Raw genomic sequence first — 144,179 nt, forward strand, 5'->3', positions numbered from 1 at the left:
CAGCCATACTCCTGGAGACACAGCCATACTCCTGGAGACACAGCCATACTCCTGGAGACACAGCCATACTCCTGAAGACACAGCCATACTCCTGGAGACACAGCCATACTCCTGAAGACACAACCAAGCTCCTGAACACACAGCCATACTCCTGGAGACACAGCCATACTCCTGGAGACACAGCCATACTCCTGGAGACACAGCCATACTCCTGAAGACACAGCCATACTCCTGAACACACAGCCATACTCCTGAAGACACTGCCAGACTACTGAAGACACAGCCATACTCCTGAAGACACCGCCATACTCCTGAAGACACCGCCAGACTCCTGAAGACACCGCCATACTCCTGAAGACACCGCCATACTCCTGAAGACACCGCCATACTCCTGAACACACAGCCATACTCCTGAAGACACAGCCATACTCCTGAAGACACAGCCATACTTCTGAAGACACAACCATACTCCTGAACACACAGCCAAGCTCCTAAAGACAAAGCCATACTCCTGAGGACACAACCATACTCCTGAACACACAGTCATACTCCTGAAGACACAGCCATACTCCTGAACACACAGCCATACTCCTGAAGACACAACCATACTCCTGAACACACAGCCATACTCCTGAAGACACAGCCATGCTCCTGAACGCAAAGCTATACTCATTAAGACAATGTCATACTCCTGAAAACACAACCATATTCCCGAAGACACCATACTCCTGAACACACAGCCATGCTACTAAAGACAAACCTATACTCCTGAAGACATAACCATACTTCTCAAGACACAACCATACTCCTGAAGAGACAACCGTACTCCTGAATACAAAGCCATACTCCTGATGACAAGGCCATGCTTCAAAGACAAAACCATACTCCTAAAGACACAACCATACTCCTGAAGAAACAGCCATACTCCTGAGCACACAGCCAGACTCCTGAAGACAAAGCCATACTCCTGAAGACACAGCCATACTCCTGAAGACACAGCCATACTCCTGAAGACACAACCATACTCCTGAAGACACAGCCATACTCCTGAAGACACAACCATACTCCTGAAGACACAGCCAGACTCCTGAAGACACAACCATACTGCTGAAGAAATAACCATACTTTTGAAGACATCATACTTCTGAAGACAAAGCCATATTCCTGAATACACAACCATACTTCTGAACACACAATCAAGCTCCTGAAGACACAGCCATACTCCTGAAGACACAGCCATACTCCTGAAGACACAGCCATACTCCTGAAGACACAGCCATACTCCTGAACACACAGCCATACTTCTGAACACACAGCCATACTCCTGAAGACACAGCCATACTCCTGAAGACACAGCCATACTCCTGAACACACAGCCATACTCCTGAAGACACAGCCATACTCCTGAACACACAGCCATACTCCTGAACACACAGCCATACTCCTGAAGACACAGCCATACTCCTGAAGACACAGCCATACTCCTGAAGACACAGCCATACTCCTGAACACACAGCCATACTCCTGAACACACAGCCATACTCCTGAACACACAGCCATACTCCTGAACACACAGCCATACTCCTGAACACACAGCCATACTCCTGAAGACACAGCCATACTCCTGAAGACACAGCCATACTCCTGAAGACACAGCCATACTCCTGAAGACACAGCCATACTCCTGAAGACACAGCCATACTCCTGAGCACACAGCCATACTCCTGAACACACAGCCATACTCCTGAACACACAGCCATACTCCTGAACACACAGCCATACTCCTGAACACACAGCCATACTCCTGAAGACACAGCCATACTCCTGAACACACAGCCATACTCCTGAACACACAGCCATACTCCTGAACACACAGCCATACTCCTGAACACACAGCCATACTCCTGAAGACACCGCCATACTCCTGAACACACAGCCATACTCCTGAACACACAGCCATACTCCTGAAGACACAGCCATACTCCTGAACACACAGCCATACTCCTGAACACACAGCCATACTCCTGAACACACAGCCATACTCCTGAACACACAGCCATACTCCTGAAGACAAAGCCTTACTGTTCAAATCAAATAACTTCTTCTGAAATTAAAACATTTTTTTTCCTAAAGACCCCGCTATTCCTTTCTGTAACTCACCTCCTACGTTGAGACTCAGCTTGTTATCCCCCTTCCCCTTAGAATTGCTGATTGTACACTTGTAGACTCCGGTATCCGCCACCTTCGCGTTGTTGAGTCTCAGAGAGGCATTTCCTACAGATAACTCATTAAGGAAGAGTGAGGTCCGACTCTTGTAGTTTGAGTTCTGGTCCGACAAAGATATTTTACCATTCTCATATTTGTACACTACTCCGGTGTCTCCCACCTTCTCCCACAGAATATCACTAGATTGTTTAACATCAGGGGTGAAAGTGCAGCTGAGGATCACATTCCCCCCGATCTGTCCAACGGCATTGACAGTGGTCACATCGTTAGTGGTGCTGTTACCTAGAGGAGTGAATGGAGGATGAGGATGACTTCATACCAATTCATATGATGAGTTGTGAAATATCAGGACTATGTCACATCAGTGTGTACTAAACCTTACCAGCAACACTGAGGCCGATAATAAGTGCAATAGCTGCAATAAGGAGGATTATTATCACAATCATGCTGCAAGGAAAGAAAAAAAGAGTCAGTGCAAAACGACAAAGATCTGACACACATCAGCAGATAAAATCCCATCACCACATAGACATTCAACTATTACCTAGTCTCTGGAAGTCTATGGAGGTCTATGTGCAGCTCCATCAAATGCAACTATTAAGTGTAAACTAGAAATAATGAATACCAGAAGTGACCGGAAGTGACTGGAAGTGACCTGAAGTGACTGGAAGTGACCCAAAGTGACCAGAAGTGACCCAAAGTGACCAGAACTGACCCAAAGTCACCTGAAGTGACCAGAAGTGACTGAAAGTGACCAGAAGTGACCCAAAGTGACCAGAACTGACCCAAAGTCACCTGAAGTGACCAGAAGTGACTAGAAGTGACCAGAAGTGACCCAAAGTCGCCTGAGGTGACCAGAAGTGTCCAGAAAGTAAGAGCTACAACAGTTTACTAGCTACACATATCTTTTTATTTTTTCAATAAATACTTTCCTATGCTCACATCTGCCATTACAGCTATTACTCCACTAGTCCTTACACTGCTCATTATCTCCAACCCCCATCATCCAAACAAATAATTATCTCATCTTCTCTCTTACCCCATCAACCAACCTCATCTGCTACCGGGCTCCTAAATCTCAGATCTCTACGACTAAAACACAAAATAAGCCAAGCACTCTACTCCCTATAGCTCTCTTTCCACATCCCACCTTCTCCCTATATCTCCCTCCGTCTCCCACCTTCTCCTTATATCTCCCTCCTTCTCCCATCTTCTCCTTATACAGTATCTCTCTCTTCTTCTCCCACCTTCTCCTTATATCTCTCTCCTTCTCCCAGGCGAGAGAGATATAAGGAGAAGGTGGGAGAAGGAGAGAGATATACAGAGAAAATGGGAGAAGGTGGGAGAAGGAGAGAGAATATAAGGAGAAGGAGAGAGAGATATAGGGAGAAGGTGGGAGAAGGAGAGAGATATACAGAGAAAATGGGAGAAGGTGGGAGAAGGAGAGAGAATATAAGGAGAAGGTGGGAGAAGAAGAGAGATATAGGGAGAAGATGGTTGCCATGAAAATATAATAAGCAGATATGTTTTCATGGTCTTTGGATCAGGGGTGATTCTCCCCCTCCCTGCAGAGCCCTACCAAATTAACAGCCAGGAAAAGATTTCCCTGTCAGGAGATGTAACAGGTACCTTTCAATTATCTAACAACACCTCTCCCCAGCTCTTCAAAAAACCCCTGCGTAGCAAGAGACGCTCCGACTACAATCTGTATACACAGGGGCGGAGTACATGTTTCCTGCAGGAATATAGCTTTGCTGATCAAAAGGCTAGGGCAGCCGTATTGTCTCCGTTGGGGAAGTATTAATATTGCGAGATACATATGTCCCCCAGATATGGCGGGGATATCGTTGATCTCAAAATTCCATAACGCACATCTCACAAATTTCAGCTTAATCGTAGGACATACGGAAGAGCCACAAATTAATATCTGCCCCCCGGAACATACCAGATCCCCCTTGTGTGGTATCCACCATCTGCTAAAATCATAATATAAAAAATGATGCTCCCACCCAGAGATATGAGGACCATGAGGATTCCATAATGTTGGAAGAGGGGAAAACCCCCTCCCTTACCTGATGTCAGCAGAGGTGGGGGCTGTGAGTGGGACAGAGGTTGATAAAAGCCAGTGTCTTAGTACACACTGTGTAAATGCCAGAGGATATACATTCTGTGTATAGCATTGTCCATTTCCAAGGGGCTGCCTCTCCCCCTATATCTGAGCCATAATCTGTGATCAGGTGAAGTAATCTTTCATTTTTTTCCTTTTTATTTTATGTAACTGCATACTGTATTTGTATTGTTCCCTTTTTGTAAATTCTTGTATATTTTTATAAACACTGCCTTCTATTTTGAATTAAATATATAAAATGTAATAGTTTCTTTCCTCATGCTCTATATTTATGAATCCACAATCCGAAGGGCCTTATGCTATCTGTAACGGGTGTCCGAACTTCCTGTACTAAGTTTCGGTGCTGGCAGCGGGATTATTGTTGTGTAGAATCATTGGGGTGCTATCATTAAGGGTACCGAGGTATATATATATGCCATTAGCGGGAATCGGTGATATATACATTTACCCTTGCTGTGAGACCTCCAATATTTGGCATTATTAGCTCAGCAGCCTCATTTACTTATTGTCTGGCAGTTCCAAAATTGACCTGACCCTAAGGGGGCGCTAGAGAGTAGTCGTGTTCATGACAAATTGGTGGCAGCGGTGGGATATAGAGCATTAGTGATCTGGTTTGAGCAATATTTCCCTTTCACTAAAAAACTTGCCAAAGTTTTGAGGATCGAACTCAGTGTTTAAATATACCTGGAACAATATGTACGTGTAGCAGTTACCCCCTCCCCTCTCTTGTTTTTCTATCCTATCTTTATTTGGCAATTATGGCTGCGCTGACCGAAGCCTGGTAGAGCCAGCTGACGAAGGAGACTCTGATTGCCATCTGCACGACCAGAGAGATTGATGTCAATGGCAAAAACAAGCCAGACCTCATTAAAGAACTGTTACAATGGGACACAAAGCAAGTCCGTTCCCCCAGTGATGATGACGGGGAGACAAGCCACAGCCTAGAGGGTGCTGCTGACCAGGGACTCTTCTGCAGCTTCAAGCCACAGCAGCGACCGTAGCAGCATAGACTCCTACCTGCAGACGGCCCTACAGCAACTCGCTGCAGATGACCGGGAGGGACGGCTGAACCTCATTCAGCAATATCAAGATCGAGAGGCTGAGAGAGCCGAGCGTCAGGCCCAAAGAGACCATGAATTGAAGGTTCTACAAGTCTGGTAGCAGACATCTTCCTCACTGAACGGTGAGTCCAATAATGCCAACAGCTTTAAGCCCCGACCGGAGCACTTTCCTGTGATGGAAAAGGATGGGGACTTGGACACCTTTCTGAGGGGATTTGAAAAGACTTGCTTGCAATACCAGTTGCCCCCAGCACAATGGGCACGATACTTAACCCCAGGGCTGCGAGGCAAGGCCCTGGACGCGTTTGCCAGTCTCCCTCAAGCGCAGAGTGGAGACTATGAGGCCATAAAGTAGGCCCTAATACGGAAGTATCAGCTGACTCCAGAGATGTACCGCAAAAAGTTCCAAACCCTCCAGCGTGGACCACACGACAACAACAGAGACGTTGTGGATGGGCTCCGGACCAACTTTAACCAATGGGCCCAATGACTGTCCGCCACCACTGCTGAGCAAATAACAGACCTGATGGTCAAGGACCAATTCCTACACCTTTGTCCTGCGGACGTGCGACAGTTCATGATAGACAGGGAACCAAAGGATGCGAATACAGCAGCACAGATTGCTGACACCTATGAGGCCAACCGTACATCGGAGGTACGGAAGCCGTTCACCGCCAGCTGGAAAGGGGGCAAGATGACAACTACAACCATCCCTGCCCCTACCAGCCGACCTCCCGTAGGTACTGTGTCATCTACCAGTGCCTGGCCCACCTCTGACACTCGCAGGTGTTTTTCCTGCAACCAGCCTGGACACCTCAGCTCTGCTTTTCCAGAGAGGCAGAAGAGGAGCTCCACACCAGTGCCAATGTCCTGTTCGTGGTTGAGACAGGTGGTCGAGCCCGTGAGAACTGGCAGCCCGTTACAGTGGGCGACACCATCACTTAGGGGCTGAAGGACACTGGTGCAGAACGAACTCTCATCCACCCGAAATTCGTGTTGCCTAGTGAACTTATCCCGGGGGAGACCCTGACTGTCACTGGGGTTGGGGGTGTTCGCCAATCTTTCCCAATGGCCCAGGTTTTCCTGTACTGGGGTGCTGGGAGGGGATGGAAAGATGTGGGGGTGTCCCGAGACGTTCCAGCAAATGTGTTATTGGGGACTGATTTGGGGCGGTTGGTGGCACAATACGTCCCTGACAACCTTCCCCAATCTGATGTTGAGGAGAGCCATAAGATTAAATACTTACGGCCAGGCAGTAGGCAACTAGTGATCTCTGGTTAAGAGTTCACCTTAACACTGATAAGTCATGTGATACAAATGTTGTTGATAAGTCATGTGATGCAAGCGCCGTTGATAACTTATGTGATGTAAGCCCTGTTAAGTCATGTGATCCGAATATTGATGATCAGAAGGTGATTATTAATGTTGTGCATGAAAATAAAGCGGATGATTGTGCGGGGAACTTCAGTGAATAGCTGCAGGATATCTGAGTGACCCCCTGGCTGTTCATGACAGTGGTATATATCTCTGTCCTTCTCCCAGCTTCTCCTTACATTCTCTCTTTCTTTCTACCATGTTCTCGTTCTTATTTTCACACTCTTTGATATCCCTCACTGCTGGATGATAGATCTCCCAATCCTTGACCCCCACAGCTGATACCCTGCATTATTTCTCCGTCCTATCACTGCACTCCTACTAAAAACTATTGCCATCTCACCAACAAAAAAGCCCATTCCCTTGACCCTTGTTCTACTGCTCCCTGTCTCTGGAGCGCACTGAAAAGCCCGTTCCCTTGACCCTTGTTCTACTGCTCCCTGTCTCTGGAGCGCACTGAAAAGCCCGTTCCCTTGACCCTTGTTCTACTGCTCCCTGTCTCTGGAGCGCACTGAAAAGCCCGTTCCGTCTGATATAAACTACATATCATTCATGACCTGTCACAATCTATCCTTACTGGGCCTCATCGAAACATGGCTGACACCCTCTGACAAGGACTCCCCTTTTGCACTGTTATGGTGGCCTTCATCCACACTCGTAGCTCTGGCAATAGACAAGATGGAGAAGGAGGGGTCTTCTCTTTTCTCCATGTGGCCATCAAATATCAATCCCTGGGCCCTACTACTGCCTTTATCTTTATTGACCACTTCTCCACCTAGCTTCTTCACTTTCTCTCTGCTGACATAATACCAAAATCATCATGGGTGACTTCAACATCCCCACTGACACCCGCCAGTCAGCAGCCTATATACTCCTGTCACTCTTGCTTCATCCTTGGTCTCATTTAGTGGTCCTCCACAGCCACTCACACAAATGGACTACCCTGATGAATGCCACAAGCCAAAACGCGCGTCAGGACCTAGTGCTGGCAGTGCAGCAGCTCATTATGTGTGATATAATGTTATTGCACTAGAATTATCATCTTGTGGGCTTGATCTTTATGTTCACCTTAATTATCTCATATATATATATATATATATATATATATATATATATATATATATATATATATACACACACACACACACACACACACACTACAGTTCAAAAGTTTAGGATCACTTAGATATTTCCTTTTTTTTGAAAGGAAGCTAACATTAAATTAAACAGAAATCCCCTCTATACATTGTAATGCACTATCTACATAGGTGTATAGAGGCCCATTTCCAACAACTACCACTCCAGTTCTCTAATGGTACATTGTTTTTGCTGTGTTAGAAGGCTAATGGATGTTTAGAAATCCCTTGAAAACCCTTGTGCAAGTATGTTAGCACAGCTGAAAACAGTTTTGCCCATTAGAGAAGCTATAAAACTGACCTTCCTTTGAGCTAGTTGAGAATCTGGAACATGACATTTGTTGGTTCTATTAAACTCTCAAAATGGCAAGAAAAAGAGAACTTTCATGTGAAACGCGACAGTCTATTCTTGTTCTTAGAAATGAGGGATATTTCATGCAAGAAATTGCCTAGAAACTGAAGATTTCCTACAATGGTGTGTACTACTCCCTTCAGAGGAGAGCACAAACAGGCTGTAACCAGAGTAGAGAGAAGTGGAGGCCGTGCTGCACAACTGAGGAGAGCACAAACAGGCTGTAACCAGAGTAGAGAGAAGTGGAGGCCGCGCTGCACAACTGAGGAGAGCACAAACAGGCTGTAACCAGAGTAGAGAGAAGTGGAGGCCGCGCTGCACAACTGAGGAGAGCACAAACAGGCTGTAACCAGAGTAGAGAGAAGTGGAGGCCGCGCTGCACAACTGAGGAGAGCACAAACAGGCTGTAACCAGAGTAGAGAGAAGTGGAGGCCGCGCTGCACAACTGAGGAGAGCACAAACAGGCTGTAACCAGAGTAGAGAGAAGTGGAGGCCGCGCTGCACAACTGAGGAGAGCACAAACAGGCTGTAACCAGAGTAGAGAGAAGTGGAGGCCGCGCTGCACAACTGAGGAGAGCACAAACAGGCTGTAACCAGAGTAGAGAGAAGTGGAGGCCGCGCTGCACAACTGAGGAGAGCACAAACAGGCTGTAACCAGAGTAGAGAGAAGTGGAGGCCGCGCTGCACAACTGAGGAGAGCACAAACAGGCTGTAACCAGAGTAGAGAGAAGTGGAGGCCGCGCTGCACAACTGAGGAGAGCACAAACAGGCTGTAACCAGAGTAGAGAGAAGTGGAGGCCGCGCTGCACAACTGAGGAGAGCACAAACAGGCTGTAACCAGAGTAGAGAGAAGTGGAGGCCGCGCTGCACAACTGAGGAGAGCACAAACAGGCTGTAACCAGAGTAGAGAGAAGTGGAGGCCGCGCTGCACAACTGAGGAGAGCAGAAACAGGCTGTAACCAGAGTAGAGAGAAGTGGAGGCCGCGCTGCACAACTGAGGAGAGCACAAACAGGCTGTAACCAGAGCAGAGAGAAGTGGAGGCCGCGCTGCACAACTGAGGAGAGCACAAACAGGCTGTAACCAGAGTAGAGAGAAGTGGAGGCTGCACTGCACAACTGAGGAGAGCACAAACAGGCTGTAACCAGAGTAGAGAGAAGTGGAGGCCGCGCTGCACAACTGAGGAGAGCACAAACAGGCTGTAACCAGAGTAGAGAGAAGTGGAGGCCGCGCTGCACAACTGAGGAGAGAACAAACAGGCTGTAACCAGAGTAGAGAGAAGTGGAGGCCGCGCTGCACAACTGAGGAGAGAACAAACAGGCTGTAACCAGAGTAGAGAGAAGTGGAGGCCGCGCTGCACAACTGAGGAGAGCACAAACAGGCTGTAACCAGAGTAGAGAGAAGTGGAGGCCGCGCTGCACAACTGAGGAGAGCACAAACAGGCTGTAACCAGAGTAGAGAGTAGTGGAGGCCGCGCTGCACAACTGAGGAGAGAACAAACAGGCTGTAACCAGAGTAGAGAGAAGTGGAGGCCGCGCTGCACAACTGAGCAACAAGACAAGTGCATTACAGTCTCTAGTGTGAGAAATCCACGCCTCACAGGTCCTCAACTGCAGCTTCATTACATAGCACCGCAAAACACCAGTGTCACCGTCTACAGTGAAGAGGCGACTCCGGGATGCCGGCCTTCAGGGCAGAGGGGCAAAGAAAAAGCCATATCTGAGACTGGCTAATAAAGGAAAAGATTAATATGGGCAAAAGATCACAGACATTGGACAGAGGAAGATTGGAAACAAGTGTTATGGACGGACGAATCCAAGTGTGAGGTGTTTGGATCCCACAGAACATTTGTGTAATACATAATATTTTTGCTGGTCTGCAGCACTGCTGTATTCTTATTTATCTTCTGCTGTGTCGGGACATTTTGTCACTTTTCCTTGCTCTATATATGAATTTTTATCTGATTATTTTTTTTATCTCTAATAAAATGTATGGTTTTTATTACTGAAATGTGGCTGTTTTTGTGCCTTGGTTCTCTATATTTGTTATTTTTATGGCCTCCCCATGCATATTTGGGTTTCTGATATATCTATATCTGTGGAGCATTTGATTTAACACCAGTTTGTATGGGCATAATCAGTTTATAAACTAGGATAAAAATTACAGACCTCTCCATTCTTTGTAGGTGGGAAAACGTGTAAAATCGGCAGAGGATCCAATACTTATTTCCGGACAGTACCTTTCACAATAATTTACATCGCGCTTTCCCAAATACCTGAACCTTGACTCTGCCTTGTCCTTCAAACCACACATCAAAGCTCTCGGCACCTCCCGACGCCTCCAACTCAAAAATATTTCCAGAATCCTCCTTTTCTTCACCCCTCAATCTACTACAATACAAGTGCATGCCCTCATTATCCTCTCCTTGACTACTGCAATATCCTCCTCTGTGGCCTCCCGCTAACATTCTTGCACCTCTCCAATACGTCCTTAACTGATCCACATGACTCCTTGCTACATTTCCGCTTCTCCCCTCCGCAAATCCCTTCATTGGCTACAAATTCTCCAGCAGATCCAAAGTTGTCCATAATCTGTCTACTCCATATATCTCCGAACTAATCTCCCAATATCTACCATCACGTAATCTACGGTCCTTACAAGATCTCCTTCTATACTCCACCCTTGTATGTTCCTCACCCAATCACCTTCAAGACTTGTCCCGAGTATCCTCCGACCTCTGGAATTCTGTGCCCCAGCACATCCGATTGTCCACCACATTCAGAACGTTCAAGCAGAATTTGAAAACATATCTCGTTAGAAAAGCTACAATGACCCCGCTACCACCTCACCAACACTGGAGCTGTCACCTCACCATAACCAGAGCTGCCACCTCACCACCACTGGAGCTGCGACTTCACCCACAGCAGAGCTACTGCTTCATCACCACAATAGCTGCCACCTTATCACCTCCGGAGCTGTTGCCACCTCACCACCAGAGCTGTCACCTCACCACCACCGGAGCTGCCACATCACCAACATCGGAGCTGCCACATCACCACCATTGGAGCTTCTGGCCTCCCCCTCACCGGAGATGCCCCATCACCACCCCTGGTGTTGCTTCTACCTCCCCATCACTGCAGATGCCTCCTCATCACCACTGGAGCTGTTGCCACCTCACCACCACTGGAGCTGTCACCTCCTCACTACAGAAGCTGCCACCTCACCACCACCAGAGATGCCACCTCAGCACCACTGGAGTTCCCACCTGCCCACCTCCGGAGCTGCTACCTCCCCACCACCAGAGTTGTCGCCTCCCCACCATCAGAGCTGCTGCCTCATCACCACTAGAGCTGCTGCAACCCCCAACATATTGCCTCCTCCCCATTATTCTGTAGACTGTAAGCCCGCAAGGGCAGGGCCCTCTCCCCCCTGTACCAGTCTGTTATTAGTTTCTTCATTTTAATTTATATTTGTGTTTTGTATGTAACTCCTCATGTAAAGCACCATGGATCTAATGCTGCTCTAAAAATAAATAATTTAACACAGAGGGCTAGTGCCTTAAGTATGGTACAAGTGATGGCAAAAAATGATATTACAAGGAGAAATTCGGAAAACAGGTAACACAATGTTATTTACTCATTCCTTCCAACACTAAATAATAGTCACTATCAAGGTTATCTTAGGCTAGTTTCACACTTGTGTTGAACGGTATCCGTTGCATTGCGTTGTGTGATGGATGCACCGGATGCGTTCCATATAGTGGCACAACGGATGCAACGGATCTTACAAAATAACGCAATCCATTATAGGTTTTTTCCTTGACACATCTGGGCATGCGCAGTTGTGTAAAGACGGTTGCGTTAACGGAATCCGTCAAAATACGGATTCTAACGGAATCCGCCACCATAGAAGTCCATTATAAAAACAACGGACGCCGACGGAATCCTGCTGGTTGCGTTTTTTTGACCTGGAGGGGTATTTGGGGATTAATAAAGTGGGGAAAGAGGGTGTTTTTTTGTCTTTTATTCCAAATATAGGATTTTTTGGGTGTTTGTGTTTATTTACTTTCACTTACAGGTTAATCATGGAAGGTGTCTCGGGGAGATGCCTGCCATGATTAACCTAGGACTTAGTGGCAGCTATGGGCTGCCATTAACTCCTTATTACTCCGATTGCCACCGCACCAGGGCAATTTGGGATGAGCCGGGTAGAGTCCCGGGACTGTCGCATCTAATGGATGCGGCAATTCTGGGTGGCTGCTGGCTGATATTGTTAGGCTGGGGGCTCCCCATAACGTGGGGCTCCCCATCCTGAGAATACCAGCCTTCAGCCGTGTGGCTTTACCCTAGCTGGTATCAAAATTGGGGGGGACCTCACGCCGGTGTGTTTTAATTATTTATTTATTTTACTGCACGATATAGACCCGCCCACCGGCGTCTGTGATTGGTTGCAGTGAGACAGCTGTTACTCAGCGTGGGGGCGGGTCTGACTGCAACCAATCATGGGTGCCGGTGGGCGGGGAAAGCAGTGAATACAAAGTGGATTAATGAGCGGCCGGCATTTTCAAAAGAGGAAAAGCCGCCGGAGCTTTGTGACAGCCGTGCAGCCCCGCGCCAGTGATCGGTGAGTATGAGAGAGGGGGGGAGAGGGGGGAGAGAGACCAGGAGTGATTTTAAATGATTTAGATAGTTCTGCTGGATATGCTGAGCATGCTCAGTAGAACGTGACGGGAACCGTCAGCGGATTCCGCCGCTTAGCGCATTGCGTCGGAATCCGCCGCCATAGACAATCATTACACACCTTGGCGGATACTAACAGAATCCGTCAAGGTGTGATATTTTAACGACACAAAAAACGCTACATGCAGCGTTCCCTCCGCCCGATGCTGCGTCAAATCAACGACGCTGCGTCGTCCAGCGGATGCAATGCAGACACTTGTGTTACAATGCGTCGTCAATACAAGTCTATGGAGAATAGTGCAGTGCGTTAATGGACTGCGCTATTCTTCATAGCGGCGGATTGCGTTGAACGCAAGTGTGAAAGCGGCCTATCACTGTCCTTTCCGTCACTGTCAGTAACTATGTAAAGTTTCCCAAACATCAGACAGGCCCTAACGGGAGTTGCATCACAACCTGCTGAGCTACAAGTCCAAATTAGTAGGTAACTTCCCTCACTTAGCATGCTGGCCACCTTTGCCAATTGTGGCATGACCTCAGTCCTCACTTAGTACCGTAGGCCTGGACAAGAAACAATTTCTCACGAACAGGGCAGGCTCCAAATTTTTGTGGGCCCCGGGCGGAAGAGTCCCAGTGGGCCCCATCCACACGCAGACACACACATACGTACACGTACATATACATATTTAAAGACAAACTCACAAAAATACATATAAACAGACAAATCTATACAGTCATATACACTGACATACATAGATACACATCATACATGCATACAGACACACACAGCTCTGCTGGATACATATAGACAGACACACACAGCTCTACTGCATACATACAGACACACACAGCTCTGCTACATGTATACAGACACACACTGCTCTGCTACATACATACAGACACACACAGCTCTACTGCATACATACAGACACACACAGCTCTGCTGCATTCATACATACAAACACACACAGCGGAGCTGCATGCATACATACATACAGACACACACTGCTCTGTTGCATACATACAGACAGACACAAACAGCTCTGCTGCATACATACAGACACACACTGCTCTGCTGCATACATAGACAGACACACATAGCTCTTTTGCATGTATACAGACAGACACACACAGCTCTGCTGCATACATACATGCAGACACAGTGCTCTGCTGCATACATACAGAAACACACAGCTCTGCTGCATACAGACAGACACACACAGCTCTGCTGCAAACAGACAGACACACATAGCTCTGCTGCATACATACATACAGACACACACTGCTCTGCTGCATACATACAGACACACACTGCTCTGCTGCATACATACAGACACACATAGCTCTGCTGCATGCATAGAGAAAGACACACATAGCTCTGCTGCATACATACAGACACACATAGCTCTGCTGCATACATACAGACACACATAGCTCTGCTACATACATACAGACACACATAGCTCTGCTACATACATACAGACACACATAGCTCTGCTACATACATACAGACACACACAGCTCTGCTGCATACAGACAGACAGACACACACAGCTCTGCTGCATACATGCAGACAGACACACACAGCTCTGCTGCATACAGACAGACACACAAAGCTCTGCTGCATACTTACAGACACACACAGCTCTACTGCATACATACAGACACACACAGCTCTGCTGCATACATACAGAAACACACAGCTCTGCTGCATACAGACAGACACACACAGCTCTGCTGCATACAGACAGACACACATAGCTCTGCTGCATACATACATACACACACTGCTCTGCTGCATACATACAGACACACACAGCTCTGCTGCATACATACAGACAGACACACACTGCTCTGCTGCATACATACAGACACACATAGCTCTGCTGCATACATAAAGACACACATAGCTCTGCTGCATACATACAAACACACATAGCTCTGCTGCATACATACAGACACACATAGCTCTGCTACACACATACAGACACACATAGCTCTGCTACATACATACAGACACACACAGCTCTGCTGCATACAGACAGACAGACACACACAGCTCTGCTGCATACATACAGACAGACACACAGCTCTGCTGCATACAGACAGACACACAAAGCTCTGCTGCATACTTACAGACACACACAGCTCTGCTGCATACATACAGAAACACACAGCTCTGCTGCATACAGACACACACAGCTCTGCTGCATACAGACAGACACACATAGCTCTGCTGCATACATACATACAGACACACACTGCTCTGCTGCATACATACAGACACACACAGCTCTGCTGCATACATACAGACACACATAGCTCTGCTGCATACATAGAGAAAGACACACATAGCTCTGCTGCATACATACAGACACACATAGCTCTGCTGCATACATACAGACACACATAGCTCTGCTACATACATAAAGACACACATAGCTCTGCTACATACATACAGACACACACAGCTCTGCTGCATACAGACAGACACACACAGCTCTGCTGCATACATACAGACAGACACACACTGCTTTGCTGCATACATACAGACACACATAGCTCTGCTGCATACATACAGACAGACACACATAGCTCTGCTGCATCCATACAGACACACATAGCTCTGCTGCATACATACAGACACACATAGCTCTGCTACATACATACAGACACACATAGCTTTGCTACATACATACAGACACACACAGCTCTGCTGCATACAGACAGACAGACACACATAGCTCTGTTGCATACATACAGACACATACTGTTCTGCTGCATGCATACAGACACACACAGCTCTGCTGCATACATACAGACACACGCAGCTCTGCTGCATACATACAGACAGACACACACTGCTCTGCTGTATACATACAGACAGACACACATAGCTCTGCTGCATACATACAGACAGACACACATAGCTCTGCTGCATACATACAGACACACATAGCTCTGCTGCATACATACAGACACACACAGCTCTGCTGCATTCATACATACAAACACACAGTGGAGCTGCATGCATACATACATACAGACACACATACATCTCGGGGGGGGGAGAAGCCCATACAGCTCACCGGGGCCCATAAATCGAGGGGTGGGGAGGGCACATACTGCTCAGGTCATGGTGGAGAAGGGGTCCACACAGCGCCAGAGTTAAGCGCTCCGCTGTGCTGGGGGTCGCTAGCTGGCACTGTGTCTCCTTCATCTGTGGGACTGAGCAGGATGCCGCGCAGTAGCTCCGCCTACAGATGAAGTTCAAACCAGGAGGTCTGCGCACCTTAAAGGGACGGCGCCGCAGATTCCTGCCGAGGACTGCGGTCCGGGGGCAGCAGAACTGACTAAGGCAAGTGGGCCCCGGCCAAGGGGCAGCAGAACTGACGGGGCAGCAGAACTGACGAGGCTGAGTGGGCCCCCCCAGCTCTTCAGGGCCCCGGCATTTGCCCAGGTGTGCCGGGTGCTGACACCGGCCCTGCTCACAAAGACAATCAGAATGACTGCTGGAACACCATTGCAAATCTGAACAGGGTGCTAGCCAAAAAATACACAATCTAGATAAAGTGAAAGCTGCACACATTTTTCATTCTTTATGTATGATAGAGCAGTTATGCTTGTTCATATTACTCTGAATTTGGTGCGCAGCTTTCACATTATATAGATTGCTCACAAAGACAGTCCAAGCTCTGCGCTGCTGAGGTAAAACGAAAGCCGAGCTCTGTTGGGAAAAAGTATCCTCGTTACCATTTGCGGCCATCCACAATGCCCTCATTATCAGTGCCAGTCAGCCACAATGCCCTCATTATCAGTGCCAGTCAGCCACAATGCCCTCATTATCAGTGCCAGTCAGCCACAATGCCCTCATTATCAGTGCCAGTCAGCCACAGTGCCCTCATTATCAGTGCCAGTCAGCCACAATGCCCTCATTATCAGTGCCAGTCAGCCACAGTGCCCTCATTATCAGTGCCAGTCAGCCACAATGCCCTCATTATCAGTGCCAGTCAGCCACAGTGCCCTCATTATCAGTGCCAGTCAGCCACAGTGCCCTCATTACCAGTGCCAGTCAGCTACAGTGCCCTCATTATCAGTGCCAGTCAGCCACAGTGCCCTCATTACCAGCGCCAGTCAGCCACAGTGCCCTCATTACCAGTGCCAGTCAGCTACAGTGCCCTCATTATCAGTGCCAGTCAGCCACAGTGCCCTCATTATCAGTGCCAGTCAGCTACAGTGCCCTCATTATCAGTGCCAGTCAGCCACAATGCCCTCATTATCAGTGCCAGTCAGCCACAATGCCCTCATTATCAGTGCCAGTCAGCCACAATGCCCTCATTATCAGTGCCAGTCAGCCACAATGCCCTCATTATCAGTGCCAGTCAGCCACAGTGCCCTCATTATCAGTGCCAGTCAGCCACAGTGCCCTCATTACCAGTGCCAGTCAGCTACAGTGCCCTCATTATCAGTGCCAGTCAGCCACAGTGCCCTCATTACCAGCGCCAGTCAGCCACAGTGCCCTCATTACCAGTGCCAGTCAGCTACAGTGCCCTCATTATCAGTGCCAGTCAGCCACAGTGCCCTCATTATCAGTGCCAGTCAGCTACAGTGCCCTCATTATCAGTGCCAGTCAGCCACAATGCCCTCATTATCAGTGCCAGTCAGCCACAATGCCCTCATTATCAGTGCCAGTCAGCCACAGTGCCCTCATTATCAGTGCCAGTCAGCCACAGTGCCCTCATTACCAGTGCCAGTCAGCTACAGTGCCCTCATTATCAGTGCCAGTCAGCCACAGTGCCCTCATTACCAGCGCCAGTCAGCCACAGTGCCCTCATTACCAGTGCCAGTCAGCTACAGTGCCCTCATTATCAGTGCCAGTCAGCCACAGTGCCCTCATTATCAGTGCCAGTCAGCTACAGTGCCCTCATTATCAGTGCCAGTCAGCTACAGTGCCCTCATTACCAGCGCCAGTCAGCCACAATGCCCTCATTATCAGTGCCAGTCAGCTACAGTGCCCTCATTATCAGTGCCAGTCAGCCACAGTGCCCTCATTACCAGCGCCAGTCAGCTACAGTGCCCTCATTATCAGTGCCAGTCAGCTACAGTGCCCTCATTATCAGTGCCAGTCAGCTACAGTGCCCTCATTACCAGCGCCAGTCAGCCACAGTGCCCTCATTACCAGCGCCAGTCAGCCACAATGCCCTCATTATCAGTGCCAGTCAGCTACAGTGCCCTCATTATCAGTGCCAGTCAGCCACAATGCCCTCATTATCAGTGCCAGTCAGCCACAGTGCCCTCATTACCAGCGCCAGTCAGCCACAGTGCCCTCATTACCAGTGCCAGTCAGCTACAGTGCCCTCATTATCAGTGCCAGTCAGCCACAGTGCCCTCATTATCAGTGCCAGTCAGCTACAGTGCCCTCATTATCAGTGCCAGTCAGCCACAATGCCCTCATTATCAGTGCCAGTCAGCCACAATGCCCTCATTATCAGTGCCAGTCAGCCACAGTGCCCTCATTATCAGTGCCAGTCAGCCACAGTGCCCTCATTACCAGTGCCAGTCAGCTACAGTGCCCTCATTATCAGTGCCAGTCAGCCACAGTGCCCTCATTACCAGCGCCAGTCAGCCACAGTGCCCTCATTACCAGTGCCAGTCAGCTACAGTGCCCTCATTATCAGTGCCAGTCAGCCACAGTGCCCTCATTATCAGTGCCAGTCAGCTACAGTGCCCTCATTATCAGTGCCAGTCAGCTACAGTGCCCTCATTACCAGCGCCAGTCAGCCACAATGCCCTCATTATCAGTGCCAGTCAGCTACAGTGCCCTCATTATCAGTGCCAGTCAGCCACAGTGCCCTCATTACCAGCGCCAGTCAGCTACAGTGCCCTCATTATCAGTGCCAGTCAGCTACAGTGCCCTCATTATCAGTGCCAGTCAGCTACAGTGCCCTCATTACCAGCGCCAGTCAGCCACAGTGCCCTCATTACCAGCGCCAGTCAGCCACAATGCCCTCATTATCAGTGCCAGTCAGCTACAGTGCCCTCATTATCAGTGCCAGTCAGCCACAATGCCCTCATTATCAGTGCCAGTCAGCTACAGTGCCCTCATTATCAGTGCCAGTCAGCCACAATGCCCTCATTATCAATGCCAGTCAGCCACAATGCCCTCATTATCAGTGCCAGTCAGCTACAGTGCCCTCATTATCAGTGTCAGTCAGCTACAGTGCCCTCATTACCAGCGCCAGTCAGCCACAATGCCCTCATTATCAGTGCCAGTCAGCTACAGTGCCCTCATTATCAGTGCCAGTCAGCCACAATGCCCTCATTATCAGTGCCAGTCAGCCACAATGCCCTCATTATCAGTGCCAGTCAGCCACAATGCCCTCATTATCAGTGCCAGTCAGCCACAATGCCCTCATTATCAGTGCCAGTCAGCTACAGTGCCCTCATTATCAGTGCCAGTCAGCCACAATGCCCTCATTATCAGTGCCAGTCAGCCACAATGCCCTCATTATCAGTGCCAGTCAGCCACAATGCCCTCATTATCAGTGCCAGTCAGCCACAATGCCCTCATTATCAGTGCCAGTCAGCCACAATGCCCTCATTATCAGTGCCAGTCAGCCACAATGCCCTCATTATCAGTGCCAGTCAGCTACAGTGCCCTCATTATCAGTGCCAGTCAGCCACAATGCCCTCATTATCAGTGCCAGTCAGCTACAGTGCCCTCATTATCAGTGCCAGTCAGCCACAATGCCCTCATTATCAGTGCCAGTCAGCCACAATGCCCTCATTATCAGTGCCAGTCAGCCACAATGCCCTCATTATCAGTGCCAGTCAGCCACAATGCCCTCATTATCAGTGCCAGTCAGCTACAGTGCCCTCAATATCAGTGCCAGTCAGCTACAGTGCCCTCATTATCAGTGACAGTCAGCCACAATGCCCTCATTATCAGTGCCAGTCAGCTACAGTGCCCTCATTATCAGTGACAGTCAGCCACAATGCCCTCATTATCAGTGCCAGTCAGCCACAATGCCCTCATTATCAGTGCCAGTCAGCCACAATGCCCTCATTATCAGTGCCAGTCAGCTACAGTGCCCTCATTATCAGTGCCAGTCAGCCACAATGCCCTCATTATCAGTGCCAGTCAGCCACAATGCCCTCATTATCAGTGCCAGTCAGCCACAATGCCCTCATTATCAGTGTCAGTCAGCCACAATGCCCTCATTATCAGTGCCAGTCAGCTACAGTGCCCTCATTATCAGTGCCAGTCAGCCACAATGCCCTCATTATCAGTGCCAGTCAGCTACAGTGCCCTCATTATCAGTGCCGGACACCCACAGTGCCCTCATTACCAGCGCCAGTCAGCCACAATGCCCTCATTACCAGTGCCAGTCAGCTACAGTGCCCTCATTATCAGTGCCAGTCAGCTACAGTGCCCTCATTATCAGTGCCAGTCAGCTACAGTGCCCTCATTACCAGTGCCAGTCAGCCACAGTGCCCTCATTACCAGCGCCAATCAGCCACAATGCCCTCATTATCAGTGCCAGTCAGCTACAGTGCCCTCATTATCAGTGCCAGTCAGCTACAGTGCCCTCATTATCAGTGCCAGTCAGCTACAGTGCCCTCATTACCAGCGCCAGTCAGCCACAGTGCCCTCATTACCAGCGCCAGTCAGCCACAGTGCCCTCATTACCAGTGCCAGTCAGCTACAGTGCCCTCATTACCAGCGCCAGTCAGCTACAGTGCCCTCATTACCAGCGCCAGTCAGCTACAGTGCCCTCATTACCAGCGCCAGTCAGCTACAGTGCCCTCATTATCAGTGCCAGTCAGCTACAGTGCCCTCATTATCAGTGACAGTCAGCTACAGTGCCCTCATTATCAGTGACAGTCAGCTACAGTGCCCTCATTATCAGTGCCAGTCAGCCACAATGCTCTCATTATCAGTGCCAGTCAGCTACAGTGCCCTCATTATCAGTGCCAGTCAGCTACAGTGCCCTCATTATCAGTGCCAGTCAGCCACAATGCCCTCATTATCAGTGCCAGTCAGCCACAATGCCCTCATTATCAGTGCCAGTCAGCTACAGTGCCCTCATTATCAGTGCCGGACACCCACAGTGCCCTCATTACCAGCGCCAGTCAGCCACAATGCCCTCATTACCAGTGCCAGTCAGCTACAGTGCCCTCATTATCAGTGCCAGTCAGCTACAGTGCCCTCATTATCAGTGCCAGTCAGCTACAGTGCCCTCATTATCAGTGCCAGTCAGCCACAGTGCCCTCATTACCAGTGCCAGTCAGCCACAGTGCCCTCATTACCAGCGCCAATCAGCCACAATGCCCTCATTATCAGTGCCAGTCAGCTACAGTGCCCTCATTATCAGTGCCAGTCAGCTACAGTGCCCTCATTATCAGTGCCAGTCAGCTACAGTGCCCTCATTATCAGTGCCAGTCAGCCACAATGCCCTCATTACCAGCGCCAGTCAGCCACAGTGCCCTCATTACCAGCGCCAGTCAGCCACAGTGCCCTCATTACCAGTGCCAGTCAGCTACAGTGCCCTCATTACCAGCGCCAGTCAGCTACAGTGCCCTCATTACCAGCGCCAGTCAGCTACAGTGCCCTCATTATCAGTGCCAGTCAGCCACAATGCCCTCATTATCAGTGACAGTCAGCTACAGTGCCCTCATTATCAGTGCCGACAGCCACAGTGCCCTCATTATCAGTGACAGTCAGCTACAGTGCCCTCATTATCAGTGCCGACAGCCACAGTGCCCTCATTATCAGTGCCGGACAGCCACAGTGCCCTCATTATCAGTGACAGTCAGCCACAATGCCCTCATTATCAGTGACAGTCAGCTACAGTGCCCTCATTATCAGTGCCGACAGCCACAGTGCCCTCATTATCAGTGACAGTCAGCTACAGTGCCCTCATTATCAGTGCCGACAGCCACAGTGCCCTCATTATCAGTGCCGGACAGCCACAATGCCCTCATTACCAGTGTCAACCAGCCACAGTGCCCTCATTACCAGTGCCCGTCAGCCACAGTGCCCTCATTACCACTACCGGCTGGCCACAGTGCCCACATTACCGGTGCTGGACAGCCACAGTGCCCTCATTACCAGTGCCCGTCAGCCACAGTGCCCTCATTACCACTACCGGCTGGCCACAGTGCCCACATTACCAGTGCTGGACAGCCACAGTGCCCTCATTACCAGCGCCAGTCAGCCACAGTGCCCTCATTACCAGTGCCAACCAGCCACAGTGCCCTCATTACCAGTGCCCGTCAGCCACAGTGCCCTCATTACCAGTACCGGCTAGCCACAGTGCCCACATTACCGGTGCTGGACAGCCACAGTGCCCTCATTACCAGTACCAGATGGCCACAGTGCCCACATTACCGGTGCTGGACAGCCACAGTGCCCTCATTACCAGTACCAGCTGGCCACAGTGCCCACATTACCGATGCTGGACAGCCACAGTGCCTTATTAGCAGTGCCAGGAAGCCACAGTGCCCACATTACCGGTGCTGGACAGCCACAGTGCCTTATTAGCAGTGCCAGGAAGCCACAGTGCCCACATTACCGATGCTGGACAGCCACAGTGCCTTATTAGCAGTGCCAGGAAGCCACAGTGCCCACATTACCGGTGCTGGACAGCCACAGTGCCTTATTAGCAGTGCTGGACAGCCACAGTGCCTTATTAGCAGTGCCAGGAAGCCACAGTGCCCACATTACCGGTGCTGGACAGCCACGGTGCCCTCATTACCAGTGCTTGACAGCCACGGTACCCTCATTACCAGTGCTGGACAGCCACGGTCCCCTCATTACCAGTGCTGGACAGCCACGGTGCCCTCATTACCAGTGCTGGACAGCCACGGTGCCCTCATTACCAGTGCTGGACAGCCACAATGCCCTCATTACCAGTGCTGGACAGCCACGGTGCCCTCATTACCAGTGCTGGACAGCCACAGTGCCCTCATTACCAGTGCTGGACAGCCACGGTGCCCTCACTACCAGTGCTGGACAGCCACAATGCCCTCATTACCAGTGCTGGACAGCCACGGTGCCCTCATTACCAGTGCTGGACAGCCACGGTGCCCTCATTACCAGTGCTGGACAGCCACGGTGCCCTCATTACCAGTGCTGGACAGCCACAGTGCCCTCATTACCAGTGCTGGACATCCACAGTGCTCTCATAACCAGTGCTGGACATCCACAGTGCCCTCATTACCAGTGCTGGACAGCCACAGTGCTCTCATAACCAGTGCTGGACAGCCACGGTGCCCTCATTACCAGTGCTGGACAGCCACGGTGCCCTCATTACCAGTGCTGGACAGCCACAGTGCCCTCATTACCAGTGCTGGACATCCACAGTGCTCTCATAACCAGTGCTGGACATCCACAGTGCCCTCATTACCAGTGCTGGACAGCCACGGTGTCCTCATTACCAGTGCTGGACATCCACAGTGCTCTCATAACCAGTGCTGGACAGCCACAGTGCCCTCATTACCAGTGCTGGACAGCCACGGTGCCCTCATTACCAGTGCTGGACATCCACAGTGCCCTCATTACCAGTGCTGGACAGCCACAGTGCCCTCATTACCAGTGCTGGACAGCCACGGTCCCCTCATTACCAGTGTCGGACAGCCACAGTGCCCTCATTACCAGTGCTGGACAGCCACAGTGCCCTCATTACCAGTGCTGGACATCCACAGTGCCCTCATTACCAGTGCTGGACAGCCACGGTGCCCTCATTACCAGTGCTGGACATCCACAGTGCTCTCATAACCAGTGCTGGACAGCCACGGTGCCCTCATTACCAGTGCTGGACAGCCACAGTGCCCTCATTACCAGTGCTGGACATCCACAGTGCCCTCATTACCAGTGCTGGACAGCCACAGTGCCCTCATTACCAGTGCTGGACAGCCACGGTCCCCTCATTACCAGTGTCGGACAGCCACAGTGCCCTCATTACCAGTGCTGGACAGCCACGGTCCCCTCATTACCAGTGTCGGACAGCCACAGTGCCCTCATTACCAGTGCTGGACAGCCACGGTCCCCTCATTACCAGTGCTGGACAGCCACGGTCCCCTCATTACCAGTGCTGGACAGCCACGGTCCCCTCATTACCAGTGCTGGACAGCCACAGTGCCCTCATTACCAGTGCTGGACAGCCACAGTGCCCTCATTACCAGTGCTGGACAGCCACAGTGCCCTCATTACCAGTGCTGGACAGCCACAGTGCCCTCATTACCAGTGCTGGACAGCCACGGTCCCCTCATTACCAGTGTCGGACAGTTACATGAGTAGAGCGTGGCCAGGCGGCGCCTCTGTGAAGTCCGGGGGATAATGCATTCTCTATGACTAGTGAAGACCTGTATTATGAACCCCCCAAACTCCCTTTTCTTGCACCCCACAATCACTGCCTGTGCGTCCGGTGTCAGTCAGTGCTGATGGTGCCGCGTGCAGGAATACAGGAAGGTCCAGAAAATAGCAAAACCTACACCCTCCAGGGACAAAAGCCGGAGCTGCCGCCCCACAGGCCTCGTCACACAACGGTGACCAGGGGAACATAACAAACAAGAGGAGAAAGAATCCACAAATAGCCTGCAGCAGAAAGGAGGCCACGCAATGGGCAGTGGTGCATCCTGGGTAGCCAGTGCCCGGGCAAGTACACCATGTAGTGGTGCATCCTGGGTAACCAGTGCCCGAGCAAATACACCATGCAGTGGTGCATTCTGGGTAGCCAGTGCCCGGGCAAGAACACCATGTAGTGGTGCATCCTGGGTAACCAGTGCCCGAGCAAGTACACCATGCAGTGATGCATCCTGGGTAGCCAGTGCCCGGGCAAGAACACCATGTAGTGGTGCATCCTGGGTAGCCAGTGCCCGAGCAAGTACACCATGTAGTGGTGCATCCTGGGTAGCCAGTGCCGGGGCAAGTACACCATGTAGTGGTGCATCCTGGGTAGCCAGTGCCGGGGCAAGTACATTATGTAGTGGTGCATCCTGGGTAGCCAGTGCCCGGGAAAGTACACCATGTAGTGGTGCATCCTGGGTAGCCAGTGCCTGGGCAAGTACACCATGTAGTGGTGCATCCTGGGTAACCAGTGCCCGAGCAAATACACCATGCAGTGGTGCATTCTGGGTAGCCAGTGTCCGGGCAAGAACACCATGTAGTGGTGCATCCTGGGTAACCAGTGCCCGAGCAAGTACACCATGCAGTGATGCATCCTGGGTAGCCAGTGCCCGGGCAAGAACACCATGTAGTGGTGCATCCTGGGTAGCCAGTGCCCGAGCAAGTACACCATGTAGTGGTGCATCCTGGGTAGCCAGTGCCGGGGCAAGTACACCATGTAGTGGTGTGTGAGGCAAATCCCGGGATATGAAGATGAATTATGACTTCCAGTCATAATCGCTCATCACTCCCTGGCAGTGCCCCCCTCCCTTCTTGTTCTCAATGTCCAGCATCTGTGAAGGTGTTACACCTCCATGGCCATCTCCTGTGATATGGAGATGAGATGATGTGGGAACAATGGACACAGGATGACTCCCTGCCGTGACCCTGTGGTAGGAGCTGCTATCTCATTAGCAAGCTTGGAAGTATCCAGACAGAACGACTCCAGTAAAAAATGGTTCATATCTCGCAAGTCATATTTCCGATAAATATGGCAACCATAAAAATGGTGTCTCCGCATGCGGACGATGCTGGCACACCCTTTTTATGGGAGCGGGAGCTTGGGAAATACCCCAGGCGTGATATCAGCCAATGTGGAACTAGTAGACGAGTCATGAGTCCTCTCATTCTGTAGCTAAATTCATAGCTGTCACAATGAGAGCATTGGCGTCCGCCTACGACGCTCCCAGGCAAAGTTATGGCCATATTCCATGTTGTGGATTGTCCATAACTCCAGCCAGGGGTGGAGCAGTGCTCCCTCTGAGGTCACGAAGGTAGGAGGGGACCTGGATTTGCCCAGGTTGATAACCCTACTTCGGCCATTTTCCAGGGTTCTTTCGCTGGGGGTCACGTGCAGGAAACATCTGTGGGAGTTCCTAGAAACCTGGTCTACAGCGCCCCCCTGTGGCCAGACGCACAAGGTAACTGATTGAATTGCATACCTGTTTGTAAACCATGCTTTATCTGTAACTGTACTCTGACATATGTATATTCTGTAGATTCCCTATTGTATATATTGTAGTTTCTAGTGTGCTTTAGGCTGATTAAATTATATAATTAATCTTGGGCTGTTCTGTTATCTCGATCTTGAATCCCACGTCTGTGTGTTCGGCTAATAGTTACCGTGAAGCGGTTGGTGGCAGCGAGTTGTGCCAAGGATTATTGTGGGGAGGCCAGTGAGATTCGGGGAGGTTTTATATATTCCGCCCGCGGAGGTCGGGGGAATATATACCCTACTCTCACCGGGGACCCTTCAATAATCGGCATAAGTAGTATAGCGGCCTCCTTGCTTATTGTCGGGCAATTCCATAATTGGCCTGACTATAAGAGGGGCGCTAGAGAGCGCGTCACGTGCTCTGTCTGTCGGTCGGGAGGTATAAAGGAGGGGTGACCCCCACTTGTTACCCCCCGAGTGTAACGTACTGGTAGCCAGCGCGGGGGATTTCTGAGTGACCCCCCCGGTGGTTCGTGACATATTGGTGGCATAGCGATGGGATCGAGATAATAGTGTGTGTGAGTGTGAGACCCATACTCCCAGACACTAAAGACTGCCTGCAGCAGCTGTGGCTGCTGGGGTCTTCAGACTAGCTCAACACTAGAGTGTCAGAGTGCAGATACTGTAAGGTGTGTGGAGGCATCAGGTGTCAGTTCTGTGTCAGTGACCAAAAGTCTGCAAGAATGGCTGATGGCACCAGGAGCAGAGCTAGGCAACTGGCCAATGCTAAAGCAGGAGCCGAAGAGAGGGAGGACGGTGCTGTGGACAGTAATGAGGAGGTTGTCCACGAGCCCTCCAAGAGCCCGACGCCAGAGAACAGCTCTGCAGAGGACATTGCACAACCTGGCACTGCTGGACAAGATGAGGAGGAGCTCGCCCAAGGGTCCTCAACGAGCCAGATGCCAGTCCTCCGCTCTGAAATGGACAGTGAATCACCTGGCTCTGCAGCGTGCCGCAGATCACCACTTGCCAATCCCTCCGGCCTGAGAGGTGCAGAGGCCCTCCTTCAAGCTGCCTTGGCCAGGCTTATGGCTGGAGACCGGGATACCTACGAGATACTCATGGCCGAGCGTGGGCGACAGGCAGCGCGTGACGCTGAGGCTGCGGAGCGGCAAGCAGCGCGTGACGCTGAGGCTGCGGAACGGCAAGCAGCGCGTGAGGCTGCGGAGCGGCAGGCAGCGCGTGAAGAGCGAGAGCGACAGGCAGACCGTGACTACCAGCTGCAGCTAGCTCAGCTCCGGCCCTCATCAGCCACATGTGACCTTCAAAACACCAAACTTCCAAAGGTCCGTGTTGAGGACTTCCCAGTGCTGGAGAAGGATGGAGACTTGGACTCTTTCTTGACTGCTTTTGAACGGACTTGCTTGCAGCACCATCTGGACAAGGACCAGTGGGCCAAATACCTGACCCCCCGTTTAAGGGGTAAGGCCCTGGAAATCCTTGGGGACTTGCCTGCTGAGGCAGATCAGGGCTACGACACCATCAAGCGGGCCCTGATCCAACAGTACAACCTCACTCCAGAGTCCTACCGCAAGAAGTTCCGGAGCCTACAGAAGGGACCAAAGGACTCCTGGGCTGACCACAGGCGGGCACTTGCCCGAGCTGCCGACCACTGGACCCAAGGCCTGCAGCTTTCCACCGGACCGGAGATCCTGGACTTGTTCATCACGGAGCAACTCTTGTGGAACTGCCCTGAGGATCTCCGCCAGTTCATCCGAGACCAGAAGCCAAAGGGGTCCACGGCTACAGCTGCCCTGGCCGATGACTACACCAACAATCGGGCTCCTGAGGCCAGGAGAGCAGCCACCAGCAGCACCTGGAGAGGGGGTAAGATGAACTCTGCGACTGCCCCACCTGCCCCTAGACTGCAGGGGGTGTCCCCCTCAACTCCCCTCTCCAGGCCCGTGGCAGAACCAAGACGGTGCCACCAGTGCAACTTACCTGGACACTTCAAGGCCATGTGCCCTCAGCGTCCCAAGGCCCCGGCTCCGTCCCCGTCCCAAGGGCCGCCCAAGGTGTATTGTGTGGGTGGGGGTGGTGGTAGGTCCCTGGACAGCTTCCAACCTGTCACCGTCGGCCGGTCTGTGACCATAGGACTGCGAGACAGCGCCTCGGAGGTGACTCTGGTGCGGCCTGACATGGTGTCCCCCCAAGACTTGATCCCGGGAAAAACCCTCGCTGTCTCTGGGATTGGAGGCATTGACCCGGCGCTGCCTGTTGCTGACATTTATGTGGACTGGGGCGCAGGGCGAGGGGTGAGGGAGGTGGGGGTAACTGATCGGATCCCTGCAAACGTGCTACTTGGGACAGATTTGGGGCAGATAACCTCCCAGTTTGGGCCCCCCCCAAGGGCTGAACCTTCAGCCCGTACTGACAGGACTCCTAACAATGTTAATGTGTTATCTATGAATGATGTAAGGGAGGAGGGAGTGAACTCTGATATTTCTGCTTGCACAGACACCATAGACACACACACAGCTGCAGCTGTGACAGGGGAGGGGGTCAGAGAAAGGTGTGACAATGCCTCTACAAGTAATCAGCCTGTGAGCTGGGATCTGCTGCCCTCTGCAGGGATAAGCAGAGAGCAGGGTGCTGCAGGGGGAGGACCAGTGTGTGGGGTGGGGGCTACCACAGCAAATGTGGGGTCCCCAGAGATTTCACAGCGGGGTTCTGTTGCTGCAGGAGGGGAACAGGCAGGTGAGATTGGGGCCGGTCCAGGAGCGGAAGTGCTCCCAGGTAAGATCTCGGTGCATGGTTCCCCCACAACCGGGGTGTCAGGAAGCCAGGTAGGTCTGCCTGAACCGGCGACTTGGTCAGGAACGGAGGAGGAGCAGGCACGACCCACGGTCGCAGCGGCTGTGGCCGCTGTCACCCGCAGTGGGAGTGCTGGAAGCCAAGGGGCCTCCCGGAGGTCCGATAGCTCTTCCCCTTCTGACCAAGTGGCAGCCGAGTCAGGTGGAGGCCAGGACACAGGTCCCGGGGTACTGACCGAAGATGTGACAGTCTCGTCGATTCTGGCCACATCTAGTCAGGGGTTTCAGGCAGCGTTAGAAGCTGACGACAGCCTGAAAGCTCTAAAGGAGCAGGCGGCACAGCCTCCCTCGGACTCGGACCCGGAGCGAGTGGTCTGGGACCAAGGACGGCTGTACCGGGCCACGGTCCAGCAGGGTTCACCGGAGGCGTGGCCCAGGGACCGACAGTTGGTGGTACCCTATCCGTTCCGGACGGAGTTGTTGCGGATCGCACATGAGATTCCGATGGCCGGACACCTAGGGATCGCTAAGACCAAGGCCAGGTTAAACCAGCATTTCTACTGGCCAAAAATGGGGGCCGATGTGGCTGCCTACTGCCGTTCGTGTGAAACCTGTCAGAGAGTGGGGAAGGCGGGGCCACGCCCCAAAGCCCCACTGGTATCTCTGCCCATCATCGATGAGCCTTTCAGGAGGGTGGCTGTGGATCTGGTCGGCCCGCTGGCCATCCCCAGCAGCTCCGGGAAACGCTTCATACTGACGGTAGTGGACTATGCCACCCGGTACCCAGAAGCAGTGGCCTTGTCGTCCATTCGGGCTGACAAGGTGGCCACCGCATTGCTGGAGATTTTCTCCCGAGTGGGTTTTCCCCAGGAAATGCTCACTGACCGGGGGACCCAATTCATGTCCCAGCTGATGGAGGCCCTCTGTAAGCAAGTCCAGGTGCGACATCTGGTGGCCAGCCCGTACCATCCACAGACTAATGGCCTGTGCGAGCGGTTCAATGGCACCTTAAAGCAGATGCTTAAGATGTTGGTCGACTCCCATGGGCGTGACTGGGAGCGGTATCTCCCACACCTGTTATTTGCTTACCGGGAGGTTCCACAGGCCTCAACAGGATTCTCACCGTTTGAGCTCCTGTACGGGCGACGTGTGCGGGGCCCCCTGGCTCTGGTGAAAGAGGCTTGGGAAGGGGATTTGGCCACCCCTGGAGTGTCGGTTATCGAGTATGTCATGCGCTTCCGGGACAAAATGCAGGCCTTGACGCAACTGGTACACGACAATATGGCTCAAGCCCAGGCCGATCAGAAGCGTTGGTACGACCAGAACGCTTGTGAGAGGACCTACCAAGTGGGTCAAAAGGTGTGGGTACTGGTCCCCGTACCACAGGACAAGCTTCAGGCAGCCTGGGAAGGCCCATACCTCGTGTACCAGCAGCTCAACCCTGTGACGTACCTGGTCACCCTGGACCCTGCCCGTGGAAGGCGGAAGCCCTTCCATGTGAACATGATGAAGGCACATCATGAGCGGGAGGCATGTGCGCTCCCCGTGTGCAACCTGCCCGAGGAGGGAGAAGCGGAAACCCTCTTGGATATGCTAGCCCAGGTTAGGGCAGGCGGATCCATTGAGGATGTGGAGGTTGGCCACCAGCTCTTGGAGGACCAACGGTCCCAGCTGTGGGCCACCCTACACCCCTTCCGGGGGTTGTTTACCAACCAGCCCGGAAGGACTGACTTGGCTGTCCATCACGTGGACACTGGGGATCATCCCCCGATCCGGCGTTCAGCATATCGGGTTTCCCTGGAGGTGCAGCAACACATGCGCCAGGAGATTGACGAGATGCTGAAGCTGGGGGTGATCCAGGCATCCAACAGCGCTTGGGCCTCGCCTGTAGTCCTCGTCCCTAAGAAGGACCGAACCACTCGGTTCTGCGTGGACTACAGGGGGCTCAATGCTGTCACGGTCGCCGATGCGTACCCAATGCCACGCATCGATGACCTGCTCGATCAGTTGGCCGGGGCTCAGTACCTGACCATCATGGATCTGAGCCGGGGATATTGGCAGATCCCCCTGACTCGCAAGGCCAGGGAACGCTCTGCCTTTATTACCCCATTTGGACTGTACGAGTCCACGGTGATGCCATTCGGGATGAGGAATGCCCCTGCCACTTTCCAGCGGATGGTCAACACCCTGCTCAAGGGACTTGAAGGGTACGCGGCCGCGTACCTGGATGACATTGCCGTCTTCAGTCCCACCTGGGAGGACCACCTAGAGCATCTAGCACAGGTGCTCAGGCGGATCCACCGGGCAGGTTTGACCATCAAGCCGGGAAAGTGTCAGCTGGCCATGAGCGAGGTCCAGTACCTCGGTCACCGGGTAGGCGGGAGAACACTGAAGCCCGAGCCTGAGAAAGTGGAGGCCATCGCATCCTGGCCCACCCCCAGGACCAAGAAGCAGGTGATGTCCTTCTTGGGGACCGCTGGGTACTATAGGAGGTTTGTTCCACGCTATAGTAGCCTGGCAAAGCCCTTGACGGACCTCACCAAGAAGAAGCTGCCCTCTGCAGTCGATTGGACAGTGGACTGCGAGACAGCCTTCCGGGCCCTAAAGGACGCCCTGTCCAGCCCGCCCGTGCTACAGGCAGCCGACTTCACGCGGCCGTTTGTAGTACAGACCGACGCCAGTGACTTCGGCCTCGGTGCGGTACTCAGCCAGGTGGACTCTGCGAGCCAAGAGCACCCAGTCTTGTACCTGAGCAGGAAGCTGTTACCAAGGGAAGTGGCCTATTCCACGATGGAGAAGGAGTGCCTGGCCATAGTGTGGGCCCTGCAGCGTCTGCAACCCTATCTATACGGGCGCCACTTCATCGTGGAGACGGACCACAATCCCCTCAGCTGGTTGCACACCGTCTCTGGGACGAATGGGCGATTGTTGCGATGGAGCCTTGCGCTCCAGCAATACAACTTCACCATTCGCCACAAAAGGGGCCGTGACCACGGTAACGCAGACGGGCTGTCCCGACAAGGAGAGGTCGCGGACGGGCGCACGGGGGAACACCGGAGTGTGCTGCCCCCTAGCGCCCTCAAAAGGGGGGAGGTGTGAGGCAAATCCCGGGATATGAAGATGAATTATGACTTCCAGTCATAATCGCTCATCACTCCCTGGCAGTGCCCCCCTCCCTTCTTGTTCTCAATGTCCAGCATCTGTGAAGGTGTTACACCTCCATGGCCATCTCCTGTGATATGGAGATGAGATGATGCGGGAACAATGGACACAGGATGACTCCCTGCCGTGACCCTGTGGTAGGAGCTGCTATCTCATTAGCAAGCTTGGAAGTATCCAGACAGAACGACTCCAGTAAAAAATGGTTCATATCTCGCAAGCCATATTTCCGATAAATATGGCAACCATAAAAATGGTGTCTCCGCATGCGGACGATGCTGGCACACCCTTTTTATGGGAGCGGGAGCTTGGGAAATACCCCAGGCGTGATATCAGCCAATGTGGAACTAGTAGACGAGTCATGAGTCCTCTCATTCTGTAGCTAAATTCATAACTGTCACAATGAGAGCATTGGCGTCCGCCTACGACGCTCCCAGGCAAAGTTATGGCCCATATTCCATGTTGTGGATTGTCCATAACTCCAGCCAGGGGTGGAGCAGTGCTCCCTCTGAGGTCACGAAGGTAGGAGGGGACCTGGATTTGCCCAGGTTGATAACCCTACTTCGGCCATTTTCCAGGGTTCTTTCGCTGGGGGTCACGTGCAGGAAACATCTGTGGGAGTTCCTAGAAACCTGGTCTACAGCGCCCCCCTGTGGCCAGACGCACAAGGTAACTGATTGAATTGCATACCTGTTTGTAAACCATGCTTTATCTGTAACTGTACTCTGACATATGTATATTCTGTAGATTCCCTATTGTATATATTGTAGTTTCTAGTGTGCTTTAGGCTGATTAAATTATATAATTAATCTTGGGCTGTTCTGTTATCTCGATCTTGAATCCCACGTCTGTGTGTTCGGCTAATAGTTACCGTGAAGCGGTTGGTGGCAGCGAGTTGTGCCAAGGATTATTGTGGGGAGGCCAGTGAGATTCGGGGAGGTTTTATATATTCCGCCCGCGGAGGTCGGGGGAATATATACCCTACTCTCACCGGGGACCCTTCAATAATCGGCATAAGTAGTATAGCGGCCTCCTTGCTTATTGTCGGGCAATTCCATAATTGGCCTGACTATAAGAGGGGCGCTAGAGAGCGCGTCACGTGCTCTGTCTGTCGGTCGGGAGGTATAAAGGAGGGGTGACCCCCACTTGTTACCCCCCGAGTGTAACGTACTGGTAGCCAGCGCGGGGGATTTCTGAGTGACCCCCCCGGTGGTTCGTGACATGGTGAATCCTGGGTAGCCAGTGCCGGGGCAAGTACATTATGTAGTGGTGCATCCTGGGTAGCCAGTGCCCGGGAAAGTACACCATGTAGTGGTGCATCCTGGGTAGCCAGTGCCTGGGCAAGTACACCATGTAGTGGTGCATCCTGGGTAACCAGTGCCCGGGCAAGTACACCATGTAGTGGTGCATCCTGGGTAGCCAGTGCCCGGGCAAGTACACCATGCAGTGGTGCATCCTGGGTATCCAGTGCAGGGGCAATTACACCATGCAGTGGTGCATCCTGGGTAACCAGTGCAGGGGCAATTACACCATGCAGTGATGCATCCTGGGTAGCCAGTGCCCGGCCCAATTACACTATGCATTGATGCATTCTGGGTAACCAGTGCCCGGAACACTTACACCATGCAGTGGTGAATCCTGGGTAGCCAGTGTGACGCCCCTGGAATATCAGGTTTTCACAGGGTACTGCACGCTTTTTCCCTTTAGTGCAGTATTCAAATCCCTCATGGTTCTGGGTCCCCATCTTACAGGGCTGCCTCCAACAGCAAATCAAATCCTAGAAACACCCTGCACCAAACCCACCAGGCACACCAGGGGGGGCGGCTTAAGCGGAATAGGGTCGCCCACCTAGGGGTCAGGAAGGGAGGGTCAGGAGAGTGTCAGTGAAGTGAAGTGGAGTGAAGAGAGTGGAGTGGAGGACGCAGGGAGCGGTGGCTCGCCAGAGTAGCTGTCTAGGTTGCAGACGGTGGTCTGGACCTAGAGGAGTCAGACACCCGATTGCAGGGGATTGAGGCAAGGTATCTGGACCTGTTGAGTGAACGGTCGGCAGCCTGGTCCTATCACCGGTCCGGGACCGAAGGCACGGCGGGGTACACGGACCCTAGGTCGGGGAATAGCTTCAGGCAACCCGGCAATTAACCTGCGGAGAGCGGAGCCTTTATGGAATGTTCCCACTAGCTCCAGAATTGGGGCACTAGCGCAACGAGGGGGATAGGGCCTTCCACATAAGCAGCCCACTAAAATCCCAAGCGTGAGCCCTGAGAACAGGCTCCCACACTTAGCCAGTGGGGAGCGGGGCCCGGCAAGTTCCAGACTACCGGGCCACTACAGTGAATCTAAACTTTGTGCCAGAAGGAAGGTCACGGATCACCAGGCAGCACTGCAGGGGACGGGACCCGGACGAGCTCCCCTTGAGAGGCAGCGGCACCCAGAGACTTGGTTTACCCGGTTGTCAGCGTCTGCTTACTGGCAGAGTGAATACATGAGTGATTTCCCCGTCACGGCACCCAGTAGCATCTTCTAGAGCTCCGGGGCATACCCCTACCCGTGGAGGGCAATGACACCTTGCTGCCCCATTCCATCCCCCGGGTACTCCCAACAATGGCACGGGTGGCGTCACGAACTATCATCTCCCTGGAAATATTCCCTTTTACTTTAGAGCGTGGCCCCAAGCCCCCGGGTCCGGATACCCTCGAGCCACGAATGGACATTGCCCACAGATCCGAGCGGTTCGATCCGCTGCTGAGGCAGCTCACCAGTGTCCGGGGCAATTACACTATGCAGTGGTGCATCCTGGGTAGTCAGTGCCTGGGGCAATTACACTATGCAGTGGTGCATCCTGGATAGTCAGAGCCTGGGGCAATTACACTATGCAGTGGTGCATCCTGGGTAGTCAGAGCCTGGGGCAATTACACTATGCAGTGGTGCATCCTGGGTAGTCAGAGCCTGGGGCAATTACACTATGCAGTGGTGCATTGTGGGTAAGTGTAGCGCCCCAGAAACCATCAGGGTGCTACAAGGTTCTGCATCCCCACAAGATGCAGAGCCTAGCCTCTTAGGGACCCAGAACCCCTGTGCCGGTAACACCAAATCCCAGGTAACCCCAGTTTTCCCCAACAATCCCCCATACAATGGTACCCAGCTAGGGTGGGACCATGGATGGCCGCCTAGAGGTGGAGCCACTCCAGTCCACCAGTTAACCAGGTGGAAGGGGCGGACTGTGGACAGGGAGAAGAGAAGAAGTCAGTAGTAGGTCTTAGAGAGAGTTGACAGAGGAGACGTCCTGACTCGGGTTAACGGTGACCTGGTACCCAGGAGAGGTGCTGGTGGAGTACGGTGGAGTACTCCCGAAACTATGCACCAACGGGGTACAGGACCCTAGGACAAGAAAGAGCTTCAAGCCGACCTGTTAAAACCTGCACAGCAAAGGGGACCATCAAGGACCTCCCTGACCCTAAGAATCTAGTGCCCGGGGCAATTACACCATGCTGTGATGCATTCTGGGTAACTAGTGCCTGGGGCAATTACACCACACTGTGATGCATTCTGGGTAACTAGTGCCTGGGGCAATTACACCATGCAGTGATGCATCCTGGGTAACCAGTGACCGGGGCAATTACACTATGCAGTGGTGCATTATTGGTAACTAGTGTCCGGGGCAATTACACCATGCAGTGGTGCATCCTGGGTAACCAGTGCCCGGGGCAATTACACCATGCAGTAATGCATCCTTGGTAACTAGTGCCAGGGCAATTACACCATGCAGTGGTGCATTGTGGGTAAGCAGTGACTGGGGCAATTACACCATGCAGTGATGCATTGTGGGTATGCAGTGCCCAGGCAATTACACCATGCAGTAGTGCATTGTGGGTAAGCAGTGACCGGGGCAATTACACCATGCAGTGATGCATTGTGGGTAAGCAGTGCCCAGGCAATTACACCATGCAGTGGTGCATCCTGGGTAACCAGTGCCCGGGGCAATTACACTATGCAGTAATGCATCTTTGGTAACTAGTGCCAGGGCAATTACACCATGTAGTGGTGCATTGTGGGTAAGCAGTGACCGGGGCAATTACACCATGCAGTGATGCATTGTGGGTAAGCAGTGACCGGGGCAATTACACCATGCAGTGGTGCATTCTGGGTATCCAGTGACCGGGCAATTACACCATGCAGTGGTGCATCCTGGGTCACCAGTAGCGGAGACAATTACGCTACGAGGGGCAGAATGAGACATCTGAAGGCTGGATGTGGCCGCTCAGTCTTCTGTGAAGAAGGGGCAATCATTGGCATCATTCGTTCTGTACCTTTTTTGTTGCCTCCTCATTTTCTCGCTTTCCTATCAGTTTTACCGTTCTCTCATCCAGGTTATGATTCTAGTCGCCCTCCTCGCCCAGGGACGACTCCAGTACAGAGATGGGATCGATCTTATGGTGGATTTTGGATTTGCATTTTCTTTTTCTCTGGACCCTAAAATCTTATTGGCTTTTCCAGCCTCTGGCTGACATTGAGCGGTGCAGCCTCACCCACTGCCATAACTAGACTATAATGGTGGGCTCAGGCATCTGCGCTCAATGGGAAAGAGCAAAGGGATCTGGTGGGGGGTGAACCCACCAAAGCCACGAACCGACCGATTCCAGCATTCATAATGTCTCCATATATATGTGCCGCCCCTGCAGTGGTCGAACCACTCGGATTCGGGAGTTGCTACTACTGTGGCTCGAGGGTCTCTGAACCCGGGGGCTTATGGCTACTTCAAATGAAAAGGGGGCTATTTACAAGGGATAATAGTTTCTGACGCCACCCGTGGTGTGCGGTAAGGGGAGTACCGCCGCTGCCGATGGGAGTACCCGGGGGAGATGGAGTGGAGCAGCCAGATGACGTTCCCTCCACGGGTAGGGGAGGCCCCAGGACTCTGGATAACGGGGGATCGTTGGTGCAGGGGAGCGCAGGGCTAGTGGCAAGCGGGGGGGACCATGTACTCACTCAGAAGGTGTCGGCGATGGAAAGCAGACTTGACAACCAGGTAAACCAAGTCTCTGGGTGCCGCTGCCCTCTTGGGGGATCCTGTCCGGGTATCCGTCCCCTATAGTACTGCCGGGTGGTCCGGAGCCTGCCTCTGTGCACAAATTTGAAGTGTTCTGGTGGCCCGTTGGCATAAAGATGTCCGGGTCCCACTCCCCACTGTTTGTAGTGGAGCTGTGCTCTCAAGGGCTCACGCTTGGGATTTCTGTGGGCTGCTTGGGTTGGAAAGCCCTATCCCCCTGTAAGGGGTAGTCGGACCCCTGGTAGTGAAGGAGCGGTTTTCCCCCCCCTGAAGACGCCACAGTAGTATGGTGGCAAATTGTAAATGTTAATGGTAAAATGTTACCTGTTGTTGTAGTGATTAAACAGTTTCCCCACTAGGTGCCAGTGTAGAGCAGTGGTTCCCCTGGTAACAGTGGCAGGGAAGGAAGGGAGGTCTCTGAAGGCAGAGCAGTGTGCAGAGGGCAGAGAGAGGTGACTGGAGAAAGGAGTCTGAGGTGACGGGGCAGAGTGTGTGAGTAAAAAGTGGCAGGCAGCCAGAGTGAGTGCGCAGACAAAGAAGTGGAGGTACACGGGAACGCCCGTAGAAAGCAAGAGAAGTAGTTCCCCGGCAAAGAAGTGGAGAGGTGAGAACTTATCCGGAGCCGGTAGTCTGTGCTAGATCTGCCCTATAGATCCGGGTTCAGTGTGCAGCTACTAGGGGGTTAACGCATGTCCCCTGCAGGCGAGGGAAAGTTACCGGGGAAAGAGGAAACCGTCAGCAAGAAGTGTAACCTGTAAACCGATGTGACTTGATGCTGAAAGGTGTAAAGAGGAGTGGGAACTCATCCGGAACCGGTAGTGTGTGCTAGATCTGCCCTGCAGTAATTCAGGGTTCAGAGTACAGCTACTAGGGGGTTAACAAGTGTCCCCTGCAGGTGAAGGAGAGTGACCGTCAGCAAAAAGGGGAAACCGTCAGGAAGGAACGTAATCTGTAACGTTAAAGTGAAGTACTGAAGTAACTTGCTGCTGAGAAGTGTAACAGAAAATGGAAGCCTCGTTCAATAAAATGTTTCTTAGTTTACCAGCTGCCTGTCAGTGGCTCTTTTCTGTAACTGATGAAGGGGCTGGCGAGCCGAGGGAAAACGGCGTAACGGAGAACTCAGGTACCGGCACGAACGCGTCCCTGCCACCCACACTCTGCCCCACAAACAACACCCCTGTTTTAATAGTGACGGCCGGGCCGGGGGTCAGCCTGTCACCCAAAGGGGCCACGACTACACCCCCTGAGGCGCCCCCTGCCCCCGTTACAAACTGGCGTAGTCGGCAGGATCAAGCCTGCATGCAAGAAACCCTGACCAGAGACTGTGAGGAAGATCAAGTGGTGCCTGACATGCTGAAGGGGCCACAAGATGGCGGCAAGATGGCGGCCGTCCTCATGGACTCAGTGGAGGCGCGAAAAGTTGGCGCCAAACGAAAAGCGCTGGGCTGGCCTGGGAGGAAGAAGCCCGGAGTGCGCCGCCCAAAGAGGGGAGGTACTTTCCCCAAGAAGCTGCAGAGGTCTAGAGACGTGGGCGGCGCCGCAAGAAAGAAAAGGCGTCGCCAACGCTATGCAGACCTGGTGGGTGAAGCCGGGGGCGGAGTGTGTGCTAAAGCGGGAAAAGAAGAACCGCCTCCACCTTCCCCGGCGCCATTGCAATCCCAGCAGCAGAAGCAACAGTTCCAGTTACCTGTGCTACACAAAATGGAGGCCAGGACAGACAAGCAAGCCGTAGCGGGCGCGCTGGTGCCCGTAGGACGCGGAAGAGAACGTCCAATGGAGAGCTCGGTGGGAGAGTTACCCATCATCACGTTGCCGGCAAGCATGATACCGGCCGTGACTGGAGTCTCGGAGAAACCAGCGAAGGTCATGTTTTTTACCTCATGGGATGCCGTTACCGGAAGTCCGGGCCACCTACAAGTCCCGGCTGACTCTGGGGAGCGGGCCACCAGGAGCATCCATACAGATTCCGGAGGCACCCGCGTCTGTTAAGGTAGGCCCTCTGCCCCCCTCAGGAGTTAAGGCCCCGTACTGGCAAGATATCCCAGAACCAGAGGTAATCGTCCGGAAGAGAGTGATTTGTTTGCCGTTGAAAACCGGTACTGTTGAAAGCCGGTGAATGTTTCCAGTTACAGTAACGTTAAAAGTACTGAACCCGGGAGGAGCTTAATGCAGAACTGTGCGTGGACTCCTTCCGTGACTGTTAAGAAGGAATCTTGTTGTCTTGTTGTTTTCTGCCCACCCAAAGACCGGGAGCGCTTGGAAATAGCCTCCGGGCAGAAGGTCAGCTAAGACCGGGAGCACCTGAGGAGGGCCTCCGGGCAGATGTGCGACTAAGACCGGGAGCTTCCCTGGAGGGACTCCGGGCACCAAACTTGTGTGCCAGTCTGTGTGTTTTCCTACATGTGTTGTTTTGCAGGTACGAACCTCGCCAGGAGGCTGAGGTTAAAGAGGGGAGGAATGTAAGGGGTAGTCGGACCCCTGGTAGTGAAGGAGCTGTTTTTCCCCCCCTGAAGACGCCACAGTAGTATGGTGGCAAATTGTAAATGTTAATGGTAAAATGTTACCTGTTGTTGTAGTGATTAAACAGCTTCCCCACTAGGTGCCAGTGTAGAGCAGTGGTTCCCCTGGTAACAGTGGCAGGGACGGAAGGGAGGTCTCTGAAGGCAGAGCAGTGTGCAGAGAGATGTGACTGGAGAGAGAAGTCTGAGGTGCCGGGGCAGAGTGTGTGAGTAAAAAGTGGCAGGCAGCCAGAGTGAGTGCGCAGACAAAGAAGTGGAGGTACACGGGAACGCCCGTAGAAAGCAAGAGAAGTAGTTCCCCGGCAAAGAAGTGGAGAGGTGAGAACTTATCCGGAGCCGGTAGTCTGTGCTAGATCTGCCCTATAGATCCGGGTTCAGTGTGCAGCTACTAGGGGGTTAACGCATGTCCCCTGCAGGCGAGGGAAAGTTACCGGGGAAAGAGGAAACCGTCAGCAAGAAGTGTAACCTGTAAACCGATGTGACTTGATGCTGAAAGGTGTAAAGAGGAGTGGGAACTCATCCGGAACCGGTAGTGTGTGCTAGATCTGCCCTGCAGTAATTCAGGGTTCAGAGTACAGCTACTAGGGGGTTAACAAGTGTCCCCTGCAGGTGAAGGAGAGTGACCGTCAGCAAAAAGGGGAAACCGTCAGGAAGGAACGTAATCTGTAACGCTAAAGTGAAGTACTGAAGTAACTTGCTGCTGAGAAGTGTAACAGAAAATGGAAGCCTCGTTCAATAAAATGTTTCTTAGTTTACCAGCAGCCTTTCAGTGGCTCTTTTCTGTAACTGATGAAGGGGCTGGCGAGCCGAGGGAAAACGGCGTCACGGAGAACTCAGGTACCGGCACGAACGCGTCCCTGCCACCCACACTCTGCCCCACAAACAACACCCCTGTTTTAATAGTGACGGCCGGGCCGGGGGTCAGCCTGTCGCCCAAAGGGGCCACGACTACACCCCCTGAGGCGCCCCCTGCCCCCGTTACACCCCCTCATCCCCCCGCGCTAGTGCCCCTGATCTCTGAGCTTCTTGGGGACAGTTCATAAAGTCACTCTCCTCCGCAGGTTAATTGCCGGGTTGCCTGAAGCTACTCCCCGACCTAGGGTCCAGTACCCTGCTGTACTTTCAGACCCGGACCGATTATTAGACTCAGATGCCTCCTGTCCTCCAAGACCGGGTCCAGGCACCCAGCCTCAATACCCTGCGACCGGGTCTCCGACTCCTCCGGTCCAGACCACCGTCTGTGACCCAACCTGTAACTCCCTGGGAGCTCCAATTCCCAGCTCCTCACTACTTGAGAGCTACTACTTCTCTGACTAAGCTGTGCGCTCCACTTCCCCTCACTGACTTCCTCCCTCCCACCAGTCTGCCTGACCCCTAGGTGGGTCATTCCGGCTCAACAGCCCACTGGTGTGTCTGACAGGGTGTGGTGTGAGGTGTGGTTGGGATTTGGATGCTGATGGAGGCAGTACTATACGTTGGGAACCCAGAACCATGGGGGGATGAGTCCTGCACTAAGGGATAAAAAGCGTGCAGTACCCTGTGATGCCCTGACTAGTCCAGGGGCCTCACATTTACAATGAAGAATCCTAATTCTGAGGGACCCAACACATTTAAGAGACCCCTACCACTATGTAACCAATGAGGTGGGAGGTCCAGCAACACCCCAGATTGGCACTAGGGTCCTCAGGGAATGTATTATGGGCACTACCTAGGGTGGTGGAGTAGATTGGGGTTGGGCGAGCATCTCGGCAGGCCTGACTGGGGGAGGGGGTGTCCCAGGTACCAGAGATAGAAAACAGGAGCTGACATAATAAGTTTCTATGTGAGAATGTGCTGGAGCTCGGCCCTCGCAGTTCACGCCCTGTGTAAACTCTACAGCCGCAGACGGGTGGGGGTGTCCTGAACTCTGTACAAAGAGATTCTGACCAGGAAAGAGAGGATGCGAGAAAAGGCGGAATACAGACTACTGCCCTGTTCTGCAGGAGACGGGTCTCTACATACATTACATGGAGAAAAGCCCGGGCCGCCATCATTGATTCCAGATTCTTCATCTGATACCATTGCCAATAGTGTACGACATCCAGGCCGCTGCCCCCCACTATATAACATCCAGGCCGCTGCCCCCCACTATATAACATCCAGGCCGCTGCCCCCCACTATATAACATCCAGGCCCCTGCCCCCCACTATATAACATCCAGGCCGCTGCCCCCCACTATATAACATCCAGGCCGCTGCCCCCCACTATATAACATCCAGGCTCCTGACCCCCACTATATAACATCTAGGCCTCTGCCCCCCACTATATAACATCCAGGCCCCTGCCCCCCACTATATAACATCCAGGCCCCTGCCCCCCACTATATAACATCTAGGCCCCCTGCCCCCCACTATATAACATCTAGGCCTCTGCCCCCCACTATATAACATCCAGGCTCCTGACCCCCACTATATAACATCCAGGCTCCTGACCCCCACTATATAACATCCAGGCTCCTGCCCCCCACTATATAACATCCAGGCCCCTGCCCCCCACTATATAACATCCAGGCCCCTGCCCCCCACTATATAACATCCAGGCTGCTGCCCCCCACTATATAACATCTAGGCCTCTGCCCCCCACTATATAACATCCAGGCCCCTGCCCCCCACTATATAACATCCAGGCTCCTGCCCCCCACTATATAACATCCAGGCCCCTGCCCCCCACTATATAACATCCAGGCCCCTGCCCCCCACTATATAACATCCAGGCCCCTGCCCCCCACTATATAACATCCAGGCCGCTGCCCCCCACTATATAACATCCAGGCCGCTGCCCCCCACTATATAACATCCAGGCCCCTGCCCCCCACTATATAACATCCAGGCCGCTGCCCCCCACTATATAACATCCAGGCCGCTGCCCCCCACTATATAACATCCAGGCTCCTGACCCCCACTATATAACATCTAGGCCTCTGCCCCCCACTATATAACATCCAGGCCCCTGCCCCCCACTATATAACATCCAGGCCCCTGCCCCCCACTATATAACATCTAGGCCCCCTGCCCCCCACTATATAACATCTAGGCCTCTGCCCCCCACTATATAACATCCAGGCTCCTGACCCCCACTATATAACATCCAGGCTCCTGACCCCCACTATATAACATCCAGGCTCCTGCCCCCCACTATATAACATCCAGGCCCCTGCCCCCCACTATATAACATCCAGGCCCCTGCCCCCCACTATATAACATCCAGGCTGCTGCCCCCCACTATATAACATCTAGGCCTCTGCCCCCCACTATATAACATCCAGGCCCCTGCCCCCCACTATATAACATCCAGGCTCCTGCCCCCCACTATATAACATCCAGGCCCCTGCCCCCCACTATATAACATCCAGGCCCCTGCCCCCCACTATATAACATCCAGGCCCCTGCCCCCCACTATATAACATCCAGGCCCCTGCCCCCCACTATATAACATCCAGGCCGCTGCCCCCCACTATATAACATCTAGGCCTCTGCCCCCGACTATATAACATCCAGGCCCCTGCCCCCGACTATATAACATCCAGGCCCCTGCCCCCCACTATATAACATCCAGGCCCCTGCCCCCCACTATATAACATCCAGGCCCCTGCCCCCCACTATATAACATCCAGGCCCCTGCCCCCCACTATATAACATCCAGGCCGCTGCCCCCCACTATATAACATCTAGGCCTCTGCCCCCGACTATATAACATCCAGGCCTCTGCCCCCCACTATATAACATCCAGGCCTCTGCCCCCCACTATATAACATCCAGGCCTCTGCCCCCCACTATATAACATCCAGGCCTCTGCCCCCCACTATATAACATCCAGGCCGCTGCCCCCCACTATATAACATCTAGGCCTCTGCCCCCGACTATATAACATCCAGGCTCCTGCCCCCCACTATATAACATCCAGGCTCCTGCCCCCCACTATATAACATCCAGGCCCCTGCCCCCACTATATAACATCCAGGCCCCTGCCCCCCACTATATAACATCCAGGCCCCTGCCCCCCACTATATAACATCCAGGCCCCTGCCCCCCACTATATAACATCCAGGCCGCTGCCCCCCACTATATAACATCTAGGCCTCTGCCCCCGACTATATAACATCCAGGCCTCTGCCCCCCACTATATAACATCCAGGCCTCTGCCCCCCACTATATAACATCCAGGCCTCTGCCCCCCACTATATAACATCCAGGCCTCTGCCCCCCACTATATAACATCCAGGCCGCTGCCCCCCACTATATAACATCTAGGCCTCTGCCCCCGACTATATAACATCCAGGCTCCTGCCCCCCACTATATAACGTCCAGGCCCCTGCCCCCCACTATATAACATCCAGGCCCCTGCCCCCCACTATATAACATCCAGGCCGCTGCCCCCCACTATATAACATCTAGGCCTCTGCCCCCGACTATATAACATCCAGGCCTCTGCCCCCCACTATATAACATCCAGGCCTCTGCCCCCCACTATATAACATCCAGGCCTCTGCCCCCCACTATATAACATCCAGGCCTCTGCCCCCCACTATATAACATCCAGGCCGCTGCCCCCCACTATATAACATCTAGGCCTCTGCCCCCGACTATATAACATCCAGGCTCCTGCCCCCCACTATATAACGTCCAGGCTCCTGCCCCCCACTATATAACATCCAGGCCGCTGCCCCCCACTATATAACATCCAGGCTCCTGCCCCCCACTATATAACATCCAGGCCTCTGCCCCCCACTATATAACATCTAGGCCTCTGCCCCCGACTATATAACATCCAGGCCCCTGCCCCCGAATATATAACATCCAGGCCCCTGCCCCCCACTATATAACATCCAGGCCGCTGCCCCCCACTATATAACATCCAGGCCTCTGCCCCCCACTATATAACATCCAGGCCCCTGCCCCCCACTATATAACATCCAGGCCCCTGCCCCCCACTATATAACATCCAGGCCCCTGCCCCCCACTATATAACATCCAGGCCGCTGCCCCCCACTATATAACATCTAGGCCTCTGCCCCCGACTATATAACATCCAGGCCCCTGCCCCCCACTATATAACATCCAGGCCTCTGCCCCCCCACTATATAACATCCAGGCCCCTGCCCCCCACTATATAACATCCAGGCCCCTGCCCCCCACTATATAACATCTAGGCCCCCTGCCCCCGACTATATAACATCCAGGCCCCTGCCCCCCACTATATAACATCCAGGCCGCTGCCCCCCACTATATAACATCCAGGCCCCTGCCCCCCACTATATAACATCCAGGCCCCTGCCCCCCACTATATAACATCCAGGCCCCTGCCCCCCACTATATAACATCCAGGCCGCTGCCCCCCACTATATAACATCCAGGCCCCTGCCCCCCACTATATAACATCCAGGCCCCTGCCCCCCACTATATAACATCCAGGCCCCTGCCCCCCACTATATAACATCTAGGCCTCTGCCCCCCACTATATAACATCCAGGCTCCTGACCCCCACTATATAACATCCAGGCTCCTGCCCCCCACTATATAACATCCAGGCCCCTGCCCCCCACTATATAACATCCAGGCCCCTGCCCCCACTATATAACATCCAGGCCGCTGCCCCCCACTATATAACATCTAGGCCTCTGCCCCCCACTATATAACATCCAGGCTCCTGCCCCCCACTATATAACGTCCAGGCTCCTGCCCCCCACTATATAACATCCAGGCCCCTGCCCCCACTATATAACATCTAGGCCCCTGCCCCCCACTATATAACATCCAGGCTCCTACCCCCCACTATATAACATCCAGGCCCCTGCCCCCCACTATATAACATCCAGGCCCCTGCACCCCACTATATAACATCCAGGCCCCTGCCCCCCACTATATAACATCCAGGCTCCTACCCCCCACTGTATAACATCCAGGCCCCTGCCCCCCACTATATAACATCCAGGCTCCTACCCCCCACTGTATAACATCCAGGCCTCTGCCCCCCACTATATAACATCCAGGCCCCTGCCCCCCACTGTATAATATCTAGGCCCCTGCCCCCCACTGTATAACATCCAGGCCTCTGCCCCCCACTATATAACATCCAGGCCCCTGCCCCCCACTGTATAACATCCAGGCCGCTGCCCCCCACTATATAACATCCAGGCCGCTGCCCCCCACTATATAACATCCAGGCCGCTGCCCCCCACTATATAACATCTAGGCCTCTGCCCCCCACTATATAACATCCAGGCCCCTGCCCCCCACTATATAACATTCAGGCCCCTGCCCCCCACTATATAACATCCAGGCCCCTGCCCCCCACTATATAACATCCAGGCCCCTGCTCCCCACTATATAACATCCAGGCCCCTGCTCCCCACTATATAACATCCAGGCCCCTGCCCCCCACTATATAACATCCAGGCCTCTGCCCCCCACTATATAACATCCAGGCCGCTGCCCCCCACTATATAACATCCAGGCCGCTGCCCCCCACTATATAACATCTAGGCCTCTGCCCCCCACTATATAACATCCAGGCCCCTGCCCCCCACTATATAACATTCAGGCCCCTGCCCCCCACTATATAACATCCAGGCCCCTGCCCCCCACTATATAACATCCAGGCCCCTGCCCCCCACTATATAACATCCAGGCCGCTGCCCCCCACTGTATAACATCCAGGCCTCTGCCCCCCACTATATAACATCCAGGCCGCTGCCCCCCACTGTATAACATCCAGGCCTCTGCCCCCCACTATATAACATCCAGGCCCCTGCCCCCCACTATATAACATCCAGGCCCCTGCCCCCACTGTATAACATCCAGGCCGCTGCCCCCCACTATATAACATCCAGGCCCCTGCCCCCCACTGTATAACATCCAGGCCGCTGCCCCCCACTATATAACATCCAGGCCCCTGCCCCCCACTATATAACATCCAGGCCGCTGCCCCCCACTGTATAACATCCAGGCCCCTGCCCCCCACTATATAACATCCAGGCCCCTGCCCCCCACTATATAACATCCCGGCCTCTGCCCCCCACTATATAACATCCAGGCCGCTGCCCCCCACTGTATAACATCCAGGCCGCTGCCCCCCACTATATAACATCCAGGCCCCTGCCCCCCACTGTATAACATCCAGGCCCCTGCCCCCCACTATATAACATCCAGGCCGCTGCCCCCCACTGTATAACATCCAGGCCTCTGCCCCCCACTATATAACATCCAGGCCGCTGCCCCCCACTGTATAACATCCAGGCCTCTGCCCCCCACTATATAACATCCAGGCCCCTGCCCCCCACTATATAACATCCAGGCCCCTGCCCCCCACTGTATAACATCCAGGCCGCTGCCCCCCACTATATAACATCCAGGCCTCTGCCCCCCACTATATAACATCCAGGCCCCTGCCCCCCACTATATAACATCCAGGCCTCTGCCCCCCACTATATAACATCCAGGCCTCTGCCCCCCACTATATAACATCCAGGCCCCTGCCCCCCACTATATAACATCCAGGCCCCTGCCCCCCACTATATAACATCCAGGCCCCTGCCCCCCACTATATAACATCCAGGCCCCTGCCCCCCACTATATAACATCCAGGCCCCTGCCCCCCACTATATAACATCCAGGCCCCTGCCCCCCACTATATAACATCCAGGCCTCTGCCCCCCACTATATAACATCCAGGCCTCTGCCCCCCACTATATAACATCCAGGCCTCTGCCCCCCACTATATAACATCCAGGCCTCTGCCCCCCACTATATAACATCCCGGCCTCTGCCCCCCACTGTATAATATCTAGGCCTGTATAACCTCTGCCCCCTACCAGGTGTACAAATGTAATATCAAACCCCAACCTGGTGTATAACCTCATCACTGAACCTGGTGTATAACCTCCACCCCTCGCCTGGTGTATAACCTCATCACTGAACCTGGTGTATAATGGTGTATAACCTCTGCCCCCGCCTGGTGTATAACCTCTGCCCCCGCCTGGTGTATAACCTCTGCCCCCGCCTGGTGTATAACCTCTGCCCCCGCCTGGTGTATAACCTCCGCTCGCCACCTGGTGTATAACCTCTGCCCCCGCCTGGTGTATAACCTCTGCCCCCGCCTGGTGTATAACCTCCGCTCGCCACCTGGTGTATAACCTCTGCCCCCGCCTGGTGTATAACCTCCGCTCGCCACCTGGTGTATAACCTCTGCCCCCGCCTGGTGTATAACCTCTGCCCCCGCCTGGTGTATAACCTCTGCCCCCGCCTGGTGTATAACCTCCGCTCGCCACCTGGTGTATAACCTCTGCCCCCGCCTGGTGTATAACCTCTGCCCCCGCCTGGTGTATAACCTCCACTCCTCGCCTGGTGTATAACCTCCGCTCGCCACCTGGTGTATAACCTCTGCCCTCGCCTGGTGTATAACCTCTGCCCCCGCCTGGTGTATAACCTCTGCCCCCGCCTGGTGTATAACCTCTGCCCCCGCCTGGTGTATAACCTCTGCCCCCGCCTGGTGTATAACCTCTGCCCCCGCCTGGTGTATAACCTCTGCCCCCGCCTGGTGTATAACCTCTGCCCCCGCCTGGTGTATAACCTCTGCCCCCGCCTGGTGTATAACCTCTGCCCCCGCCTGGTGTATAACCTCTGCCCCCGCCTGGTGTATAACCTCTGCCCCCGCCTGGTGTATAACCTCTGCCCCCGCCTGGTGTATAACCTCTGCCCCCGCCTGGTGTATAACCTCTGCCCTCGCCTGGTGTATAACCTCTGCCCCCGCCTGGTGTATAACCTCTGCCCCCGCCTGGTGTATAACCTCTGCCCCCGCCTGGTGTATAACCTCTGCCCCCGCCTGGTGTATAACCTCTGCCCCCGCCTGGTGTATAACCTCTGCCCCCGCCTGGTGTATAACCTCCGCTCGCCACCTGGTGTATAACCTCTGCCCCCGCCTGGTGTATAACCTCTGCCCCCGCCTGGTGTATAACCTCTGCCCCCGCCTGGTGTATAACCTCTGCCCCCGCCTGGTGTATAACCTCTGCCCCCGCCTGGTGTATAACCTCTGCCCCCGCCTGGTGTATAACCTCTGCCCCCGCCTGGTGTATAACCTCTGCCCCCGCCTGGTGTATAACCTCTGCCCCCGCCTGGTGTATAACCTCCACCCCTCGCCTGGTGTATAACCTCTGCCCCCGCCTGGTGTATAACCTCCCCAGAGATGGATGTGTGTGGGGCACATATTTTTCTCTATATTAATGTATATGGACAGTGATGTAACTAGAGTCTGATTGGCCCTGGTGTAGAGTTTGAGCCTGAGCCTCCCCCTGCATGTTGGTCATATCAATGGGCCATTGTAGCATTCCGAATCCTATAAAGTCATATGAATTGCCCCTGTCCTCCTTCATTGTGCAGTAATGACCCCCATCCTGTAATAATGTCCCCCATTTTGAGCCACTCTCTAGTAAATATGTCCCCCATCCTGGCCCCATACTGGTATATGTTCCCATCATGGGTCCATCCTGGTGTATGACCCCATCATGGCCCATCCTGGTATATGTACCCATCATGGCCCCATGTTGGTATATGTTCCTATCATGGCCCCATCCTGGTATATGTCCCCTTCATGGCCCCATCCTGTTGTATGACCCCATAATGGCCCATCCTGGTATATGACCGCATCATGGCTATATCCTGATATATAACAAACCAGAGAGAGGTGGAGTGGGCACTGCTTTTACTATAATAGTAGAGACTGTGCAAGCTACAAGGAATTATAAAAAAAACAACAACAAAGGACAAAGTGCTATATAGTGCACCAGTCTCTATATAAAGCTCAATAGTGTATATAACTGGATAATGGCTACATACAATCTGCATACATGTACAACAACGCAGGATCACCTGAGGTCTGAAGAAGGGCAAAGCTTTATTAAGTCAAAAAGATTATGTGCCGATATACAATATAAAATCATGGAAAAAGGTTCAGAGACTGATAGAACCATAATGTGACCCGCACCTCCAAAATCAGATTATAGCGTCCTGACAAGCGTGGCGATACACTCAATAACAATGAGAAAGATCCACATATAATATACATATAATCTACATATAATCTACATATAGATATACATATAATCTACATATAATCTACATATAATCTACATATAATCTACATATAGATATACATATAATCTACATATAAGATACATATAGATATACATATAATCTACATATAATCTACATATAATCTACATATAAGATACATATAGATAAACATATAATCTACATATAAGATACATATAGATATACATATAATCTACATGGTTTAGTTACCGAGTGACCAGGTCAGATTACTTAGAACAGCCATCCTAGAAATAGAGAAGGGCTATAGAGGAGGCGAGGACCGCAGGACATGCGGCCCCACGTGTTACGCCACTATTTGTGGCTTCCTCAGGAGTACGTAGCACAACCTGCGTACACTCCAGGGTGACCCCACTGCCTCCTCCCCTGCGCTTTGTGCTGGTTATCCCCGGTCCAGGATGCAGGCATGGACGCCTCCCACCATGAACCTTTTTTTGCACATTCGCAAACACAATCCGTAACCGCATGCCCTTCATTGTCCCAATGCAGCGTCTATAGGGCTCAGAGTGCAAGTGGAAATACTCATTCCCCCACCCACAGGCCCAAAATCTAAACAGCCACATTTCCAGACCTGTTTGCCCTGCATTAAGCCTTGTAGACACTGATAATGTCCACAATCTGCCGGCAGCAGCCGACCCCCGGTACTGATCCTCAGCCCTCAGTATTGGTCCCGGTGTGGCATCCCCACCTCACTCACCCTCGCGCCTCACACTCAGGTTACCTCTCACTCTCACTGCAGATCCTTTGCCAGTTTCAGAGCCAGTAATGAAGAGTGTTTTCAAAATTGATACAAAATATATAATCAGACCCTCCCGTACGTCTTTGCTGCCCGTACGTCTGTTGCTGCCCGTATGTCTGTTGCTGCCCGTATGTCTGTTGCTGCCCGTACGTCTGTTGCTGCCCGTATGGGCAGTATGGCCAGTCCTCCTGACTGCAGGTTCTTTCCAGTCTACCTATTAATACAGCTGTTAGCCGCCTCCATAGTCTCATACTGTGCGGTACAGGACGGGGGCGGGATAAAGGACACTAAGGTCATGAAAAATTACTTTTCTGCAAATTTAATTTTCTGGGAAAATCTGCCCAAAACGGTCAGCTGACCCCGTCTCTCAGAATACGGGGCACAAAAATAACGACCATTTTATATTACACAAATGTAATAAGCCAGAGATGAGCCTATGGGAACTCAGTGTCGCCATGATCATGGGGCAGCGGTGACACCCAGCAAAGATATACAACATCACAAGGCAACATCCAGAGCTAATAAAAGTATCAGGTCTCCAATATATCACCACTGAGCAAAACAACTCATCCTGCAACACCCGCGTCCCCACACAGCTACCACCAAAACTAACAAGGCTATGACCCTGAGAATGTGACCAAACAAGCAAAACAGGTCACAATGCACGGGTCCTGGAGGGAAAGAAGCAATAATATAACCAAAGGTAAAAAAAAGTAAAAAAAAATATGCAGCCTTGCCTCAGACATGGCCTCCGCTGTCCCAGGGAGAAATCCCAGCCCAGGGTAAGGTTTGTTTGGTTTTTTACATTGTTCATTGTATTGTTTTCTCACATTTCTTATATTATTGATTTAACCCATTCAGCAGTCGCCTTTTTTGATCATTTCTGGCAAAACATGTTCTCTTCTATTTCTCCTCGGTGCATTCCAGGAGACATAATGCGGTTAGTCTTTATTTTTTTGTGAAGCCTTGTTTATGTGAGGAAAGTATATAGAAAAAAAAGGAGAAGGAATATATATGTATATATACACAGAACTGTGAAAAAGTCTAAGCCTAGGACCCCACTTTGCGTTTTTACCTGCATTTCAGGTGCTTTTTAGGTCCGTTTTGAGATGCACCTTTTTCATGCCAAAAAGCATGCGTTTTGATTTACCAGCAAAGTTTATGGAAATTGTGAAATTTCTGACCCCACTTTGCGTTTCTAAACGCTGCGTTTAATTTGCATATTTTGTGGCAAAAACCATGCATTCAGAGAAGCAGCATGTCAGTTGTTTTTACCATTTTCAGTGCGTTTTGCTAACATTGAAGTCAATGAGAAATGGCAAAAACCAAGAATCCTACAAATTTCTGTGTTTTACCTGCTTTTCCAGTGCAGAAAACATGCGTTTTGGACTTCAAAATAATGATTTCATATGTCCCTTTACACACACACATAGTCCGACAATTGAATTAAAGGAAATTAATACTTTATTGCTATTTTTACATAAAATATCATATTACCGCAATAATTTAATGAACAAAATTTAATTTAATGATTTTTCCTATTAATATAGATTTGATTCTTTTCTTCCCATTTTTTCAATGAATTTGACTATTTAAACTTTATTAAGCAGTGTCTTTATGTTCAAAACGCAACTATGAGAACGCAGGTGAAAACGCAGATAAAAAGCGCTGAAAGCGCATCAAATACGCGGCAAATACGCATGCGTTTTCAGCGCTAAATTTGTGCAACTTTGGTCAAATCAATTAAGCCCAAAACGTGCGTTCTGAACTGCAAGTAGGTGAACGCAAAGTGGGACCCTAGCCTAAGATAGGTAAGGAAAAAATGTGGCACAGTAAGGCTAAGTACACACACTGCGTTCTTTTGACGCTGCGTTTTTGTGCGTTTTTTAGTGCTAAAAACGCACAGAAACGCAGCGTCTTTAAAAACGCATGAAAAAACGCATGCGTTTTTACCGCGTTTTGGTGCGTTTTGCTGCATTTTTTCTCACTGCGTTTTTCTGCGTTTTTTTATCAGTGAACATTGCCATTAAAGATTGTTGAAAAAAAAAAAGGTCTGATGTCATTTCCTTCTTCCATATATTCTTCATTCTCCACTAGTGTATGCAGGAGAGCAGACAGCAGCTGCAGAACTACAAGGATCAGCATACTCCATCCAGGACTGTATGCAGGAGGGAGAGTCAGGGGGAGCAGACCTACAAGGCTCAGCATCCTCCATCCAATAGTGGATGCAGGAGAGCAGACAGCAGCTGCAGAACTACAAGGCTCAGCAACCTGCATCCAATAGTGTATGCAGGAGAGCAGACAGCAGCTGCAGAACTACAAGGCTCAGCATCCTCCATCCAATAGTGTATGCAGGAGAGCAGACAGCAGCTGCAGACCTACAAGGCTCAGCATACTCCATCCAATAGTGGATGCAGGAGAGCAGACAGCAGCTGCAGAACTACAAGGCTCAGCAAGCTGCATCCAATAGTGTATGCAGGAGAGCAGACAGCAGCTGCAGAACTACAAGGCTCAGCATCCTCCATCCAATAGTGTATGCAGGAGAGCAGACAGCAGCTGCAGAACTACAAGGCTCAGCATCCTCCATCCAATAGTGTATGCAGGAGAGCAGACAGCAGCTGTCGAACTACAAGGCTCAGCATCCTCCTTCCAGGACTGTATGCAGGATTTCTTTGCCCCCCCAAACAAAAAAAATGACGTGGGCTTCGCCATATTTTATTTGCTAGCCAGGTACAGCAGGCAGGTACGGGCTGCCCCCAACCCCCAGCTGCCTATTTGTACCCGGCTGGGAACCAAAAATATAGGGAAGCCCTTTTTTTTTTAAATATTTCATGAATTTCATGAAATAATTAAAAAAAAAAATGACGTGAGCTTCGGCTAATTTTTGTGTCCAGCCGGGTACAACTAGGCAGCTGGGGATTGGAATCCACAGTGCAGGGTGCCCATGCTTTCTGGGCACCTCCGCTGCGAATTGCAGTCCACAGCCACCCCAGAAAATGACGCTTTCATAGAAGCGCCATCTTCTGGCGCTTTATCCAACTCTTCCAGCTGCCCTGGTGACGGGTGGCTCGCTGGGTAATAATGGGGTTAGGGCTAGCTGTATATTGTCAGCTGGCCCTAAGCCCGAAATTCATGGTGTCACGCCAATATTAGACATTGCCACCATGAATTTCTAGTAAAGATAAAAAAAAACACAACACACAGAAAAATATTTTTATTAGAAATAAAACACAACACAATTAGTGACTCCATCTTTATTGAAATAAAGAGCCCCCCTCCGCAGTAATCCTGGGTCAAGGGTCCCGCGCCGTCCAATCCGGATCCAATATCATCTGATCGGTTTACTGGAAGGTAAAGCGATAACATGATGTGTCAGGTTCAAGGCCTGAATCACATCACACATCAGCTGATTGTATAAAAGCCGATTATACAATCAGCAGATGCATCAGTGCAAAAAAACCCAAAATACTCACTTATGTGCTGATTACCGGCAGCTCCTGGAGCGATGGGGCGGGAGTCTGATCCCGTCCGATCGCTGCAGGAGCTGCCGGTAATCAGGGATGAAGTGTCCTGACGACATCCACTGACAGGTTAAGCCGGCCGGGCGCCGGCGTCATTGTGAGACTTACGATCATCTGATGCGTCAGGTGACTGCATCAGGTGATCCATCGCCAGGTCCTGCATCCTGCAAGCATACGTACCCGGGGAGAGTGCACACAGCCGGAGCGGCGGTACCGTGAGAGTAGCTGGGAGCGGGCATGGCACCGGGAGGCTGCAGACAGGTGAGTATGACATTTTTTTTTTCTACTGTTCACTTTTGATTTCACAGCTGCCTCCACCTCTCGCCCAGACATGGCGCCGCACGGCAGCAGACATGCACATGACTGGAGGTGGAAGCGGCGGTGACGGTACCGGGAGGATTCACGCTTCTGTGTTTACTGACAGAAGGAATCCTCTTCCTGTACATGTCACTTTACTACCCACCTCCTGCGTTTATAGCTGCGTTTTTGGTCTTAGAAACGCAACAAAACGCACCAAAACGCAGCTATAATAACAATTTGCGTTTCTCATTGTGTCTTTCAACATCCCATTGCACTCAATGGATGAAAAATGCGGTGAAAAACGCGGGAATAATTGACATGCTGCATTTTTGTGGTCACCACAAAAACGCAGCTGAAAAAAACCGCTGTGTGCAGACAGCAAAAATGAAAACTCAGACTTTGCTGGGGCAGCAAAGTCATGCAGTTTTCTGGGCAAAAACGCACCCGAAAAACGCCGCGAAAAACGCACTGTGTGAACTTACCCTAAGGCTGTGTGCACAGGCTGCGTTGTTGCCGCATTTTTTGGTGCATGCCTCCTGTTCTCCCAGCAGAGTGTGTGGAAATTCAGACATGCCGCTCGCACGTTGCTTCTTTATTCCTTGCAGTTTTGGGTGCAGAAATAGAAGTCGCATGTCAATTCCTTGTACGTTTTTGTTCTGCGTTTTTTAGCCCTGACAGCCATTGAATGCACTAAAAAAAACGCAACAAAAAATGCACCAAAAAAACGCACCAAAAATGTATGCAATTTTTTGGTTTGTTTTTCAGCCACAATGCGCAGTTTAGGGGTGCAGAGATTTTCTGCAGCAGCGTGCGCACAAACCCCAGCAATGCTGATAGTGCATTTTTATCAATTAGCAAAGATGCAAGAGTGAATGAAGAAAAGAGAAATGTAAATCCTATCAGCATCTGGTGACCGCCCGTCGCCTCCATTACCAGACACCCGATAATGACAGCTGTATGACATTTAAACCTGGGTGAGGAGTAGTTAAAGTCTACTACAAAGGTGAGGATATGGAAGACAGCTTCACAGGTCACACAGCAGATAAGACTGAGTGCCAGGTAGTTATAGTGCATCACCGAGGTCCTCCCCAGGGAAAGATGACGACGCACCAGGAAGGGGTCACCGTTGAGGACTGCAGCCATTGATCGGGCAAGGACTCAGTGCAGCAGATGGAGGACACATCATGTTACTTCTGTACGAGTGTGGAAAATGTCACAATAGGATCAGCTCAGAACTGGCAGCGATCAGACGTGCGGCCAGAAGTCGTCTTCATGGAAGAATTGTAGCCAAAAACAAGGCTTCTACTCCAAAACAAGACAAATGATGCAACTCTGCACAAAAAGATAAGAATCGGTGCAGAACAATGTCAGCAGCTTTCTGGACGAGTGAGTAAAATGTGAAATATTTGTAAGAGAAGCAGATTGTTCCTGGCGGTAAGAGAGCGGCACAGTATGGGGGTCTGCGGGAGCAGGGGAGCAGGGGGGGGTGCTGCAAGTCAGTGATTGATGGCCCTCACACTCGCTGTCTGGGTTCTCGAAGTGAAGTGTAAAAAGAAATCATTTAAAAACATGGCGTAGGGTCGCCTGTATACCCAGAGCAGATAAAGAAGACAGCTGGAGGCTGCAGATCCCCAGCCATGTGCGTTATCTTGGCTGTGTATCAATATATCAGGGACCCCTTGTGTTTTGTTTTTTTAAATATCTAAATAAATCATTTAAAAAATCGACATGTGGTCCTCCCCATTTTTGGTACCCACCCAAGATAAAGCGGACAACACGGGGCTGGTATCCTCAGACTGGGGAGGCCCATGGTTATTGGGCCCTCCCTAGCTTAGAAATAACATCCTGCAGCCGCCCCACAATTGGCCGAACCTGAACAGTAACACAAACTTCCCTGAGAAGTCCATGTTCAGGGTCCATGCACGGACCCTGAATTTTAAAGTTCAAGTTCGTCCATAACTAGCAGTTACCAAATACTGAGGATGGAGGTAATAGGCGGACACTGAATACTGAGGATGGAGAATACAGGCGATCACCAAATATTGAGGATGAAAGGGACAAGCGATTATCAAATACTAAGGAATGAGGAGGTGATGGGCAGTCACCGAATACAGAGGATGGAGGCAGCGGGTGGACACGTCACTGAATACTGAGGACGGAGGCTGCCCTACGGTCACTGAATACCGAGGATGGAGGCTGCAGGCGGTCATCAAATAATGAGGACGGAAGCGACAGGCGGTCACCAAATACTGAGGACGAAGGTGACGGTGTCACCAATTAAAGAGGATGGAGGTGACAGGCGGTCACCGAATACTGAGGAGACAGGCTGCGGGCGGTTATCAAATAATGATGGAGACAATGGGCTGATACCGAATACCAAGGACAAAGGCTATGGGCGATCATCAAATACTGAGGACGGAAGTGACAGGTGGATACTGAATAATAAGGATGGAGGGGACGGGCGGTCACTGGATACTAAAGGGGGCTTTACACGCAGCGATATCGCTAGAGATATTGCTGGTGAAAGCACCCGCCCCCGTCGGTTGTGCGTCACGGGCAAATCGCTGCCCGTGGCGCACAACATCGTTAGGACCCGTCACACGCACTTACTTGCCCTGCGACGTCGCTGTGGCCGGTGAACCGCCTCCTTTCTAAGGGGGAGATGTGTTCGGGTCACAGCGGCGTCACTAAGCGGACGCCCAATAGAAGCGGAAGGGCGGAGATGAGCGGGCGGAACATCCCACCCACCTTCTCCCTTCCTCATTGCGGGCGGCCGCAGGTACGATGTAGTTCCTCGTTCCTGCGGTGTCACACGTAGCGATGTGTGCTGCCGCAGGAACGACAAACAACCTGCAACAATATTCGGGAAAGGAACAACGTGTCAACGATCAACGATAAGGTGAGTATTTTTAATCGGTAACACTCGCTCGGAGCTGTTACACACAACGACGTCGCTAACGAGGCCGGATGTGCATCACGAATTCCGTGACCCCGACGACATATCGTTAGATACGTCGTTGCGTGTAACAGGGCCTTAAGAATGAAGGAGAAAGGCGGATACTAAAGATGAAGGTGATGGGTGGTCACCAAGTACGGATACTTGTCACCTTCACATGGTGGACGGCTTCAACATTTTTGAAATCAAAATGATGGTAATTAAGTATCATATTCTATTTACATGCTCTGCTGCTTATTCACTTATTTGAGGGCATTTGCTTATTGTTGCTGGTTAATGGCCGGTGTGAACACGCTCCTACACATCGCAGGCATACAGACTTGTTCCAGGTTATTTAGGGGAGTTCTCTTTTATTTATTACACATCTAAGACTTGTGCGCAGCTCTATATAGTACAGAAAGCATGGCTCACCCCAACACAGTTTACACCCCAACACAGTCTACACCCCAACACAATCTACACCCCAACACAGTCTACATCCCAACACAATCTACACCCCAACACAGTCTACACCCCAACACAGTCTACACCCCAACACAATCTACACCCCAACACAGTCTACACCCCAACACAGTCTACACCCCAACACAGTCTACACCCTAACACAATCTACACCCCAACACAATCTACACCCCAACACAGTATACACCCCAACACAATCTACACCCCAACACAGTCTACATCCCAACACAATCAACACCCCAACACAGTCTACACCCCAACACAGTCTACACCCCAACACAGTCTACACCCCAACACAGTCTACATCCCAACACAGTCTACACCCCAACACAATCTACACCCCAACACTGTCTACATCCCAACACAGTCTACACCCCAACACAGTCTACATCCCAACACAGTCTACACCCCAACACAATCTACACCCCAACACAGTCTACACCCCAACACAATCTACACCCCAACACAATCTACACCCCAACACAGTATACACCCCAACACAATCTACACCCCAACACAGTCTACATCCCAACACAATCAACACCCCAACACAGTCTACACCCCAACACAGTCTACACCCCAACACAGTCTACACCCCAACACAGTCTACACCCCAACACAGTCTACACCCCAACACAATCTACACCCCAACACTGTCTACACCCCAACACAGTCTACACCCCAACACAGTCTACACCCCAACACAGTCTACACCCCAACACAATCTACACCCCAACACAGTCTACACCCCAACACAGTCTACACCCCAACACAATCTACACCCCAACACAATCTACACCCCAACACAGTCTACAGCCCAACACAGTCTACACCCCAACACAGTCTACACCCCAACACAGTCTACACCTCAACACAGTCTACATCCCAACACAGTCTACACCCCAACACAATCTACACCCCAACACAATCTACACCCCAACACAGTCTACACCCCAACACAGTCTACACCCCAACACAATCTACACCCCAACACAGTCTACACCCCAACACAGTCTACATCCCAACACAGTCTACACCCCAACACAGTCTACACCCCAACACAGTCTACATCCCAACACAATCTACACCCCAACACAGTCTACACCCCAACACAATCTACATCCCAACACAGTCTACACCCCAACACAGTCTACACCCCAACACAGTCTACACCCCAACACAGTCTACTCCCCAACACAGTCTACACCCAACACAATCTACATCCCAACACAGTCTACACCCCAACACAATCTACTCCCAAACACAGTCTACACCCTAACACAGTCTACACCCCAACACAGTCTACACCCCAACACAGTCTACTCCCCAACACAGTCTACACCCCAACACAGTCTACACCCCAACAGAATCTACACCCCAACACAGTCTACACCCCAACACAGTCTACACCCCAACGCAGTCTACACCCCAACACAATCTACACCCCAACACAATTTACACCCCAACACAGTTTACATCCCAACACAGTCTACACCCCAACACAATCTACACCCCACAGTCTACACCCCAACACAGTCTACACCCCAATACAGTCTACATCCCAACACAGTCTACACCCCAACATAGTCTACATCCCAACACAGTCTACACCCCAACACAGTCTACACCCCAACACAATCTACACCCCAACACAGTCTACACCTCAACACAGTCTACATCCCAACACAGTCTACACCCCAACATAATCTACACCCCAACACAGTCTACACCCCAACACAGTCTACACCCCAACACAGTCTACATCCCAACACAATCTACACCCCAACACAGTCTACTCCCCAACACAGTCTACACCCCAACACAATCTACATCCCAACACAGTCTACACCCCAACACAGTCTACACCCCAACACAGTCTACACCCTAACACAATCTACACCCCAACACAGTCTACACCCCAACACAGTCTACACCCCAATACAGTCTACATCCCAACACAGTCTACACCCCAATACAGTCTACATCCCAACACTGTCTACACCTCAACACAGTCTACACCCCAACACAGTCTACATACCAACACAGTCTACACCCCAACACAGTCTACACCCCAATACAGTCTACATCCCAACACAGTCTACACTCCAACACAGTCTACACCCCAATACAGTCTACATCCCAACACAGTCTACACCCCAACACAGTCTACACCCCAACACAGTCTATAGCCCAACACAGTCTACACCCCAACAGAATCTACACCCCACAGTCTACACCCCAACACAGTCTACACCCCAACACAGTCTACATCCCAACACAGTCTACACCCCAACACAGTCTACATCCCAACACAGTCTACATCCCAACACAGTCTACACCCCAACACAGTCTACACCTCAACACAGTCTACACCCCAACAGAGTCTACATCCCAACACAGTCTACACCCCAACACAGTCTACACCCCAACACAGTCTACATCCCAACACAGTCTACACCCCAACACAATCTACACCCCAATACAGTCTACACCCCAATAAGTCTACACCCCAACACAGTCTACACCCCAACACAGTCTACACCCCAACACAGTCTACATCCCAACACAGTCTACATCCCAACACAGTCTACACCCCAACACAGTCTACACCCCAATACAGTCTACACCCCAACACAGTCTACACCCCAACACAGTCTACACCCCAATACAGTCTACATCCCAACACAGTCTACACCCCAACACAGTCTACACCCCAACACAGTCTACACCCCAACACAGTCTACACCCCAACACAGTCTACATCCCAACACAGTCTACACCCCAACACAGTCTACACCCCAACACAGTCTACATCCCAACACAGTCTACACCCCAACACAGTCTACACCCCAACACAGTCTACACCCCAATAAGTCTACACCCCAACACAGTCTACACCCCAACACAGTCTACATCCCAACACAGTCTACACCCCAACACAGTCTACACCCCAATACAGTCTACATCCCAACACAGTCTACACCCCAACACAGTCTACACCCCAATACAGTCTACATCCCAACACAGTCTACACCCCAACACAGTCTACACCCCAATACAGTCTACACCCCAACACAGTCTACACCCCAACACAGTCTACACCCCAACACAGTCTATATCGTAACACAGTCTACACCCCAACAGAATCTACACCCCAACACAGTCTACACCCCAACACAGTCTACATCCCAACACAATCTACACCCCAACACAGTCTACACCCCAACACAGTCTACATCCCAACACAGTCTACACCCCAACACAATCTACACCCCACAGTCTACACCCCAACACAGTCTACACCCCAACACAGTCTACATCCCAACACAGTCTACACCCCAACACAGTCTACATCCCAACACAGTCTACACCCCAACACAATCTACACCCCAACACAGTCTACACCCCATCACAGTCTACACCCCAATAAGTCTACACCCCAACACAGTCTACACCCCAACACAGTCTACACCCCAACACAGTCTACATCCCAACACAGTCTACACCCCAACACAGTCTACACCCCAATACAGTCTACATCCCAACACAGTCTACACCCCAACACAGTCTACACCCTAACACAGTCTACATCCCAACACAGTCTACACCCCAACACAGTCTACACCCCAACACAGTCTACATCCCAACACAGTCTACACCCCAACACAGTCTACACCCCAATAAGTCTACACCCCAACACAGTCTACACCCCAATACAGTCTACATCCCAACACAGTCTACACCCCAACACAGTCTACACCCCAACACAGTCTACACCCCAACACAGTCTACATCCCAACACAGTCTACACCCCAACAGAATCTACACCCCACAGTCTACACCCCAACACAGTCTACACCCCAACACAGTCTACATCCCAACACAGTCTACACCCCAACACAGTCTACATCCCAACACAGTCTACACCCCAACATAATCTACACCCCAACACAATCTACACCCCAACACAATCTACACCCCAACACAGTCTACACCCCAACATAAGGGTGCTTTACACACTGCGACATCGCTAACGATATATCGTCGGGGTCACAGTGTTTGTGACGCACATTCGGCGTCGGTAGCGACAACGCAGCGTGTGACAGCTAGGAGCGACGATCAACGAGCACAAAAACGGCAAAAATTGTTGATCGTTGACACGTCGCTCCTTTTCATAATATCAATGGTGGTGCATGCCACTGGTTGTTCGTTGTTCCTGCGGCACCACACATCGCTATATGTGACACCGCAGGAACGACGAACATCTCCTTACCTGCCTCCACTGGCAATGAGGAAGGAAGGAGGTGGGCGGGATGTTACGTCCCGCTCATCTCCGCTTCTATTGAACGGCTGTCGTTTGACGTCGCTGTGACGCCGCACGAACCACCCCCTTAGAAAGGAGGCGGGTCGCCGCCCACAGTGATGTCGCAGGGCAGGTAAGTATGTGTGACGGGTGTTAGCGTGGTTGTACACCACAAGCAGCGATTTGCCCGTGACACACAACCGACGGGGGTGGGTACGCTTGCTAGCGATATCGGTACCAATATCGCAGCGTGTAAAGTGCCCTATAGTCTACTCCCCAACACAGTCTACACCCCAACACAGTCTACATCCCAACACAGTCTACACCCCAACAAAGTCTACACCCCAACAAAGTCTACACCCCAACACAGTCTACTCCCCAACATAGTCTACACCCCAACACAGTCTACTCCCCAACATAGTCTACTCCCCAACATAGTCTACTCCCCAACAGTCTACACCCCAACACAGTCTACATCCCAACACAGTCTGCACCCCAACACAGTCTACATCCAAACACAGTCTACACCCCAACACAGTCTACACCCCAACACAATCTACAACCCACAGTCTACACCCCAATACAGTCTACATCTGTTACGGGGGGCTGTCTGATAATAAAACCTAAAGGAATATCAGACAGTCAGGGTCCACCGTGCAAAGACTCTGCTGCAGACTATGGCAGAGTGCAATACCTCTGTTAAACTCACAGAGGAATATAATTAGTAAATAAGGCAATTCCTCCCTTACTTGGAGGGTGTGTGGAATGGTCTTTGTTAATGATCACAGAGACAAAAGCAGTGAGTGTGAAATGGCACCTACCTAGGTCCGTTCCTCTAGTGGTGCCAGGAGACGGACAGCAGCGTAAGCCGCACAAAGCTCCTACCTGCGATCGCTCCACTAGTGTGCGAGGACACGAACCACTAGATATGGCACCTGCCTAGGTCCGCTCTTCTAGTGGTGCAAAAGAGACAGACAGCAGCGTAAGCCGCACAAAGCTCCTACCTGCTTTCGCTCCACTAGTGTGCGAGGACACGAATCACTGGATATGGCACCTGCCTAGGTCCGCTCTTCTAGTGGTGCAAAAGAGACAGACAGCAGCGTAAGCCGCACAAAGCTCCTACCTATGTTCGCTCCCCTAGTGTGCGAGGATACGAACAACTGCCAGACGCAGTATAAGAAATGTTACCCTAGCGGCAACGTCCACCTACGAGTAGAATCACAAGGCCCAGCCAGACCATGTGCCTCAGGCACCTGCCTATGTCTGCTCCACTAAGAGGTAAGGATACGGACTGCAGCCGAAGCTGTAAGGTATAAGAACGCTACCCTGCCGGTAGCGCTCACCTAACATAGAGAGATGCCTAGAGGAACGTGCACAGGGCGTCTACCCTCATGCATGAACCAAGAGGACTGAGCACCGGGCGGCATGTGTCAGGGTCTTATATAGACTCTGTGCTTCATCCAAGATGGAGGACACCAGAGCCAATCCGCTGCCAGAATGACAGCAATGACATCACGCTGGCCTATCACCGAGCAAAGCGTCACAAGCACATGACCAGCAACCAATCGGCATGGAAGGTGTCAGAGACATGTGACCACGTGTCACAAGCACATGACCAGAGGCCAATCAGCTTTGAAGGTGTCAGAGACATGTGACCTCGTGTCAGCGATGATGTCACTCGCACATGTGCAATGGCTCCAAGATAGGACTTAGTCTCCAGCGCTTGCACATGTGCGGTAGCAAGAAATCCGGACATAGTCTCCAGTGCTCGCACATGTGCAGTAGCAAGAAATCCGGACATAGTCTCCAGAGCCACAGCAACCGTAACAACATCCCAACACAGTCTACACCCCAAAACAGTCTACATCCCAACACAGTCTACATCCCAACACAGTCTACACCCCAACACAGTCTACATCCCAACAGTCTACATCCCAACACAGTCTACACCCCAACATAGTCTACACCCCAACACAGTCTACATCCCAACACAGACTACACCCCAACACAGTCTACATCCCAACAGTCTACATCCCAATACAGTCTACACCCCAACACAGTCTACACCCCAACACAGTCTACACCCCAACACAGTCTACATCCCAACACAGTCTACTCCCCAACACAGTCTACACCCCAACACAGAGTACACCCCAACACAGTCTAAATCCCAACAAAGTCTACACCCCAACAAAGTCTACACCCCAACACAGACTACACCCCAACACAGTCTAAATCCCAACAAAGTCTACACCCCAACAAAGTCTACACTCCAACACAGTCTACATCCCAACACAGTCTACTCCCCAACACAGTCTACACCCCAACATAGTCTACACCCCAACACAGTCTACACCCCAACACAGTCTACACCCCAACAAAGTCTACTCCCCAACACAGTCTACTCCCCAACACAGTCTACATCCCAACACAGTCTACACCCCAACACAGTCTACACCCCAACACAGACTACACATAGTCGCAGAGTGAAAGGAGGAGCACCACAGACGACCCAGGCAAAGCCTGTCTGGATTACAATCTATTACTCCCTGTTATCAGCCATTACTGGGGGGAGGAGACTGTAGGACAGGTGACTACAATCTATTACTCCCTGTTATCAGCCATTACTGGGGGAGGAGACTGTAGAACAGGTGAGTACAATCTATTACTCCCTGTTATCAGCCATTACTGGGGGGAAGAGACTGTAGGACAGGTGAGTACAATCTATTACTCTCTGTTATCAGCCATTACTGGGGGAGGAGACTGTAGGACAGGTGAGCACAATCTATTACTCCCTGTTATCAGCCATTACTGGGGGAGGAGGCTGTTGAACAGGTGAGCACAATCTATTACTCCCTGTTATCAGCCATTACTGGGGGAGGAGACAGTAGGAGAGGTGAGTATAATCTATTACTCCCTGTTATCAGCTATTTCTGGGGGAGGAGACTGTAGGACAGGTGACTACAATCTTTTATTCCCTGTTATCAGCCATTACTGGGGGAGGAGGCTGTAGGAGAGGTGACTACAATCTTTTACTCCCTGTTATCAGCCATTACTGGGGGAGGCAACTGTAGGACAGGAGCATACAGTCTATTACTCCCTGTTATCAGCCATTACTGGGGCAGTCTATGGATGTAGTGACCTGTGCTCCGCGGCTGCAGACACTGTGGCTGTGGTTGGAGTTTTCGGCACTGTCGCTGTGGGTTTGTGTCCGGCATTGCACTGACTCCACATATTGATAACCTTTGTATCTTACAATTGTGGAATATTTGCCCAACCCTAAACTCCCCCACAGACCCCTCGCGGCTGCGATGCTGGTACTTACATCCTGAATATCACCTGCCCGATGGTGGTGGCCATGACGGATCCGGAGTCTCCAGCAGAGATATACGGAGGATGCGGAGGTGTCTTTACAGCCCTGGCGTCTTCAGGATGCCCCTCCTGTATATATATATATATATATATTGTACAGTGTAGAGGGAGCTCACATCCCCGGAGGTCACACAGGTGAGACGTCTTCTGGAGTGTTCTCACCGCTCTGTGTGTCCAGGTATGAGGAAGAGCCAAACCCACCTGTGCCCGGAGGAATGTACCTGCCCTTCAGTCACTGTCACTTCTTATATGTCACTACCTGCACTTATACTGCAATCACATCTTATAAAAGACCCAGCTTAAGTTGTGCAATGTCCCGGCTCATTCTCAGAAATACGGCACTTTTTATACAGGTAAAATATATCTTTGTGACGTGTTAGCCAGTAGAGATTTCTTTCTTTTAAACTGACTTTTTATATTATTACATCTTATATTTTCACTGGTAACAGAAAAGTAATGTGGGCACTAGCCCTTTAAAAACGTTATGTGACCACTGGCATTTTAAGTACTGTGGGTACTGTCCCTTTAAGGAAAGTAATTGGAGCGCTATCCTGAGTCCCCCCGGAGGGGACATTGCAAAGTTTCCGTTACGCTCCTTTGTCGGGCCTCTGCCTTGTTCATTATTCACGTGTGAATAAATTGATTTCCTGTTGATTTATTTTACAAAATTCATTCATATTGTAAAATTCTGTTTTGATGTTTTTTCCCAATTATAATAGGATTTCAATGGACAGAACAGGAAATTTTATTGGATAGGAAAAGGTTAATATATCGGGCACAGAGGTCACATGTTCATCGGTCACATGTTCTAGGACAGGGGTCCCCAAACTTTTTACACAGGGGCCAGTTCACTGTCCCTCAGACCGTTGTAGGGCCGGACTATAAGAAAAACGATGACAATCCCTCTGCACACTGCACGTATCTCATATTAAAATAAAACAAAAAGGGAACAAATACAACATTCAACATAAAGAAATAGTAAATATAACACTTACATACACTGTACCCCCAAATACAGCACAGTGCACCTCTGAAATGTGCTTCTCTCTCCCCCATATAGGTCCAGCTCTCTCCCCCATATAGGTCCCATGCCACCCCCATATAGGTTCCATGCCACCCCCATATAGGTCCAGCTCTTTCCCCCATATAGGTCCAGCTCTTTCCCCCATATAGGTCCCATGCTCTTCCCCCATATAGGTCCCATGCTCTTCCCCCATATAGGTCCCATGCTCTTCCCCCATATAGGTCCCATGCTCTTCCCCCATATAGGTCCCATGCTCTTTCCCCCATATAGGTCCCATGCTCTTCCCCCATATAGGTCCCATGCTCTTCCCCCATATAGGTCCCATGCAGTCTCATCCATATAGGTCCCATGCAGTCTCCCCCATATAGGTCCCATGCAGTCTCCCTCATATAGGGCCAGCTCTTTCCCCCATATAGGTCCCATGCAGTCTCCCCCATATAGGTCCTATGCAGTCTCCCCCATATAGGTCCCATGCAGTCTCCCCCATATAGGTCCCATGCAATCTCCCTCATATAGGTCCCATGCAGTCTCCCCCATATATATGTCCCATGCAGTCTCCCCCATATAGGTCCCATGCAGTCTCCCTCATATAGGGCCAGCTTTTTCCCCCATATAGGTCCCATGCAGTCTCCCTCATATAGGTCCCATACAGTCTCCCCCATATAGGTCCCATGCAGTCTCTCCCATATAGGTCCCAAGCTCTTCCCCCATATAGGTCCCATGCAGTCTCCCTCATATAGGTCCCATACAGTCTCCCCCATATAGGTCCCATGCAGTCTCCCCCATATAGGTCCCATGCTCTTCCCCCATATAGGTCCCATGCAGTCTCCCTCATATAGGTCCCATGCAGCCTCCCCCATATAGGTCCCATGCTCTTCCCCCATATAGGTCCCATGCAGTCTCCCTCATATAGGGCCAGGTCTCTCCCCCATATAGGTCCCATGCAGTCTCCCTCATATAGGGCCAGGTCTCTCCCCCATATATGTCCAGCTCTCCCCGATATAGGTCCCATCTATCCCCCATATAGATCCAGCTCTCTGATCCTCCTCCATGTCCAGTAAAAAAAAGTGAAAATATGCTTTACCTAGCACGGCAGCCGCTCCCGCGCTGTGGTCCCGGCTCCTCTGTCTTCGGCTGTAAGGCCTAGATGAGCACGTCGTGCGTCATGACGTAATTATTCTAGGTCCGTCTAGGTCCGGACGACGAGTGCCGAGGGTCTACACAGGAACGAGACTTCCCGTGTAGCGCTCGGCGGGTTATTTCAATTGTAAGCGCCTGTGCGCTTACAGTTGAAATAACACAAGGAAATTGTGAGGCGGACCGGGTAAATGGCCTCCGGGGGCCGGATGCGGCCCGCGTGCAGTAGTTTGGGGACCCCTGTTCTAGAAGAACTATTCACACAAAGCAACACATGTAGCAAGTGTGGAACAGCAGAAGCTGGATGATCGTGAGCTGTATTACGGCTTCTTCTGGGGTAACACTGTCGCGCCCAGGGACATGGGGTACTCGGTTCCGGGTAGTGTAAGTCTTGAGAATGTCACGGTGGTGGCCGTTACCCGATTCCGTGCCCTGGGCCCTTTTTGTAATGATGATATTTACAGGGGATTGGTGAATAAAGTTTATTCGTGACGCCACTTGCGGTGTTGCGGCCAAGTGTAGGGAGCCGCCGCTGCAGAATGTCTCTACTGGGGCTGGTGGTATTGGCAGCTAGTATGGTAGTCCCTCCGCAAGTAGGGTATTGCCCCAGAGGGTGTATGGTGCAGTAGGCGTCGGAAGGAATCCACACAGGTATTCAGTGCAACTGGTTTACTCACTCTCTGTAGATATTGACTGGTTGCCGGAGGCCGGCTTGTTTTGTCTCCAGGTCCCCTTCGTCCCAGTGCTAGTTTGGTTCTCTGGTACCTTCTTCCCCTGCACCTGTCTCTGGTAAGTGGGTCCCTGTGGTATGGAACACTGGGGGTCCCCGTTCTGTGGTTTGTCCACTTCTGTCCGCCTGACGGTAGCGGGAATCCTGTGGGGTTGGAGTCTCAGGCCCTGTCCCCAGTTTTCTCTTTCCTACTGAGTCTTTGAATTCTTTAGGGTCAGAAAGGTCCTTGATGGTCCCCTCGCTGTGCAGGTGTTAACAGGTCGGCTTGAAGCTCTTTCCTGTCCTAGGGTCCTGTACTCCGTCAGTGCGTAGTTCCGGGAGTACTCCACCGTACTCCACCGGCAACCCCTTCTCCTGGGTACCAGGTCACCGTTAACCCGAGTCAGGACATCACTTCACTTCCACCTTCACTCCTCGTCTGTCAACTCTCATCTGACTACTCTCCTCAGTCCACCCTTCCCACCTGTCAACTAGTGGACTGGAGTGGCTCCACCTCTAGGCGGCCATCCATTGGTCCCACCCTAGCTAAGTACCATTGTATGGGGGATTGTTGGGGAAAAACTGGAATTACCTGGGTTTTTATTGGTATCGGCACTGGGGTTCTGGGTCCATAAGGGGGTAGGCCCTGCATCCTGGGGGGGATGCAGAACTTTGTAGCACCCTGATGGTTTCAGGGGCACTACAACACCATTAAGAGATATAAGTTATGTCCCCGCTAATTGCTGTAACCCCCCACCTTGTGCCGTCATATTGTAGTGAAACCGCCAAGCTAAGAGATTGTCCCTCTTCTAATGTAACCATCAAGCTCCTCGCCTCTGCACTGAAGTGTAACTGTACCGCCCCGGGGCTCGACCGGCTGCCGAGCCGCTCGGATCCGTGCTCATCGGTGGGTGGCTCGAGCTCCTCCCGGACCTGGGGGTCACGTCGCTCTGAAAGGGGGGTTGGCGCTACGTGTAGGGATTTCGGTTGGGAAGGTTCACGGCCGGGGCCGTGGCGTTTACGGATGTAAGTTCGTGACGCCACCCACGGGTTGTGGTGAATGTGGACACCACTGCTGCCGTTAACTAGGCTCCCGGGCACGATGTTATGCAGCCTGGTGTTGACCCCTCCGTGGGCAGGGGGTGATGGTCCCGGGGCCCGGTGGTTGTGAGGTGCGGGCAAGATGGTGTGGTGCAGTGCATGGCCCGAAGGCACTGTTGTACTCACTATGACAGATACACCGGAGTGTCTGGTAAACCAAAAAGGATGGTGGTCGGTACCCGCAGCCGGCTGCGCTTTGCCCCTTTCTCAGGTTGGTGGTTCCCGCCTTTCTCATGCACATCTCTAGAGTGGAACATGACTGCCTATGCTTCAGCGACGGTAGTCCGCTCCCCGGCTTGATGTATATCGGGGAACCCATTTGCCCGCAGGCGCTAGCCCGTGGGACCTCTCTGCCTGTGCGGTGGCTTTCTATCCCCCTCGGTGGGCTGTTGCCGTCTTTCAGGTCTTGGGACGGGAAAGGACCTAAGGTCCAGACCTCAATCAGTGAATTCGACGTGGTCCAGTGGCTTCTGGACCTCGTTCTGGGTCTGAGTACCCCTCCTGGTGCTCCGGTTTCCAGTTGGCTCCCCGGTTCGGTACCGGCGGGCCACTACCATGTCCCGGTCCCTTATGGTTTTACCAGCCGTCTTCCCGGCTCCTGCAGGCAGCAACCACCATCTGCCTCCTTGCCACGGTACCAGGGCTACGACCCCGGCATAGGTCAGTGTTGTTGCTGCAGACCTGACGCCTCAGGCCTGCTGCACTTGAACTAGAACTCCACTGTACTGACTGAACAGCACTCACTGACTCAAAACTTAAACTGACTTTGTGTTTCCTGTCTCAGGCTCTCTGGACTCCTAGGTGGGCGTGGCCAACCGCCTGGCTCCGCCGCCTGGTGTGACCATTGAACACAGAGAGGTGACAAGGGTTTTGTAGGTTGGCTGCTGTCACCTTATTAGGGGCTGGTGTTTGTGCAGGGGGTCTACCTGTGACTACCTGGCTAGTCCAGGGCGTCACATTCCCCCTTGGTTTAATGCAGACCGTCTGCGGGCTGTCCGACCACCACCGGTTTATTTTTGTTTGCTGAAAAGATAAAACGAGAAAACAGAAATACAAGTATACTAAACTTTTTTACAATTCAAGCATATATGGAAATCATCCCTTGCGGGAGACACATTTTTAAATATTGCATAATAAAACAGTTTTATTCAACGGGAATGGGACCAGGTCCTTCAGTCACCCACCCAAACAAACCTAGCCTTGATGCTGCCTCTAGGAAACAGGCAGCACCCCTTTTCCCCAGTCCAGGAACGGGTCAAGGCCTGGGTATTGCCCTTGCGGGCCAGGTAAAAAGTTCCTTACCCGGCAGTCTGTCAGTGGCCCCACGTCCAGGGGACCCACTGACCCGGAGGGTTGTCACCGGTTGCATTGGTGAGGGGACCTCGGCCTCCTCTGCCACAGGTCCTTCCTCCAGTCTGCCTCTCCGGAGGCTGTGGGATCTGAAGGGTGGTAGGGAATTATTTACAAACCCAAAAGTTTTTGGGGTGGCCTGCAAGTTCACGGCCTTGTTGGAATGGGGTAAAACAGTAAAGTCCCAACGGGGACAGGCAGCATAGTCCCAATGGGGACAACAACTGGGTTAGCCGGGATCCGCTATCTTTTACTCCTGCTGCTTCTGGTCAGAGGATGGCAAAAAAGGGGCGGACGTGCAGCTGAGCGCCCATATATGCCCTCCGTACACCCAGGGTGTGCACGGAGATCTGGGACATCTGGGATTCACGGGTCTCACCATGAGCAAGTCCTGTCTCCTGACAGATCGGCGGGTCTGGAAGGGTCTGCATGGTCTGATTCTGCTGGGGTGCTTTACCTGAGGCGGGCTTCTCGTTCACCCACACTGCAGCCGCCATCTCTTGTATCTCCTGCTTCCAGCCCAGAGCTTGCTGCATCGACCCAACCAGTACCTGGATACAGAACTGCGCCAACTCTCTTTCCAGCCACGTCGCCGTCCCTGGTGGCAACTGGCCCCATGCTGCCTCAGCTCCAGCGTCCTGGGTGGGCGCTGCAGCCTCCTCGTCGGTCGCCCACTCTGGCTCCAAACTGACTATCGGGAGGCCTTCAGGACCGGGCGCCGCGCCCGCGGCCCATGCGGGAACTGCAGCTTCTCCTTTTCCGCCGGCGGTTTTCCCTACATACGGATCCCCGCAGGCTGGTGAGGCGGACCCCGCTGCCGGTGCTGGTAGCAGTGGACCGGGCGGGGGAGCAGCGGCGATAGACGCGGACAACGGGGGAGGCAGTATGGGGGGTTGGGGCAGACCGGGTCCCTCAGTCGCAGCGGCCGGTCCCTCGGGGAGATAGGGGCGCAGGTCGCCCACCCACTCCTCCAAGGCTGCCTCCACTGCGTACGCCCGCGCGACCGCAGCCAGCTCCTCCACCTTGGCTGTCCCTCGCTTCATCAGGAGACGCACCTGGGCCTGGTTGCGGTGACATATTGTCACTGTCCGGGCTTCCATCCACGCCGCTGTTCCTGGCGCGGGTTCCGGGATCTCGGGCTTGCCAGACAGGGCGGACATGGTGCACTCTCGGCGTCCAGGAACACAGCGGGTAGCAGAGTCCTGGAGTCCCTGCCCTTTATCCGCTTGGTCACATGGCACTGGATCTTCACCTGCCCCCCCTTGGTCTTTTCGGGGCACTCCGCTCTCTTTCTGTTTAGCTTCACTTTTCAGCCGCACAAACTTCTGCACCGCTCTGTTCCCAGGGGGCGGGGCTTCAACTCTTGCGCTCTTTTCGCGGGGAAGACGGGCCTGGCGGGAAACTTCGCGCCAAGGGATAGTGACAAGATGGAGGATTCTGAAATTTTTCAACGGGTCACTGCTGACTTCTGCTTCAAGGTGCACTTCCACCGGTAAGTGGATGGGTTCAATCCTGTTCGTGACGCCAGAAGAGTCGATGTGTTCCGCCCCGGCGCTCGGCCGGCTGCCGAGCCGAACGGATCTGTGCTTGTCGGTGGGTGGCTCCAGCTCCTCCCGGACCCGGGGGTCACATCACTCTGAAAGGGGGTTTGGCGCTACGTGTAGGGATTTCGGTGGGGAAGGTTCACGGCCGGGGCCGTGGCGTTTAGGGATGTAAGTTCGTGACGCCACCCACGGGTTGTGGTGAATGTGTACACCACCGCTGCCGTTGACTAGGCTCCCGGGGACGATGTTATGCAGCCTGGTGTTGACCCCTCCGTGGGCAGGGGGTGATGGTCCCGGGGCCCGGGGGTTGTGAGGTGCGGGCAAGATGGTGTGGTGCGGTGCGCGGCCCAAAGGCACTGTTGTACTCACTATGACAGATACACCGGAGTCTCTGGTAAACCAAAAAGGATGTTGGTCGGTACCCGCAGCCGGCTGCGCTTTGCCCCTTTCTCAGGTTGGTGGTTCCCGCCTTTCTCCTACACCTATTTAGTGGAACTTGACTGCCTATGCATCAGCGACGGTAGTCCGCTCCCCGGCTTGATGTATGTCGGGGAACCCGTTTGCCCGCAGGCGCTGGCCCGTGGGATCTTTCTACCTGTGCGGTGGCTTTCTATCCCCCTCGGTGGGCTGTTGCCGTCTTTCGGGTCTTGGGACGGGAAAGGACCTAAGGTCCAGACCTCAATCAGTGAATTCGACGTGGTCCAGTGGCTTCTGGACCTCGTTCTGGGTCTGAGTACCCCTCCTGGTGCTCCGGTTTCCAGTTGGCTCCCCGGTTCGGTACCGGCGGGCCACTACCATGTCCCGGTCCCTTATGGTTTTACCAGCCGTCTTCCCGGCTCCTGCAGGCAGCAACCACCATCTGCCTCCTTGCCACGGTACCAGGGCTACGACCCCGGCATAGGTCAGTGTTGTTGCTGCAGACCTGACGCCTCAGGCCTGCTGCACTTGAACTAGAACTCCACTGTACTGACTGAACAGCACTCACTGACTCAAAACTTAAACTGACTTTGTGTTTCCTGTCTCAGGCTCTCTGGACTCCTAGGTGGGCGTGGCCAACCGCCTGGCTCCGCCGCCTGGTGTGACCATTGAACACAGAGAGGTGACAAGGGTTTTGTAGGTTGGCTGCTGTCACCTTATTAGGGGCTGGTGTTTGTGCAGGGGGTCTACCTGTGACTACCTGGCTAGTCCAGGGCGTCACATTCCCCCTTGGTTTAATGCAGACCGTCTGCGGGCTGTCCGACCACCACCGGTTTATTTTTGTTTGCTGAAAAGATAAAACGGGAAAACAGAAATACAAGTATACTAAACTTTTTTACAATTCAAGCATATATGGAAATCATCCCTTGCGGGAGACACATTTTTAAATATTGCATAATAAAACAGTTTTATTCAACGGGAATGGGACCAGGTCCTTCAGTCACCCACCCAAACAAACCTAGCCTTGATGCTGCCTCTAGGAAACAGGCAGCACCCCTTTTCCCCAGTCCAGGAACGGGTCAAGGCCTGGGTATTGCCCTTGCGGGCCAGGTAAAAAGTTCCTTACCCGGCAGTCTGTCAGTGGCCCCACGTCCAGGGGACCTACTGACCCGGAGGGTTGTCACCGGTTGCATTGGTGAGGGGACCTCGGCCTCCTCTGCCACAGGTCCTTCCTCCAGTCTGCCTCTCCGGAGGCTGTGGGATCTGAAGGGTGGTAGGGAATTATTTACAAACCCAAAAGTTTTTGGGGTGGCCTGCAAGTTCACGGCCTTGTTGGAATGGGGTAAAACAGTAAAGTCCCAACGGGGACAGGCAGCATAGTCCCAATGGGGACAACAACTGGGTTAGCCGGGATCCGCTATCTTTTACTCCTGCTGCTTCTGGTCAGAGGATGGCAAAAAAGGGGCGGACGTGCAGCTGAGCGCCCATATATGCCCTCCGTACACCCAGGGTGTGCACGGAGATCTGGGACATCTGGGATTCACGGGTCTCACCATGAGCAAGTCCTGTCTCCTGACAGATCGGCGTGTCTGGAAGGGTCTGCATGGTCTGATTCTGCTGGGGTGCTTTACCTGAGGCGGGCTTCTCGTTCACCCACACTGCAGCCGCCATCTCTTGTATCTCCTGCTTCCAGCCCAGAGCTTGCTGCATCGACCCAACCAGTACCTGGATACAGAACTGCGCCAACTCTCTTTCCAGCCACGTCGCCGTCCCTGGTGGCAACTGGCCCCATGCTGCCTCAGCTCCAGCGTCCTGGGTGGGCGCTGCAGCCTCCTCGTCGGTCGCCCACTCTGGCTCCAAACTGACTATCGGGAGGCCTTCAGGACCGGGCGCCGCGCCCGCGGCCCATGCGGGAACTGCAGCTTCTCCTTTTCCGCCGGCGGTTTTCCCTACATACGGATCCCCGCAGGCTGGTGAGGCGGACCCCGCTGCCGGTGCTGGTAGCAGTGGACCGGGCGGGGGAGCAGCGGCGATAGACGCGGACAACGGGGGAGGCAGTATGGGGGGTTGGGGCAGACCGGGTCCCTCAGTCGCAGCGGCCGGTCCCTCGGGGAGATAGGGGCGCAGGTCGCCCACCCACTCCTCCAAGGCTGCCTCCACTGCGTACGCCCGCGCGACCGCAGCCAGCTCCTCCACCTTGGCTGTCCCTCGCTCCATCAGGAGACGCACCTGGGCCTGGTTGCGGTGACATATTGTCACTGTCCGGGCTTCCATCCACGCCGCTGTTCCTGGCGCGGGTTCCGGGATCTCGGGCTTGCCAGACAGGGCGGACATGGTGCACTCTCGGCGTCCAGGAACACAGCGGGTAGCAGAGTCCTGGAGTCCCTGCCCTTTATCCGCTTGGTCACATGGCACTGGATCTTCACCTGCCCCCCTTGGTCTTTTCGGGGCACTCCGCTCTCTTTCTGTTTAGCTTCACTTTTCAGCCGCACAAACTTCTGCACCGCTCTGTTCCCAGGGGGCGGGGCTTCAACTCTTGCACTCTTTTCGCGGGGAAGAGGGGCCTGGCGGGAAACTTCGCGCCAAGGGATAGTGACAAGATGGAGGATTCTGAAATTTTTCAACGGGTCACTGCTGACTTCTGCTTCAAGGTGCACTTCCACCGCTAAGTGGATGGGTTCAATCCTGTTCGTGACGCCAGAAGAGTCGATGTGTTCCGCCCCGGCGCTCGGCCGGCTGCCGAGCCGAACGGATCTGTGCTTGTCGGTGGGTGGCTCCAGCTCCTCCCGGACCCGGGGGTCACATCACTCTGAAAGGGGGTTTGGCGCTACGTGTAGGGATTTCGGTGGGGAAGGTTCACGGCTGGGGCCGTGGCGTTTAGGGATGTAAGTTCGTGACGCCACCCACGGGTTGTGGTGAATGTGTACACCACCGCTGCCGTTGACTAGGCTCCCGGGGACGATGTTATGCAGCCTGGTGTTGACCCCTCCGTGGGCAGGGGGTGATGGTCCCGGGGCCCGGGGGTTGTGAGGTGCGGGCAAGATGGTGTGGTGCGGTGCGCGGCCCAAAGGCACTGTTGTACTCACTATGACAGATACACCGGAGTCTCTGGTAAACCAAAAAGGATGTTGGTCGGTACCCGCAGCCGGCTGCGCTTTGCCCCTTTCTCAGGTTGGTGGTTCCCGCCTTTCTCCTACACCTATTTAGTGGAACTTGACTGCCTATGCATCAGCGACGGTAGTCCGCTCCCCGGCTTGATGTATGTCGGGGAACCCGTTTGCCCGCAGGCGCTGGCCCGTGGGATCTCTCTACCTGTGCGGTGGCTTTCTATCCCCCTCGGTGGGCTGTTGCCGTCTTTCGGGTCTTGGGACGGGAAAGGACCTAAGGTCCAGACCTCAATCAGTGAATTCGACGTGGTCCAGTGGCTTCTGGACCTCATTCTGGGTCTGAGTACCCCTCCTGGTGCTCTGGTTTCCAGTTGGCTTCCCGGTTCGGTACCAGCGGGTCACTACCCTATCCTGGTCCCTTACGGTTCTACCAGCCGTCATCCCGGCTCCTGCAGGCGGCAACCACCGTCTGCCTCCTTGCCATGGTACCAGGGCTATGACCCCGGCACCGGTCAGTGTTGTTTCTGCAGACCTGATGCCTCAGGCCTGCTGCACTTGAACTAGAATTCCACTCCACTGTACTGACTGAACAGCACTCACTGACTCAAAACTTAAACTGACTTTGTGTTTCCTGTCTCAGGCTCTCTGGACTCCTAGGTGGGCGTGGCCAACCGCCTGGCTCCGCCCCCTGGTGTGACCATTGAACACAGAGAGGTGACAAGGCTTTTGTAGGTTGGCTGCTGTCACCATATTAGGGGCTGGTGGTTGTGCAGGGGGTCTACCTGTGACTACCTGGCTAGTCCAGGGCATCATATAACCACCCTGCCCCGCGTCATCAGGGCTGTGCAACCAGCAAAGTGCTTGTACTGGTCTTATATACAGCAGTATGCAACAGGAGAAAGCAGGTGATGAAACTATGCAGAAAACCAACCGGCGTCCCAAAGTAGAAGTGTTTATTTCCATCAATTCAGAAAATAAAAAATGAATGAACAAAAAAAAAGTAAAATCCATCATTATTTGTTGGCCGCCCGGCGCCTCCATCAGTTCTTGTCACTTGCACACTTGTTGAAGCAATTCTGTTCACTTAGCTTGATAGCTAATCAGTGTGCCTCCTCCCTGCCCCTCCTCTCTCCTTGCTCATCAGTGTCCTTCCTCCCTGCCCCTCCTCTCTCCTTGCTCATCAGTGTCCTTCCTCCCTGCCCCTCCTCTCTCCTTGCTCATCAGTGTCCCCCCTCCCTGCACCTCCTCTCTCCTTGCTCATCAGTATCCCTCCTCCCTGCCCCTCCTCTCTCCTTGCTCATCAGTGTCCCTCCTCCCTGCCCCTCCTCTCTGCTCCTCCTCTTTCCTTGCTCATCAGTGTCCTTCCTCCCTGCCCCTCCTCTCTCCTTGCTCATCAGTGTCCTTCCTCCCTGCCCCTCCTCTCTCCTTGCTCATCAGTGTCCCTCCTCCCTGCACCTCCTCTCTCCTTGCTCATCAGTATCCCTCCTCCCTGCCCCTCCTCTCTCCTTGCTCATCAGTGTCCCTCCTCCCTGCCCCTCCTCTCTGCTCCTCCTCTTTCCTTGCTCATCAGTGTCCCTCCTCTCTGCTCCTCCTCTTTCCTTGCTCATCAGTGTCCCCCCTCCCTGCACCTCCTCTCTCCTTGCTCATCAGTATCCCTCCTCCCTGCTCCTCCTCTCTCCTTGCTCATCAGTGTCCCTCCTCCCTGCCCCTCCTCTCTCCTTGCTCATCAGTGTGCCTCCTCCCTGCCCCTCCTCTCTCCTTGCTCATCAGTGTGCCTCCTCCCTGCCCCTCCTCTCTCCTTGCTCATCAGTGTCCTTCCTCCCTGCCCCTCCTCTCTCCTTGCTCATCAGTGTCCCCCCTCCCTGCCCCTCCTCTCTCCTTGCTCATCAGTATCCCTCCTCCCTGCTCCTCCTCTCTCCTTGCTCATCAGTGTCCCTCCTCCCTGCCCCTCCTCTCTCCTTGCTCATCAGTGTCCCTCCTCTCTGCTCCTCCTCTTTCCTTGCTCATCAGTGTCCCTCCTCCCTGCCCCTCCTCTCTCCTTGCTCATCAGTGTCCCTCCTCTCTGCTCCTCCTCTTTCCTTGCTCATCAGTGTCCCTCCTCCCTCCCCCTCCTCTCTCCTTGCTCATCAGTGTCCCTCCTCCCTGCTCCTCCTCTCTCCTTGCTCATCAGTGTCCCTCCTCCCTGCCCCTCCTCTCTCCTTGCTCATCAGTGTGCCTCCTCCCTGCTCCTCCTCTCTCCTTGCTCATCAGTGTGCCTCCTCCCTGCCCCTCCTCTCTCCTTGCTCATCAGTGTCCCTCCTCCCTGCCCCTCCTCTCTCCTTGCTCATCAGTGTCCCTCCTCCCTGCCCCTCCTCTCTCCTTGCTCATCAGTGTCCCTCCTCCCTGCTCCTCCTCTCTCCTTGCTCATCAGTGTCCCTCCTCTCTGCTCCTCCTCTTTCCTTGCTCATCAGTGTCCCTCCTCTCGGCTCCTCCTCTTTCCTTGCTCATCAGTGTGCCTCCTCCCTGCTCCTCCTCTCTCCTTGCTCATCAGTGTCCCTCCTCCCTGCCCCTCCTCTCTCCTTGCTCATCAGTGTGCCTCCTCCCTGCTCCTCCTCTCTCCTTGCTCATCAGTGTGCCTCCTCCCTGCCCCTCTTCTCTCCTTGCTCATCAGTATCCCTCCTCCCTGCCCCTCCTCTCTCCTTGCTCATCAGTGTGCCTCCTCCCTGCTCCTCCTCTCTCCTTGCTCATCAGTGTCCCTCCTCTCTGCTCCTCCTCTTTCCTTGCTCATCAGTGTCCCTCCTCCCTGCCCCTCTTCTCTCCTTGCTCATCAGTGTCCCTCCTCCCTGCCCCTCCTCTCTCCTTGCTCATCAGTGTGCCTCCTCCCTGCTCCTCCTCTCTCCTTGCTCATCAGTGTCCCTCCTCTCTGCTCCTCCTCTTTGCTTGCTCATCAGTGTCCCTCCTCTCGGCTCCTCCTCTTTCCTTGCTCATCAGTGTGCCTCCTCCCTGCCCCTCCTCTCTCCTTGCTCATCAGTGTCCCTCCTCCCTGCCCCTCCTCTCTCCTTGCTCATCAGTGTCCCTCCTCCCTGCCCCTCCTCTCTCCTTGCTCATCAGTGTCCCTCCTCCCTGCTCCTCCTCTCTCCTTGCTCATCAGTGTCCCTCCTCTCTGCTCCTCCTCTTTCCTTGCTCATCAGTGTCCCTCCTCTCGGCTCCTCCTCTTTCCTTGCTCATCAGTGTGCCTCCTCCCTGCTCCTCCTCTCTCCTTGCTCATCAGTGTCCCTCCTCCCTGCCCCTCCTCTCTCCTTGCTCATCAGTGTGCCTCCTCCCTGCTCCTCCTCTCTCCTTGCTCATCAGTGTGCCTCCTCCCTGCCCCTCTTCTCTCCTTGCTCATCAGTGTCCCTCCTCCCTGCTCCTCCTCTCTCCTTGCTCATCAGTGTCCCTCCTCCCTGCCCCTCCTCTCTCCTTGCTCATCAGTGTCCCTCCTCTCTGCTCCTCCTCTTTCCTTGCTCATCAGTGTCCCTCCTCCCTGCTCCTCCTCTCTCCTTGTTTACCATGCCTAATTCTCAGCTCATCAGTGTCCACAGATCAGGGCCACCTCCACTGCGGTCACCCTTAGGGACTATTGAAGGTCCAATGCGCTGTTTCTTTTGTGGACGACTGACCTTTCTCCTTCTACTCCCACTTCTTTCAGGCGATGTCTCTCCTAATCACGGTCCACCCCATGCTAACTTTACCCCCTCCCCCTCCCCCACCTCCCATTGAAACCCTGATAACCTTATTAACATTCCCTGTACACCCTCACTTCCCTCTTTTAATTGTGCTCTATGGAATCCACGGTCCGTATGTAACAAGCTTCCTTACATCCACAACCTCCTTCTCAATAACTCTCTTAACCTACTAGCCCTCACTGAAACCTGGATTCAGGATTCTGACACTGCTTCCCCTGCTGCCATCTCTCACGGTGGCTTACACTTTTCCCATTCACCAAGACCTGAAAACAGACATGGTGGTGGAGTCGGCTTACTCCTGTCCCCACAATGCACCTTCCAGGTCATCCCCCCAGCTCCATCACTCTCATTCCCATCCTTTGAGGTCCACACCATCAGACTCTTCCATCCCCTTTCCCTCAGAGTAGCTGTCATATACCGTCCACCAGGCTCACCCACCCAGTTCCTTGACCACTTTTCAGCCTGGCTGCCGCACTTCATGTCCTCAAAATTACCAACCCTCATCCTAGGAGACTTCAACATCCCCATGAACAGCCCCTCCTCCCCATCTACATCCCAGCTTCTATCTCTAACCACCTCCCTTGGCCTCTCACAACTCTCATCCACTGAGACACATGAAGATGGTGACACTCTTGACTTGGTCTTTATCCGCTTCTGCTCAATCTCTCATTTTGACAACTCACCTCTTCCCCTCTCTGACCACAACATCCTCTCCTTCAAGCTCACAAACCCTCATCCGCCCCAGCACACTCCCACCTATCACACATTCAGAAACCTACAGGCCATTGACTCTCAAACACTTACAGACTCTCTACACTTATGTGAAGCCCCTCCAGTGTTGTGTCGGTGCATTACCTTCAGGGACTCCACGCAGCTGGGTCTTGTCACAGGTAGGAGATCTTCTATTTAGGATTGTCGTGACGCCACTCTCAGAATTGCGGTCAATGGGGACCGCCACTGCAGATTAAGGGATGCCTGGGGCTGATGGTGGGTGCAGTCAGTTGTAATAGCCTCCTGAGAGTGAGGCAAGCCCCAGGGCCCTGTGTAAGTGTGTGGAACCACAAGGCGCAGAATAACTCAACACAAGCAGAATGTCTTTCAGGGGTTTTACTCACTGATGGTGGCAGGGTGAGTAACCCGGGCGTAGCTGGGATGAACCAGGCTGGAACCAGGTATCCTTCAGGCTGACTGATGAGGGTGGCTACCGACTCGCCTTCCTTAGCCCTTCTGTGGTTTGTGGTAACCCCGACTTTTAGTCCCTATGGGGGTCACCCAGGGAAGTAACTGCTCCCCTCGTTTCGGCCCGTTTGCTTGTAGCCTGGACCAGATCACTCCAGCTGCTTGCCTCCTGTGACCTATGGGCCCTAACTGTGGCTACGTGGCTGCAGACTCTGTGGTGTTGTCTTGGGGGTTTGAAGTGCCCCCTCAAGCAGGTTTGGCAGAAGAAAGCTGGATCTATCTCCGCACTGGGACCTGCTACCCGTTTGGGCCTGGTAACTCCCTGACAGTCTCCTTACTTTCCACTCCGTTGCTCTCTCTTTAGCTGTGTGTGGATTTCGGGCAGCACTACCAGGTGACCGTTCTCCCCCGTCGGTAGTCACTGCGCGGACGCTGTTAGACTGCAACAGCTCCAGGGTCTGCTCCTCACGTCTGCTTTCCCTGAGCTGCACACTAAACTGACTCACTGTTCCCTCCTCTCCTGTTCTTGCCTACGTCACCTAGCAACCAGGCTCTCTACCACACCCCTTGAGTGGAGATGGAGGCTTCGCACCGGCTTCGCCCCCTCCTGGGATCCCCAGGGGTCCTCCCAAAGGTACATGTGTGAGACCTGATCACTATGCGCCTGTGTAGTCACACCTCGGTCAGCCTTCTGGATTACCTGTTTTGTACTGTCCCCAGCATGGGTGCAGTACTCAGTGGTGCCTGACCAGGTCAGGGGCGCCACACTTATCACTATCCCCTATCTCCTCACTTTCCTGTCCTGATCTGGCTGTAAAGCACTACAATGACACACTCAGAAGCACCCTGGACCAAGTAGCACCCCTCAGCTTCAGAAAGACCAAACAGAGTAAAACAACCTTGGTTCACATCCCAAACTCGATTTCTCCAGCGATGCTCTAGGAGTGCCGAGCATCTATGGAGGAAAAACCGCACACCAGAAAACTTCATCCACTACAAGTTCATGTTAAGGACCTACAACTCTTCCCTTCACCTCGCCAAACAGACCTACTTTACCACCCTTATTTCCTCACTATCCAACAATCCAAGAAAGCTCTTTGACACCTTTCACTCCCTCCTCAGTCCCAAATTACAGACCCCCATCACAGCCCTTCATGCTGATGACCTGGCCTCGTATTTCACAGATAAAATAGAAAACATCCGCCGAGAGATCAGCTCCCAGCCACCAAGCGTTGTGAATCCCATCCCTCCCCACATCCCAACCAGCTCACTTTCCACATTTGACCCAGTCATAGAGGGGGAAGTCTCCAGGCTCCTCTCGTCCTACCACTTGCTCTACTGATCCCTTCTCCTTACCTCTACTCCAGTCCCTCTCTCCGGTTGTCACCACTCACCTATTATCTTCAATCTCTCTCTCTTCTGGTATCTTCCCCTCCTCCCTCAAACACTCTATCATTACTCCATTATTAAAAAAAACCTTCCCTTGATCCGTCCTGCACAATCAACTACAGACCAGTCTCCAATCTCCCTTTCATCTCCAAACTCTTGGAGCGCCCGGTCTACTCTCGTCTCACCCGCTACCTTCCACTCACTCTCTTCTAGATCCTTTACAGTCTCGCTTCCGCCCTTTACACTCAACAGAAACTGCCCTTGTCAAAGTGACCAATGACCTATTGACAGCAAAACGTACCGGTGACCACTCTCTGCTTATCCTTCTTGACCTCTCTGCCGCCTTCGACACTGTTGACCACCATCTCCTTCTCTCTATGCTCCATTCTATCGGCCTAAAGGACACTGTGCTCTCCTGGTTCTCCTCCTATCTTTCTGGCCGATCATTCAGTGTATTATTTGCTGGCTCCACATCTGCTCCTCTTCCTCTCACTGTTGGGGTCCCTCAAGGTTCAGTCCTTGGCCCTCTTCTTTTCTCCCTCTACACTGCCCCAATTGGACAGATAATCAGCAGATTTGGCCTTCAGTACCATCTTTATGCTGATGACACACCGCTATACACCTCATGCCCTGAGCTCACCCCCGCTGTACTACAGAACACCAGTGACTGCCTGACTGCAGTTTGCAATGTCATGTCTGCTCTCTATCTGAAACTCAACCTTTGCAAAACTGAACGTCTGCTTTTCCCTCCATCTCCCAACCTTCCTAAACCTGACATCTCCCTCTCTGTGTGTGGCACAACGATAAGTCCTAGGCCGCAGCCCGCTGTCTGGGGGTTATACTTGACACTGACCTCTCCTTCACCTCCCACATACAATCTCTTGCCCGCTCCTGCCGCTTGCACCTCAAGAACATCTCTAGAATCCACCCATTTCTCACAATGGAAACGACAAAAACCCTCACCGTGGCCCTGATCCACTCCCGCCTTGACTACTGTAACTCTCTATTAATTGGTCTCCCCCTAACTAGACTCTCTCCTCTACAGTCCATCCTTAATGCAGCAGCCAGGGTCACCTATCTGGCTAACCGCTACTCGGATGCCTCTGCTCTGTGCCAGTCATTGCACTGGCTGCCCATATATCATAGGATCCAATTCACACTGCTTGTTCTCACCCACAAAGCTCTCCACAGTGCGGCACCCCCCTACATCTCTACCCTCATCTCTATCACCACAAAGCTCTCCACAGTGCGGCACCCCCTACATATCACCACAAAGCTCTCCACAGTGCAGCACCCCCTACATCTCCACCCTCATCTCTATCACCACAAAGCTCTGCACAGTGCGGCACCCCCTACATCTCCACCCTCCTCTCTATCACCACAAAGCTCTCCACAGTGCAGCACCCCCCTACATCTCCACCCTCATCTCTGTCTATCACCACAAAGCTCTCCACAGTGCAGCACCCCCTACATCTCCACCCTCCTCTATGTCTATCACCACAAAGCTCTGCACAGTGCAGCACCCCCTACATCTCCACCCTCCTCTCTATCACCCCACCCGACCTCTCCACAGTGCAGCACCCCCTACATCTCCACCCTCCTCTCTATCACCACAAAGCTCTCCACAGTGCGGCACCCCCTACATCTCCACCCTCATCTCTATCACCACAAAGCTCTCCACAGTGCGGCACCCCCTACATCTCCCCCCTCATCTCTATCACCACAAAGCTCTCCACAGTGCGGCACCCCCTACATCTCCACCCTCATCTCTATCACCGCAAAGCTCTCCACAGTGCGGCACCCCCTACATCTCCACCCTCATCTCTATCACCGCAAAGCTCTCCACAGTGCGGCACCCCCTACATCTCCATCCTCATCTCTATCACCACAAAGCTCTCCACAGTGCGGCACCCCCTACATCTCCACCCTCCTCTCTATCACCACAAAGCTCTCCACAGTGCGGCACCCCCTACATCTCCACCCTCCTCTCTGTCTATCACCACAAAGCTCTCCACAGTGCAGCACCCCCTACATCTCCATCCTCCTCTCTATCACCACAAAGCTCTCCACAGTGCAGCACCCCCTACATCTCCCCCCTGATCTCTATCACCACAAAGCTCTCCACAGTGCGGCACCCCCTACATCTCCACCCTCCTCTCTGTCTATCACCACAAAGCTCTCCACAGTGCAGCACCCCCTACATCTCCATCCTCCTCTCTATCACCACAAAGCTCTCCACAGTGCGGCACCCCCTACATCTCCCCCCTCATCTCTATCACCACAAAGCTCTCCACAGTGCGGCACCCCCTACATCTCCACCCTCATCTCTATCACCACAAAGCTCTCCACAGTGCGGCACCCCCTACATCTCCACCGTCCTCTCTGTCTATCACCACAAAGCTCTCCACAGTGCGGCACCCCCTACATCTCCCCCCTCATCTCTATCACCACAAAGCTCTCCACAGTGCGGCACCCCCTACATCTCCCCCCTCATCTCTATCACCACAAAGCTCTCCACAGTGCGGCACCCCCTACATCTCCACCCTCATCTCTATCACCACAAAGCTCTCCACAGTGCGGCACCCCCTACATCTCCACCCTCATCTCTATCACCACAAAGCTCTCCACAGTGCAGCACCCCCTACATCTCCACCCTCCTCTCTATCACCACAAAGCTCTCCACAGTGCAGCACCCCCTACATCTCCACCCTCCTCTCTGTCTATCACCACAAAGCTCTCCACAGTGCAGCACCCCCTACATCTCCCCCCTCATCTCTATCACCACAAAGCTCTCCACAGTGCAGCACCCCCTACATCTCCACCCTCCTCTCTGTCTATCACCACAAAGCTCTGCACAGTGCGGCACCCCCCTACATCTCCACCCTCCTCTCTATCACCACAAAGCTCTCCACAGTGCGGCACCCCCTACATCTCCACCCTCCTGTCTGTCTATCACCACAAAGCTCTCCACAGTGCAGCACCCCCTACATCTCCACCCTCCTCTCTATCACCACAAAGCTCTCCACAGTGCGACACCCCCTACATCTCCACCCTCCTCTGTCCATCACCACAAAGCTCTCCACAGTGCAGCACCCTTTACATCTCCTCCTCATCTATGTTTATCACCACAAAGCTCTCCACAGTGCAGCACCCCCTACATCTCCACCCTCCTCTCTGTCCATCACCACAAAGCTCTCCACAGTGCAGCACCCCCTACATCTCCACCCTCCTCTCTGTCCATCACCACAAAGCTCTCCACAGTGCGGCACCCCCCTAACATCTCCACCCTCATCTCTGTCCATCACCACAAAGCTCTCCACAGTGTGGCACCCCCCTTACATCTCCACCCTCATCTCTGTCTATCACCACAAAGCTCTCCACAGTGCGGCACCCCCTACATCTCCACCCTCCTCTCTGTCTATCACCACAAAGCTCTCCACAGTGCGGCACCCCCTACATCTCCACCCTCCTCTCTGTCTATCACCACAAAGCTCTCCACAGTGCGGCACCCCCTACATCTCCACCCTCCTCTCTGTCTATCACCACAAAGCTCTCCACAGTGCGGCACCCCCTACATCTCCACCCTCCTCTCTGTCTATCACCCCACCCGTTCTCTACTTCTGCAAATAACTTTCGACTAACATCCACACTAATTCGAACCTCTCACTCCCGGATCCAAGACTTCTTCCGAGCTGCACCAACCCTCTGGATCGCTCTACCCCAAGAAGTTAGGACAAATCACAACTTACTCAGCTTCAGACGCACCCTAAAAACGCATCTTTTTAGGGCGGCCTATCACACTCCCTAATCAGATTCAATTCACACAGTCCCTCTACAACTTCTCACAACATAACCCCACGTCAAACTCCATGCCACCCAAATGCATCTCAAGGTTCTGGCCCACTGGTCCAGGAAACCATTATCTATCCCCCATTTCCTTGAGATGGCTGGATTGTCACTGTAAATAAGCACTTGTACCTTGCCCCCCCTCCCCATATCTCATTGTAGATTGTAAGCTCTCACGAGTACGGCTGTCTTCTTTTTCCCTCTAAATATTGTATTTTCTATAACTGTTACTTGTTTGTATATGATCCTCCTGAATTGTAAAGCGCTGCAGAATATGTTGGCGCTATAGAAATAAAGATTATTATTATTGATCATCTGATTGCATCATGTCCCGTCCGGCAGACTCCAAATGAATCATCTCCTCAGACGCCTAAAGTCCTCATCTGCAGTTCAGGTACCTTCTGTGTTATGATTCAGGGACCGAGAAGGATCAAAAAATGCGGAAACCCAAAAGGTAACAGCGTGGCTGGAACCTTAATGGACTGCAGACTTAATCCTGACACACAACTAGAAGTAGCCGTGGGACGAGCCTACGATGACCTAGTCGACTTGACACGACACAACCGGAGAACTAAATATTCTCACAGATAGAGATATAAGAGAGCTAATCTGCCTCGGAGCAATCCCCAAAGATATAGATAGCCTCCCACATGTAAAGACTACGGTGATATAGGAAAACAGAATACAAAGCTAGAAAAACAGATTCAGCAAAGGTGAGGCCCAAACTATCTTTATAGGAAAGCATAGGAAGGAGCACTGTCTGCAGCCGTAAAAAACCCTAATAAATACCAGCACGCCTGATATGGAAAAACCCTGAGGTCACACAACCTCTCCCCCACTATATCAGCACACTGTTACTGGAATCCAAAAACACTAATATAGATGAGGGACTGAATTAATACCAATCATGACAAAACACACTGCAGAATCATGGAGCTAAGTATACAGTCACTCCCAGCAGGGAATGATCCAATTCCACCAAGATCTCCACACAGATAAAATAGGAATCAAGCCATTAGTATCAAAGCAGAAAAAATCACCAAGAAAGTGGAAACAATAAGCAGAGGTATAAGACCACTTATCTGAGAGTTCTGGTAGTGAGCGGGGCTGATTTCAGAATGTCCTTAACACACAGGATATCCATTGAGCACCGGCAAGTAACAGGAGAAAACTACTCAGTTATATAGTCCAATCAGAAATGCCTGATTGCTAGTCCTCCTCAGGTGTGTGGCTTTCATTCCACACATCAACTGCACCGCCAGCACTGACCACAAGAGGGAGCCCCAAACTGGAAAATGTATTCACACTTCTGTATCCAGTAATAGGTTTTTAGTACCCATACCTGATGAATATGTGATAACTGAATCAATTTCCGCTTTCACAGATTCCGGGGCAGCAGTTATCCTTATGGTCCTGGGGTTTGCTATTTTACTAAATCTTTCCTTCTCCTGTTTGGCCAGAGCTATTCCAGTATCGGCTATTGATGTCCCCCCCCCCGGAGATCGGTTCAATCCTGTACGTTACACCTGAAATTGATTTATGGGTGGAGGTTCTCCATGTAGAACGTTGTGGGTTATGCATTCTGGATAAATTACCCGCACCAGTAGTAATGGGTCGGCCATGGCTCTGAACCCACAACACCAGTATCAACTGGGGAGTTAGAGAAGTGGGGTAAGACATTTTTTGAATGTCGTCTCTCCATTTCTGTGTCGATCGTTAGTTTGTTTTGGATTTTAAGGATGTCTTCTCTATATCTGCTTCTGAAATTCTTCCTCCCCACAGGCCCTACGCCTGCACTATTGAATTGATCCCTGACGCCATATATCTGAAAGGAAGGATCTACAATTTTTCCGTTCCGGAATGTCAGACCATGGAGACTTACATCATGGAGAGTCCGGAGAAGGAGCACGTCTGACCACCAGTCTCGCCATTGGGAGCAGGTGTTTTCTGTCTCTAAACACGATGGGGGGCTTAGACCCTGCACTGACTACAGAGAATTACACAAGGTTACTGTTAAGTATCAGTGTCCATTACCTCTCATACCAGACCTTCTCAATCGAATTTTAGGTGCAAGACGGTTCACTAAATTTGATGTCAGGGGCGCTTACAAACTGATGCCAGAATTGTGGAGAGAGCTTACAACCTGGTACACATCTGAAAAGGGGATGAGTGGAAAACCACGTGTAACGCTTCCCAAGGGCATTGTGAATGTCTGGTTCCGCCTTTTGGTTTGAGTTACGCTCCAGAGATTTTCAAAACCTTTGTCAACATTTTTAATATATATATTTGGAAATTTGTGACAGTTCTCCAAGTTCTTCGGAAGAACCATTTATTTGCTAAATTGGAGAAGTATCAGTTTGTGGTTATGGAGAGACCGCTTCTCGGATAGATCCTCTCACCAGACACCTTTCGTATGGATCCTAAGAAGATTCAGGACATTCGGGACTGGATCCAATCTATGGTGGTTCTCCAAAGTCCTCGCAACAGTTTCTGGGATTTGACAATTTTTGCAGGAAATTTAATTAAAAAAATAAAAAAAGTGGTTATTGCAAAATTATTGACAGATTTAACTAGGAAAAGGGCGAATTAAAGTAATTGGGAGTCCAGATGCGATTAAGGCCTCTCCAGATCTGAAGGGCCATTTTAGGTTGTTCTGGTGAATATTTTATAACTTATATCTTTGCTGAATTGGTGTTTTGCATTATGTTTGAAGGGTTCTTCAGACAAGCTACTGTATGACCCAGTGTATTTTACCTTGTGCTGCTACATTCATGGCTGGTTCTTAGCCAGGTTGTATCTTTGGTTTCTGGCCTTTTTGATGTGAATCCTATATACATTCAGATAAGTACCAATGTATCCCCATTCTTCAGTGGTTGTAATATGTGTGAATGGTCAAGTGAAGCCAGACAAGCCATGCACACTGACAGATACGGTCTGTCCTTGTTCTCCAGTCGATGGACAATCCTGATTTGGTCAGAACTGCAAAAGTGTGAGACCATTTGAGTTAGAGGTTTCCAGAACGTTACATGATGCTGAAACCTGGGAATTGTCAAACAGGACCTCCTGTGGACCCGACTGCAAGTGTTCTGAAGACCTGTGAAATGGGGTCAAATTAGACAGCACCCAACAAGTTTAGCATGAAGTAATTAGTAAGTGACAGAAGGTAAGAAGCATGTTGGAAATATGGCAAATTCTCCTCAGAGGGCTGGAATGGCTGCCCCAGGGGGGAGACTAGGTGAGAAGGAGAGATTGAGGTGGATAAAGGATGTGATATTGAGTAAGAAGGTTTTACAAGATGCTGAGGCGTAGTATAGGACGTCAAGGGAAGTGAAAATATTGAGATGGATTGAAGAAATGTAATTCTGCATCTATTAACTACACTACATGTATATTGCCCCATCTGTGAAAATGGCTTCTCCCAGGCCCCTCAGAAAGCAACACCCTCCACCCTATAAGCTGTCCCCGTAGGGTTGGTTGGACTTGTGTAGTCTGTCTGACATAAAATGCAGATTGGTATGAGACATGTACTGTCTGTGGAGCGTGTGTCCACGTAAACCAACTCCCACATTCCTGTCCTGACTGCAGATGGCACGCCCTGTCCCTCCCTCCTCAGCCTCTTCGGACACCATTTTACCCTGGCCAACACTTAGTTAAAATGGCCGCGAAAAGCGGAACTAGGAACTCAGTCACTACATACTTCCTCTTTGGACTCCATTTTAGCCTGGCCAACACCTAGTTCCTCTTTTTCAGCCATCTTTTGACCCAACGCTACTGGTCTGTTTATTGCTGGTGCAGCAGAAGCTGCTTTGGAGGGAACATAAAGACCTCACATCCACACCCAACCTCCAAATTAGCCTAGATCCCAAACCCACAACATCCAAAGATAACCCACCAGTACTATCCTTATTCAATGATGTCAGCCCACCCCTACCCCTGGCAGTCCCAGACAAGGTCCTTCTGGATATGTTACATGGAATCCCCAAGGAGGCTGTGGTCCTAGTGAAGTCTTACTGACCCTAGTTTACAACCAATGCCGTTCTATACAAACCTGGGTACCATCCTTTGTCTCGGGTGTCCAAGAGCCCATACGCAGACTCTTTAGAAGAAGCCCAACACAACTTGATTGAATTGCTACAGTTCTTAGAACACAACAGGTGCAAAGCCTCAAAAAACCTTATGAGATCCTGTTTAGAGGTGACCCAAATACTCTAACTAAATTTGTTGTTTAATGAACTAAACCTCTGACTAACATACGTTCTTGAGTTTTTCATCCACTCCAGACCCAGTTCAGGAGATTCACCAGACAAACCCTGGAACCAGATATGATGTGACCTTCCAAGTCCTCCTGATGACCAGCACTGCTGTAAAGGTGCAAGGGAGACCCCTATAGATCCACGCATCGCACTACAAAAAAATTCCGGACCTGTGAGCAGGAGATGGCCGTCTCCCCTCCTCTACCCGATACTTATCTTTTCCCTGATACCGGAGCTTGTTGGTCAAGCTGCTATAGCTAAGAAGATGGTTAGAATGGCTTAGGTACAACCAGTAACAACAGGTCATCATGTATTGTTTGTGCGAAAGCTAGATCTCTCCGGTATGGTTCCCCATAGATCCTAGATCAGAGGGTTAAAAAGGTACCGTGCCGAGTTTTTTATTTTTGTATTAATAATGATTTCATAATCACTAAGTATTTTTAATACAAAAATAAACTGTTTATTTAGGTTTTATTTAATTCTAGTTTTACTGACGCACTGGGGGCGGCCATCTTGGATCTGCTGTGTGTAACGACAGTCACCTCCTTTATGGCAGCCCCTGTGCATTCACTCTGATAGTCGCACTGCGACCCTATAAGTCAGGGGTGGGGAACCTCCGGCCCGCGGGCCGTATGCGGCCCGCAATGACCTTTTCTGTGGCCCCCGGGGCACTGGAGCAGATTCCCGGTGGCTGTGGTGCTCGGGCAGCCGCTCATCTTGTCTATTGCCGGCAGACAGCGCTGGGGGTGGGACTTCCTCCCTCTGGCTCCTACATGCTCCCTGTGAGATTGCAGCTAGAATCAGAGTGATGGGGGAGGGGCCTGCACGGGATATAGAAGGCTGCATAGTGCCGTGCGTTCTACCTCTCACACTCCCATTCTGTGCTCGGCTGTTCAGGTCTAGGAGGTCTTTTCTTGGAGAGAAAAGACGAGAATGAAGCCAGCCCTTGAGCTGAGCTGCTGCATCCATCACTTGTGCTGCACCTGATCTTACAGGGCAACTAAGCAGCAGGTACTTATATCTGCGCTAAGTGTGTTTATATCTAATATATACCACCATATATCAAATGTATTTGTGACTTAAGTGTCCAGCGTCTGTTATGTATACAACATGTGCGTGTGCTGTGTATACAGCGTGTGTGCGCTGTGTATGTGCTGTGTATACAGCGTGTGTGCTGTGTATGTGCTGTGTATACAGCGTGTGTGCTGTGTATACAGCGTGTGTGCGCTGTGTATGTGCTGTGTATACAGCGTGTGTGCTGTGTATGTGCTGTGTATACAGCGTGTGTGCGCTGTGTATGTGCTGTGTATACAGCGTGTGTGCTGTGTATGTGCTGTGTATACAGCGTGTGTGCTGTGTATGTGCTGTGTATACAGCGTGTGTGCTGTGTATGCGCTGTGTATACGGCGTGTGTGCTGTGTATGCTGTGTATACGGCGTGTGTGCTGTGTATGTGCTGTGTATACGGCGTGTGTGCTGTGTATGTGCTGTGTATACGGCGTGTGTGCTGTGTATGTGCTGTGTATACGGCGTGTGTGCTGTGTATGCGCTGTGTATACGGCGTGTGTGCTGTGTATGTGCTGTGTATACGGCGTGTGTGCTGTGTATGTGCTGTGTATACGGCGTGTGTGCTGTGTATGCGCTGTGTATACGGCGTGTGTGCTGTGTATGCGCTGTGTATACGGCGTGTGTGCTGTGTATGTGCTGTGTATACGGCGTGTGTGCTGTGTATGTGCTGTGTATACGGCGTGTGTGCTGTGTGTGCTGTGTATGTGCTGTGTATACGGCGTGTGTGCTGTGTATGTGCTGTGTATACGGCGTGTGTGCTGTGTATGTGCTGTGTATACGGCGTGTGTGCTGTGTATGCGCTGTGTATACGGCGTGTGTGCTGTGTATGTGCTGTGTATACGGCGTGTGTGCTGTGTATGCGCTGTGTATACAGCGTGTGTGCTGTGTATGCGCTGTGTATACGGCGTGTGTGCTGTGTATGTGCTGTGTATACGGCGTGTGTGCTGTGTATGTGCTGTGTATACGGCGTGTGTGCTGTGTATGTGCTGTGTATACGGCGTGTGTGCTGTGTATGTGCTGTGTATACGGCGTGTGTGCTGTGTATGTGCTGTGTATACGGCGTGTGTGCTGTGTATGTGCTGTGTATACGGCGTGTGTGCTGTGTATGTGCTGTGTATACGGCGTGTGTGCTGTGTATGTGCTGTGTATACGGCGTGTGTGCTGTGTATGTGCTGTGTATACGGCGTGTGTGCTGTGTATGTGCTGTGTATACGGCGTGTGTGCTGTGTATGTGCTGTGTATACGGCGTGTGTGCTGTGTATGCGCTGTGTATACGGCGTGTGGCATGTGTGAGCTGTGTGTGTGCTGTGTATACGGCGTGTGTGCTGTGTATACGGCGTGTGTGAGCTGTGTGTGTGCTGTGTATACGGCGTGTGTGCTGTGTATACGGCGTGTGTGAGCTGTGTGTGTGCTGTGTATACGGCGTGTGTGTGTGCTGTGTTTGGCACTTAATAAAGTTTCATATTGTAAGGTTTATTGGTATATCTAATTCCTGGTGTGCACATGTTTACATGCAGAACTTTTTGGCTTGTTGAGTGCTGTGTATGGCTTATGTGTGTGCTGTATACGGCATGTGAGTGCTGTGTGCAGTATACAGTATCTCCTGTGCATGTGTACTATATATGGCCAGTGTGTGTCATGTGTAGTGTACAATATGACAACTGTGTGCAGGCTGTGTGCAGTATACGGCCAGTGTGACAGAGCGGTGTGTGTATGTACAGTGTCTCCTGTGTAATATATATGATTTACCAATCTGCGCTTCAAACAAAGACAAACCTGGAAAAGCAGCTGTGAGACGCAAACATCACAGCGCACCAAAGAGAATCATCTACGGCCGCCACAGTAGGGGTATAGGGGAGAGTTAATTAATTGTTTGACCAATTATAGCCGGGTCATTTTCAAGTTGATGATTTTGTGCGGCCCCCGAAGGTTGGTAGAATTTTCCAAATGGCCCCCGGCAGTAAAAAGGTTCCCCACCCCTGCTCTAAGTAATACAGGACAGCCCCCCTGCTGTGACTTGGACGCACCCCCTGTGCTATCCAGATCATAGCAGAGGCAGGAGATCACCGCCATCATTGTAGAGCTCACAGCGTATGCAGGCAGGGGCGTAACTACAGCAGTTGCAGAGGTCACCATGGAGGCCGGGGGAGGCTGGCTGCATTATTATACATGGAGGCCTGGGGAGGCTGGCCGGATTATTATACATGGAGGCCTGGGGAGGCTGGCCGCATTATTATACATAGAGGCCTGGGGAGGCTGGCCGCATTATTATACATAGAGGCCTGGGGAGGCTGGCCGCATTATTATACATAGAGGCCTGGGGAGGCTGGCCGGATTATTATACATGGAGGCCTGGGGAGGCTGGCCGGATTATTATACATGGAGGCCTGGGGAGGCTGGCCGGATTATTATACATAGAGGCCTGGGGAGGCTGGCCGGATTATTATACATAGAGGCCTGGGGAGGCTGGCCGGATTATTATACATAGAGGCCTGGGGAGGCTGGCCGGATTATTATACATAGAGGCCTGGGGAGGCTGGCCGGATTATTATACATGGAGGCCTGGGGAGGCTGGCCGGATTATTATACATGGAGGCCTGGGGAGGCTGGCCGCATTATTATACATGGAGGCCCAGGGAGGCTGGCTGCATTATATATGGAGGTCTATGGGGCTGCATAATAAACATGGACACCTTATACATGGACTATAGGGGTGTATTATACATGGAGGTCTAGGGGATGCATTATACATAGAGGTCTATGGGGATGCATTATACAACATGAAGGACACCTTATATATGGACTATAGGGTTGTATTACACATGGAGGTCTATGAGGCTGCATTATACATGGGGATCTATGGGGATGCATTATACAACATGAAGGACACCTTATACATGGAATATAGGGGTGCATTATACATGGAGGAGTATGGGGCTGCATAATACAATATGAAGTTTTATGGGATTGCATTATAATACATATAGGACTATGGGGGCTACATTATAATATATGGAGCCTACCTTATACATGGACTATGGGGGTGTATTATGCAGTATAATATATGGAGGGCTATGGGGTGAATTATAATACATGGAGAACTATGAGAAATTCATTATAATAATTGGAGGGCTACTTTATACATGGAGGACTATGGGGGTGCATTATAATATATGGAGGACTATGGGGTGAATTATAATACATGGAGAACTATGAGAAATTCATTATAATAATTGGAGGGCTACTTTATACATGGAGGACTATGGGGGTGCATTATAATATATGGAGGACTATGGGGTGAATTATAATACATGGAGAACTATGAGAAATTCATTATAATAATTGGAGGGCTACTTCATACATGGAGGACTATGGGGTGAATTATAATACATGGAGGACTATGGGGTGCATTTTAATATATGGAGGACTGTGGGGTGAATTATAATGCATGGAGGACTATGGGAAATGCAATATAATATATGGAGGACTATGGAAGTGCATTCTAATATATGAAGGGTTATGTGGGACCCTTTATACCAGGGGTTGGGAACCTCCGGCCCGTGGGCCGGATGCGGCCTGCAATGACTTTTTATGCGGCCCCTGAGCACATTCCTGGGGATCGCAGTACTCGGGCGGCAGCCACGGTCTTGTCGGCTGCCGGCCCTTTAAATCACAATGTGTGGGGCACATACCATTATGTTCTCCGTATGCTGGTGACTCGCCCACCCCAGGGCTATGGGACACCCGGTGCCGGGCCAGACTAGTCCGGTGGGGGTCAGTGGTGGCTGGGCCCGGCTCCGTGGCCCTGGTGGGTGTCAGTAGAATATGTGGCTTGCTTGTTAATGGTTGTGTTCGTGACGCCACCTGTGGTATGCGGCTAATAAGCCGCCGCTGCTGTGTAAGGCCTCCGGGGTGATGAAGTGGCAGCAATGATGGTACTGCTCCCCACAGGTGGAGCAATGCCCCGGGGCACAGTTGGTGCTTGTGGAAGTCTATGGTGTTGTGTGACTAGCACAGTGCAGGGCCGACAAGCAATGAAAGAAACAGGCACAAACAGTAGTCTCTTTACCTTCTCCTCTTTTACTCGGCAGAAGTTTAGTCCAGGGAGACCGTCACAGATGGTAAAGATGGTCCGGCCGGCCTGGAAGTGCCTGGGGGTGATCTTTGGCCAGTTGAGTATGAGGCCTACTCCTTAATCTTTCTTTGCTGTTTAGGACACTGCACTTTGGGTTAGCAATTGCGCTCTTTCTGCTGGGACCGGTGGTTCGCCCCTTTTTCTGTGGGATAGACTGCGCAGGCCTCTCTGGTGCTTCACTGCTGGAGTCCACACCAGGCCCTTGGGATGCAGCTGTACCCTCAGTTTGCTTCTGGGCCAGGGGCTTGCAGCTCCCCTGCCCTCCGGATTCAGCCACCAGGGATGGATTTTATGCCCTGGCAACCACAGACTCCGATGTCCGAGTCTTCTCTATGCCTCTCTGCACCTCTTGCTTCACTGGGCCAAGCTATTCTAGCTCTAGGCCCCAGTTCCACAAGGCAGCACTACTCCCTGTCTGTCCTCCTTCACTCCTGTCTCCAGACTGACCACTACTTCCTCCCTTCAGCCAGACTTAAGGAATGCTCCCTGAAGTTCCAGGTTCAGAGCTCCCCCTGCTGGCCGGAGGGAGAACTGTGTTGGGTGTTAACTTACTGGCCAATAGATCTCCCAATTACCTCCAGGCTCAGCATTAACCCTTTGGGAGGGCAATGCTGTTGTGGCGACCAGGTCCTGGGGCGCCACACTCCCCCTTAGCTAAATTCAGTACTCCCGGACTGTAGAAACAAACATAACATGTTAGAACATTTCATCCCATTATGGGAGGCGCATTACTTGAACGTTACAAACTTAAACATTACTATAAGAGTCCAGTGTGGCTCCCTGCCGGGTGTCCATTACACTGCTCCATGGGGGACCCGCCGCGATCAAACCCCCAACGTAGGCTCTGGGCGTGCGTCAGAGCATTGATGACCCCACTCTTATGCACGCCGGACGGGTTTTTCTTCAGGGGTGTTGAGCACACTGGTGCTAACTATGAACAATTTAGGTGTTGGCCACCCATAGTCCAGTGGCCCAATTGTCCATTTTCGCAATCAAAGAAAAAGAAAAACATTTTGTACACAACATTACAGACATTTCGCATAACTATTTACATTCTAATAAGTACTCCTTCTTTTTCCCTTATACAGTTGACTCTCTATACCTTGGAGGGGGTTGTCCCCGAGTGCTGCGTTGAGACCTGCGTAGCTCTGGTGTTTGCCCCTGACTACTTGGTGTGTCTTCTACCTCAGCACTACAGGTAGGCCTAACCCCGATAGGTAAGCGTGATGATTGCCTATGTGGTCTAAGAGTCGCCAAGGGTATGACAGGTTCACCACTGACAGGGGGTTGATCCTCCTGTTCCACTGCTGGCGTGTCATCTCGTGTTGGAGCGGACGGTTCTTTAGGTGGATCCGGAACCTCTTCTGTTTCTGGCTCGACCAACTGCGGGAACGTCAAAACTGGTACCACTATGGCATTGTTTATTCGGGTCCAAGTTTTGGGGAATTTTCCAAGGATTGTTTGGATCATCTCCCCTTCTTTCTCTTGACTTTGGGGACTTCCTTGTACTTCTTCCATTTCTCCTTGGATTCTGCACCGTTCAGGGCACGCTTTCAGGCGGTCTCGAGAAATTGCTTGATAGGTCTTGCCTTCATCCTTGCTTATGAAGCATACCTTACTATTGTCAAAGTTGGAGGGGATAATGGTGTAGGGCTCGTTTTCCCACTGATCATCCAATTTGTGCATCCTCCGCTTCTTCTTGAGGACTTGTTCTCCAGGTGCTAAGGGAGTTGCTGGGGCTGTTTGATTGTAATGCTGCTCTTGTCTCGTTCTTGCTTGAGACAGGGCCCTCTCTACGCATTCTTGGACCTTGCGGTACCGCTGCTGCCGCGCTCTGTATCCCAATCTTCCATTTCCTGAACCGCCTCAGGTGACAGTCCCCATCTCAAAGTCTACAGGTAACTTGCCAGGTCTGGCTCGCATCAGGTAAGCAGGGCTGCAGTTGGTCGAATTTACCGGGATATGGTTGTACAAGTCTACCAGATCTGGTAACTTTTCTGGCCATTGGTTTCTTTCTTCCAAAGGTAGAGTCTTGAGCATGTCAATAACCACATGGTTCATCTTCTCGCACAATCCATTGGTTTGGGGGTGGTACGGTGTGGTTCTGATCTTCTTACAACCGTACAGGTTACAGAACTCTTGGAACACTTCTGCCTCGAATGCAGGACCCTGATCAGTCAGTACCCTTTCGGGGTAACCGTGAGGTCGACAAAAGTAGGCCTGAAATGCTCTCGCTGCTGTTCTGGCTGTCTGGTCCTTCACGGGCACTACTACCAGGAAACGGGAGTAATGGTCCACAATGGTGAGGGCGTACACATAGCCTGACCGGCTTGGTGTTAACTTCACGTGATCCAGGGCCACCAACTCCAGGGGCTGCTTCGTGACAATTGGCTGTAGGGGAGACCTTTGACTGGCATCATCTTTCCGCCTCAGGTTACATGGACCACAGTCTCGGCACCACTTCTCGATCATCTTCCTCATGTGCACCCAGTAGAACCGATCACGGAGTAGGGTCTCCAACTTCTTCCACCCGAAGTGTCCTGCGTTATCATGATAAGCTGCTAGGACCATTGGAGCATCCCTCTGTGGGACCACTATCTGCCAGACGAGTTCATTCGTTCGCCAGTTAACATATCTCTTGCAGAGCTTGCCTTGGTAGGTGAACAGTCGTCCCCTCTCCTTCCACAGCTGCTGGGCTTCCTCGGGAGCGTCTGGGCCAAGATGGGTCTCAGCTTGCGCTAGCTTCTCTTTGACCAATCGCACGGCCGGGTCACCGTTCTGTGTCTCTTCCCAATTATGGTGGAGTAATGGGTTGACTGAGACCTCGTGCTGGCTTGGGCGCTTCACTCCCACAGCATGCTCACACTGGGAAACACCTTGGTGATGGAAAGCCGGTAACTCTATCTCTTCGAGTTCATCCAGGTCTTCTCCAGACTCGGGTAAGGGAGGCATTCTGGACAGCGCATCAGCATTGTTATTCTTCTTGCCAGCCCGATACTTGATGGTAAAGTCAAAGTTAGACAGCCGGGCCATCCATCGCTGTTCCAACGCACCTAACTTGGCTGTTGCCAGGTGTGTCAACGGATTGTTGTCCGTGAAGATGGTGAACTTGGCCGATGCCAGATAGTGCTTGAAGCGTTCAGTCACTGCCCAAACAATAGCGAGGAACTCCAGCTTGAAGGAACTGTAGTTTTCTGGATTCCTTTCTGTGGGCCGAAGCTTCCTACTGGCGTACGCTATCACCCTCTCTCTGCCTCCCTGTACCTGGGACAGAACTGCTCCCAGTCCCACGTTGCTGGCGTCTGTATACAGTACAAACGGTTGGCTGTAGTCAGGGTAGGACAGAATTTCTTCTCCCGTGAGAGCCCCTTTCAGCCGGACAAAGGATGTCTCTAGTTGGCTGCTCCATTCAAATGGAGGGCTCTGCTTCTTAGCCTGCTTTGGCTGGCCCACCAGGAGATCTTGAAGGGGCGCTGCTATCTTGGTGAAACCATCAATGAACCTTCGGTAGTAGCCCACCAGTCCAAGGAACTGCCGCACCTCCTTCACTGTGGTGGGTCTTGGCCAGTCCTTGATTACAGTGACTTTCTCCGGATCAGTTGCCACACCTTCTGCGCTGACCACATGACCCAGGTACTGTACCTTTGGCTTCAAGAGGTGACATTTAGACGGCTTGATCTTCAGGCCATATTTCGACAAGGACTCAAACACTTCTGCTAAGTGCTTCAGGTGGTCCTCATAAGTCTTGGAGTAGACTATGACGTCATCCAGGTACAACAGCACGGTTTCAAAGTTGTGGTGGCCCAAGCAGCACTCCATCAACCTTTGGAATGTCCCTGGGGCGTTGCAGAGCCCGAATGGCATACAATTGAACTCACAGAGGCCCATTGGTGTCGTGAATGCAGTCTTCTCCTTGTCCGCCTCTGCCACGGGAACCTGCCAATACCCACTGGTGAGATCCAAGGTGGAGAAATAGTTAGCTGACTTTAAGGCTGTTAGTGACTCCTCTATTCTGGGCAGTGGATAAGCATCTTTATGTGTAATGCGGTTAATTTGCCTGTAATCTACACACATTCTCATTGTACCATCTTTTTTCTTTACGAGCACTAGTGGAGCTGCCCAGGGGCTACAACTATCTCTGATAACCCCAGCCTCCTTCATTTCTCGTAACATTTCCTTGGCACACTGATACTGTGCGGGGGGTACAGGGCGGTATCTCTCTTTAATGGGATGATGATCACCCGTGGGGATTTGATGTTTAACCCCTTTCACCTGCCCAAAATCTAGGGGGTGTTTGCTGAAGACCCGCTCGTACTCCTGTACCACCCGGTAAACCCCATGCTTTTGGTGCGAGGGGGTGGAGTCGGTGCCTACATGTAATTTTTGGCACCAGTCTTCCAGCTGCCCCTTGGAGCCATTGTCTTCCGCCTGGTCGGACGGGATCAAGGGTTCCACTGCTTTGATGGTATTGTTGCTGACAGTGTACAGTTTTGCTACAGTGGCGTACCGGGGCAATTTGGCCTCCTCCTCCCCACAATTCAGGACACGGACGGGCACTCTCCCCTTGCGGACGTCCGCTACCCCTCTGGCTACCAGGACTCCAGGCCTACTGTCTGAATACACCGGTTCTACCAAGGCATGGTAATCCTGACCCTTGAGGCCTATTGCTGCCCGACACCATATCAACATTTCACTTCTTGGGGGTATTGCAATGGGGAGGGGGTCACTTACCCTCACACTGCCAATTTCTCCTCCGGCCAGCTCTACCTGCTGCCTCCTCATCAGGGCTCTGATCTCCCTCTGTAGGGCACGCTGCTGCCCGGAGCTGGCAGTTTCAGACGCCTGCTGCAACAAAATTATCACTTCGGCAATACAATTTTCTATCACATTTGTACCAATGGTTAGCAGTGGGTCAGATTCTTTGCGATCAATATCTACAATTATCATCCCCTGACATGGCAATTCCACCCGCCCCACTTTAATGGTTACTTCTTTATACCCAATTTGAGGTAAGGGCTGACCATTACTGGCCACAATCGTTAAATCATCATCTGGGCCATGGTCAATGTCTGAATCAGCCCAATATCTTTTGTACAGTTTATAAGGGATGGTTGTTACCTGGGACCCCGTATCCAGGAGGGCATTCAAAGGGATCCCATCCAGCACAATGGGAAGGACCGGTCGTCCTCCCACATACTTGCTGCGGCTGGGGTTTGAGCCGGGCTTCCTTACACCTGGGGGTTGGCTCCTGGCCCCAGGCTCGGCCCATTTAAAGGACAGTGTGAGGCAAATCCCGGGATATGAAGATGAATTATGACTCCAGTCATAATCCCTCATCACTCCCTGGCAGTGCCCCCCTCCCTTCTTGTTCTCAGTGTTCCACTTACACCTCCATGGCCATGTCCTGTGATATGGAAATTAGGTGATGTGGGGACAATGGACACAGGATGACTCCCTGCCGTGACCCTGTAGTGGGGGCTGCTAGCTAGTTAGCAAGGCTATGGAAATAGCCAGACAGAACGACTCCAGTAAAAAATGGTTCATATCTCGCAAGCCATATTTCCGATAAATATGGCAACCATAAAAATGGTGTCTCCGCATGCGGACGATGCCGGCACACCCTTTTTATGGGAGCAGGACATTGGGAAATGCCCCAGGCGTGATATCAGCCAATGGGGAACTGGCAGACAGGTCATGAGTCCCCTCGTTCTGTAGCTAAATTCATAACTGTCACAATGAGAGCATTGGCGTCCGCCTACGACGCTCCCAGGCAAGGTTATGGCCCATATTCCATGTTGTGGATTGTCCATAACTCAAGCCAGGGGTGGAGCAGTGCTCCCTCTGAGGTCACTAAGGTAGGAGGGGACCTGGATTTGCCCAGGTTGATAACCCTACTTCGGCCATTTTCCAGTGTTCTTTTCGCTGGGGGCACGTGTAGGAAACATCTGTGGGAAGGATCCTAGAAACCTGGGTACAGCGCCCCCCTGTGGCCAGACGCAACAAGGTAACTGCTGGAACTGTGTATGCCTGTTTGTAACCCATGCTTTGATTGTAACTGTACTCTGACATATGTATATTCTGTAGATTCCCTATTGTATATATTGTAGTTTCTAGTGTGCTTTAGGCTGATTAAATTATATAATTAATCTTGGGCTGTTCTGTTATCTCGATCTTGAATCCCACGTCTGTGTGTTCGGCTAATAGTTACCGTAAATCGGTTGGTGGCAGCGAATTGTGCCAAGGATTATTGTGGGGAGGCCAGTGAGATTCGGGGAGATTTTATATATTCCGCCCGCGGAGGTCGGGGGAATATATACCTTACTCTCACCGGGGACCCTTCAATAATCGGCATAAGTAGTATAGCGGCCTCCTTGCTTATGGTCGGGCAATTCCATAATTGGCCTGACTATAAGAGGGGCGCTAGAGAGCGCGTCACGTGCTCTGTCTGTCGGTCGGGAGGTATAAAGGAGGGGTGACCCCCACTTGTTACCCCCCGATTGTGACGTACTGGTAGCCAGCGCGGGGGATTTCTGAGTGACCCCCCCGGTGGTTTGTGACATATTGGTGGCAAGCGGTGGGATCGAGATAATAGTGTGTGTGAGTGTGAGACCCATACTCCCAGACACTAAAGACTGCCTGCAGCAGCTGTGGCTGCTGGGGTCTTCAGACTAGCTCAACACTAGAGTGTCAGAGTGCAGATACTGTAAGGTGTGTGGAGGCATCAGGTGTCAGTTCTGTGTCAGTGACCAAAAGTCTGCAAGAATGGCTGATGGCACCAGGAGCAGAGCTATGCAACTGGCCAATGCTAAGGCAGGAGCCGAAGAGAGGGAGGACGGTGCTGTGGACAGCAATGAGGAGGTTGCCCACGAGTCCTCCAGGAGCTCGACGCCAGAAAACCGTTCTGCCGAGGACATTGCACAACCTGGCAATTATGGACAAGATGAGGAGCAGCTCACCCAAGGTTCCTCAACGAGCCAGATGCCAGCCCTCCGCTCTGAAAGGGACAGTGAATCGCCTAGCTCTGCAGCGTGCCGCAGATCACCACGTGCCATTCCACCGAGCCTGGGAGGCTCGGATAGCCTTCTTCAAATGGCTATGGCCCTTCTCCAGGCTGGAGACCAGAAGGGCTACAAGGAACTCCTGGCAGAGCGCAGGGCAGAGCGGCAGGCAGCGCGTGACGCTGAGGCTGCGGAGCGGCACGCAGAGCGTGAGGCTGCGGAGCGAGAGCGGCAGGCAGCGCGTGAAGAGCGAGAGCGACAGGCAGACCGTGACTACCAGCTGCAGCTAGCTCAGCTCCGGCCCTCATCAGCCACATGTGACCTTCGAGACACCAAACTTCCAAAGGTCCGTGTTGAGGACTTCCCAGTGCTGGAGAAGGATGGAGACTTGGACTCTTTCTTGACTGCTTTTGAACGGACTTGCCTGCAGCACCATCTGGACAAGGACCAGTGGGCCAAATACCTGACCCCCCGTTTAAGGGGTAAGGCCCTGGATATCCTTGGGGACTTGCCTGCTGAGGCAGATCAGGGCTACGACACCATCAAGCGGGCCCTGATCCAACAGTACAACCTCACTCCGGAGTCCTACCGCAAGAAGTTCCGGACCCTGCAGAAGGGACCAAAGGACTCCTGGGCTGACCACAGGCGGGCACTTGCCCGAGCTGCCGACCACTGGACCCAAGGCCTGCAGCTTTCCACCGGACCGGAGATCCTGGACTTGTTCATCACGGAGCAACTCTTGTGGAACTGCCCTGAGGATCTCCGCCAGTTCATCCGAGACCAGAAGCCAAAGGGGTCCACGGCTACAGCTGCCCTTGCCGATGACTACACCAACAACCGGGCCCCTGAGGCCAGGAGAGCGGCCACCAGCAGCACCTGGAGAGGGGGTAAGATGAATTCTGCGACTGCCCCACCTGCCCCTAGACTGCAGGGGGTGTCCCCCTCAACTCCCCTCTCCAGGCCCGTGGCGGAACCAAGACGGTGCCACCAGTGCAACCTACCTGGACACTTCAAGGCCATGTGCCCTCAGCGTCCCAAGGCCCCGGCTCCGTCCCCGTCCCAAGGGCCGCCCAAGGTGTATTGTGTGGGTGGGGGTGGTGGTAGGTCCCTGGACAGCTTCCAACCTGTCACCGTCGGCCGGTCTGTGACCATAGGACTGCGAGACAGCGCCTCGGAGGTGACTCTGGTGCGGCCTGAGATGGTGTCCCCCCAAGACTTGATCCCTGGAAAAACCCTCGCTGTCTCCGGGATTGGAGGCATTGACCCGGCGCTGCCTGTTGCTGACATTTATGTGGACTGGGGCGCAGGGCGAGGGGTGAGGGAGGTGGGGGTAACTGATCGGATCCCCGCAAACGTGCTACTTGGGACAGATTTGGGGCAGATAACCTCCCAGTTTGGGCCCCAACCAAGGGCTGAACCTTCAGCCAGTACTGACATGCCTCCGGACAATGTTAATGTGTTATCTATGAATGATGTAAGGGAGGAGGGAGTGAACTCTGATATTTCTGCTTGCACAGACACCATAGACACACACACAGCTGCAGCTGTGACAGGGGAGGGGGTCAGAGAAAGGTGTGACAATGCCTCTACAAGTAATCAGCCTGTGAGCTGGGATCTGTTGCCCTCTGCAGGGATAAGCAGAGAGCAGGGTGCTGCAGGGGGAGGACCAGTGTGTGGGGTGGGGGCTACCACAGCAAATGTGGGGTCCCCAGAGATTTCACAGCGGGGTTCTGTTGCTGCAGGAGGGGAACAGGCAGGTGAGATTGGGGCCGGTCCAGGAGCGGAAGTGCTCCCAGGTAAGATCTCGGTGCATGGTTCCCCCACAACCGGGGTGTCAGGAAGCCAGGTAGGTCTGCCTGAACCGGCGACTTGGTCAGGAACGGAGGAGGAGCAGGCACGACCCACGGTCGCAGCGGCTGTGGCCGCTGTCACCCGCAGTGGGAGTGCTGGAAGCCAAGGGGCCTCCCGGAGGTCCGATAGCTCTTCCCCTTCTGACCAAGTGGCAGCCGAGTCAGGTGGAGGCCAGGACACAGGTCCCGGGGTACTGACTGAAGATGTGACAGTCTCGTCGATTCTGGCCACATCTAGTCAGGGGTTTCAGGCAGCGTTAGAAGCTGACGACAGCCTGAAAGCTCTTAAGGAGCAGGCGGCACAGCCTCCCTCGGACTCGGACCCGGAGCGAGTGGTCTGGGACCAAGGACGGCTGTACCGGGCCACGGTCCAGCAGGGTTCACCGGAGGCGTGGCCCAGGGACCGACAGTTGGTGGTACCCTATCCGTTCCGGACGGAGTTGTTGCGGATCGCACATGAGATTCCGATGGCCGGACACCTAGGGATCGCTAAGACCAAGGCCAGGTTAAACCAGCATTTCTACTGGCCAAAAATGGGGGCCGATGTGGCTGCCTACTGCCGTTCGTGTGAAACCTGTCAGAGAGTGGGGAAGGCGGGGCCACACCCCAAAGCCCCACTAGTATCTCTGCCAATCATCGATGAGCCTTTCAGGAGGGTGGCTGTGGATCTGGTCGGCCCGCTGGCCATCCCCAGCAGCTCCGGGAAACGCTTCATACTGACGGTAGTGGACTATGCCACCCGGTACCCAGAAGCAGTGGCCTTGTCGTCCATTCGGGCTGACAAGGTGGCCACCGCATTGCTGGAGATTTTCTCCCGAGTGGGTTTTCCCCAGGAAATGCTCACTGACCGGGGGACCCAATTCATGTCCCAGCTGATGGAGGCCCTCTGTAAGCAAGTCCAGGTGCGACATCTGGTGGCCAGCCCGTACCATCCACAGACTAATGGCCTGTGCGAGCGGTTCAATGGCACCTTAAAGCAGATGCTTAAGATGTTGGTCGACTCCCATGGGCGTGACTGGGAGCGGTATCTCCCACACCTGTTATTTGCTTACCGGGAGGTTCCACAGGCCTCAACAGGATTCTCACCGTTTGAGCTCCTGTACGGGCGACGTGTGCGGGGCCCCCTGGCTCTGGTGAAAGAGGCTTGGGAAGGGGATTTGGCCACCCCTGGAGTGTCGGTTATCGAGTATGTCATGCGCTTCCGGGACAAAATGCAGGCCTTGACGCAACTGGTACACGACAATATGGCTCAAGCCCAGGCCGATCAGAAGCGTTGGTACGACCAGAACGCTTGTGAGAGGACCTACCAAGTGGGTCAAGAGGTGTGGGTACTGGTCCCCGTACCACAGGACAAGCTTCAGGCAGCCTGGGAAGGCCCATACCTCGTGTACCAGCAGCTCAACCCTGTGACGTACCTGGTCACCCTGGACCCTGCCCGTGGAAGGCGGAAGCCCTTCCATGTGAACATGATGAAGGCACATCATGAGCGGGAGGCATGTGCGCTCCCCGTGTGCAACCTGCCCGAGGAGGGAGAAGCGGAAACCCTCTTGGATATGCTAGCCCAGGTTAGGGCAGGCGGATCCATTGAGGATGTGGAGGTTGGCCACCAGCTCTTGGAGGACCAACGGTCCCAGCTGTGGGCCACCCTACACCCCTTCCGGGGGTTGTTTACCAACCAGCCCGGAAGGACTGACTTGGCTGTCCATCACGTGGACACTGGGGATCATCCCCCGATCCGGCGTTCAGCATATCGGGTCTCCCTGGAGGTGCAGCAACACATGCGCCAGGAGATTGACGAGATGCTGAAGCTGGGGGTGATCCAGGCATCCAACAGCGCTTGGGCCTCGCCTGTAGTCCTCGTCCCTAAGAAGGACCGAACCACTCGGTTCTGCGTGGACTACAGGGGGCTCAATGCTGTCACGGTCGCCGATGCGTACCCAATGCCACGCATCGATGACCTGCTCGATCAGTTGGCCGGGGCTCAGTACCTGACCATCATGGACCTGAGCCGGGGATATTGGCAGATCCCCCTGACTCGCAAGGCCAGGGAACGCTCTGCCTTTATTACCCCATTTGGACTGTACGAGTCCACGGTGATGCCATTCGGGATGAGGAATGCCCCTGCCACTTTCCAGCGGATGGTCAACACCCTGCTCAAGGGACTTGAAGGGTACGCGGCCGCGTACCTGGATGACATTGCCGTCTTCAGTCCCACCTGGGAGGACCACCTAGAGCATCTAGCACAGGTGCTCAGGCGGATCCACCGGGCAGGTTTGACCATCAAGCCGGGAAAGTGTCAGCTGGCCATGAGCGAGGTCCAGTACCTCGGTCACCGGGTAGGTGGGAGAACACTGAAGCCCGAGCCTGAGAAAGTGGAGGCCATCGCATCCTGGCCCACCCCCAGGACCAAGAAGCAGGTGATGTCCTTCTTAGGGACCGCCGGGTACTATAGGAGGTTTGTTCCACGCTATAGTAGCCTGGCAAAGCCCTAGACGGACCTCACCAAGAAGAAGCTGCCCTCTGCAGTCGATTGGACAATGGACTGCGAGACAGCCTTCCGGGCCCTAAAGGACGCCCTGTCCAGCCCGCCCGTGCTACAGGCAGCCGACTTCACGCGGCCGTTTGTAGTACAGACCGACGCCAGTGACTTCGGCCTCGGTGCGGTGCTCAGCCAGGTGGACTCTGCGAGCCAAGAGCACCCAGTCTTGTACCTGAGCAGGAAGCTGTTACCAAGGGAAGTTGCCTATTCCACGATGGAGAAGGAGTGCCTGGCCATAGTGTGGGCCCTGCAGCGTCTGCAACCCTATCTATACGGGCGCCCCTTCATCGTGGAGACGGACCACAATCCCCTCAGCTGGTTGCACACCGTCTCTGGGACGAATGGGCGATTGTTGCGATGGAGCCTTGCGCTCCAGCAATACAACTTCACCATTCGCCACAAAAGGGGCCGTGACCACGGTAACGCAGACGGGCTGTCCCGACAAGGAGAGGTCGCGGACGGGCGCACGGGGGAACACCGGAGTGTGCTGCCCCCTAGCGCCCTCAAAAGGGGGGAGGTGTGAGGCAAATCCCGGGATATGAAGATGAATTATGACTCCAGTCATAATCCCTCATCACTCCCTGGCAGTGCCCCCCTCCCTTCTTGTTCTCAGTGTTCCACTTACACCTCCATGGCCATGTCCTGTGATATGGAAATTAGGTGATGTGGGGACAATGGACACAGGATGACTCCCTGCCGTGACCCTGTAGTGGGGGCTGCTAGCTAGTTAGCAAGGCTATGGAAATAGCCAGACAGAACGACTCCAGTAAAAAATGGTTCATATCTCGCAAGCCATATTTCCGATAAATATGGCAACCATAAAAATGGTGTCTCCGCATGCGGACGATGCCGGCACACCCTTTTTATGGGAGCAGGACATTGGGAAATGCCCCAGGCGTGATATCAGCCAATGGGGAACTGGCAGACAGGTCATGAGTCCCCTCGTTCTGTAGCTAAATTCATAACTGTCACAATGAGAGCATTGGCGTCCGCCTACGACGCTCCCAGGCAAAGTTATGGCCCATATTCCATGTTGTGGATTGTCCATAACTCAAGCCAGGGGTGGAGCAGTGCTCCCTCTGAGGTCACTAAGGTAGGAGGGGACCTGGATTTGCCCAGGTTGATAACCCTACTTCGGCCATTTTCCAGTGTTCTTTTCGCTGGGGGCACGTGTAGGAAACATCTGTGGGAAGGATCCTAGAAACCTGAATACAGCGCCCCCCTGTGGCCAGACGCAACAAGGTAACTGCTGGAACTGTGTATGCCTGTTTGTAACCCATGCTTTGATTGTAACTGTACTCTGACATATGTATATTCTGTAGATTCCCTATTGTATATATTGTAGTTTCTAGTGTGCTTTAGGCTGATTAAATTATATAATTAATCTTGGGCTGTTCTGTTATCTCGATCTTGAATCCCACGTCTGTGTGTTCGGCTAATAGTTACCGTAAATCGGTTGGTGGCAGCGAATTGTGCCAAGGATTATTGTGGGGAGGCCAGTGAGATTCGGGGAGATTTTATATATTCCGCCCGCGGAGGTCGGGGGAATATATACCTTACTCTCACCGGGGACCCTTCAATAATCGGCATAAGTAGTATAGCGGCCTCCTTGCTTATGGTCGGGCAATTCCATAATTGGCCTGACTATAAGAGGGGCGCTAGAGAGCGCGTCACGTGCTCTGTCTGTCGGTCGGGAGGTATAAAGGAGGGGTGACCCCCACTTGTTACCCCCCGATTGTGACGTACTGGTAGCCAGCGCGGGGGATTTCTGAGTGACCCCCCCGGTGGTTTGTGACAGACAGTGTCGTGCAATGTGGGCCGCCTGGCTGCAGCGGCGGCAGATCGGTTGTCCCGTTGAATCATACCGGTCTGTGTCTTTTCCTCGGGTCGGCGGAATCCTCCTCTGTCGCATCCAGGGGACGTCATCTGGGCTGGAGGCCAACTCGATTCTTGCAGGCGATGGGGTCACTTGTAGAGACTGCACGGTCTTGGCAAGGGCAGCTACAGTCTTGGTCAGCTCCTGGACCTGCTGTCTGAGCTCTGCAGTGGGATCCTTATCCAGGGACTGCGCCTCGGCCCCTGCAGTGGCTCGTGTTGCAGGCACCACCCCAGGGTACGTGATAGCAAGAGGCCGGAGGGGTACTGGGTCATTCGGTGTAGATTCTCTCAGTACCCGGATGGCCTGGTCCTTAAACTTTGCAAAGTCCAGAGCAGGGTTCTGCAGGACCATGATACGCAGCTGGGTCCTGTGGGCATCTGACAGGAGCCCCTCTATGAACTGCTCGGTTAGGAGTTTGTCTCCTTCACGCACACTCTCTGGGTCCACCTGTTTAACTGCTTTCAGGGCCTCCTGCAGGTTTAAGGCATAGTCCCGTATGCTGTCTGTGGCCCGCTGCTTGCACCCAAAGAATCTCATCTTTATCTCTGCTGCGGTGCGGGTGTCAAAAGTACTCTTCAGCTTGGCCAGTATCTGGGCTGCTGTCCCTTTATCTGTATCAGGCCAGGACTTCACTTCACGCTGGGCCGCGCCGGATAGCTGCCCCATTAATATGCCCACCTTCTGGCTCTCAGTCAGAGGATACACCCGGAATAAGCTGTGCAGGCTTTCTCTGAAGTCGCTCAAGGTATGGGACTCCCCGGAGTACTGCGGCAGCCATTCTGCTCCCGGTATGTACGGCATGGTGATCGGTATTACCGGCGCTACAGTGGGGGCTGGGGCGACGGCGACTGGGACTGCTTCGGCCGGTGCTGCGGCGCCTTGGGCGATGGCAGCCACCTGCTCTCCCTCTGAGTCGGACATCTTCCTCCCCCTTAGTGAACCTTACCAGGCTCCGTTCACTTTTCAAATTTTCTTCTGGGTCGCGCGGGGTTAACAGCGCTCTGCTCTGATGGCGCGCTCCCTTCGCGCTCTTTGTCAGGCACGCCCCCCTTCTTCCTGCGCTCGGCGCGGCTAATGGCGGCGGCAATTTACAACCAGTACACAGTCTTTTAAGCACAATTCCTGCAGGCGCACAGTACCCGGTGGGACCGGGCACGAAATCCTGTTCGTGACGCCAAAAGTTGACTCGCCCACCCCAGGGCTATGGGACACCCAGTGCCGGGCCGGACTAGTCCGGTGGTAGTCAGTGGTGGCTGGGCCCGGCTCCGTGGCCCTGGTGGGTGTCAGTATAATATGTGGCTGATGACTTTAAGTTTGTGTTCGTGACGCCACCTGTGGTATGCGGCTATTAAGCCGCCGCTGCTGTGTAAGGCCTCCGGGGTGATGAAGTGGCAGCAATGGTGGTACTGCTCCCCACAGGTGGAGCGGTGCCCCGGGACACAGTTGGTGCTTGTGGAAGTCTATGGTGTTGTGTGACTAGCACAGTGCAGGGCCGACAAGCAATGAAAGAAACAGGCACAAACAGTAGTCTCTTTACCTTCTCCTCTTTTACTCGGCAGTAGTTTAGTCCAGGGAGACCGTCACAGATGGTAAAGATGGTCCGGCCGGCCTGGAAGTGCCTGGGGTGATCTTTGGCCAGTTGAGTATGAGGCCTACTCCTTAATCTTTCTTTGCTGTTTAGGACACTGCACTTTGGGTTAGCAATTGCCCTCTTGCTGCTGGGACTTGTTGTTCGTCCCTTCTTCTGTGGGGTAGACTGCGCAGGCCTCTCTGGTGCTTCACTGCTGGAGTCCACACCAGGCCCTTGGGATGCAGCTGTACCCTCAGTTTGCTTCTGGGCCAGGGGCTTGCAGCTCCCCTGCCCTCCGGATTCAGCCACCAGGGATGGATTTTATGCCCTGGCAACCACAGACTCCGATGTCCGAGTCTTCTCTATGCCTCTCTGCACCTCTTGCTTCACTGGGCCAAGCTATTCCAGCTCTAGGCCCCAGTTCCACAAGGCAGCACTACTCTGCGTCTGCACTCTTTCACTCCTGTCTCCGGACTAACCACTACTTCCTCCCTTCAGCCAGACTTAAGGAATGCTCCCTGAAGTTCCAGGTTCAGAGCTCCCCCTGCTGGCCGGAGGGAGAACTGTGTTGGGTGTTAACTTACTGGCCAATAGATCTCCCAATTACCTCCAGGCTCAGCATTAACCCTTTGGGAGGGCAATGCTGTTGTGGCGACCAGGTCCTGGGGCGCCACACTGGCCTGTGCCAGTATACTGAGAACGTACTTTGTGGGCAGAATAAGAGAGCTGCCCTGCGCTCCAGTCCCACAGAAGAGGAGCAGTAGGTTGACCGGCCTCCCTGCAGTGCATGCGTCCCGGTGCTGTGCGAGTCATGCTGCATTCCAGCTTGTATGTTCTACAGTAGCTCTGCAGCAGGTTCAGCAGTTGCTCCCTCTAGTGTTTAATAGCGAAACATATCAAACTTTTTAAAAAAATTTACATTTTGCTCAATTATAAACAAACAATATTTAAACAAAACATTAATACTTTACATTTTTTCAGTTATTGAAAATTTTTTTTTTGGATGACATCTTCCCTTTAAATGCATATAATCCCGTTACTCTAATCCAGGGGTGGGGAACCTTTTTACTGCCGGGGGCCATTTGGAATTTCCTACTAACCTTTGGGGGCCGCACAACATTATCAACCTGAAAAATAACCCTGCTATATTTGGTCAAACGATTAATTAACTCACCCCTACTGTGGTGGCCGGAGCTGCTTCTCTTTGGTGCGATTGTGATGTTCGGTGATATTGATCATCTTGTTTCTCACAGCTGCTTTTCCAGGTTTGTCTCTGTCTGGAGATGCTGGGGGCATACACATCACAGGAGGGGCCAGGGCGCATAAATTACAGGAGACACTGGGAGTACACATCACAGGAGGGGCTGGGGCATATACATCACAGGAGGGGCTGGGGCATATACATCACAGGAGGGCCTGGGGCATATACATCACAGGAGGGGCTGGGGCATATACATCACAGGAGGGGCTGGGGCATATACATCACAGGAGGGGCTGGGGCATATACATCACAGGAGGGGCTGAGGCATATACATCACAGGAGGGGCTGGGGCATATACATCACAGGAGGGGCTGGGGCATATACATCACAGGAGGGGCTGGGGCATATACATCAGTAGGGGGCATGGACAGCCCTGGCGGTGGCACAGACATGACTGGGGACACGCACAGCACTGGGTGGCAGCACGCACTGCACTGGGTGGCAGCACGCACTGCACTGGGTGGCAGCACGCACTGCACTGGGTGGCAGCACGCACTGCACTGGGTGGCAGCACGCACTGCACTGGGTGGCAGCACGCACTGCACTGGGTGGCAGCACTAGGGAGACAGACAGGTCTGGGGGAACATAGACATCAACAGGAGAGCACGAACTGGGGAGCATAGAAAGCAGTGGGAGGGTACAGACAGCAGTAGCGAGTTAAGAGCACTGAGGGGTGGCACACAGCACTGGGGAGCATGGACAGCATAAGGGGGCACAGGCAGCACTCACCGTGGCATGGACAGCACTGGTGGCAGCATGGACAGCATTAGGTGGTGCGGACAGCACTGGTGGGGGGGCATAGACATCACCCAGGGGGTACAGACAGCACTAGGGGGGGCACGGACAGCAGTGAGGGGTTACACCACGCTGAGGGGGTACACAGCACTGGGGTGTACACAGCATTAGGGGGTACACACAGCACTAGGGGGTACACACAGCACCTGGGGGTACACACAGCACCTGGGGGGTACACACTGTACTAGGAGGTACACAGCATGAAGGGGTACACAGCACGAGGGGGTACACACAGCACGAGGGGGTACACACAGCACGAGGGGGTACACACAGCACGAGGGGGTACACACAGCACGAGGGGGTACACACAGCATTAAGGGGTACTCACTGTACTAGGGGGTACTCACTGCACTAGGGGGTACACACTGCACTAGGGGGTACACACTGCACTAGGGGGTACATACAGCACGAGGGGGTACACAGCACGAGGGGGTACACACAGCACGAGGGGGTACACACAGCACGAGGGGGTACACACAGCATTAAGGGGTACTCACTGTACTAGGGGGTACTCACTGCACTAGGGGGTACACACTGCACTAGGGGGTACACACTGCACTAGGGGGTACATACAGCACGAGGGGGTACACAGCACGAGGAGGTACACACAGCATTGGGGGGTACATACAGCACTGGGGGGTACACACTGTACTAGGAGGTACACAGCACGAGGGGGTACACAGCACTAGGGGGTACACAGCACTAGGGGGTACACAGCACTAGGGGGTACACAGCACTAGGGGGTACACAGCACTAGGGGGTACACAGCACGAGGGGGTACACACAGCATTAAGGGGTACACACAGCATTAAGGGGTACACAGCATTAAGGGGTACTCACTGTACTAGGGGGTACACACTGCACTAGGGGGTACACACAGCATTGGGGGGTACATACAGCACGAGGGGGTACACAGCACGAGGGGGTACACACAGCATTGGGGGGTACACACAGCACGAAGGGGTACACAGCACGAGGGGGTACACACAGCATTAAGGGGTACACACAGCATTAAGGGGTACACACATCATTAAGGGGTACTCACTGTACTAGGGGGTACTCACTGTACTAGGGCGCACACACTGTACTAGAGGGTACACACTGTACTAGGGGGTACACACTGCACTAGGGGGTACACACAGCACTGGGGGGTACATACAGCACGAGGGGGTACACAGCACGAGGGGGTACACACAGCATTGGGGGGTACATACAGCATTGGGGGGTACACACAGTACGAGGGGGTACACAGCACTGAGCGGGGGGGGGGGGGGGGCAGCGATGGGTTGAGTACTCGCAGTGAGGGGGAGGGAGAGTCACACACACACAGCAGGTCCGGGAGGCTGGTAGACCTGCTGCAGCTCTTCTGTGTGACTTTATCGCAGCGTGCTGCTTACCCGCCCACCAGAGCACACAGGCCGGGGATAAGCCTAGAATGTATGGGCTGCAGTCAGGTCCTGGAAGTCAGGATCTGGAGAGAGCCCGTACATTCTAGCATCAACCCACAGGGCATAAGGCTGTGAGATTTAAAGGGCCGGGAGCCGGGAAAAGCGCGGCTGCCACCAAAGCACAATGGTCCCCGGGAATGTGCCCGGGGGCCGCATAAAAAGTCGTCACGGGCCGTATACGGCCCGCGGGCCGGAGGTTCCCCACCCCTGCTCTAATCAGACAACACTCACAAAAAGATGCCAAATCTCTAGCCACTTCTATCCTCCCTATTATGAATAGTGGGTACATCGCCCACCCAACTATTGTCATTGCACCATTAAACTGCAAGAAAAGGGCCCCTATAAGGAGTCCCTGTTAACCAGTAAAAATAGACAATTCCCGATGTCTACACAGATTTAATGGGTGTCCCTAGAGGAGTCCCTGACGAACTGAAAGCCAGAAACCATGTGGCAACCGGTTTTGAATCCTCCCCATAATAACGGTAAACAAAAATGCTTTGTAAATTACACCAGACACGCGAGAAGGAAATGTTGAACAACTAGGACCCACTTCAGGTTTTGCCTTTCAAAATAGGACGCTTGTCAAGTTAGGAATACTTGTCTAAATTTCTGTTGTATTGGCCTTTACTATGTGCTGTGTAGCTCCATGAAGATGGTGTCCAAGCTTGTGGACCAGACAATGACCATGCAAGCTGCCTTTGATGATGTCCCACCACCACCGCCTGAGGAATATGAGGCTGAGTGCAGCTAATCCTGATTAATGAGGACTAATGACAGGACTACCACCACCTCCATTCCCCCCGAATAACGTGTGCCAGCGTGGAACATAGCCATGAGGACGGTCAGGAGCATACGGACAGGATCTGGCTTCCTATGCATGGTCTGTTGGGTGAGGAGGTTCATCCATAAGAGAAGGGTTATCTCGTAGGCAATTGAGGTAACCATCGGCATTAGGACAGATCGATAGACTCTACGGCAGTAGGGAAATATTTTTGACTATCTCCAAAGGGGGGAATGTTATGGTCAGGATTCAGTATCATATGAGGATATCCAAAATAGCAGGACTCAAAATGGCGTAAGAACTGTACCTAGATACGGGACTTTCTGGTCATCAGTGATTCATGATGACTTGGCTTATTATAAAATGATGAAACACAGACCTCTATATCTCAGAATAAGCTCTTTTCCCAGATTACCCAATAGGAGACGTGTTACGTGTTCTTGGTTCCTTTCTAATAATAATAATAAATAAAAAATAATAATTTGTACTTATATAGCGCCAACATATTCCGCAGCGCTTTACAATTCATAGGGTCAATATGAGAAAATTCAGATCCCAGGAGGAGTGAGGGCCCTGCTCGTAACAACAGTCTATGAGGAAATAGGGGGGCACAAAAGGTGAATGGGGGGGAGAAAAGCTTGTCATATATGGCCCAGCCATCGATTTAATAGGGGATTCACACCCAGCTGCATGAACCCGTCATCGGCCAGAATTTATACAGGTACAGAGTGTAAAAAATACATGAAGAGGAAGGAACCAGAAGATCCAGGGGGCGAGAACGGGAAGGAAATGTTATGAAGGGCAGAATGGGACTAGATTAGATCAGGGCAGTGAGGTGATAGGCCGGTCTAAAGAAATGCGTTTTTAGGGCCCGCTTAAAGGTGTGGATGTTTAATCGGATTTCTCTTGGTAGTGAGTTCCAGAGCATAGGCGCAGCTCAAGAGAAATCTTGAAGACGGGAGTGGGAGGTTCGAATTGTTGAGGATGTCAGTCTTAGGTCATTAGCAGAGCGGAGGGCACGGGTGGTGTGATAGACAGATGAGGGAGGAGATGTAGGGGGGTGCAGCACTGTGGAGAGGAGGGGTGGGGTGATAGACAGAGATGAGGGAGGAGATGTACGGCGGTGCAGAACTGTGGAGAAGACGGGTGTGGTGATAGAGATGAGGGAGATGTAGGGTGGTGCAGAACTGTGGAGAGCTTTGTGAGTGAGAGTGATAAGTTTATATTGGACTCTGTAGCGGATGGGCAACCAGTGCAATGACTGGCACAGAGCAGAGGCATCAGTGAAGCGGTTGCAGAGGAAAATGATCCTGGCTGCGGCATTCAGAATGGATTGGAGAGGGGAGAGTTTAGTAACAGGGAGACCAATTAGTAAAGAATTACCATAATGCAGGCGAGAATGAATGAGAGCGACAGTGAGAGTTTCTGCAGAGTCAACGGTAAGAAAAGGTCGAATTCTTGAGATGTTTTTGAGGTGGAGGTGACATGAACGAATGTGGGGAGTGAAGGAGAGATCGGAGTCACATATAACCCCAACTGCAAAACGATTATTCCTGGCTCACCGCGTAATATATTAGGTGCTCAGAAAAAAACAGCAAGTCTAATAGAAAATAATTCCGGCACACTTGGAGAATATATGAAGAAGAGAAAATCTTGAAATGCTTAAATGGTTTTATTTTGTGCATAGATCAAAAAAGTGATGATAATTCATCCGTCCGACGTTTCGACCATTTGAAGGCCTTTATCAAGGACAAATTTATCTAATATAACAAGAACATACGCACCATTAGTGCATGAAAAATGTACAAATCAGCATGATTATGGCGTTCATTGTAACAACAATCTCTGATGACATCATGATAGCACATAACCAAACAAAGACATACATATGCTTATACAATCCATGTGTTGAAAATAGTAAAATAAAAAATAAAAACCTAACAAAGGAACAACGCTCATGAAGAATACACTTGTTATTTGACCAATGAGGGCAGTAATGACCCACCTATGTGAACAACTGTATGGTATATGTTCAAGACTATGAAGACATCATAATGCAGTCAAAGAAATGGGCAAAGATGTGATCCTATGTAGGAGACAAAAACAAATGAATATCGTATACATGACATACAATCATGCAAATCAGAAGAGTTTCATTCTTCCACAATAACTATCTACAGGTGTGTCTTTCCCCACTTATACCTTATGCACTGAAGTAAATTGATGACCAGTAGTGGTGACCTTTTTCGGAGGGAATGGGATATAGACAATTCTAAATGCAAGTGGATATAAATATGCGCATTAGAATGATACATGGATTATTTAAACCATATAATTAAAGTGAGATAATGCATCCTGAAGGAAAGTAATCTACCTGGAAAAACTGTTTCGCTGTCAAAGGTAGATACCTGAGAGCATAGGGGAAAGTCTCGTGTTTCCTTCACTGATGGTTTCTCAGTTGCCTCAGAAGAAGAGGAATATTCTGAGCAAGAGAGTCACATATACTTGCATTACCGCATAAAGTAGGGAGAAGACACATGTACAATGACTTCTGTGTATTATACAACAAATGGTGAGAAGGCAAAAACTACCTGAAAAATGCAGAGATAGTATACTGATACTTGCACTGAGGAATTCACAGTGGCCTCAGGGTAACATCAGTGCTATGGACAAAATGTATGAACATCAGGAGTTACAAGAGGGATAGGAAAACCAGTATAAGGTACATGTGGTAGGATCAAAGATGTATCAATATTACCTTAATATTGTTCCAACAAGGTGAACGTGTATGGAATCATATAATGAAAAGGACTCCTTGTGGGGTTCTCAAAGAGACCCTATGGAAAATGTATGAATTTAAGTATAAAATAGTATGTGTGAAGTAAATAATGGGCTGATATAGACACATACCTGAGGTATTGGAAGTATTAGAGACAGGGTAAGGCTAGTGAGCCATATATGGTGTCACGTATCTAGATGAGATATGGAGAATACATAAATAAGCTGTTCCATCAGGCTATGGCTCAAAGAGGTAAATACACATACCTTGCGTTGGTGATATAGGGTATGGGCCCCAGGGAGACGTGCACTGTGCGGTGGTGGTGTGTCCTTATGTAGTGGGAGCAGTGCAGCGTCCACCATCCTGCTTCCTGGATGGTGGAACGCAGTGTGAGTCGGTGGAGCGCACGCCGCGCATGCGCAGTGCGGCGTGCCGCACCGCGCATGCGCCCGGAGCGCAGCACCAGCCCAATGGGAGGAAGTGTGTCAGAGGAGTGTATGGAAACCAGGGATTGGCCCGTGAATCGCACCGAGAGCGCGCACAGCGCCACCTAGTGGCCCAGCACGCGCGCCCAGCATGGAACACAGGCCAATAGTGGGTGACAGGGAGGTAAACATGACAAGAGGCTGTGCCCAGCACGCACACAGCGCCCCTTAATTGGCACCGCGCGCCAGCAGGGCACAAGACACCAAACAGAGGAAACAAACATGCGATGTGTAACAATAAGTGAATGTGTGGGATCCTAAAATAAAGGATAACGGTGTGCTGGCCTGTGGATAGCGCATGGCAAGTGCGCTGTGTTAGACCTTTTACACTAACGCATGAGCCAGGTACAGAGCACATGTCAGTAAGGACGTACCTATGGACTACATTATAGAGAGTGCACAACAACAGTGAAGCATGGTGATGGTCCCTTATAGATGACCGTGGCTGTGGTGACCCAGGATTGGTGCAAGGACGGTGAAGGGATCAAGTAGGAGGTGGAGCCTGGAACAAAGAAAAAATAATTAGAAAAAGATACATGTCACTATGTGTAGTAGAATAATATTCTCACTTATCCTTATACTGGGTTTTTGACAATCATATTGTAAATGACCATTCAGAGGCTGAAAAGCAACAAAAGTCGACCGAACTCAATTAATAAAGTAAATATATAGAATAACATAAAAACGAAACCTATCGGATACTGTACTAAATTAAATGCACATGTCGTGTTCCCTATTAAGACCTCTTGGTTCCAGCGTATTCAGGGTAAATATCCAATAAGATTCCCTCTCCTTCAGGGTACGTACTCTATTACCACCCCTTCTAGGTATGGGTACCTGTTCCAGCACCTGGTACTTCAATTGCGCAATTGTGTGACCATATGTGATAAAATGGTACGGGATAGGGAGCATCATCTGTTTGCACCTTATAGTGGATTTGTGTTTACTAATCCGGTCTCGGACATGTTGGGTGGTCTCCCCAACATATCCGAGACCGCATGGACACTTAATAAGGTAAACTACAAAGGAGGACTCACATGTAAAGAACCCCTGTATGGAAAAAATTCGTCCTGACAGGGGATGAGTAAAGGTGTCACCCCTGGTGAGATTGTTGCACTGTATACAGTGGTGACATGGAAAATTGCCTTTTTTGGGAGTACCGAGAAAAGTTTGCCTCGGTACAGTCTTACTGGAACCTATGTCAGCCCTTACGAAACTATCCCGGAGATTACGAGGCCTCTTGTTGCAAAATAAAGGGGGTACACTAAATTCGCTTACTTCTGGATAAGCCTTATTCAGAAGCGGCCAATGTTTGCAGACTATGCTCTTAATAAGAGGAGAGAAAGGATGGTAAGTGTTTATACAAGGAATACGTGGGATGTTCTTCCCAGTAGTGGGTCTTTGAGAAGATCTCCTATTGGCAATGTCAATAGGATATCCCCTCTGGAGAAACTTCATACTCATTTCTGAGGATCTTAAATCACGTTGTGCTGGGTCTGATACAATACGCGCCACACGCTGATGTTGGGAAATGGGAAGACTTTGTTTAGTGTGACGGGGATGGCAACTTGTAAAATGCAAAAGACTGTTACGGTCGGTCGGTTTCACATACAAATCAGTGCTAAGGATTCCGTCGGACGATGTCACCATGGTATCCAAGAAATTAATATTATGGCTATCAAATTGAATGGAAAAGGTGAGACCTTGTGTGAAAGAATTAATCTCAGTGTGAAACTGTGATAGAGAAGCGACATCACCCCGCCAAATGAGGAAGATGTCGTCAATATACCTTTTCCATGTAATTACATGTTCCAACCATAGTGGATGATTGTATATGTGTAATTCTTCAAAATGTGCCATAAAAATATTAGCATACGGGGGTGCCAAATTTGAACCCATCGCGGTCCCCCGTTTCTGCAAATAAAACTGGTCTTGGAACAGAAAGAAATTATTTTCTAGAACTAGTTGAAGAAGATCAATACAGAATTGGTTTTGTGACGAAGAGTGAGTACTATGTCTATTCAAGAACCATTTTACCGCCTGTATGCCATCAAGATGTTGAATGCTAGTATAAAGACTGTTGACATCAAAGGATACCAGAAGGCACTCAGGAGGTAACGACCCAACAGATTGTAATTGTGTCAAGAAGTCAGAAGTATCCTTTAGGTACGACTTGATGTTGGGTATAAGAGGAGTAAGGATTCTCTCAACCGTGATGGCAAGGGGCGATAAAACGGACTCTGTTGAGGCGACAATCGGGCGACCGGGAGGATGGCTCATGTTTTTATGAACCTTGGGTAAGGTATAAAACACCGGTGTGATGGGGTGGGCTTTAATGAGAAAATCGGCTAGTTTCTGGTCTATGGTATTATTGGCCAAGTAGGTATGGATAATGTGTTTAATGAGTCCCTGTATATGGGATGTTGGATCTCGTGAAATAGGTACATAAGTGTTTGTATCACCTAATTGGCTCAAAATCTCATCAATGTAATATTTCTTGTTAAGTACCACAATGGCCCCACCCTTATCGGCCGGTTTGATAACGATATTGGGGTTATTTTTTAAATCCCGTATTGCACGACTTTCCTCTATAGTGACATTACGTTTAATCCTGAATTGACCCTCATCCACTGTCCTTAATGTGTGATTAATATCCCTAGAGACCAAAGCAACATACGTCTCGATGGGGTGATACGTCTTGGGAGGGTTGAACGAACTCGGGACTCTAAGGTCCAATTGTTTCAACCGAAACATGGTATCGGATTCAGTCGGAGTATTGACAACCGTTGTGGCTTTATCAGTGCAAAAATGGGCTTTTAATCTCAAGGTCCTAAAAAAACCTCCTCATCTCCTGGTCTAAACCAAATGTGTTGAGAGGTGGAGTGGGACAGAATGATAACCCTTTTTGTAGTACCTGAGATTCAATTACAGACAAGTTGTACGAAGAAATATTATACACTAAATTGGTACCTGTGATCTGGTTTGTATGTGATATGTTGATGGCGCCACCGCGGCCCCTCTTACTCCTCCTCGTTTTCCTCTTTGGTTTGGTCGCTGTACTAAAAAACGAGACTGTCGTGAAGTGTATTGTTCTGTGTCCGATCCGGATGATGTTGAATACCGGTGATACTGTGCTGGTCTCCTAGGAATGTCTTCCACAAATTGCCAACGATAGACCCGATTTTTGACGTAATCTTCTTGATCTCTTAAAAACTTTGACCTTTTCCGTTCTTGAAGAGTCTTACTAAATTCAGCTATAGTGGCTTTGGTTTTGGAGTGAATCCTCTCCCACTCTGCAGTGGGAATTGTGTTCTGAAGTTGCTGTTCAATCGAACTGATGTTGTGTCCCAGGTCCTCAATTTCTTTTTGCAAGAATTCAATCGTCAAGATTATAATGTCCATTGAACACTTGTTAACTATACTCTCGAATTTTGAACAATATTCGGGTTTATCTGAAAAAAGGGTTGGTTTCAGTGATACTCGTAAGCCTCTTGGAATGCGTTGCACTCTATGATACTCCGCTAGAGTGGCACAATGCAATTCCAGCGCAGTGTGCCTTCTTAATTCTTTTTCATAGTCCCTAGAACGTACTTCTTCATTGGGTACTGATAAAAATGTATTGGGTATAGTTACCCTAGACAATATATTACTGACCTCATCAGCATCATATGAGAAGGTAGTAAATGACATGTGGAAAAGTAGGTAGAAAATTTGCTGGCGCTCAGGTAAAAAACACAATCACTGCAAAACGATTATTCCTGGCTCACCGCGTAATATATTAGGTGCTCAGAAAAAAACAGCAAGTCTAATAGAAAATAATTCCGGCACACTTGGAGAATATATGAAGAAGAGAAAATCTTGAAATGCTTAAATGGTTTTATTTTGTGCATAGATCAAAAAAGTGATGATAATTCATCCGTCCGACGTTTCGACCATTTGAAGGCCTTTATCAAGGACAAATTTATCTAATATAACAAGAACATACGCACCATTAGTGCATGAAAAATGTACAAATCAGCATAGCATGATTATGGCGTTCATTGTAACAACAATCTCTGATGACATCATGATAGCACATAACCAAACAAAGACATACATATGCTTATACAATCCATGTGTTGAAAAAAGTTAAATAAAAAATAAAAACCTAACAAAGGAACAACGCTCATGAAGAATACACTTGTTATTTGACCAATGAGGGCAGTAATGACCCACCTATATGAACAACTGTATGGTATATGTTCAAGACTATGAAGACATCATAATGCAGTCAAAGAAATGGGCAAAGATGTGATCCTATGTAGGAGACAAAAACAAATGAATATCGTATACATGACATACAATCATGCAAATCAGAAGAGTTTCATTCTTCCACAATAACTATCTACAAGTGTGTCTTTCCCCACTTATACCTTATGCACTGAAGTAAATTGATGACCAGTAGTAGTGACCTTTTTCGGAGGGAATGGGATATAGACAATTCTAAATGCAAGTGGATATAAATATGCGCATTAGAATGATACATGGATTATTTAAACCATATAATTAAAGTGAAATAATGCATCCTGAAGGAAAGTAATCTACCTGGAAAAACTGTTTCGCTGTCAAAGGTAGATACCTGAGAGCAGGGCCGTATTTGCCATTAGGCACTTGAGGGCACGTGCCTAGGGCGGCGCCTTCCAGGGGGGCGGCGCCCAAACCAAAATTTAAAAAAAAAAAAAAATTTTTTTTTTTTAAATCTTCCTCCCTCCCTCTTCCAAACTCTTTATTAAATCCGGGGCCTTTTTGGAGGAGGGAGGGAGCGCACAGTCATTTATAGTCGCTTCTATAACACGCGACTATAAATGACACTGTGAGCGTGCCGGCACTTACTTCCGGGGTCAGAGGAGCTGTAATCAGCTCCCCGCCCCGACGTGCTGCCGTGCGCTCACTGTGCAGAGGTCACAGGAGCGTGAGGCCGCGCAGAGGAGGACGGGAGCCGCCGCCGCCGGAGATGAAGCCGCCGCCGGAGATGGAGCCGCCGCCAGAGATGGAGCCGCCGCCGGAGATGGAGCCGCCGAGCAAGATGTCAGATGCCGCCACCGCCACCGCCACCGCCACCGTGGAGAACGGGAGATACAGCCTGGAGCAGGTAAGCGCTTTACAGCCGAAGACAGCGCCGAACAAGCAACCCGGGGGGGGGGCGCAACATGGAGGATGGGGGGATGGAACATGATATGGGGGCGCAACATGGAGGATGGGGGGGATGGAACATGATATGGGGGCGCAACATGGAGGATGGGGGGGATGGAACATGATATGGGGGCGCAACATGGAGGATGGGGGGATGGAACATGATATGGGGGCGCAACATGGAGGATGGGGGGGATGGAACATGATATGGGGGCGCAACATGGAGGATGGGGGGGATGGAACATGATATGGGGGCGCAACATGGAGGATGGGGGGATGGAACATGATATGGGGGCGCAACATGGAGGATGGGGGGGATGGAACATGATATGGGGGCGCAACATGGAGGATGGGGGGGGATGGAACATGATATGGGGGCGCAATATGGAGGATGGGGGGATGGAACATGATATGGGGGCGCAACATGGAGGATGGGGGGATGGAACATGATATGGGGGCGCAACATGGAGGATGGGGGGGATGGAACATGATATGGGGGCGCAACATGGAGGATGAGGGGATGGAACATGATAAGGGGGCGCAACATGGAGGATGGGATGCAGCATGATGTGGGGGTGCAACATGGAGGATGGGGGGGATGCAGCATGATGTGGGGGTGCAACATGGAGGATGGGGGGGGATGGAACATGATATGGGGGCGCAACATGGAGGATGGGGGGGATGGAACATGATATGGGGGCGCAACATGGAGGATGGGGGGGATGGAACATGATATGGGGGCGCAACATGGAGGATGGGGGATGGAACATGATATGGGGGCGCAACATGAAGGATGGGGGGATGGAATATGATATGGGGGCGCAACATGGAGGATGGGGGATGGAACATGATATGGGGGCGCAACATGGAGGATGGGGGGATGGAACATGATATGGGGGCGCAACATGAAGGATGGGGGGATGGAACATGATATGGGGGCGCAACATGGAGGATGGGGGGATGGAACATGATATGGGGGCGCAACATGGAGGATGGGGGGATGGAACATGATATGGGGGCGCAACATGGAGGATGGGGGGATGGAACATGATATGGGGGCGCAACATGGAGGATGGGGGGATGGAACATGATATGGGGGCGCAACATGGAGGATGGGGGGGGATGCAGCATGATATGGGGGTGCAACATGGAGGATGGGGGGGGATGCAGCATGATGTGGGGGCGCAACATGGAGGATGGGGGGGATGAAGCATGATGTGGGGGCGCAACATGGAGGATGTGGGGGCGCAGCATGGAGGATGGGGGGGATGAAGCATGATGTGGGGGCGCAACATGGAGGATGAAGCATGATGTGGGGCGCAACATGGAGGATGGGGGGGATGAAGCATGATGTGGGGGCGCAGCATGGAGGATGGGGGGGATGAAGCATGATGTGGGGTCGCAGCATGGAGGATGGGGGCGATGAAGCATGATGTGGGGGCGCAGCATGGAGGATGGGGGGGATGAAGCATGATGTGGGGGCGCAACATGGAGGATGGGGGGGATGAAGCATGATGTGGGGGCGCAACATGGAGGATGTGGGGGCGCAACATGGGGATGGAGCATGATGTGGGGGTGCAGCATGGGGGATGGAGCAGAATGGGAAAATGAGGGAGGGTGGTGGACAGTATAGCAAATGGGAGTTACAGTATGGAGAATGAGAGGCATGGTATGGAATATGGGGTAGCATGGGGGGGGGGCATGGTATGGAGAATGAGAGGCATGGTATGGAGAATGGGGTAGCACGGGGGGGGGCATGGTATGGAGAATGGGGTAGCACGGGGGGAGGCATGGTATGGAGAATGGGAAAGCATGGGGGGTACTCTGTATGGAAGGGGAACCATGGTGGGCTTGGTATGGAGGGGGCTTGATATGGAGAAGGGGCAGCATGGGGAGCGCTCAGTTAGGAGCCTGGAAGGGCTGGGTATACAGAATGCGAAGCATAAGGCTCATTATAGAGTGGGGACAGCATGAGGGGGGCAGTGAAGTGGGGGATGCATGGAGAGGTGGGGACAGTGGAGGTCATAGTTCATAAGTGAGGAAGGTCTGGAGGGTATAATTCAGTGGGGAGGGCAGTGGGGTTTCATGTGAGGGGGCAGTGTAGTGGGAATGTTACAGGAGAGAATGTGGGGGCTGTATACTGTAAGTGACACGGTGTGGAGGGTATAATTCAGTGGTGAGGACAGTGGGGGTTTCATGTGAGGGGGCAGTGTAGTGGGAATGTTCTAGGAGAGAATGTGGAGGCTGTATACTATAAGTGACATGGTGTGGAGGGTATAATTCAGTGGGGAGGACAGTGGGGGTTTCATGTGAGGGGGCAGTGTAGTGGGAATGTTACAGGAGAGAATGTGGAGGCTGTATACTGTAAGTGACACGGTGTGGAGGGTATAATTCAGTGGTGAGGACAGTGGGGTTTCATGTGAGGGGGCAGTGTAGTGGAAATGTTACAGGAGAGAATGTGGAGGCTGTATACTATAAGTGACATGGTGTGGAGGGTATAATTCAGTGGGGAGGACAGTGGGGTTTCATGTGAGGGGGCAGTGTAGTGGGAATGTTATAGGAGAGAATGTGGAGGCTGTATACTATAAGTGACACGGTGTGGAGGGTATAATTCAGTGGGGAGGACAGTGGGGTTTCATGTGAGGGGGCAGTGTAGTGGGAATGTTATAGGAGAGAATGTGGAGGCTGTATACTGTAAGTGACACGGTGTGGAGGGTATAATTCAGTGGGGAGGACAGTGGGGGTTTCATGTGAGGGGGCAGTGTAGTGGAAATGTTCTAGGAGAGAATGTGAAGGCTGTATACTATAAGTGACACGGTGTGGAGGGTATAATTCAGTGGGGAGGACAGTGGGGTTTTCATGTGAGGGGGCAGTGTAGTGGGAATGTTATAGGAGAGAATGTGGAGGCCGTATACTATAAGTGACACGGTGTGGAGGGTATAATTCAGTGGGGAGGACAGTGGGGGTTTCATGTGAGGGGGCAGTGTAGTGGGAATGTTATAGGAGAGAATGTGGGGGATGTATACTATAAGTGACACGGTGTGGAGGGTATAATTCAGTGGGGAGGACAGTGGGGGTTTCATGTGAGGGGGCAGTGTAGTGGGAATGTTCTAGGAGAGAATGTGGAGGCTGTATACTATAAGTGACACGGTGTGGAGGGTATAATTCAGTGGGGAGGACAGTGGGGGTTTCATGTGAGGGGGCAGTGTAGTGGAAATGTTATAGAAGAGAATGTGGAGGCCGTATACTATAAGTGACACGGTGTGGAGGGTATAATTCAGTGGGGAGGACAGTGGGGGTTTTCATGTGAGGGGGCAGTGTAGTGGAAATGTTATAGGAGAGAATGTGAAGGCTGTATACTATAAGTGACACGGTGTGGAGGGTATAATTCAGTGGGGAGGACAGTGGGGGTTTCATGTGAGGGGGCAGTGTAGTGGGAATGTTATAGGAGAGAATGTGGAGGCTGTATACTGTAAGTGACACGGTGTGGAGGGTATAATTCAGTGGTGAGGACAGTGGGGGTTTCATGTGAGGGGGCAGTGTAGTGGAAATGTTATAGGAGAGAATGTGGAGGCTGTATACTATAAGTGACACGGTGTGGAGGGTATAATTCAGTGGGGAGGACAGTGGGGGTTTCATGTGAGGGGGCAGTGTAGTGGGAATGTTATAGGAGAGAATGTGAAGGCTGTATACTATAAGTGACACGGTGTGGAGGGTATAATTCAGTGGGGAGGACAGTGGGGGTTTCATGTGAGGGGGCAGTGTAGTGGGAATGTTATAGGAGAGAATGTGGAGGCTGTATACTATAAGTGACGCGGTGTGGAGGGTATAATTCAGTGGTGAGGACAGTGGGGTTTCATGTGAGGGGGCAGTGTAGTGGGAATGTTACAGGAGAGAATGTGGGGGCTGTATACTATAAGTGACACGGTGTGGAGGGTATAATTCAGTGGGGAGGACAGTGGGGGTTTCATGTGAGGGGGCAGTGTAGTGGAAATGTTATAGGAGAGAATGTGGAGGCTGTATACTATAAGTGACGCGGTGTGGAGGGTATAATTCAGTGGGGAGGACAGTGGGGGTTTTCATGTGAGGGGGCAGTGTAGTGGGAATGTTATAGGAGAGAATGTGGAGGCTGTATACTGTAAGTGACACGGTGTGGAGGGTATAATTCAGTGGGGAGGACAGTGGGGGTTTCATGTGAGGGGGCAGTGTAGTGGAAATGTTACAGGAGAGAATGTGGAGGCTGTATACTGTAAGTGACACGGTGTGGAGGGTATAATTCAGTGGGGAGGACAGTGGGGGTTTCATGTGAGGGGGCAGTGTAGTGGGAATGTTATAGGAGAGAATGTGGAGGCTGTATACTGTAAGTGACACGGTGTGGAGGGTATAATTCAGTGGTGAGGACAGTGGGGGTTTCATGTGAGGGGGGCAGTGTAGTGGGAATGTTATAGGAGAGAATGTGGAGGCTGTATACTGTAAGTGACACGGTGTGGAGGGTATAATTCAGTGGGGAGGACAGTGGGGGTTTCATGTGAGGGGGCAGTGTAGTGGGAATGTTATAGGAGAGAATGTGGAGGCTGTATACTATAAGTGACACGGTGTGGAGGGTATAATTCAGTGGTGAGGACAGTGGGGGTTTCATGTGAGGGGGCAGTGTAGTGGGAATGTTATAGGAGAGAATGTGGAGGCTGTATACTATAAGTGACACGGTGTGGAGGGTATAATTCAGTGGTGAGGAAAGTGGGGGTTTCATGTGAGGGGGCAGTGTAGTGGGAATGTTATAGGAGAGAATGTGGAGGCCGTATACTATAAGTGACACGGTGTGGAGGGTATAATTCAGTGGGGAGGACAGTGGGGTTTCATGTGAGGGGGCAGTGTAGTGGGAATGTTATAGGAGAGAATGTGGAGGCTGTATACTGTAAGTGACACGGTGTGGAGGGTATAATTCAGTGGGGAGGACAGTGGGGTTTTCATGTGAGGGGGCAGTGTAGTGGGAATGTTACAGGAGAGAATGTGGAGGCTGTATACTGTAAGTGACACGGTGTGGAGGGTATAATTCAGTGGGGAGGACAGTGGGGGTTTCATGTGAGGGGGCAGTGTAGTGGGAATGTTATAGGAGAGAATGTGGAGGCTGTATACTATAAGTGACGCGGTGTGGAGGGTATAATTCAGTGGGGAGGACAGTGGGGGTTTCATGTGAGGGGGCAGTGTAGTGGAAATGTTATAGGAGAGAATGTGAAGGCTGTATACTATAAGTGACACGGTGTGGAGGGTATAATTCAGTGGGGAGGACAGTGGGGGTTTCATGTGAGGGGGCAGTGTAGTGGAAATGTTCTAGGAGAGAATGTGGAGGCTGTATACTGTAAGTGACACGGTGTGGAGGGTATAATTCAGTGGGGAGGACAGTGGGGGTTTCATGTGAGGGGGCAGTGTAGTGGAAATGTTATAGGAGAGAATGTGGAGGCCGTATACTGTAAGTGACGCGGTGTGGAGGGTATAATTCAGTGGGGAGGACAGTGGGGGTTTCATGTGAGGGGGCAGTGTAGTGGGAATGTTATAGGAGAGAATGTGGAGGCCGTATACTCTAAGTGACACGGTCTGGAGGGTATAATTCAGTGGGGAGGACAGTGGGGATTTCATGTGAGGGGGCAGTGTAGTGGAAATGTTATAGGAGAGAATGTGAAGGCTGTATACTATAAGTGACACGGTGTGGAGGGTATAATTCAGTGGGGAGGACAGTGGGGGTTTCATGTGAGGGGGCAGTGTAGTGGGAATGTTATAGGAGAGAATGTGGAGGCTGTATACTATAAGTGACACGGTGTGGAGGGTATAATTCAGTGGGGAGGACAGTGGGGTTTCATGTGAGGGGGCAGTGTAGTGGGAATGTTATAGGAGAGAATGTGGAGGCTGTATACTATAAGTGACGCGGTGTGGAGGGTATAATTCAGTGGTGAGGACAGTGGGGGTTTCATGTGAGGGGGCAGTGTAGTGGAAATGTTACAGGAGAGAATGTGGAGGCTGTATACTATAAGTGACACGGTGTGGAGGGTATAATTCAGTGGTGAGGACAGTGGGGGTTTCATGTGAGGGGGCAGTGTAGTGGGAATGTTACAGGAGAGAATGTGGAGGCTGTATACTGTAAGTGACGCGGTGTGGAGGGTATAATTCAGTGGTGAGGACAGTGGGGGTTTCATGTGAGGGGGCAGTGTAGTGGGAATGTTATAGGAGAGAATGTGGAGGCTGTATACTGTAAGTGACACGGTGTGGAGGGTATAATTCAGTGGGGAGGACAGTGGGGGTTTCATGTGAGGGGGCAGTGTAGTGGGAATGTTACAGGAGAGAATGTGGAGGCTGTATACTGTAAGTGACACGGTGTGGAGGGTATAATTCAGTGGTGAGGACAGTGGGGGTTTCATGTGAGGGGGCAGTGTAGTGGGAATGTTATAGGAGAGAATGTGGAGGCTGTATACTATAAGTGACACGGTGTGGAGGGTATAATTCAGTGGGGAGGACAGTGGGGGTTTCATGTGAGGGGGCAGTGTAGTGGGAATGTTACAGGAGAGAATGTGGAGGCTGTATACTGTAAGTGACACGGTGTGGAGGGTATAATTCAGTGGGGAGGACAGTGGGGGTTTCATGTGAGGGGGCAGTGTAGTGGGAATGTTATAGGAGAGAATGTGAAGGCTGTATACTATAAGTGACACGGTGTGGAGGGTATAATTCAGTGGGGAGGACAGTGGGGGTTTCATGTGAGGGGGCAGTGTAGTGGAAATGTTATAGGAGAGAATGTGAAGGCTGTATACTATAAGTGACACGGTGTGGAGGGTATAATTCAGTGGGGAGGACAGTGGGGGTTTCATGTGAGGGGGCAGTGTAGTGGGAATGTTATAGGAGAGAATGTGGAGGCTGTATACTATAAGTGACACGGTGTGGAGGGTATAATTCAGTGGTGAGGACAGTGGGGTTTTCATGTGAGGGGGCAGTGTAGTGGGAATGTTACAGGAGAGAATGTGGAGGCTGTATACTGTAAGTGACACGGTGTGGAGGGTATAATTCAGTGGTGAGGACAGTGGGGGTTTCATGTGAGGGGGCAGTGTAGTGGGAATGTTATAGGAGAGAATGTGGAGGCTGTATACTGTAAGTGACACGGTGTGGAGGGTATAATTCAGTGGTGAGGACAGTGGGGGTTTCATGTGAGGGGGCAGTGTAGTGGGAATGTTACAGGAGAGAATGTGGGGGCTGTATACTGTAAGTGACGCGGTGTGGAGGGTATAATTCAGTGGTGAGGACAGTGGGGGTTTCATGTGAGGGGGCAGTGTAGTGGGAATGTTATAGGAGAGAATGTGGAGGCTGTATACTGTAAGTGACACGGTGTGGAGGGTATAATTCAGTGGGGAGGACAGTGGGGTTTCATGTGAGGGGGCAGTGTAGTGGGAATGTTATAGGAGAGAATGTGGAGGCTGTATACTGTAAGTGACACGGTGTGGAGGGTATAATTCAGTGGGGAGGACAGTGGGGTTTCATGTGAGGGGGCAGTGTAGTGGGAATGTTATAGGAGAGAATGTGGAGGCTGTATACTGTAAGTGACACGGTGTGGAGGGTATAATTCAGTGGGGAGGACAGTGGGGTTTCATGTGAGGGGACAGTGTAGTGGAAATGTTACAGGAGAGAATGTGGAGGCTGTATACTGTAAGTGACACGGTGTGGAGGGTATAATTCTGTGGGGAGGACAGTGGGGGTTTCATGTGAGGGGGCAGTGTAGTGGGAATGTTACAGGAAAGAATGTGGAGGCTGTATACTGTAAGTGACACGGTGTGGAGGGTATAATTCAGTGGGGAGGACAGTGGGGGTTTCATGTGAGGGGGCAGTGTAGTGGGAATGTTACAGGAGAGAATGTGGAGGCTGTATACTGTAAGTGACACGGTGTGGAGGGTATAATTCAGTGGGGAGGACAGTGGGGGGTTTCATGTGAGGGGGCAGTGTAGTGGGAATGTTACAGGAGAGAATGTGGAGGCCGTATACTGTAAGTGACGCGGTGTGGAGGGTATAATTCAGTGGGGAGGACAGTGGGGGTTTCATGTGAGGGGGCAGTGTAGTGGGAATGTTATAGGAGAGAATGTGGAGGCTGTATACTATAAGTGACGCGGTGTGGAGGGTATAATTCAGTGGGGAGGACAGTGGGGGTTTCATGTGAGGGGGCAGTGTAGTGGGAATGTTCTAGGAGAGAATGTGGAGGCTGTATACTGTAAGTGACACGGTGTGGAGGGTATAATTCAGTGGGGAGGACAGTGGGGTTTCATGTGAGGGGGCAGTGTAGTGGGAATGTTACAGGAGAGAATGTGGAGGCTGTATACTGTAAGTGACGCGGTGTGGAGGGTATAATTCAGTGGTGAGGACAGTGGGGGTTTCATGTGAGGGGGCAGTGTAGTGGGAATGTTATAGGAGAGAATGTGGAGGCTGTATACTGTAAGTGACACGGTGTGGAGGGTATAATTCAGTGGGGAGGGCAGTGGGGATTTCATGTGAGGGGGCAGTGTAGTGGGAATGTTACAGGAGAGAATGTGGAGGCTGTATACTGTAAGTGACACGGTGTGGAGGGTATAATTCAGTGGGGAGGACAGTGGGGTTTCATGTGAGGGGGCAGTGTAGTGGGAATGTTATAGGAGAGAATGTGGAGGCTGTATGCTGTAAGTGACGCGGTGTGGAGGGTATAATTCAGTGGGGAGGACAGTGGGGTTTCATGTGAGGGGGCAGTGTAGTGGGAATGTTATAGGAGAGAATGTGGAGGCTGTATACTGTAAGTGACACGGTGTGGAGGGTATAATTCAGTGGTGAGGACAGTGGGGGTTTCATGTGAGGGGGCAGTGTAGTGGGAATGTTATAGGAGAGAATGTGGAGGCTGTATGCTGTAAGTGACATGGTGTGGAGGGTATAATTCAGTGGGGAGGACAGTGGGGGTTTCATGTGAGGGGGCAGTGTAGTGGGAATGTTATAGGAGAGAATGTGGAGGCTGTATACTGTAAGTGACACGGTGTGGAGGGTATAATTCAGTGGGGAGGACAGTGGGGGTTTCATGTGAGGGGGCAGTGTAGTGGGAATGTTATAGGAGAGAATGTGGAGGCTGTATACTGTAAGTGACACGGTGTGGAGGGTATAATTCAGTGGGGAGGACAGTGGGGGTTTCATGTGAGGGGGCAGTGTAGTGGGAATGTTATAGGAGAGAATGTGGAGGCTGTATACTGTAAGTGACGCGGTGTGGAGGGTATAATTCAGTGGGGAGGACAGTGGGGGTTTCATGTGAGGGGGCAGTGTAGTGGGAATGTTATAGGAGAGAATGTGGAGGCTGTATACTGTAAGTGACATGGTGTGGAGGGTATAATTCAGTGGGGAGGACAGTGGGGGTTTCATGTGAGGGGGCAGTGTAGTGGGAATGTTATAGGAGAGAATGTGGAGGCTGTATACTGTAAGTGACACGGTGTGGAGGGTATAATTCAGTGGGGAGGACAGTGGGGGTTTCATGTGAGGGGGCAGTGTAGTGGGAATGTTACAGGAGAGAATGTGGAGGCTGTATACTATAAGTGACGCGGTGTGGAGGGTATAATTCAGTGGGGAGGACAGTGGGGGTTTCATGTGAGGGGGCAGTGTAGTGGGAATGTTATAGGAGAGAATGTGGAGGCTGTATACTGTAAGTGACACGGTGTGGAGGGTATAATTCAGTGGGGAGGACAGTGGGGGTTTCATGTGAGGGGGCAGTGTAGTGGGAATGTTATAGGAGAGAATGTGGAGGCTGTATACTGTAAGTGACACGGTGTGGAGGGTATAATTCAGTGGGGAGGACAGTGGGGGGTTTCATGTGAGGGGGCAGTGTAGTGGGAATGTTATAGGAGAGAATGTGGAGGCTGTATACTGTAAGTGACACGGTGTGGAGGGTATAATTCAGTGGGGAGGACAGTGGGGGGTTTCATGTGAGGGGGCAGTGTAGTGGGAATGTTATAGGAGAGAATGTGGAGGCTGTATACTGTAAGTGACACGGTGTGGAGGGTATAATTCAGTGGGGAGGACAGTGGGGGTTTCATGTGAGGGGGCAGTGTAGTGGGAATGTTATAGGAGAGAATGTGGAGGCTGTATACTGTAAGTGACACGGTGTGGAGGGTATAATTCAGTGGGGAGGACAGTGGGGGTTTCATGTGAGGGGGCAGTGTAGTGGGAATGTTATAGGAGAGAATGTGGAGGCTGTATACTGTAAGTGACACGGTGTGGAGGGTATAATTCAGTGGGGAGGACAGTGGGGGTTTCATGTGAGGGGGCAGTGTAGTGGGAATGTTATAGGAGAGAATGTGGAGGCTGTATACTGTAAGTGACACGGTGTGGAGGGTATAATTCAGTGGGGAGGACAGTGGGGGTTTCATGTGAGGGGGCAGTGTAGTGGGAATGTTATAGGAGAGAATGTGGAGGCTGTATACTGTAAGTGACACGGTGTGGAGGGTATAATTCAGTGGGGAGGACAGTGGGGGGTTTCATGTGAGGGGGCAGTGTAGTGGGAATGTTACAGGAGAGAATGTGGAGGCTGTATACTATAAGTGACGCGGTGTGGAGGGTATAATTCAGTGGGGAGGACAGTGGGGGTTTCATGTGAGGGGGCAGTGTAGTGGGAATGTTCTAGGAGAGAATGTGGAGGCTGTATACTATAAGTGACGCGGTGTGGAGGGTATAATTCAGTGGGGAGGACAGTGGGGGGTTTCATGTGAGGGGGCAGTGTAGTGGGAATGTTATAGGAGAGAATGTGGAGGCTGTATACTATAAGTGACGCGGTGTGGAGGGTATAATTCAGTGGGGAGGACAGTGGGGGTTTCATGTGAGGGGGCAGTGTAGTGGGAATGTTCTAGGAGAGAATGTGGAGGCTGTATACTGTAAGTGACACGGTGTGGAGGGTATAATTCAGTGGGGAGGGCAGTGGGGATTTCATGTGAGGGGGCAGTGTAGTGGGAATGTTATAGGAGAGAATGTGGAGGCTGTATACTGTAAGTGACACGGTGTGGAGGGTATAATTCAGTGGGGAGGACAGTGGGGTTTCATGTGAGGGGGCAGTGTAGTGGGAATGTTATAGGAGAGAATGTGGAGGCTGTATACTATAAGTGACACGGTGTGGAGGGTATAATTCAGTGGGGAGGACAGTGGGGGTTTCATGTGAGGGGGCAGTGTAGTGGGAATGTTATAGGAGAGAATGTGGAGGCTGTATACTGTAAGTGACACGGTGTGGAGGGTATAATTCAGTGGGGAGGACAGTGGGGTTTTCATGTGAGGGGGCAGTGTAGTGGGAATGTTATAGGAGAGAATGTGGAGGCTGTATACTGTAAGTGACACGGTGTGGAGGGTATAATTCAGTGGTGAGGACAGTGGGGTTTCATGTGAGGGGGCAGTGTAGTGGGAATGTTATAGGAGAGAATGTGGAGGCTGTATACTGTAAGTGACGCGGTGTGGAGGGTATAATTCAGTGGGGAGGACAGTGGGGTTTCATGTGAGGGGGCAGTGTAGTGGGAATGTTACAGGAGAGAATGTGGAGGCTGTATGCTGTAAGTGACACGGTGTGGAGGGTATAATTCAGTGGTGAGGACAGTGGGGTTTCATGTGAGGGGGCAGTGTAGTGGGAATGTTACAGGAGAGAATGTGGAGGCTGTATACTGTAAGTGACACGGTGTGGAGGGTATAATTCAGTGGGGAGGACAGTGGGGTTTCATGTGAGGGGGCAGTGTAGTGGGAATGTTCTAGGAGAGAATGTGGAGGCTGTATACTATAAGTGACATGGTGTGGAGGGTATAATTCAGTGGGGAGGACAGTGGGGGGTTTCATGTGAGGGGGCAGTGTAGTGGGAATGTTACAGGAGAGAATGTGGAGGCTGTATACTGTAAGTGACACGGTGTGGAGGGTATAATTCAGTGGGGAGGACAGTGGGGATTTCATGTGAGGGGGCAGTGTAGTGGGAATGTTCTAGGAGAGAATGTGGAGGCTGTATGCTGTAAGTGACGCGGTGTGGAGGGTATAATTCAGTGGGGAGGACAGTGGGGGTTTCATGTGAGGGGGCAGTGTAGTGGGAATGTTATAGGAGAGAATGTGGAGGCTGTATACTGTAAGTGACACGGTGTGGAGGGTATAATTCAGTGGGGAGGACAGTGGGGGTTTCATGTGAGGGGGCAGTGTAGTGGAAATGTTATAGGAGAGAATGTGGAGGCTGTATACTGTAAGTGACACGGTGTGGAGGGTATAATTCAGTGGGGAGGACAGTGGGGGTTTCATGTGAGGGGGCAGTGTAGTGGGAATGTTATAGGAGAGAATGTGGAGGCTGTATACTATAAGTGACACGGTGTGGAGGGTATAATTCAGTGGGGAGGACAGTGGGGGTTTCATGTGAGGGGGCAGTGTAGTGGGAATGTTATAGGAGAGAATGTGGAGGCTGTATACTGTAAGTGACGCGGTGTGGAGGGTATAATTCAGTGGTGAGGACAGTGGGGTTTTCATGTGAGGGGGCAGTGTAGTGGGAATGTTACAGGAGAGAATGTGGAGGCTGTATACTGTAAGTGACACGGTGTGGAGGGTATAATTCAGTGGGGAGGACAGTGGGGGTTTCATGTGAGGGGGCAGTGTAGTGGGAATGTTATAGGAGAGAATGTGGAGGCTGTATACTGTAAGTGACACGGTGTGGAGGGTATAATTCAGTGGGGAGGACAGTGGGGTTTCATGTGAGGGGGCAGTGTAGTGGGAATGTTATAGGAGAGAATGTGGAGGCTGTATGCTGTAAGTGACGCGGTGTGGAGGGTATAATTCAGTGGGGAGGACAGTGGGGGTTTCATGTGAGGGGGCAGTGTAGTGGGAATGTTATAGGAGAGAATGTGGAGGCTGTATACTGTAAGTGACACGGTGTGGAGGGTATAATTCAGTGGGGAGGACAGTGGGGGTTTCATGTGAGGGGGCAGTGTAGTGGGAATGTTATAGGAGAGAATGTGGAGGCTGTATACTGTAAGTGACGCGGTGTGGAGGGTATAATTCAGTGGGGAGGACAGTGGGGGGTTTCATGTGAGGGGGCAGTGTAGTGGGAATGTTATAGGAGAGAATGTGGAGGCTGTATACTGTAAGTGACACGGTGTGGAGGGTATAATTCAGTGGGGAGGACAGTGGGGGGTTTCATGTGAGGGGGCAGTGTAGTGGGAATGTTATAGGAGAGAATGTGGAGGCTGTATACTGTAAGTGACGCGGTGTGGAGGGTATAATTCAGTGGGGAGGACAGTGGGGATTTCATGTGAGGGGGCAGTGTAGTGGAAATGTTACAGGAGAGAATGTGGAGGCTGTATACTGTAAGTGACACGGTGTGGGGGGTATAATTCAGTGGTGAGGACAGTGGGGGTTTCATGTGAGGGGGCAGTGTAGTGGGAATGTTATAGGAGAGAATGTGGAGGCTGTATACTGTAAGTGACGCGGTGTGGAGGGTATAATTCAGTGGGGAGGACAGTGGGGGGTTTCATGTGAGGGGGCAGTGTAGTGGGAATGTTATAGGAGAGAATGTGGAGGCTGTATACTGTAAGTGACACGGTGTGGAGGGTATAATTCAGTGGGGAGGACAGTGGGGGGTTTCATGTGAGGGGGCAGTGTAGTGGAAATGTTACAGGAGAGAATGTGGAGGCTGTATACTGTAAGTGACACGGTGTGGGGGGTATAATTCAGTGGTGAGGACAGTGGGGGTTTCATGTGAGGGGGCAGTGTAGTGGAAATGTTATAGGAGAGAATGTGGAGGCTGTATACTGTAAGTGACACGGTGTGGAGGGTATAATTCAGTGGGGAGGACAGTGGGGGTTTCATGTGAGGGGGCAGTGTAGTGGGAATGTTATAGGAGAGAATGTGGAGGCTGTATACTGTAAGTGACACGGTGTGGAGGGTATAATTCAGTGGGGAGGACAGTGGGGGTTTCATGTGAGGGGGCAGTGTAGTGGAAATGTTATAGGAGAGAATGTGGAGGCTGTATACTGTAAGTGACACGGTGTGGAGGGTATAATTCAGTGGGGAGGACAGTGGGGGTTTCATGTGAGGGGGCAGTGTAGTGGGAATGTTATAGGAGAGAATGTGGAGGCTGTATACTGTAAGTGACACGGTGTGGAGGGTATAATTCAGTGGTGAGGACAGTGGGGTTTTCATGTGAGGGGGCAGTGTAGTGGAAATGTTATAGGAGAGAATGTGGAGGCTGTATACTGTAAGTGACACAGTGTGGAGGGTATAATTCAGTGGGGAGGACAGTGGGGGTTTCATGTGAGGGGGCAGTGTAGTGGGAATGTTATAGGAGAGAATGTGGAGGCTGTATACTGTAAGTGACACGGTGTGGGGGGTATAATTCAGTGGTGAGGACAGTGGGGGTTTCATGTGAGGGGGCAGTGTAGTGGGAATGTTATAGGAGAGAATGTGGAGGCTGTATACTGTAAGTGACACGGTGTGGAGGGTATAATTCAGTGGGGAGGACAGTGGGGGTTTCATGTGAGGGGGCAGTGTAGTGGAAATGTTACAGGAGAGAATGTGGAGGCTGTATACTGTAAGTGACGCGGTGTGGAGGGTATAATTCAGTGGTGAGGACAGTGGGGGGTTTCATGTGAGGGGGCAGTGTAGTGGGAATGTTATAGGAGAGAATGTGGAGGCTGTATACTGTAAGTGACACGGTGTGGAGGGTATAATTCAGTGGGGAGGACAGTGGGGTTTCATGTGAGGGGGCAGTGTAGTGGGAATGTTACAGGAGAGAATGTGGAGGCTGTATACTGTAAGTGACACGGTGTGGAGGGTATAATTCAGTGGGGAGGACAGTGGGGGTTTCATGTGAGGGGGCAGTGTAGTGGGAATGTTATAGGAGAGAATGTGGGGGATGTATACTGTAAGTGACACGGTGTGGAGGGTATAATTCAGTGGTGAGGACAGTGGGGGTTTCATGTGAGGGGGCAGTGTAGTGGGAATGTTACAGGAGAGAATGTGGAGGCTGTATACTGTAAGTGACGCGGTGTGGAGGGTATAATTCAGTGGTGAGGACAGTGGGGGGTTTCATGTGAGGGGGCAGTGTAGTGGGAATGTTATAGGAGAGAATGTGGGGGATGTATACTGTAAGTGACACGGTGTGGAGGGTATAATTCAGTGGGGAGGACAGTGGGGGTTTCATGTGAGGGGGCAGTGTAGTGGGAATGTTATAGGAGAGAATGTGGAGGCTGTATACTGTAAGTGACACGGTGTGGAGGGTATAATTCAGTGGGGAGGACAGTGGGGGTTTCATGTGAGGGGGCAGTGTAGTGGGAATGTTATAGGAGAGAATGTGGAGGCTGTATACTATAAGTGACACGGTGTGGAGGGTATAATTCAGTGGGGAGGACAGTGGGGGTTTCATGTGAGGGGGCAGTGTAGTGGGAATGTTATAGGAGAGAATGTGGAGGCTGTATACTGTAAGTGACACGGTGTGGAGGGTATAATTCAGTGGGGAGGACAGTGGGGGTTTCATGTGAGGGGGCAGTGTAGTGGGAATGTTATAGGAGAGAATGTGGAGGCTGTATACTGTAAGTGACGCGGTGTGGAGGGTATAATTCAGTGGTGAGGACAGTGGGGGTTTCATGTGAGGGGGCAGTGTAGTGGAAATGTTATAGGAGAGAATGTGGAGGCTGTATACTGTAAGTGACACGGTGTGGAGGGTATAATTCAGTGGGGAGGACAGTGGGGTTTCATGTGAGGGGGCAGTGTAGTGGGAATGTTATAGGAGAGAATGTGGAGGCTGTATACTGTAAGTGACACGGTGTGGAGGGTATAATTCAGTGGTGAGGACAGTGGGGGTTTCATGTGAGGGGGCAGTGTAGTGGGAATGTTATAGGAGAGAATGTGGAGGCTGTATACTGTAAGTGACACGGTGTGGAGGGTATAATTCAGTGGGGAGGACAGTGGGGGTTTCATGTGAGGGGGCAGTGTAGTGGGAATGTTACAGGAGAGAATGTGGAGGCTGTATACTGTAAGTGACACGGTGTGGAGGGTATAATTCAGTGGGGAGGACAGTGGGGATTTCATGTGAGGGGGCAGTGTAGTGGGAATGTTACAGGAGAGAATGTGGAGGCTGTATACTGTAAGTGACACGGTGTGGAGGGTATAATTCAGTGGTGAGGACAGTGGGGGGTTTCATGTGAGGGGGCAGTGTAGTGGGAATGTTATAGGAGAGAATGTGGAGGCTGTATACTGTAAGTGACACGGTGTGGAGGGTATAATTCAGTGGTGAGGACAGTGGGGGTTTCATGTGAGGGGGCAGTGTAGTGGGAATGTTATAGGAGAGAATGTGGAGGCTGTATACTGTAAGTGACGCGGTGTGGGGGGTATAATTCAGTGGGGAGGACAGTGGGGGTTTCATGTGAGGGGGCAGTGTAGTGGGAATGTTATAGGAGAGAATGTGGAGGCCGTATACTATAAGTGACACGGTGTGGAGGGTATAATTCAGTGGGGAGGACAGTGGGGGTTTCATGTGAGGGGGCAGTGTAGTGGGAATGTTACAGGAGAGAATGTGGAGGCTGTATGCTGTAAGTGACGCGGTGTGGAGGGTATAATTCAGTGGTGAGGACAGTGGGGGTTTCATGTGAGGGGGCAGTGTAGTGGGAATGTTATAGGAGAGAATGTGGAGGCTGTATACTGTAAGTGACGCGGTGTGGAGGGTATAATTCAGTGGGGAGGACAGTGGGGGTTTCATGTGAGGGGGCAGTGTAGTGGGAATGTTATAGGAGAGAATGTGAAGGCTGTATACTATAAGTGACACGGTGTGGGGTCATTCTTTGTGCAGTGAGCTCAGTGATGGGCAATTATTTATTCTTGGGCACAGCCTTGGCTTACTTAGGGTGGTTACTCTTTAGTGAGAATTATGAGTCTGTCACCAGGTTTTTGCCACCTAATTTGAGAGCAGCATAATGTAGGGGCAGAGATCCTGATTCCAGTGTTGTCACTTACTGGGCTGCTTAATGTAGTTTTGATAACATCACTGTTTAATCAGCAGTAGTTATCATTACAGGACTACTTGGTGTGCTGCAGGTAGTCCAGCATATTCATGAGCTCTGTATAACTGCGAGATCTGCAGCAGAGAAAATGACAGCAAACAGCTCAGTAAGTGACACATTGCTGGAATCAGGGGCTCTGTCTCTACATTATGCTGCTCTCAGATGGGGGAGCAAAACCTGGTGACAGATTCCCTATACGGCACCATTGCAGTATGTGCTGCAGCAGACCAGACAAGAGGGGAGTCTTGGGAGACGCAGGACAATGTGTTGCTAAGAGCGATGACATTTTACTTTTACTCCCAAAATGGCAATTAATCTGCAGACACATTTATACAGGGGACGTCGCTCTGGCATGTACAGTTTTACCTTAATATTATATATATGCAGACTGTTCTGTCCCCCCTGGTGCGGCCGATGTCTTGGTGCAGATGTGCACCGTCCTATTTGCATATTAAAGACAGTCCCTCGTCCTTAGGTGAGTCAGTGCTGTCTAAAATCACTTAGCATTTCTGCACGTGTCCTGACACTGGAGGAGCAGAGTAGCACTCCAAGTGTCAGTGTGGGTGCGCCTGCAATGTGACTGCAGTGTCCGCGTGGGTGCGCCTGCAATGTGACTGCAGTGTCCGCGTGGGTGCGCCTGCAATGTGACTGCAGTGTCCGCGTGGGTGCGCCTGCAATGTGACTGCAGTGTCCGCGTGGGTGCGCCTGCAGTGTGACTGCAGTGTCCGCGTGGGTGCACCTGCAGTGTGACTGCAGTGTCAGTGTGGGTGCGCCTGCAATGTGACTGCAGTGTCCGCGTGGGTGCGCCTGCAATGTGACTGCAGTGTCCGCGTGGGTGCGCCTGCAATGTGACTGCAGTGTCCGCGTGGGTGCGCCTGCAATGTGACTGCAGTGTCCGCGTGGGTGCGCCTGCAATGTGACTGCAGTGTCCGCGTGGGTGCGCCTGCAATGTGACTGCAGTGTCCGCGTGGGTGCGCCTGCAATGTGACTGCAGTGTCCGCGTGGGTGCGCCTGCAATGTGACTGCAGTGTCCGCGTGGGTGCGCCTGCAATGTGACTGCAGTGTCCGCGTGGGTGCGCCTGCAATGTGACTGCAGTGTCCGCGTGGGTGCGCCTGCAATGTGACTGCAGTGTCCGCGTGGGTGCGCCTGCAATGTGACTGCAGTGTCCGCGTGGGTGCGCCTGCAATGTGACTGCAGTGTCCGCGTGGGTGCGCCTGCAATGTGACTGCAGTGTCCGCGTGGGTGCGCCTGCAATGTGACTGCAGTGTCCGCGTGGGTGCGCCTGCAATGTGATGCAGGCACGTTCTGACACCTGGTTGCTGCCTGTATTTGACTGCTGATTCAATGAGGAAGGTTGTTGAAGTGAGCAGAGAGCACATCACAGCGCCGTGTGCCCCTCCTCACTGTGCTCCTCCTGTGTTGGATGCACACATGCACTGACGCTTGGAGTGTGCCGCTGTGCTCCTCCTGTGTTGGATGCACACATGCACTGACGCTTGGAGTGTGCCGCTGTGCTCCTCCTGTGTTGGATGCACACATGCACTGACGCTTGGCGTGTGCCGCTGTGCTCCTCCTGTGTTGGATGCACACATGCACTGACGCTTGGCGTGTGCCGCTGTGCTCCTCCTGTGTTGGATGCACACATGCACTGACGCTTGGAGTGTGCCGCTGTGCTCCTCCTGTGTTGGATGCACACATGCACTGACGCTTGGCGTGTGCCGCTGTGCTCCTCCTGTGTTGGATGCACACATGCACTGACGCTTGGCGTGTGCCGCTGTGCTCCTCCTGTGTTGGATGCACACATGCACTGACGCTTGGAGTGTGCCGCTGTGCTCCTTCTGTGTTGTGTGCACACCCGCACTGACGCTTGGAGTGTGCCGCTGTGCTCCTCCTGTGTTGGATGCACACATGCACTGACGCTTGGCGTGTGCCGCTGTGCTCCTCCTGTGTTGTGTGCACACATGCACTGACGCTTGGCATGTGCCGCTGTGCTCCTCCTGTGTTGGATGCACACATGCACTGACGCTTGGCATGTGCCGCTGTGCTCCTCCTGTGTTGTGTGCACACCCGCACTGACGCTTGGAGTGTGCCGCAGTGTTGGGTGCGGTGCAGTCAGGAGATCTGGTGTTACGGTGCTCACTCTCACCAATGGATCACTATTAAGACACAGGCCTGGCTAGTATTTTCCTATATTCGGTGGTATCGGTGCACCAGGCTTAGGCCGCGCAGAAATGTCCTCATTTTCATATCAAATAAATGTGGCTTTTTCAGTGAACATTAAAGGGAACCTGTTACACCCTTTTTCAATTTTAAACTGCCCCCCTCTCTTGTTAGTGATGCAATGTAAGTGATGCACATTTTCTGACTAACAAGACAATGGAGCAGTTTAATATTAAAGGTCGTGACCAGTTCCTTTTAAGCTGAACTCTATATGGGTGGGATTATTTCTCCACAGATCATGTCCCCCATATAAATATTTCTGCGGTCTAGGTGTCATTTTGGGGTGACAGATTCCCTTTAAGTCAGCTTAAAAATCATCTCACCTGACGAATGAAAGTTTTGCTCGTGCATCGGGTGATGGACACTGTTTAGATAAATCAGGTTCCCATCTTTGGCTGCAGTGTGAATGCTGCTTTAAAGGGGTTTTCTCACATTGGGAACTTACCCCCTATCCTTGGGATGGGGAATAACTTTCCAATCGCTGGGGGTCCGACTACCGTGGCCCCGAGTGTTTCCCAGAACCAGAACATGCAGACAGAATGGATTCCGGGAGTAAAATTTCATAGTCCTGTCTCCTGAGCTGTGCACTTAAAAGGTCTTTTGAGCAATTGGTGGGGGTCTAAAGTCCCACCCCATGATGCCCCTTCTCCCTACTGAGCCCACCTCTGCCCTACTAATCTCCTCAGAATTAATGGACCTAAACCTATAAGATCTCGTCCAAAAGTTAAGTCTACTGCCTGGGACTAATCAGTATTGTGGTTCTTATATGGTCCACAGTCTAATGATGGCTGATAACAACTACCAGCATCTCCTTACCATTGTTAAGGACATACTGAGAGTTGTACGTTAATGCAATACATGGATGTATATGGGTCTAACCTGACACTGCACTTGATTGCTGTGTGAAGTTGGCATTGTATTCATGTACTGATGGTGGTTTTGGCGATGTATTGTCTTCAGGGTGTGTTTGGTGATGTTATTGTGTTTAGGGTGGTTTTGGTGATATTACTGTATTGACAGTAGTTCTGTTGATGTATTACTGTACTAACTGTGGTTTTGGTTACGTATTATAGTATGTAGTGTGGTTTTAGTTATGTATTACTGTACTGATGGTGGTTCTGGTGATAGTCATGTGGCTGTTGTAATCTTTACCTTATCAGTCTTGATCCTAAAACATAGGGTCAGCGTGCTGGACTAAAAATACAGCTATCTGCATGTCTGTCAGCCGAATAAGTAATAGACTAAAGCCCCCATACACTATAGTCTGATTTTTAGGCCGGCAGCTATCTTGCTCGGCTCTCCCATATACAGGAGCACTCATTCTGCCAATTGTTTCTGTGTTCTTTATTAGAGCCGCTGCTGGACATCTCCGACAGCAGCTTATCATTTAGAGGATAATAGGATCTACACTCCGTAATCGGACATGCTGGATCCTTATTCCCCTGACAATCAGAATTGAGAGCCCCTATACACATTGGGCTATCTGCAGAACCTGTCGATATTGGCGGGTTTAGACAACTTTAGGTTAATGTGTATGGAGGTCTTAACTACTATCTGAAGGCTCTGGGCTCTATCAGGGAATGTGCACACGTCTTGTAGATGTCTGTGAACCCCCGGAATTATTCAGACAGAAAACACTTTAGGACAGTCATCGTTTTATCCTGAAGCAAATATTTATTTTTTTTGCTGTGGCTTCTTGGTTGTTTTTTCCAACATCTTTTAGCTACTGGATTTTAATTATTTTTTTAAATGAAGTAGTAAGCGGCATCCAAGCAGCAGGCGCCATATAATGGACCGGTCACAACTAGTAACCAGCATCCAAGCAGCAGCCGCCATATAATGGCCGGTCACAACTAGTAACCAGCATCCAAGCAGCAGCCGCCATATAATGGACCGGTCACAACTAGTAAGCGGCATCCAAGCAGCAGCCGCCATATAATGGCTGGTCACAACTAGTAACCAGCATCCAAGCAGCAGCCGCCATATAATGGCCGGTCACAACTAGTAAGCGGCAT

General features: G+C 51.8%; 1 protein-coding gene and 1 pseudogene across 1 annotated transcript in view; one reads left to right on the top strand and one right to left on the bottom strand.

The window, feature by feature from the left end:
- VTCN1 (V-set domain containing T cell activation inhibitor 1) overlaps nucleotides 1–2,811 on the bottom strand; it is a 20,981-nt gene extending 18,170 nt beyond the window's left edge. The window contains exons 1-3 of the mRNA XM_075337777.1: nucleotides 2,771–2,811; nucleotides 2,609–2,673; nucleotides 2,161–2,508 (exon numbers count right to left, since the gene is read on the bottom strand). Coding sequence (XP_075193892.1) covers nucleotides 2,161–2,508; nucleotides 2,609–2,673; nucleotides 2,771–2,811 — 454 coding nt within the window. The remainder of the gene's footprint in view (nucleotides 1–2,160; nucleotides 2,509–2,608; nucleotides 2,674–2,770) is intronic.
- A 2,779-nt stretch (nucleotides 2,812–5,590) lies between these two features.
- LOC142292435 (uncharacterized) lies at nucleotides 5,591–114,441 on the top strand (annotated as a pseudogene).
- Nucleotides 114,442–144,179: the final 29,738 nt, after the last annotated feature.

This window comes from Anomaloglossus baeobatrachus, chromosome 2 (genome assembly GCF_048569485.1).
Source record: "Anomaloglossus baeobatrachus isolate aAnoBae1 chromosome 2, aAnoBae1.hap1, whole genome shotgun sequence".
NCBI lineage: Eukaryota > Metazoa > Chordata > Amphibia > Anura > Aromobatidae > Anomaloglossus > Anomaloglossus baeobatrachus.